General features: G+C 49.4%; 2 protein-coding genes and 1 long non-coding RNA gene across 8 annotated transcripts; 2 read left to right on the plus strand and 1 right to left on the minus strand.

Annotated features, from left to right (window-relative positions):
* The first annotated feature begins 34,244 nt into the window (after positions 1 to 34,244).
* Positions 34,245 to 47,109, plus strand: TBC1D21 (TBC1 domain family member 21). 2 transcript variants are annotated; one of them, XM_049906083.1, is made up of 11 exons: positions 34,245 to 34,304; positions 40,344 to 40,451; positions 40,587 to 40,690; positions 41,155 to 41,249; positions 41,763 to 41,873; positions 41,989 to 42,089; positions 43,696 to 43,792; positions 44,134 to 44,234; positions 45,070 to 45,186; positions 46,646 to 46,729; positions 47,077 to 47,109. In XM_049906083.1, exons 1-11 carry the CDS (start codon positions 34,245 to 34,247, stop codon positions 47,107 to 47,109), a joined length of 1,011 nt encoding a protein of 336 aa, XP_049762040.1. The 2 variants fall into 2 exon arrangements, with proteins under 2 accessions (XP_049762040.1, XP_049762041.1); XM_049906084.1 differs by lacking the exon at positions 40,344 to 40,451.
* Positions 47,110 to 78,130: 31,021 nt separating this feature from the next.
* Positions 78,131 to 87,210, minus strand: LOC126087979 (uncharacterized). 4 transcript variants are annotated; one of them, XR_007519913.1, is made up of 5 exons: positions 86,973 to 87,210; positions 86,414 to 86,500; positions 82,213 to 82,332; positions 81,079 to 81,148; positions 78,278 to 79,624 (listed from the first exon to the last, which is right to left on the minus strand). It is a non-coding gene; the product is annotated as an uncharacterized LOC126087979 (long non-coding RNA). The 4 variants fall into 4 exon arrangements; XR_007519911.1 differs by having other exon boundaries at positions 78,270 to 79,624; positions 80,937 to 81,148; positions 86,414 to 87,210; XR_007519914.1 differs by lacking the exon at positions 86,414 to 86,500 and having other exon boundaries at positions 78,279 to 79,624.
* Positions 87,211 to 87,519: 309 nt separating this feature from the next.
* LOXL1 (lysyl oxidase like 1) lies at positions 87,520 to 116,384 on the plus strand. 2 transcript variants are annotated; one of them, XM_049905945.1, is made up of 7 exons: positions 87,520 to 88,663; positions 104,845 to 104,953; positions 107,999 to 108,136; positions 108,654 to 108,810; positions 109,417 to 109,512; positions 111,754 to 111,869; positions 116,056 to 116,384. In XM_049905945.1, the coding sequence occupies exons 1-7, from the start codon at positions 87,520 to 87,522 to the stop codon at positions 116,060 to 116,062; spliced, it is 1,767 nt and encodes a 588-aa protein (XP_049761902.1). In that variant the 3' UTR covers positions 116,063 to 116,384. The 2 variants fall into 2 exon arrangements, with proteins under 2 accessions (XP_049761902.1, XP_049761903.1); XM_049905946.1 differs by lacking the exon at positions 87,520 to 88,663 and adding an exon at positions 103,076 to 103,330.
* Positions 116,385 to 121,896: the final 5,512 nt, after the last annotated feature.

Below are 121,896 nucleotides of genomic sequence, written 5' to 3' on the forward strand. Positions count from 1 at the left end.
TCCTTGATCCGAATGGGCAAGGACAGGGGCCTCTGTAGCCCCCACTCTTGGGTCTGTAGAGCATGTTCCCCAAGTCCCTCCACAAGCCTCCCTACCACAGAAAATGAAACCAGATTGGAATAAATGACATCCCTCTGCTGTGCTGATGGGGAGGGACCAAAGTCACTGTAGCCACCCCAAGGCCAATCGGTGGCAAAATGGAGGGGAATGGAGGCTTGTACCCCGTGCACCCTCTCCACCAGGAGCGGCATCACGAACTCATCTGGCTCCAAGGCCGATCCTGCAGTCCTCCATTGCTGGGGAAGATATAATGGAGACAGGTTGGTCCTGCCATCCCTGGACCATCTTTCATTATAGGACATGTCCTTGTAATAGATACTGAGCATTAAAAAAAAGGGCCAGCGTCATCACCAGAGATAGGAGAGACACGGGAGGAGTTCTCCATCATTTCAAGCACACCGTCTATCCATCCGTCACACCCCAGCATTTATGCCTGCAGCTAGAACACTGAAATATCAGATCAGAATTTATCGAGGGTGTTAAGTCATAATTTATGCCACTCTGTTTCCCTTTGGAGGACAGTTTTCCTGAAACATCTCTATCTCCCTGACTCACCATCCCTAATGATCTAAGACATGTGTCTGTCCACCTACAGTCCTCTTTTGGGGGTGTTGTCTCCACTATCTCCTCCAACCCCATGTGTACCTCTCAGCTTGGGGCAGCCCCTACCTCTGATCTGGGAGAAAGGATCCCCAAACTATAAGTGAAGAGGAGGAGGAGGTAAGGCCCCTTTCTTGATTTGCCTGCTGGACCACCTAGGGACATGAATGTTCCAGAAGGGCCCCCAGTCCCTTATCCTTGGTAGCTCTAAGACAACGAAGGCAATTCCAGGTCCCAGCCGTGTAGTCTTGGAGAAGTCACTTTCCTCAAGCTGGGATTTCACCTTCTCCGTAAAATGTAGGGACTGAGTTAGATAAATGCTTAACACTTCTTCCCACTTGAAAACTGAGTAACTGCATGTCCTAGCCTGGCAAAAATGTCCTAAAGGCCATCCCAGTGCTCCAAAGAGAAGTCAGAGCCAAATACTAAGGGTGGGGCTGTGGAGATAACACTCTCAGTCATCCTTCACTTTGTAGAGATCCCAAAGGGAATTGTTTTCTTTGAGGGAGAGGGCTGGGATTTCACTACTGTGTTTTCTTTCTCTACCCTTTCCTCTGCTCTCTTAGTCTCTATCTCTCTGGATTACTTACGCCTACCTTAGGCATAGTGGTTAAGTGCTACGGCTGCTAACCAAAGGGTCAGCAGTTTGAATCTGCCAGGCGCTTCTTGAAAACTCTATGGGGCAGTTCTACTCTGTCCTGTAGGGTCGCTATGAGTCGGGATCGACTCAATGGCACTGGGTTTGGTTTTATTTATTTATTTTTTTTACCTTAAACTTTGTCATTCTGTTTTCCCGTAAATTGCTTACTTCAAACCTTGCCTTGCCAGACCAAAAACAGTCCCAGTGTTCACCCAGACCCAAACAAGTTCTGAATCTGAAGCCTCAGTCCCCAACTCTGACTGGTCTTCTCAATGTTTAAAGACCTTGGAGCCCATCTCAGCAAGAGAAGGACCTTGGGTGGGCATCATTTGTGGAGAAACATTCCTGACCTGGGCATTGAACACTGAATGTTCTCAGGACATGCTTAGGGAAGCATGTCACTCTAATTTCCTCAGTCCACTTTCCACTCTTCTGCGGTTGGAGCTGGTCTTGTCCAAAGCCTTGAGCTCCAGGGCCCTTTCAGAAGAGGTTGTCCTGGAATGGAGTTGTACAAAGTCAGGAATGACGTGGAGCATACTCTGGGTGGCTCCAAACACCTGCCTTCATAAAACAGGTAACACAGTTGTGACAAAGTAAAATATCTTTTAACCACATACATATGTTTTTAATTTTTGAATCTATAATATATTCACAAGGAGCCCTGGTGGTGCAACAGTTAAGCTCTCAGCTGCTAACCAAGAGGTTGGCATCCAAACCCACCCAGCTGTTCTTGGGAAAAAGACCTGGCAATCTGCTTCCGTGAAGATTACATCCAAGAAAATCCTATGGGGCAGCTCTACTCTGTTACAAGGGGTCGCTAGGAGCTGGAATCGATTCTGCAGAACCCAACAACAATATATTCACATTGCTCAAATATGAAAAATATACAAGATACATAGTGAAAGCTTTCCCTTCACGCCCATCAACGATCCATCCAGTTCCCACCACCCCTCACACGAACTGCTATGAATTCCTCATGGAGCCCTCCATAACTTCTTTATGTCATTATAAGTAAAGACCAAGGTGTACTCACATTCTCCTATTTTTACACAAGGCAGTATCCTATATGTGGTATCCTGCTCCTTTTTTCTCCTAATGAACGATCTTTTTATTTCTTTATTTTTTTCACTTTTGTGTAGTATTCCATTGCGGGATTTATTTATAATTCAAAACCCTCCTATATCCAAACACATTTTGAGGCAGTTTACAGAACAGTATACACTCACTAGGAAGGTTTGACATAAAGGGTCAGTGTGACCCCGAGCAGTAGGTCTCAGACTTTCATTTGGTTAAGAATTAACTTGAGATGCGTAAGACTCAGCCCCCACCCTCACTCGCACCCACCCCACCCTCACTCGCACCCCTCCCACCTCACTCACACCACCCCCTGCCTCAGGGTTCCGATCCAGTCGGTCTGAGGTGGGACTAGGGAGCTGCATTTTAACAGGTTGATTCTGTTCCAGGCATCAAAAGTCCTCCCTTTGAGGAACCCTGGTGAATGGGAAACGAAGCAAGGACTACATCCTACACCAAAAATATTGAGGTTGTTGCAATTAATCATTAAATTTAGCTCAGAGGCTCCTGGCAGCTCAGACCAAAGTGGAACCAAAGGCTGTAGTGTTCTCCCTGCCAGAACAAAAGGCCAGTATTTTCAGGAGAGATAAACATGTTCCTGGCATTAAATTCTAAGGAATTCATCATGGGAGCCATTACTTAAAGTGCATTGAGTTACACAACGGGCAACATCTTCCCTGATGGACCCACAAGAAATGCAGTCACATTCTTCACAGTGCCTCTGCAGAGGTCACGGCCTGTCCCCAGGCCCAGCTCTGGATGGTATTTCTCCAGGAAGTTCAGCCAACATTTGCTGGAGAAGTGAGAAAGAACAGGCCATCCAAGAGTGAATGTGGGAGTATCTGTGATGCCATCAGAGTATCTGAATGGAGGCGCTCAGTGTAACTGAGGAGAGACAGCAAGAAGGCTCACCCCACTCCTGGGACTTCTGGAACCATGGGGAATCCAGACCTCTGTCTGTAGGACACACCCAGTCTGAAGAGGGAAGCTTCTCACCCTGCTCTGAGAAGCTCCTGGGACCATGTGATGGGAATGAGGTGGGTAGGATGGACAGCTGCTTCCTCATTTTTCCCACCTAAAGCTTTGAGCATTTCCAGAACCTTCAGCAATTGGTGTCACTTCTTTATTAAGATTACATCTCAAGGATTGGAATGTGGCATGTACTCAATAAATGTTGGAGCTGATGATATTGATGAAGGGGGGCAGTAACCAGTGTGTTCTCCATCTTGAAAACCTGTAGTGTTTCATATGAATTTCAAGGGGCAAGGGGGAGTGAATATGTCTAACATTCTAAACATGGTCTGTATCAGTGTTTTCCAGAAAAACAGAACCAATAGGAGATACACACACAACATGTACGGGTATGTATGAATGTACATGTATATATGGGTATATGAGTATATACGAACATATGTATATATATATAATATGTACGTGTGTGTGTGTATATACATAATTATATATAATTATATGATTGTGGGGGCTGGCAACTCCGAAACCCATAGGGCAGGTCAATCGGATAGAAATTCAGACAGGATTTCATACTGAGTTCTTGAGACAGAATTTCTTCTTTGGGAAACTTGTTTTTGCTCTTAAGGCCTTCAGTGGATTAGATGAGGCCCACCGCATTATCGTGGGTAATCTCCTTTACTTAGAGTCAACTGATTGTGGATGTTAGTCACATTTACATAATACCTTCACAGCAACACTTAGATTAAAAACGAAAACCAAACCCCTTGCCGTCAAGTCGGTTCCGACTCATGGTGACCCTATAGGACAGAGTAGAACTGCCCCATAGAGTTTCCAAGGAGCACCGGGTGGATTCAAACTGCCAACCTTTTAGCACTTAACCACTACACCACCAGGGTTTCCACACCTGGATTAGTGTTTGATTAAATCACTGAGTACTATAACCTAGCCAAGTGGATACGTAAATCCAACCATCATGTGGTCCTTCAACCCCAACCCCTGTCTGCTCAAACTTAGGCAGACCAAGATATTATAAAACCCATCGCTTCTGTCTCCCCTTGAGGCACCCTTATTCCAAGTTGGAGAATGACCTTGGTTATTATGACTGCTATCAGGATGCCCAGGGAACTATTATAACTGAAGCAGGAGCCATGTTGTAATAGATGAGGACATAACTCTGGGATACATTCAATTTATCAGAGAAGGCCTGTGGTCTGGAACAGATGCAAGGAATCACTGTTTCCATGAGATGGAAGAGACCTTAGTAATTATAGTGGAGACTGCTAGTTATATGCCAAAGTCCATCTTCTTTTATTCCATAATGATGCAAATGGAGCTAGTTATGTGTCTGCTCAGCTGGGGACTACGTTTCCCAGGCCCCCTTGCAATTAAGTGTAGCCAAGGAACAAAATTCTCACCAATGGACTATGAGTGGAAGTGGTGTGTACCATTTCCAGGCCTAGCCCATAAAACCCGGAGGTGTGCTCCTCCATGCTCCCTTCCTTGCCATAAGCCCAAACTCAGACACACCTGTGACCCAGCTGCACCCATGCAGATAAGTACAATGCCCTAGAGCAGTAGTTCTCAATCTTTAGTGTGCATCAGAATCACCTGAAAGGATTGCTAGACCCACCCCCAAGTTTCTGATTCAGTAACTCTGGGAGTAAAAACTAAGAATTTGCATTTCTAACAAGCTCCGAGGTGATACTGATACTGTTGGTCCAAGGACAACACTTTGAGTAGAAAGGCCCTGAAATATGATCTGAAGATGGACGGAACCTAGATCCCTGAGTGTTCACATGGAGCAGAGCCTCCATGAACCTGGAATGTTCATCTTGGACTGATATATCAGTCACTAACTTATTGTTGTTGATGTGTGTCGTCAAGTCAATTTCGACTCATAGTGACCCTATAGGACAGAGTAGAATTGCCCCATAGGGCTTCCTAGGCTGTAATCTTAATGCAAGAAGATCACCAGGTCTTTTCTCTCGTAGAGCAGCTAGTGGGTTTGAACTGCCAACCTTTCAGCTAGCAGCTCAGCGCTTTAAGCATTGTGCCACCAGGGCTCCTTACTGAGTTATCGCTGGTCTCAAATTAATATAGCAGTCACCTAGTTCATCACTGAATACATAAGGAGATACTGAGGCCCAAGAATTGTGGTCAAGCCAGAATGAAAACCCAGGTCTCCAACTCTAATCCCCAACTTCTATAACTAAGGCCTGACTCTGTAGTTTGCACCTCATTTGGGTCATGCATGAGGCTTCCTCCACTAAACATTTTGGAAAAATGCTGACCCCTCAGGAGCAAAGTTGGGGTGTGGCTGGCACAGACTAGCCCTGCTCCCATAGTCCAACTCAGAATGTCTCATTGAGGCCATTAGGGATTTTTGGGTGGAAACCCTGGTGGCGTACTGGTTAAGAGTTACAGCTGTTAACCAAAAGGTCTACAGTTGGAATCTACCAGGTGCTTCTTGGAAACCCTACAGGGCAGTTCTACTCTGTCTATAGGGTTGCTATGAGTCAGAATTGACTCTATGGCAACGGGTTTGTTTTTTTTTGTTTTTGGTGGGGTGGGGTTTGGAGGAGGATGCCGCTGCTGATAGGATGTGATTCCAGTGCCAAGGACAGGGAAGTGTTGAGGATAGTGAGGCATGGGGTATAGATCCTGAGGAAGAGGTGAGGGTGAGGGTGAGGGTGAGGGTGAGGGTGAGGGTGAGGGTGAGGGTGAGGGTGAGGGTGAGGGTGAGGGTGAGGGTGAGGGTGAGGGTGAGGGTGAGGGTGAGGGTGAGGGTGAGGGTGAGGGTGAGGGTGAGGGTGAGGTCTGGGCTCCCTCTGGAGACCTCACTCCCAAGAAGTGTCAGGAGATGCGGCCAGTTTGTGGACCTGGGAAGAGTATTTGGCCTCTGGGGGTGGGAACATCAAGCATGGCCAAGGGCCTCTGAGTGTCTGGAGTGCCTGAGAAGTGGTCTGTGGACTCTACGGAGTGAGAGGTTGTACAACTAAAGGAGCAATGTCTACCAATGGGGAGATTAATCCCACAGCGGACTTCAAGCCCTCCCCAAGTGCTCTCTCCCTAGTCCCCAGCCCTCCTTGGTCTCCATGCTCTGACCCCTCAGCCTTGCCTTGTTGCATCTCCCTGCTCCCTGGGTCACACTCTTGTTTGTCTACCCTAGTATGAGCTCCCTGAGAAGAAAGCCCTGTTTCTTCCTCAAAACAGGTATTTGTGTCCAGGTGGGAAGAACTGGAGGAAGGAAGATGGCTAAGGAAGCCATTGCAGTTTGTGTTTGATGGTGGACTACGGAGCAAGGTTTGTGGGGGCAGGAACCCTAAGCTGAGTATAGGAGCAGATATCAGGAGTCCTAGGATTTAGACTCAGCCTTGCCACTGTCTCCTGTATGACGTCAGGTGAATACTTTTGTCATCACCTGCAGAACCTTAGTTTCTGCATGCGTAAAGTGGGAATGTTAACTCATATGTATTCAACTATGGGGGATGATTTTTGGGGAAGGGCCTTAAAAATGTCTGAAATTCTTATTCAGCTTTAAAATTAGAATACGAGAGAAAGTGGAGCCTCACAAATGGCTGAATATCCCATCCCTGCTGGGCTAGAATGAGGGGGATTAAGTCAAAAGAGGGAAACATGGATTAGACTCAATAATCCTAAATTGAAGTGGACTCCTGGGCGCAACAGGAAAGGAAGCATTAGGGATGTGGTGTTCATTCATCTGGTCAAACAGCTCTGGAGGCAAGGACTGTGTGGAATGACCCTTCAGCTCTGAATTTGGGGCCAGTAGGCCAGCATTGTTTAGATGGGCAAGAAGCTAAATAGCCAATCATTTACATGTTAGTGTGAATTATGTGGCTGGTTTATTCTTCCCCCAAGGGGTTTACCTATCAGCCTGAACCCTCCAGGCAAACAAAAAATTCTGTCCCCTAGTAAAGGGCACTTGAGCATCACAGTGAAGAGAACTGGTCATAGAAACTTCAGCTATGAAGCCATCACCTTTACTGCCCTTTCATCTTGACTCAGACACTCTTGTGTCCCAGAAATGCTGGAATGGTTTGCTTGCCTTTTCCACCTGGGTGAGCAGAGAATGACCATGTCAGAGAAGTACTGAGTACCCCCACCCTTTGGGAGAGGGGTCAGGCATTGGACAAGTTGCTACTTGGAGAAGAATCAGCCTTTTGAAGCTTGCGTTGATGACATATAGGTTCCTTTAACACCCCTGCCTAACTTAGATCTCAAGATTCTGTGTTAGGGATAGGCACACAGGGACTGTAAAGCCCTATTGTCCTATGCTCAAAAGGGAATGTCCCACAGGCCTCCCTGGTTCTTTGTGGGAGAACATTGGGGCTGCAGATCCAGCCCTTGAAGCTCCCTCTCTAGGCCCACTGGAAAAGGAGCCCATGGAGAACCATGAATGGCCGCCACTTAGGCTGATGGCTTCCACAGACTTTCCCTAGCCCACCCATCTGCAGGCCTGATGTTGAGTTCAGGGGCAGAAGAGGCCCCCAGCTTGGGCACACCTTCTTCCCATGCTCAAATTCCTCAAACTGAAGGTGACACATTTCTCTTCCTTTGGAACCAAAAGGGACTGGCTGGCAATTTCTCCACCATTCTGGTGTTGTTTAGATGGGAATTCATGCCAGAAAGGGCTGATGTGGAGTGCAGGGGAAAAGAAGCAGGAGAATAGGAAGAGGAAGAAGCTAACATGTAGACAGCACCTATCCTATGCCGGAAACTGTGGGGGTACTTTCTAAGCATTCATTCATTCTTTCAATCATTATTTCATTCACAGATTGCTTCAACACCCATGTGACAGGCCTGATACCACCTCTGAGAAACCCACAAAGTAATAAATGCTATGAAGGTTATGTCATCTACCTTTCACAAAATCTCCTTGAGAGAGGTATTATTTTTTTTCCCATTTTACAGATGAGGAAACTGAACATCAGAGAGGTTAAGCAACTGACCCAAGTTTACACTGAACGTGGCAAAGCTGGGAAACAGAACTTGGTTTTTACTTCCGTTACCACCCCTTCCTTCTGTGTGCCTGTCCTCATTTGTAAAATGGGGGTTCAGCTCCCTACTTGCAGGGTTCTTATGAGGATTAGATGTGATGCGTGTAAAGCAACTCTCAGGATGTAGATATTCGGTAAGTTTTTTGGTTCATGACGCAGTGGCTCTTATGGCTCCAAGTCCAATGTTCTCTCATTTCCCCACTTGGTTGTTAGAAACAGGCTACCACAGAGCTCAACTTAACAGGAACTGGGGAAGGATGGCAATTAATGAACTGGAAAAAGCCCGAGCCCTGTGGGAGGCAGATATTAATAAGTCTGTCACCAAGTAAACATTGAGAACCAACTGAGTGTCCTCAGGACCTGAGAAAGAAGTGGAAACCCAGAAAGTAAGATCCCCACTCTTAGGGAACTCTCAGTATGGTTAGGGATGCAAGCCAGACACATGAAACAGCATAGGACAGAGCCTTGAGCCTGTGTTCACAGCATAAATGCTACTGGGACCCATAAGTGGACGTGGGTAGAGAGGAAGCTTCCTGCAAAGGCAAAAGGTCTACATGGGTGAAAAGGAGGAAGCTTCTGGGAGCACCATTAAAAAAAAAAACTTTTATTTTAAATTAATTACAGACTTCAAGAAGTTGCAAAATTAGTACAGAGAGGTCTTAAGTACCCATCACCCAGCTTCCCCCAATGGTAGCATATTAACTATAGTACATTATCAAAACAAGGCAATTGAATTAGCACAATACAATTAAATAGACTACAAACCTTACTTGGATTTCACTATTTTTGCATGCACTCATTTCCTTTGTTTGTGCATATGTATTGTTCTATATATCTTATCGCCTATAAACCCGTATAAACACCACCACAATCAAGATACAGAATTGTTCAATCACCACACAGAAGCTCTCTTGAGAGCACATTTTAAAGTCAACCAGATTGTTCCCTGTGCAGAAGTGCCAAGGATATAGCAGCTCTGTGCTCTGCTGAAAAGGCCTCCCTGTCCTGTCCTAGTCTGTCCAGTGAGCCCTTTCCAGGTAAGGTGAATTCGGGCCTGGGGTTGGCAGCAGCCCACATGCACGACCTTCTGTGAAGAGGCTCATCTGCTACTTTCTTGCAGAAAGAGAAACTGAAACCCTGAATACTTGGTCCTCCCAAGGTGAGACTTGGACAAGGACCCTGAGATTCAGCACCACGGATAGAGCTAGGATCGCAAACGCGCAGAGAGCTTATAAAGGCAAGAGAGAGGGCTGCTGGTTCTCTGAGTTGCCTCTGAATCTGGAGCTGAACCAACTTGGGGAGGATACTCACCTCCAGGCCTCAGGGAAGGGCAGTGAGAGGACACTTCACGAGCACAGGTCCTTGTTTGCCTGACTTCTCCCCATTATTCAAGGCTCCTCTTAAGTCACTTCCATTCTGAAGATCTCTCCTTGACTTTCCTAACCAACCTTGCTGGCTCCTTTCTCTGGGTAAATTTACTCCACGAGCTGGCAGCGACACCCAAGGCAGCCCAGAAGCACACCACGTACTACTGCCTGCCCGCTCCCAACATATGGGGCTGCCACCCCAGCTAAAATGGGAATTCCTTGAGGCAAAACCAACACATTCTTTACTTGTCCCTTTCATTTTTCCCCTCTTTTTCTCCCACCCAGTGTAGCTCCACACAGGACTAGGCACTCAGGGTCTTTCCAAAGGACACGTCAGTCAGGAGACTCTGTCCTCAGCTTCAATTCTCCTCTCAGAATCCTATCCTGGGTGCTTTTTGTGCCTAGCATTCTGTTGGGGTAGGGAGCAGGGAGGGTATATTCAAGCCTCAAGCTGCCTTCCAGAACTCCTTGCTGCTGCTGCTGTTCGGTGCCAACAAGTCAGTTCTGACTCATAGCGACCCCTATGTACAACAGAACAAAACACGGCCCCATCCTGTGCCATTCTCACCATCATTGTTATGTTTGAAACCATTGTCCACTGTGTCAATCTATCTTGTTGAAGGTCTTCCTCTTTTTTGCTGATCCTTTGCTTTACCAAGCATGATGTCCTTCCCCAGGGCCTGGTCCCTCCTGATAACATGTCCAAAGTAGGTAAGACGAAATCTCACCATCATTGCTTCTAAGGAGCACTCTGGCTGTACTTCCTCCAAGGCAGATTTGTTCGATCTTCTTGCATTCCATTGTATATTCAGAATTCTTTACCAACACCATAATTCAAAAGCATTGGTTCTTCTTGTCTTCCTTATTCATTGTCCAGCTTTCTCATGCATATGAGGCAATTGAAAATACCACAGCTTGGGTCAGGTGCACATTAGCCCTAAAAGTGGCATTTTTGCTTTTTAACCCTTTAAAGAGGTCTTTTGCAGCAGATTTGCCCAACGCAATATGTTGTTTGATTTCTTGACTACTGCTTCCATGGGCATTGATTGCGAATCCAAGTAAAATGAAATCCTTGACAACTTCAGTATTGTCTCCATTTATCATGATGTTGCTTATTGGTCCAAGCTGCCTTCCAGAACTCCTTAGCCCAGCTTTATTCCCTTTCTCCCACAGTCTGTAAGACCCTTTCCCCTAGGAAACTCTAATCTGTGGTCTGTATTGTCTCTAGAAGTCTCTGTCCATCCAGGAGCTGGCCTCACCAAGCCCAGGGAAGACCTTCCCCAGCCCCACTGGTATCATTGAGAAACCTCTTGTCATGAACGCTGCGCTGTGCTGCCCAGATGCCCCCTTCAGAACTTATTCCCCTAGCTGCTAAAATAAAAAAGTGGTGCTTTGACATCTCTCAGTTGTCAGCCCCTTCTGGGAATTGCCTCAGCTGAAGAAAGCATTCTTGCCCAAGGTCACATCCCCTTTCACTCCCTTTCCAACTAATTGTCAATCAGTATCTTAAAATTAACCTAGATATTGAGCATGACAAGCACAGATGTTGGCATAAATATGTACGTATTAAAAAAAATTTTTTTCCATGTGATGGAGTGCGGAGATGGGATGGGGTTTTTCAAGTCAACTCTCTCTGTCTTGATTTTCACGCTGTTGGAAAATCTTGGCATCTAATGAAAATTACTTACGGTGTGAAGAATAACAGGTGTTTTCATTCTGACCTAAAGGGAAATGGAGCCCGGCCAGGCCACCTTTTATATCTGGCTAGAGCAGAGGCTGTGTCACCATAAGGTCTGAGCCACTAAGAGCAGACTTTCCTCCGAAGCAATAGGTGAATGAGTCAGAGAAGAGGTGGTACCTTACGTTACAGCTGCTTAGCCCACACACCCGGTTACTGTCGTTTGGAAGAGAGGATGTGAGCAGACAAGTAGGCCTGTTAGGTTTTAATGAAAGTATAACTCGTCCCTAAAATAATAGCACTAAGTATCCAAGCAGGAGTCCCTGGTGACGCAAACTGTTAATCGCACCACGATTAGTTGAAAGGTTGGCAGTTCGAGCCCACTCAGAGGCCTGGTAATCTGCTTCCAAATGGTCACAGCCTTGAACACACTATGGAACACAGTTCTACTCTGCACACACGGGGTCCCCGTGAGTCAGACTCAACTCAACAGCAACTAATAACAACAACAAGTATCCAAGTGTCCGACAACCATCTCTTTTTCAAATGCAGTGATCATCCGGTCCCCTCCACCTTCTTCCCGCTCCTCAGCCTTGTTTTCCACCAAGCCTTCCACTCCTCTGCACCAGGGAGCAGGAGAGGCCCTGACCTCCCCAGAGCTGGCTCCCCACCCTGCCATGGGCTTGGTGCACAGGGCAGGAGCTGGAGGGGGAGTGGGGAGTTCAGGGCAGGAAGCCACCCACCCAGCACATTCCAGCTCCAGCTGGGCCTTTTCTGACAACCTTGGACCGGCACATGCCGTCCTCCGCGACACCCGGGCTCAGAGAATGCTGAATTCAGCCCCAATTACAGGGCCATCTCAGGGCAGGCTGCCGGCACCAGCAGATGCTATTTTGGGACTTGGTGAAAGCACTATCTTCTCACTCCTTCTCCATCTCTGCTGCTGTATTTTTCTTCCCTCTTTCCCTTCTCCACTTCCATCATCTCTTTAGATTTTTCCAATCCAAGTGTGCATTTCTTTTCATCTCTCGGTTTCTCTGTCCCACCTGTCTCTGTGACTACATCTTACTCTAGATCCTCTTATCAAATCAATTTGACAAATGCTTATTCACCTCTCCACTAGCCAGGCCCTGGCTGTGCTGTGGGGCGGGGTGAGGGGGCAAGCTATGTGGAGTCCCCTGACCTTGAGGAGCCCAAGGTGTGGCCTGCCTTTCTCTGACTCCTCCCAACCCTCTCCATCTGTACTAGCCTTGCTGACCCTGTCCAGGAAGCCCAGGGCTTTCTCCTGAAGGCCAAGGAGAGGACTCACATCCCAGCCACTCTGTGGTCCAGTTTCTGTGCCCTCATCCCCTCCCGTGAGGTCTAGGTTCCCAGTCATGCCCTTGGGGTTGAACTCTTCTCTCTTCTTTCCAGTTCTCCAGAGGGCCTGTGGCAGCAAATGCTCCAGGATGGCTACGAGGCCCAAGGTAGCACTGGCCCTGGAGGCTGTCCCAGTGCCTGAAGTACAGGGCTGCTTGGTCTCCCTGGTCAGGCCAGCAGGACATACTCCTTGCCAACCAAGAGACTGAGGATTCGTAGACCAAAGCCTCTTCTCCCTCTTCACCTCCTTCCTGAGGAGAGGGCAGCCCTGAAGCACCCACGGCAGGCCCCACACTGGGTTTGTGAGGTTTTGTCCCCATCCTCTGCCTTTCCCAATATTGACATCCTGCTAGGCCGGTTCACTTTCCTGTTTCCCTGAAGGCCCAGACCGCATCCATCTCCTGTCTTCCGTTCCCACAGCCCTGGCAGTCTGTCCAGTCCTCTTGGCTCTGAGCTCTTCCCCCCACCTTCTGCATCTGCTGGCTGCATTTAACCTGAATTGTGATCTTGTGGGGAGAGGGAGTAGGGGTCCTTCCCCTCTGTGACCCTCCAACCTAGGGCTACCCTTCTGGAGCTTCCTCATGTACTGGGAATTGGGGGATGGAGGGTGCATGGTAATTTATGTACCCATTGTTGAATTAATGACTTTTTAAAAATTAGTACCTACTGTGGTCCAAGCACTGTTAGACATTTTCAGATGTATTATCTTACCCAATTCATGGATCAGCCTCAGGCAGCTAGTATTACTGACCTCGTTCTGGAGAGGAAGCAACTAAAGCCCAAAGAGATTACTAAAGTCAAATTGTTAGGGGAGAAACCCAGGTCCCCACCTCTCTCCACCTTGACCGGCCCTGCCCACCCTGCCCAGGAAGCCCAGGGCTTGCTTCTGAGAGCTGAGGAGAGGAGTCACATTCTTGCCACCACCCCCTACCCCAAGACCACATGAACTCTCTGTACCCCCAGGGTCCCAGGCTTCCAGTCGTGCCCTTGGGGGCTGGGAACTTCTCTCATCCTCCCAATTCAAGAAGCAAAAGAAGGGTTGGCATTCCTGTGTGGGACTGTGGCAGCAAAGGCTTCAAAACTCCCATGTGGTAATCAAAGAGGAAAAGAAAAGACTTCTACAGAGCATAGTTCTTCCCAGGAAAGTCTTAAGGCGGGATCCAGGGACCTCACTGCCCTCAGCAGCTGCCCAAGAGCTAGACCCAACTCTACAAGAAAGACAGGCGGCGCCCAGGGCACATGGTTCCAGACTTGGGCCAGGTGAGGATGAAACCCTTGATGAGCAGGGCCCTTGCTCTAGGCCAGGGTAGGCACGGCTAGTGACAAGTCCTCAGTCAGTGGGATCCCTGGGGCAAGAGGACGCCTTGGGGGAGAAAAGCGATCTGTGTCAGCCAGAGGCTCAGAAGAGAAGGCACTCAAGGCTCCCAGGCAGCAGGCTGGACCAACTTCCCCACCCCTTGGTAGGAACTAGGAGGTTGGCTCTGCCAAAGTCACCTTTGAAGCTCCTAGGGGAGAGACGTGCGACTCCGGTGAACAGTTGGTCCCCTCAGGCCCTAGCAGGAGTTGGGCGTCTGAAGCCGGCTTTGGAGCTGGTGAGAGAACGTGGGTCTGGGACGGTGCTTTGATGCTTCCTTTCTTCTCCAGCTTTTTCAAGATCCCTCTGCTCTTTGTCGGCAGTGCTGTCATGTCAGAACGTGCCAGATGATGAGGACATGGGCGGGGAAGTGACAACTGTGCCAGGCTGCTATGCCGGGGCCTCTGAAGTCAGCCGTGCAGCCAGCAGTCTAGCAAGGAATCCCGAACCATATTCTCTGGAGGCCCCTGGCTCCCAAGCAGGCCTGCCCCAGGTCTCTCTGGCTTCTCATGGGCAGTCTCCCAGTGCCACCCTTGTCACCTTTTAGATTCCTGGGGACCCAACACACTTCAGCTCTAGCTCCCGAACCCTGGGCCGAAGGCATCTCTGCCTTGGGTGCCACATCTTACAGTTCACAGGGTCGTGCAGACTTCTTAATTTCTCACATTCGCTCCCTCTTCTTTGGTTTTGCCAGCTCTGCCAGGTTCAGACCCTCCTCCTCAGCCCCCTGGGTTGTTATCACAGTTGATCTTCTGATCTCCCGTCAGCCCCATCCACCTCCAGCAGCGCCAGCTTTCTAACCTGCAAAGCAGGCCCGGCCTACCTCACCACTATCACCTCACCTCATCCATCACCCAACACCCAGGGCACAGAGACCCAGCCTGTGACCTCTCCATCCTCATCCCCACTCTCCCCAGCGTGCCCCCTGAGTTCAGCCTCACACAGCCACGGCCATCCCTCAAACACGCCTGCCTGCTCTCGCGCCTTGCCTTGACCCTGGCTATTCCCTCTACATAGAGCAGAATTCTCCCGCCCACCTAAAGTCACCAGGTGACTCCTAGTCTTCTTCTTGGCCTCCAGACTCTATTCCATCTTCTTCAGAAAGTCTTTCCTGGCTGCTGGGCTGGGCCCAGGGCCCCCCTTGGGCTCCCCGTGCCCTGTGCTGCCCAGTCCTGGCACTTGCCATGCTGGGTGGTCACCACTGGCAGGTGTGTCTCCTACAGAAAACCAGGCCTCCTAGAAGGCAGAAGCCACAACTGTTGCCCCTCTGGGGCTCTGCTGCCCAGCACAGTGGTGACAATGAAGAAACAGGCAGTCCTTCACCAGTCCCCACTATCCAGTTCAGGTGGCAATACACATGTACTTACACACAGATACACTTAAACTCCTACATTCACACAAGCATGGTCACATATATACACACTTCCACTCACACAAACACATTCTCACACTCATACAGCCCATTCACAAACACGTCACCCATGCACACTTATACAAGTACACATACGATGTATAGTAAGTGTATCTGTGTGTACTTATGCACAGATACACTTATATATTCACACAAACACACATAGTTACATATATACACAGAAACACATTCTCACACATTATATCCCATTCAAAAATACTTCACACATGCACACTCACACAATCTCACACACACACACACACCCCTGGAATCACCTGAGCCCTCTCAGAACCAAGCAATGTGAGCTAAGTTGAGTGCTGCAGTCAGCAAGGAGGGTTCCATTGAGGAGGCAGGATTTGAGCTAGGTCCTGGGGAGTGGGCCACCACTGTCCTGGAGCCTTGCTCTGTGGCCCTGTCCAGGGATGTGGGAATGGACACTTGTGCCCAGACTGGCTGGTAAATGACAGTGGTAGATTGCCTGGATGGCCCCAATGCTTTGCCCTCCCCGTATCAATGCCCTTTACCAATTATCTTCATATTGCCCTCCCACCATGAGTGGAGGTGACCAACCCCACCCCTTGACTCTTGGTCCAGCCATGCAACTTGCTTTGATCAGCAGAACTCTAGCAAATGTGATGCAAGCAGAGGCTTGAAACGGACTTTCCTCTAGGGCCTGCCCTATTGTGCCTCTGCCACCAGAGTGAGAGACACATGGAGCAGAGCCAAGGTGTCTTAGGCACCCCAGCCAAGACCAGCCCAGATCAGCTAATAGCCAGCCAACCTCCAGAGATGTGCGTGAGCCCCGTTGAGACCTGAAGAAATACCAGCTGAGCCCAGCCCAAATCACTGACCCACAGAATATTGAGTTAAATAAATGCTTAGGATTTTAAACCACTGAGTGTGGGGGAGTTTGTTACGCAGCATTATTGTGGCGATGTAGTGACGAAGGCCAAAAAGACCAGCCTCTGGAAGGGCAAGCATATCTACAACAGTGCCCACATCGGGCTGGCATATATGAAGTCTGAACAGAATCCCAACCTCCAGGGCCATGCCTCAACATACCTGTCCTCGGCATTGCCCATTGACCCTTCCATTCTGGTCACCTGGGCTTTGCGAGGCCTCATACATGTCCACACATGCTCTTGAACATGTGACCTGTTCCCTCCTCCTGGAATGCCCATCCCTATCTTACCCTCTTTGAATCCTGTTCACTCTTCGAGGGCAAGACATGCTCTGGAAATCTCTGTGGAATCATAGCCACCATGAATCTTTTGGCAAGATGAGGCATAAGTAAGTAGAATTGCCCCCTTTCTCTTTCCTTCTCACCCCCATATCTCACTGTGCTCTGCCTGTAGCTTTATTACAGCATTGTTACCAACCCACAGGGCTGTTGCATCTCCTGAACAGTAAGTAGGTCCTGGCCACACAGGGACCAGGTGTCATGTAGTCCTGGATCTCACAGAGCCCCAGCACAGGGCCTGGCACCCGGCAGTGTCCCATGAGTGGGCAATGAATAAACTTTCCAGCTATTGATTGTGGAGCCACTTAACAATACATTGTAAAAACCAAATTGCAGTCCAAAGAAATATTTTCAGTCCCTGCCTTGCTCTGCAACCTTTAGCAGTGTCCTACCCCTCTCTGAGCCTCAGTTTCCCCATCCACATAATGAGGGGTTGTGCTGACCCATCTCCCCACTCCCTGTCAATCTATAACATTCGCTCATGTGTCCAGTCTTCTAGCTGCCAGGTCTGGCCCAGTTTCCCCCACCACTCTCTGCTGGCTGTGAGTTCCGTGCCAGAGCTTCCCACAGCCCTGTCAATCCTCTGGATAGTGGTGGCCAATGAGTTTCGCTTGGCTTCTTTTGACTGCCAGCTTCCTTCGCTTCCCACACCTGCCAGTGGGATTGGTGAAGCCTTGGTGTTGGGAAGCAACTCTTCTGAAATCTCTGCTGGGCGAGGCTGGGTCCCTGGCCTATATAATGGGGAGGCCTGGCCCATCTTTAAGAAATTCTTTTTTACACATGTGTGCACGCATGTGCATACACACACACACACACACACACACACACTTACCCACTCAAGATTCCTCTCCTGACAGCTCCTGCTTGGCCAGAAGGAAGGAATGCTGACTGGCTGTATTTTCTTCCTAGAACCCCCTGGAGTCAGGTGAAAGGAGGGAGGAGAAGAAAATGGGCCAGTGCAAAATCAACCAGAGAAGGGAGGACCTTTTCACTCCAGCCTACCAGAAGCAAGGATGAAAGATTTCAGAAACCAGAGATCCAGCCTGATCAACATTTAGAGACGGAAGCTTCCTAGATTCCAGTGCAGGAAGGGGAGCAGGGGCAGCTGAGCTAGATCTCATCCCCCAGCCAATATCACTGCCTGCCTCAGTCTCACCTCCAAGCTCTGTTTTGGAATTGGGACAACTCTAGAGATCTCAGATCGTGCATCCCCTTGGGATAATAAGAGGGAGCATGGAATAGGAGAGAACAGGTCTCTGGGGCTGGGGCTGCAGGGTGGAGGAAGGCTGGGTCTGCACTCACATCCACCTGCCCCCCTGTGGCTTCCAGACACCACCCATCATGGACAATGGGGACTCACCCCAGGCAGAGTCTCAAGCTCTGCTCCCCCTGCTCTGTCTCCTTCCTTGCTGGCCCCCGCTGCCAGCAGAGAAAGCTTGAAGACAGATGTGGGTGTACGAAGAAGCATCGCTCACTCCCCACTCTGTTCTCCTACCATCTCTTCCCACCCCACCCCCCGTGAAAGTCAGAGATAAAGATTGAGAGGCTGGAAGTCAGAAGCCGGGGGTTCTAGTCTGAGTGCTTGCCCTTGATACCTCTGTGACCTTGGGAAACCCAACTCTTCTCTTAGATACCTAGTCCCCTCTCTGCAGATGAGACGTAATGATGCCCATTCTGTCTCAAATGAGAGCAGGGATGGGAAAGACCTTTCAACATCATAGGCCCTTTACACACAGAAGATCCTTTCATTATTGAGAGCAGAGAGGTCCCCAATGTGCTTGAGGTGTCAGGTACATTGTGGGATCTCATGTCCCTTCTTTGCTGGCCTCTCTGCAGCCTAGGTTTTGTGACGCACAGACAGTACCTGGGCTCTCTCCCCCACCCCAACTCCCATCTCATGTTCCCCCAGCCAGCCAACAATCTCAGAACCACCTGTGGGCCCATCCCAGGGCAGCGGTCTCAGGGAGGTAGAGAGGGGGGAAAGCCTGTACCTTCCTTTCAGAATTTCCCTACCTGGGCTTCTGACAAGGTGCAGAGCCATCCAGAGAAGAGCAAAAAGCCAGGGCAGGACAGATGTGAGCAAGGGATGGTGTGTGGGGTTTCGATTCTCAGAGAAGGGAGAGGGTGGTTGGGCTGGAAGAGCCAGGGAGGGCTTCCTGGGGGAAGGGACAGGCTGAAGCTGGACCTTGAAGGGCATCATTGCTGCTGTAATGAACATGGACATGGCTGATTGAAGTCCCATGGCTCCAGAGGCAGGAGAACCAAACGCTGGGGTAAGTTCTTGCTCACCCATTCTGGTACTCAGGGACAGACCCATGTTAGAAGTCCAGCAGTAGGGGGGCCTACGGCGGCTGGTGGGGAGTTGGAGCAGGGGTGGAAGATGGCACTGATGACCCTTCTGCTTCTGTCACATCAGCCTTTGCTCCAAAGGAGGAAACACAGGGCTGTTGAATGGATGACTCAGAACACAAACCTGTGAGAGGCTGTCTGCTTCTGTCCCTGGGCCTGGCCATAATAGCCAAGTTCTTGTCAGGGCGAGGAGGCCAGAAAACCCTGCTCTGTCCACGGATCCCTCTCTTGTGTCTGTCGGCACAGCATGCCCTTCAGAACTAACCCTGGTTGCACATTCCCAGGCATCTGAGTGGCGTGGGTCCTGTGAGGGCAGAATGGGGGTTTCACACCCAATGAGCACACTGATTCTGGGCAGGAGAGGGGCTTGACCAAAGTGCCAAGGCCCAGGACTAGAACATGGGCCTCCTACTCCTCAGCTGGGTCAGTGTAAACAAACCAATGGATAACCTAGGTCAATGCAGACAAGTTGACTTGATGGTTGCTGTTGTTGTTATCTGCTGTTGAGTTGGTCCCCACCTCATGGTAACCCCGTGCACACAGAACGAAATGCTGCCTGATCCTCCACCAGCCCAATGATAGGTTACAGATCAAACCAATGTGATCCATATGGTTTTCATTGGCCAATTCTTCAGAGGTAGGTCACTAGGCCTTTCTTCCTAGTCTCTCTTTGTCTGGAAGCTCTACTGAAACATGTTTAGTATCATAGCAACACACAGTCCTCCACTGTCGGATGGGTGGTAGCTGAGCAGGAAGTGCCTTGTCCAGGAATCAAAGCAGAGTCCCCAGCATGGAAGACAAAAATTCTACCACTGAACTATCTGGTAGTTAAAAAAAAAAAAAAAATCCACTTTGAAATAAAAATTACAGTGTAGACACTAGACGTAAGATAACTACTAGGTATACAAGCCTACCTTGTGGAGGCATCGTGAGGGGCATTTTGCACAATGTCTCGTTTTATATGCAAATCCACTTTACAAGCCGAGTATCTTCAGCCCCGTGTCATGGGTGGGTGAACGAAGGGAGGCTCAGTGAGCCTGGGCAGCTTTTCCAAACCACCCAAGAGGAAGTGGCAGAGTCAGGGTCCAAACCTGGGTCTCTCTGAGGCCACGGCCCTGCATCTTTCAGCCACCAGCTGGCAACACCAGACAGTGTGGGTCCAAGGCATTGGCATTATTGGGAACATCTGGGCCAGGGAGGGAACAGCCCTGCAGGTAGGACAGGAGTGAGGGTCTTTCAGGCAGTCTTTCACTTCAGTTTGGTTTTCCCACTGGCTGAGAGAATAACAACACCAGCAACAACCACTTCTGCTATCACTGCTACGACTGCTTTCTATGCTAAGCACTTCGTATACACCATCGCATTTAGTCCTCAAAACAACCCTGTGAGGTAGGTTCTTTTTTTAATCTCCATTTTATAAATGAGGAAACTGAGACTCAGAGGGGTAAACTAACTCGCCAGTCTGTCTCTAAAAGCTTGTACCCTCTACAGTCTACACTATAAACTGATCTCAGCTGGAAAGAAAGACCTTCTTCCGGACAGTGAGAGTTGTTCGAGAGTGAAACGGCTGTCTCTGAAGGGGGTGAGCCCCCATCAATGAGGCTTTTTTGATATGTGTGTGAGGAATGTTGTACACACAAAAATACTATTTATAGTTCCCTTTTGAAAATTAATATTTAACTTAGTAAGGACGCACATTGAAAAACATAGGTTTTCTTAAGGATTAGTTCCACTTACTAATCTTATTGTTCTATTCATAATTGTAATAAAATAAGAGCGAAACCTTCATTTTTTCTTCAGTTAAAGTTTGATTAACTCAGGTCGAAAAAACTAAACTCCTTTAAACAATCAGTGCCTTTTACAACTTAATTTGCCTGAACAATTTCAACTACATTGAAACATTTAATGCATTTGATCTTCCTAAGTCACCTAAATGCCTAATTGAACAAGCAAAACATTTTCATCCTGTACTTGAAAAACTTATAAATCTAGTAAATTAAATTTGTAGATGTAGTGACTCTCACATTCTCTTAAATGTAGCAATGCTGTTTGCAAAATTAGTCAAATTCTCTTGTACTTTTCAACTCCAGGTTACATGTCTGCAGGTTTGTAGTTACAGCTAAGATAAAGTAAGCACACTTCACCTCTTTCTCACTCGTTGCAAATAAAAACACATACAGCAATTGTGTAAATACTCTGAAAAATAAATTATAGCAAGTAGTTTAGGGAGGGAAATTGTCATGCATTGAATTGTGTCCCCCAAAAATAAGTGTCAACTTGGTTAGGCCATGATTCCCAATGTTGTGTGGTTGCCCTCCATTTTGTGATCGTAATTTTCCTACGTGTTATAAATCCTAATCTCTGCCTGTGGTTAATGAAGCAAGATTAGATTATGTTAAAGGGATTAGGGTGGGATTGTAACACTCTTACTAAGATCACATCCCTGATCCAATGTAAAGGGGGTTTTCCTGGAGTGTGGCCTGCACCACCTTTTATCTATAAGAGATAAAAGGAAAGGGAAGTGAGCAGAGAGTGGAGGGCCTCATATCACCAAGAAAACAATGCAGCGAGCAGAGTGCTTCCTTTGGACCTGGGGTTCCTGTGCAGAGAAGCTCCTAATCCAAGGAAAGATTGATGAGAAGGACCTTCCTCCAGAGACAGAAAGACTTCCTCTGGAGCTGATGCCCTGAATTTGGACTTCCAGCCTACGTTACTGTGAGGAATAAGTTTCTCTTTGTTAGAGCCATCCACTTGTGGTATTTCTATTATAGTGGCACTTGATGACTAAGACAGAAATCAAACCTCAAAGAATGACCTATACGGCCGTGAGTTTCCTGGGTTTTTTCCCTCCCATATCTCCTGATTTGGACTCTAAAGATCCTAAGTCTCAAAAAGCTCAAAGCTGGCACAAACAGAAAAAGCTCTAAGAAAAAACCTCTTTCTGGGCAGGGGACTGGTAACATTTGCAGGGATCCCTGAAGGACAGAGTATGTAGGGGCCATCTACTTTTTTTTTCGCTTTTATTCTCCTGGCTCTGTCCCAAGGAAAGCCCCAGTCATGAAGCTATACTCCCGCAGCATTGAGGGCACCCAAAACCCCAAACCAAACCCATTGCCATCAAGTTGATTCATAGAAACGCTTTAGAACGGAGTAAAGCAGCCCCCATAAGGTTTCCAAGGCTGTAATGTTTATGGAAGCAAACTTCTACATCTTTCTCCCACACAGCAACTTGTGGATTCAAATTGCAGACCTTTCGGTTAGCAGCCGAGCACTTACCTGCTGTGGCACTGGGGCTCCCCATGGCACAGGTACCTAAAACTCCGAGAGAACATCCTTCCCTTGGACCAGAGGAACTGGTTCTAAGAGTGTAGGGAAAATCCTGTTATTTTTTTTCTCTCTCTTTTATCTCACACTTTACCCTGGCAGTGGACCCATCCACGGCTGTTCAGTCAATTCCAACTCATAGCAAACCCATGGGGCTTCCAAGGCTGTGAATCTTTATGGAAGCAGACTGCCACATCTTTCTCCTGTGGAACCGCTGGTAGTTTCGAACTGCTGATCTTTCGGTTAGCAGTTGTGCGCTTTAACCAATGCACCTCCAGGGCTTTCAGTCAGGGGAAATGTGCAACAGTATGGGAGGCTAAAACCCCAGCTTTTTAGCTCCAGAATGAGGAAAAGGGCCTCTGGGACCTGGGGGAGGAGGGTGGTTGAGGTTCTTGGAGAGCTAGAGAAATGACTCCTCTCTGTATGAAGTCCTGGACTCACCCTTGGGCTATGCATGCATAGGACTGACTCAAGGCAGCATAACAAAGATTTGGAGATCTGAAACATGGTGTAGGCCTCTGATCAGATCCTAGAAAGGATCCTGAGTGGTACACTTGTGGGGCAGACCTGACTAGCATAAAAAAGTAATTTGAGACTGGAACCATAGCCCACAGAAGGTAGGTAGGACTTGTGGTCTGAATCTAATACGGTTGATTACATAATATTTAAAATGCCCAAAACTACTCTACATGCAAAGAACCAGGTAAATCCCAACTACTCTCAAAGGAAAAGACAATAGATGCTGGCCCCAAGATGATTCCGATATTAGAATTATCACACAAAATCATTAAAACAGCTATCACATCTAGGGTCCATGAAGTAAGGGAGAATGATCTTAAAATGAACAAAAAGATTGAAGTTCTCAGGAAAGAAATGAAGAGTAGGAAAGAAAAGAACAAAGTGGAGATTATATAGCTGAAAAATACAATAACTGAAATAAAAAATTCACTCTATGGGTTCAATAGCAAAATGGAGATGACAGAGGAAAGAGTCAGTAAACTTGAAAACAGACCAATAGAAATCATCTAATCTGAACAATAAAAATAAAAAAGTTTAAAAAATGAACAGAGCCGCAGGGACTTGTGGGAAAATATTTAAAAAAAAAAAAAAAGTCTAACTTTCATGCCCCTGGAGTCCCAGAGAGGAGAAAAAGCTTGGTGCAAATATATAAGAGAGATATATAGATATATTTGAAGAAATCATGGCTAAAAATTCTTCCCAAATTTGGTGAAAAGACATAAATTTTTAGATTCAAGATCAATAGACCCCAAAAAGGATAAATTCAAAGGAAACCTGAGCAAATACATCTTAATCAAACTGGTGAAAACCAAAGATTAAAAAAAAAAAATTCTGAAAGCAACCAGAAGAAAACAACACGTAAACACATAGGGGGAAAAAATTCAACAACTACAGATCTCTCATCAGAAACAAGGGAAGCCAGAAGATAGTGGAACAACAAGAAAAGAACTGTCAATCCAGAATTCTGTATCCAGGGAAAATATCTTTTTTTTTTTTAAGACAAAATAAGGGTATTTTTAGATGTAAGAAAATTAAGAGAATTTGTTGCCAGCATATCTGCTCCAAAAGAAATGCTAAAGGAAGTTCTTAAGGAGAAAGGAAGCTATACCAGAAAGAAACTAGGAACTTAAGAAATAATAGAAAACAAATAAATATGATAATATCTGGATAGATATAAGACAAAATTTTCTTCCCCCTCTTAAGTACTTTAAAATATGTATGACTATTAAAAACAAAATTGTAACATTGTTTGATGGGGTTTTATAGATGGAATTCATATAACAACTACAATATAAAGGAGGGTGAGGACCTATATAATTGTGAAGTTTCTATGTTTAACTTGAAGTGGCAAAACTAACTCTAAGAAGACTTAAAAGTTAGGTACGTATATCATAATCTTCAGAACAACCACTAAAAAAAAGAGATTGTACAAAAAGATTTAGTCAAAAAGTCCATTGAGAAATAAAAATGGAATACTAAAACAATATTCAAATAATTCAAAAGTAGGAAGGAAAGGAAAAACAGAGGAATAAAAAAGAGGGGACAAACCAAAAACAATAAGTGCTAGGCCTAAATCCAACCATATCAATAAATACATTAAATGTAAATGGCCAAAACACACCAATTAAATGACTGAGATTGTCATATCGTGTTGTGTGTGTGTATATATATATGTTATATATATATAAGTAAAACAAGACCCATCTATATGCTGTCTATAAAAAACTCACTTTAAATATAATGATATAGATAGGTTAAAAGTAAAAGGATAGGAAAAATACACTGTGAAACATTAATTAAAAAAAAAAAACCTGGAATGACCATATTACTATCAGGCAAAGTAGACTCCAGAAGAAGGAAACTCACCGGGAATAAAAAGGAATGCTACATAATGATAAAAGGATCAATACACTTAGAAGATTTAACAATCTTAAATGTGTGTGCACCCAAAAATAGAGCTTCAAAATGCATGAAGCCAAAAACTGATAAAACTGAAAAGAGAACTAGACAGATGCACAATTATACCTTAACACCCTTCTGTCAGTAACTGATAGAAAAGTAGAGAGAAAAGCAGCAAGGATATGGAAGGTCTGAGCAACATTATCAACCAACCTGATCTAATTGACATTAACAGAATACTCTACCACCAAGAGTAGTATGCACATTCTTTACAAGTTTTTCATGGATCATTCACCAATATAGACCATATTGTGGGTCATAAAAAACACCTTACTAAATTTAAAGTAATTGCAATCATACCAAGCATGTTTTCTGACCATAATGGATTAAACTAGACATGAATAGCAGAAAGATATCTGGGAAATCTCCCCAAATCCTTGGAAATTAAACAACACACTTCAAAATAATGCATGGGTCAAAGAGCTAGGAGGTTGAGAGCTAGGATGCTAGCCCAGGAAATTTGGTCCAGGAGCCCATGTTCTTATCCTCTAGGCCACAGAGCCTCTCATCAAGGTTTTTCAGGGCCTTGAATGCCAGGATAAGGAATTGGGACATTGCATTGTATTTAATGGATAAGTGTGTAACGGTTTTCCTGTGTAAGGCAGAGCCCTATCTGTAGGTAGATGGAGTTGGGTATGGTTTGTGGAGGAGGAGAGGGACAAATTCACATTCTGTCCAACCAGGAAAGATGAAGTGGAATTAAGGAGTTTGGATTTTTCAAGATGCCTGAAATGAGACATTACAGAGCCAGGGCCCATCCTTCCTTTTTCACACAGACTATTTTCAGTCTTTCTGATGAGCTGGCCGTCCAGAGAGAAGAGCCTGTCTCCACCCTCAGACAGGGGGCTTCCTGAGGACAAAGGCCATGAAGGCCCATAAGAGTGAGGGTTTCCCAAGGTCTAACTAACTTGTGACTCTAGATAAGTTACCATGCCTCAATTTCTCATCTGTAAAATGGGGATAATGTCAGTTCTCACAGACTGAGCCCTGACCCTAGGCTGGAGAAATGCTGGCAGGAAATCTGAAACGACGGCTCCTGCTAGCTGCTGTGGGGCCCTGGCTGGAAGGGAGGTCTCTCTAATTTGCAGTGAGGTTGGGAGTAAGGCTTCAGCGTGACAACGAGTGGGCCTTCCACCTCCCCAGTGCCCAGAGTGGGGGCAGGGTAGGGCACATTAAAACCTCCTCTGCAGAGACTTTGATCAGCAGCGATGACAAGGACGGCTTCTGTTCTCTTTGAAGCAGCAGAAAGATCAATCCGTCTTCTTATCTCAGCCTCTCTGCACAGAGGTGTCACGTGTTTCTGCAGCCGCTGATGCTGCTACTCTCTGGGAGAAGACTGGAACAGAGGGGTGGTACCCAGCCTAGCTCTCCCTAGCCTCCCTGGCCTCCTCCGGACTGAGGGGCCCAGTAGGACCCACCGCTTTCTGGCCTTCACCTGGCCCTGCCGCAGCAGGGAGGGGGAGAAGGAGGGCTTCTGCAACAGCATCACCACCATTCACCAGGGCCCCCCTTACCTGGGCACTTCCTCTCTTTTCTTCAAAGCCTGGCTTAAAATGGCACCTTTTGGTGGCACAGTGGTTAAAGCTCTCGGCCACTCATCAAATGGTTAGAGGTTCAAACCCACCAGCCACACCCCAGGAGAAAGATGTGGCAGTCTGCTCCCATAAAGATTTATAGCCTTGGAAACCCTACGGGGCAGTTCCGCTCTGTCCTATAAGGTCGATATGGGTCAGAATCAACTCGACAGTAGTGGGTTTTTTTTTTTTTTTTTAAGATAACTGGGCCAGGAAGCAGAAGACTAGATTCTAGTTACAGCTCTGCCTTTGGTTTGCTGTGTGACCTTGGGCAAGTTACTGCCCCTCTCTGGAGCTTAATTTCTCTATCGATGAAGTGGAGTTGCTGAAACAGGCTCAACTTAAAATTCTGTGGTCAAAATCAGCCTGTGACTCGGGTCAGGGCTCAATGTGGGTTCAGGTGGTAGAACTGTCTTTCTCTAGTCCTGCTATAGGAGAATTGTCCCCATAACCTTGACCTCATTGGCTCCGATTTCTGGGCCAAATGTTTTTCTGCACAATCCCATTAGTGAAAAGTCTGCTTTGCAGGTGGAGCAGCATCCTGAGTCTGAAGCTCAGCCCAAGAGGGTCAGGAACAAATCCTACAACAGTACTGTCGCCAGCTCCTTCAAGGACTGCAGAAAGCAGAGGAGAAGATTTGCAGGGTCTCTCTGCTCCTGGAAGCCTGGCTGGGGAATAAGGGGATGGTGTATGTGGCAGGGGGGAGGGGCTGGAGGAGGATTAGGGGTCGGGGGAACAATGGCCTGGGGCTTTATGCATCTGGGTGTTGTGTGTTTCTGACCGCACCAGGTCAAAGGGTTAGGGTTAGGGGAGCCCCTTCTGCCCTGACTGCCGGCTTACCCCATACAGTTGCCATCCCTTCCTCCCAGGTGGGTGAGTGAAAGAGTTTCAGGCACAAAGGAAGTGAGATCGATCCTCCTCTCGCCTTCTGGCCCAAGAGCAGTTCCCTGAGATAGAGGCCAGAGGCCATACCAGCCAACCGACCCTACTTCCCGTGGCACTTACTGCCTGGCTCAGGTGGCCACAGCAGACACAACGTACTGACAGAGGCTGGAGAAACCCAGGAGAAAATTTCCTGGGATTTCACTGTTGTCCTGGAGCAAATAATTGTAATACAAACAATTGTCATCTATTGAGCACTTGGACTGTGTGCTAAGCACTTTACAGACATAATGTAAGTCTCACAGCAATGCTATAAAGTAGGTATTATTACCCTATGTTCAAGATAGAAAAGCTAAGTCTAAGAAATTAAATGGCTTGTCTGGTCACACAAGTAAGTTATAAGACTAGGACTTGAACCCAGGGCTGTTTGACTCTAAAACACATGCTTCTCTCTCCCAATTCTGATCTGTGGATTATCTTAGAAAACCCAGAGGAGTCAGTCCCTGAGTGGCAGGAAAAGTTAAAAGCTCAACTACTAGCCAAAAGGCCGGCACTTTGAACCCACCCCAGAGGCATCTAGGAAAACAGGCCTGGTAGTCTACTTCCAAAAGGTCACAGCCTTGAAAACCCTGCGGAGCACAGTTCTCGGCACATATGGGGTCGTTATGAGTCGGAATCAACTCGACGGCAACTAACCACAACAACCACAAGGACGGACAACAGAGCTCATTTTCCCCAAACCCATACTTACCAAACAAATCTGTTTGGCTTGTTAGAGGTGAGCCTTCATTTCACAGAAGAAGCTCGCTTTATACCGCTGGATTTAAGATCCGTAACTCCTGGACGAAGAGAATGGGGAGGGGGTGGTGGGCAGAAGAAAATAGTTGGGTCCACAACCAATGAAGGCTTCCTGGACCCACTGGAAAAAAATTCCCCCAAACTTCAGTGGTGTGAGGAACTTTGATTTGCTGGCCTAAGTCCACACCTGGTGATCCAGGAGCCCAGGAGGCGAGCGAAGATTCCATGGCCTTTCCTGTGGCTTTCCCGGGAGGAATGTTTTGTGGGCACCCTAGGGCTGAGGCTGCTGTGGGAGGCAACTCAGGTGAGGTGGTCTGAGGCCCCCCAGACATCCACAGCTGCTCTTGGCTGCGCTGGGAAACTCTGCTCAGTCCCTTCTTACTCTGATTTAAGTTGCAGGGAAAATGCATTATTTTTTCATTAAAAATTCATTTTGGAACAGATAGCCTTCAGAGATGTAATTAGCTACTTTATTTCTCTCCATTAGCAATCCCTGGGGTTTGCCGGAATCTCTTGTCCTTTTTCCTCTCCATTTCGCTTCTTCTATCCTCTTTATAATCTAGGTTGCAACACTTTCCCACCCTCCAACCATCGCCACACAGTCTGTTCTTGGACTGAATCACTGTTTTAAAATCTGGAGAAAGAGTTATAGCAAACTTCCCCCTCCCCACTGGGCTATAGGCTCACGGTCCCCTGGTCCCCTGAGCCACTGAGGAGCAGGATGACAATGCCCACTGCTGCCCCCGGGACAAGGGACACAGAGATGGCCTGGATAGTGGCAGAGCTAGGTAGGGTTAGGAAGGTTCCCCCACTTACTCGCTGGGTGACCCCAGGCAAGTGGCTTCACTTCTCTGAGCTTCAGCTGCCCTGACACACAGAAAATACTTTGCCTGAGGCATATAGCAAGTGTCCAGTAGAAGGCAGCTCTGGTTGGGATGTCTGGGGGCAAGGTGGGGGAGGCTTCTGGGGGCTGAATGAACAGGGGATACAGACGGCACGAAGGACCCAGCCTGGGCTTGGCCAGAGGCAGAGCTAGATGCTTGGTGGGGCCTGAGGAATTGGGCTGAGGGGCAGGTGGCAGGGAGAACCACGAGCGGTGCCTCTCGGGAAGCAAGACTGAGAGGGCTGGGTGGAGGGAGCACTCAAGGACGCAGCCCTCAGCTGCCCAAGACTGCGTGCCTCTATTTGGCTGACTATGGCAGCCTGTCCTCAGAGTTGCTCCTGGGGATTATTTCTGGCACGCCTGAAAGCTGATGTGAGGTGATAGACATTGTCACCTGACTGGGGGGAGTGCAGCAGGTGAAAGCTTTGTGCTGAGACTCAGCAAGAGGGGGCCCCAAGATCTTGGAAGGCCCCAGGTGCAGTAATTCTCAGCACTCCCTCTAGCTCAGGAGGCCCCAGGGTGACCAGGCTGGCCGTTGCCCTGGAGTTCTAGCTCCTTCATTGGCCTGAAGAAAGCTCTCCCTGCCCAGGCCCCATTCCTCTGCTCCCCTCGCGGTCATGACACATGATGTACAGCTGTCTCCAGCATTGTCAGAAATCCAGGCTGTGTGGGGGCGAGGGCAGAAAACCTGCTGCCAAAATCTAAACTTATCATGGCTCCCCACATCCAGGGGTAAAGAGAAAAAAACAGGTTTAGCATAAAAGAAAGATCCCTGGGTGGCACAAACAGTTTACGCTCAACTGCTAAACAAAAAGTTGGTGGTTTAAACCCACCCAGTGGCACCAAAGAAGAAAGGCCTGGCAATCTGCTCCTGTAAAGATTACAGTCAAGAACACCTTATGGAGCACAGTTCTACTCTGTAACACACGGGGTCACCATGAGTCAGAATTAACCCCACAGCAACAGGTTTGGTAGCATAAAAGCTCTTTGGCACTTTGCAACAAATAAAATCAGATATATGTGATTTATATCAGTAACTAGAGAGCCCAGGACTTAGACAATCACCATATGGGTGTCCTCGGAAGGGGCTGGTACCTGCTAACAGGAATGAGGTTGTATTGCATTTCATTGAGCTGTGTCACGTTGCATGGTGTGAACGGAATTGCAGTGAACTAGGTTTCTAATACTGGTCTCATCCTGTTTTTAGTCATCATGGTCCCTTAGGTTCCTGGAGCAATGCAGAGCAGCAGAAACTGGCTCATGGAAACTTGGACCTTTTTTTTTTAATTGTACTTTAGATGAAGGTTTACAGAACAAACTAGTTTCTCATCAAACAGTTAGTACACACATTGTTCTATGACATCGGTTAACACCACCACAACATGTCAATACTCTCCCTTCTCAACCCTTGGTTCCCTATTACCAGCTTTCCTGTTTCCTCCTGCCTTCCAGTCCCTGCCCCAGGGCTGGTGCCCCTTTAGTCTTGTTTTGTTCCATGGGACTGTTCAATCTTTGGCTGAAGGGTGAACCTCAGGAGTGACCTCGCTACTGAGCTGAAAGGGTATCTGGGGGCCATATTCTCAGGGTTTCTCCAGTCTCTGTCAGGTCAGCAAGTCTGGTCTTTCTTTTTGAGTTAGAATTTTGTTCTACATTTTTCTCCAGCTCTGTCTGGGACCCTCTATTGTGATCCCTATTAGAGCAGTCAGTGGTGGTAGATGGACACCATCTAGTTTTACTACACTCAGTCTGGTGGAGGCCATGGTAGGTGTGGTCCATTAGTCCTTTGGACTAACCTTTCCTTGTATCTTTAGTTTTCTTCACTCTCCCTTGCTCCTGAACAAGTGAGACTAGTGGAGAATCTTAGATGGTCGATCACAGGATTTTAAGACCCCAGAAACTACTCACTAAAGTAGAATGTAGAACATATTTTTTATAAACTACTTTATGCCAATTGAGATTATGGGACCTTGGAACTTTTGCCCTGATGTTAGTACAGGCCTCACGGGCAAGTCCTGGCAGTGAATGATAATAACGATGATGCTGAGGTTGACAATAATTGCCACGTGTTGGGTGCCTACCATATTCCAGGCCCTGTGCTGGACCCTTTGCTTACTGTGCTTCATTTACCCTTCAATTCCATTAGGTATTATCATACTCCACTGCCCAGATGGGGAAACTGAGGCTCAGAAAGGGTAAGAGGAAGGACCAAGATCACGTCATTGGTGGGTGGCAGGGTCAGGATTTGAACTTTGAGTTTTTTGGCACTAAAGCCCTTGGGTTCTCTCACTGTACAAACACCGCTTGACTGAAGATTAGAGGACCTTGTCCAGACGCCTTCTGAATTTGCCCTTTTCACGTCATCACTGCAAACCTGTTATCTAATGAACAGCCAGATTTGTTACAGAAAAGATGGGTTCAGGTGGTTTTCTCCTCCTGGGACTTCTTTGTATGCAAATTCTAGATCTCTCCAACCCTTGGCCACACTCCAACACTAAGAGTAACATTTTAAAACCTGAGAGTCTCGTGCCCTGAAAACTCCCAATGTATAGAAATATAAAGCAGAAAACTGGGTTTCTATCAGCTGGAGGAAATGCATAAAAGATAAGTAATACAGAAGAATCTAAAGAACTTGGGCAGCTAGAAAATAAAGAGACATGGTAAGGACCATGCTATGGATTGAACTGAACCCCCCAAAAGATATGTTGAAATCCTAATCCCCAGTACCTATGAGTGTGACCTGGTTTGGAAATGACATCTTTGGAGATGTTATCACTTAAGATGACATGAAGTCATGCTGGAGGAGGGTGGGTCCTGCCTGATTCACTATGAGTGGTGTCCCTGATAAAAGAGAAGAGACAAAGACAGAGAGACACAGAGGGAAGATGGCCCTCTGAAGACAGGGGCAAACTGGAGTGATTCATCCAGAAGACACGGAACACCTGGGGCTACCAGAAGCTGAGAGAGACAGGAAGGACCCTTCCCTAGAGCCTTCCAAGAGAGCGTGAGCCTGCCAACACCCTCAGTTCAGACTTCTAGCCTCCAGAACCGTGAGGCGATAAATTTTGGTCCTTTTAGGTCACTCAGTTTATGGTACTTTGTTACAGCAGCGCTGGGAAATGAATACCATTCAGCCCAGGAAAAAGCGAGATTGACACACGCAAATCCCTTTTAAGAATTGGAAAAAGGAGGAAGGCACAGACCCAAAAGCCATCTTACTTCCTGCAGTTCCCGGCAGCTCTGTTTGAATATTAAGGCTCCGTGTGGTTACTCTGGGGCTTTTGTAATAGGACCAAACGATATTGGCTAATTTGGGGAAGGTTTATGTATTATCTGTAACGTGCAGAGAGGGAGGCAGAAAGGAAAGGAAGCTTAGTAGCTGACTGATGTCCTCAATGTTCACTTCAGAAGGTGAGTGGGATTTAGAACTCAGATTTTCCAACTCCCTGCTTCGACCTCATCTTCTTAGGGAAAAATCGCAATTAATTCTCAGTTGTCTATGTCGTTAATGTGGAGGAAACGAGGCATAGATAATCCCAAATGGTGAGTAATGCCCACACCATGTCTGCAACTCTGGACATTTGCTCTGGAAGCTTCTTGAAAACTTCACAATGAAGCCACGTGGATGTGGGAGGCTGGTCAGTCCTTATTGCCATGCCCTGCCTGCTCAGAACCATCCCACCCGTTGCTCCACGAAGACCTAGGGGCCACAGATTAAGGGGAGGAAGCTCTTCAATGCTTTCCTAGGTTGGGGAGGGGTAGTGGGAGGCAGGCAGATAATAAGGCATTTTGATTTAAAAGGCTTCCTGCAGGGCCACAGGCTAGCAGAACGTAACAATAAATGAGACAATGAATTGTGTCCTCTGGAGACGTCCATATGGAAGCTGATTCATTGTGTTAATAAGGACACGAAAGCCAGAGGTTAACTGTATTCTGATTTCATGGCTGAGGGATCTGTGGCTCAGAAGGGGGGAACATCCACATTTGAGGTCAGAGTTCAAATTCCAGCTCTGAGCTCCTGATTCCAATTTGGTTTCTATGACTCAGGATACGTTAGGACCACATGGCTCTAACAGCCAGGACCTGAGTAGGAACGCAAGCGATGGCTAAGGTTGAGAACTGGTGATGCTGGAGCCCAGAGGAACCAATACTTCATCCATTCAACAAATATTGAACACCTACCAAGTGCCAGGGAGTGGGCTTGCACTGGGAGGGGAGAACAGAAAAGAATCAGACATTGACCCTGACCTAAAGCAATGCAAGGTAGAAGGGGAGATGGGGCATGTACGAAAATCTCTGTAACACATACAGAGAGGGTGCTGAGATGAAATCTAAGAGAGAACCAGCTCATTCATTTTTTCCTTCAATTAAAACATTCATTCAGTCACTCGGCGCTATCTTGAGTACTCTGGATACAAAGATAAATAAAACTGATCTCTACCCTCAGAAACCCTGGTGGCATAGTGGTTAAGAGCAACAGCTGCTAACCAAAAGGTTGACAGTTCAAATCCACTAGATGCTCCTTGGAAACCCCAAGGGGCAGTTCTACTCTGTCCTTTAGAGTCACTATGAGTCTGAATTGACTCAAAGACAATGAATTTTTTTGGCTTGGCTACCCTCAGAAAGCTCCCCTTTGAATGCTTAGAATCTGAGTCACTGTGGGAGCACTTCAAAATACAGTTTCCCAGGCCCCCAGCCCAGACATGCTGACTCTAGACCTCTGAAAGTGGTACCCAAGGAACCCAAAGCTCAGGTTCAAGGCGTTCTCCAGTACGGGTCTGGTGGGATAACAGGCTAAGGGGAGGGAAAGCCCGAGAGAAGTAGAAAGGCTTCGAAGCCCACTTTGTCCCTGGGTGGGGGGCCCACACTGGTCTCCGTGTGCTCTGGACCCAACCTCCATTGCACATACTGAAGTTTTTCTGGGTGATGGATGGGAGTGCATGAGTACTCCCATGTTCCCATGTTGATGATGTTCCAAGGTCATTGTGACTAGGGTTCCAGGGGCCTGTGACAACACAGCAGGCTGGCTCTGCCCAGGTGTGGGAGGTCAGGAGGGACCCAGATCCTCCTGGGAATGCAACTCATCCCTGTAAAAGAAAGATCCCCTTCCCCTGCTGATTAAGCATTATTTAGGGCTCTGAGTGAGTTCTGTTCAGAGTCTGCTTTGAAGACAGCAAGCAGGGGCCATGACCACCCTCTCTCCCGAAAACAGCCTCTCAGCCAGGCGGTCGGCCTCCTTCATCCTGGTGCGTGTTCTCCATCGGTCTCTCCCTCCCCAACCACTGGTCTGCAAGGGTGCCATTTCCCTGGCAAGGTGGGAAGGGCTAGACCCCCGAGCTGGCCTAGAAGGTGGAGCAGGGCTGGTGGTACCTTGGCCTCATCATCAGCATCAACAGCAGGATGGAGAAACATGAGGTCTCCTTTCACCCTTCTCTCCAAGCCAATTATTACGTTCTCCCCAGATGTGGCATTCTAACTTTATTCGGTTTTAGGTTTGCAAGAGGCTGGTAAATTTTCTTTGGTGTTTTTGCCAACAATTTTGGTATGCTGCCGCCAGGTGGCAGTAATGCTTTTATTAGTGGGTGGTTTCAAGCCCAGTTAAGATTCTTTGGACGTCAGCCTTAGTCATAAAAATTTTCCACACAGTATCTTTTTCAAAATTATAATAACTAATTATAATGACCTTAGCCACTCGCAAGTCTCATTAGTCATCGTGATTAAGAGAGTGATACATAAAAAGCAGAAATGCAAAACAGGCACCTCTCTCCCGGAGTTTTACATATTATTGATTTGTTGCAAATTTTCACCAGGCCTTGACTTTAATTTTCTTTATATCTTTCTTCATTTCTCTGAACTTAGAGAAGAAGAATAACAACAAACTCTCATCTAGCACGTATGTACAGTGACTGTTCTAAATGCTTTATTTACAGTCATTTGTTCTTGTCTCAACCCCACGTGATAGAAGTTGCTATCATCGTCATTTTACAGATGAGAAAATTGAGGCACAGAGACTCAGTAATTTCCGAAAAGTCACACAGCTAGGAAGTGGCAGAGCTAGAATTTGAATGCAGGCAGGTGAGCTACAGAGTCCATCTTGTAAACCAGTGATTCTCTAAATGTGGTGGCCAGGTCTGTAGCACACGCATTCTCTGAAAATTTGAAAGAAAGGCAGATTCTTCGGGTCTCCCCAGACATTCTGAACCAGAAACCCTGGCGGTTGGGCCCAGTAACCTCTGTTTTAACAAGCCCTGCACGTGACTCTGATATGCAGCTAGCTTTGAGAACCATCCTCTTCATCACTGTGCTATATTGATGGTACCTGGGTTGGTAATAATTACCCAGTTAACTTACAAGTTGCACATATAACCACTCCCTTCCTAATTTTAATATGCCTGCCCTCCTAGGGCCACCCCGCTCTCCTTTGGGTGAGAATCAAGGACACAGTGAGCCACTGTGGACTGGAGTGGAAAAGAGGTTGAGAACCTTAAGCAGAGCCAATGACCCTTCCCAGGATTTATTGGAGGCTCTGTAACTTATGGGTATTCAGAGCAACTTGGCATCAAAAACCCTCATAGAAAATTTTCCTTATGCTCTGGTACCTTTTCCACTTTGCTAAAAAGACTGGAGAAAATCCTTAACCCAACGATGCAGAGGGGGAAATGGGGTGGGCAAATGTATGCTCATAATCACGGCCTCTGGCAGTTGGAAGCTGTTAGGGAGATTGATCTTCTAAGGCTCGCTTCTGGCCCCCTTCTCCAGCAGAAGCAGCAGCAAGGTTTCCCCAGGTTTGCTGGTAGAGACCTTTAACCTGCTTAGGTACACCCTGAAGGTGGGAGGAGATTTCTACAACTGCTCTACCTGGCAGTATTCTTGCCAAGAGACTAGAAAAGAAGCTCTGTTGCAGAGCTGAAGGGTATCCAGCATGTCACGGACCACATAATTTCCCCTCATGGATTACGAGGTCGTTGCACCCAGAGGGTTGGATAAGGAGTTGGTGGAGCCAGGAATGGGGGAGTATGGGAGGATAAAGATGGATTTGAGAGGCCATCAATTTGAAGGACTCCAGATACTGGTTCTCTGATTTCTGGCATGGACAGGGAGTATGGACACACTGAAAAAAGAGAAGGAGGCGCCTTCTCATGGGGACACTTTCCCTTTGGCTCTCTGCAGGTCAACAGGCTCCTTGTGCTGGCCCTTGACTGTCTAGCAAGTGTCTTGTACATTCTTGAAGGTGGCCTGTGGTTTGCTTTGGTCTGGGGAGGGAGTGGTACAGGGAAGAGTTGGGGATAAAAAGAGGAACGGAATTTCATGGAAGGAGGAGGCAGAAACCTTTTGTAAACCAGTTCAGCCATGGCAAAGCAGGCAGATGGCCAATTGTGACAGGTAGAGGTTTAGAAATGCAAATTCTCTGAGCACTCAGCAGATGTCTTCCTGTGCTGTTTCTAATTATCTCTGCCTTATTGTGTTGAGGCTGTATCTTCTATTATGCTGTGCTGTGCATAGTATTTTGATTCTAATATTGCCACCCTTTCATTTTTTACCTTTTTAACATTTCTTTGTTCACCATTTATTTTATTTTTTAAATTAATAGACTTTGTTATTTTTAGAGCAGTTTTAGGTTTGCAGGAAGTCCAGAGTTTCCATACACTCCGTCTTTCCACCCCCCGTGCCCAACATACACACTAAGTTCCCCGTATTATTAACAGCCTCCGTTAGTGTGGTACGTTTGTTACCCTTGATCAACCTGTATTAATATACTATTATTAACTAAAGTTCATAGTTTACATCAGGGTTCACTCTTCGTGTTGTATAGTCCTGTGGGTTTTGATAAATACCTAATGTCATGTATCCTTGAATATACGAATTAACCCTCCTAAGGTCTCAGTTCTGTGATTTGTTTAACAGTGTCATAGCCATGCTGCCTCGTACATAAGGACCCCTGGTGGCAAAGTGGTTAAGCGTTCCGCTCTTAATGACTCCTAATGGAAAGATCAGCAGTTTGAACCCACCCAGCAGCTCCAAGGGAGAAAAGGCCTGGCGATTTGCAGGTCCTAGATTATAGCCCAGGAAACCCTTAGGGGCAGCTCTGCTCTGTCATATAGGGTCGCTATGTGTTGCATTTGACTCAACAGCACACAACAACAGCAACAACCTCATAGGTAGTTGTGAGGATTAATGAGTTTAAATATGCAACACACTTAGGGTACTGCCCGACACATCGTCAGTGCTTTTTAAGTGTTTACAATTAATAAGAGAATTTAATACTTGTTATTTCATAATTATTTATTTGGATTTTTATGCTTTATATTTTTGTGTATTTCTTGCTGTTTCCTGTATTATTTGCTTTTATCTTTAAAAGTGAGTTAGAAGGAAAATATCCTGTTCCTATAAATTTCTAATTCTTAAAGTAAAAAATAAAATAATTCCTCCTGACTCAATCCCTATATCTAATCAAGACATCGAATATGTGGTTAAAAACCTTCCCACAAAAAATTTTTAAAAACTCCAGGCCCAGATGGTTTTACTGGTTAGTTCTACCAAACATTTAAAGAAGAAATAATACCAATTCTACACAAACTCTTCTGGAAAACTAAAAAGCAAGGAGTATACTCCTACTCATTCTATGAGATCAGCATTACCCTGATATCAAAATCAAACACATTACAAGAAAAGAAAATTACAGACAAATATCTCTCATGAGCATAGATGTAAAAATTCTAAGCAAAAATGTATCAAGTAGAATCCAATGATATATAAAAAGATATGTCATCACCAAGTGGGGTTTTATGCCGGGACTGCAAGGCTGATTTAATACTCAAAACCATTCAATATAATTTATCATATTAACAAACTAAAAAAGAAAAACCATAAGATCATTTCAATAGATGCACAACATCATTTGGCAAAATCCAACATTCATTCCTGATAAAATCTCTCAGAAGACTGGGAATACAAGGAAACATTCTTAATCTGAAAAAGGGCATCTATGAAAAACCTACACCTAACATCGTGGTGAATGGTGAGTGAGTGAATGAACAAAGCAAGGATGTCTGCTTTCACTCCTCTATTAAACATTATACTGAAGGTTCTAGCCAGGTCAATTAGGCAAGAAAAAGAAATAAAAGGCATTCACATTGGAATAGAAGAAATAAAACTCTCTTCATTCACAGACAGCATGATCATCTATGTCAGGGTTGACAATTTTTCTATAAAGAGCAAGATAAGTAAATATTTTCAGCTTTGTATGCCATGTGGTCTCTGTCACAACTGCTCAACTCTGCCACTGTAGCATGAAAGCAGCTATAGACAATACATAAATAAATGGGTGCAGCTGTGTTCCAATAAAGTTTTATTTAAAAAACCAGGCGAGGGGCCAGATTTGGCTCATAGGGTGTAGTTTACTGATCTCTGGTCAATGTAGGAAATCCCATGAAATCTACAAAAAAATGCTACTAGCACTAATAAATAAGTTTAGCAATGTTTCAGGGTACAATATCAACATGTAAAAATCCATTGTATTTCTATGTACTAGCAACAAACAATTGGAAACTGAAATTAAAAAAAAAATACCATCTACGATAACATCAAAAATCTGAAATACCTTGGAAAAAATCGGATAAAATATATGACCAGTACACAGAAAACTGCAAGTATTGCTTCAAGAATTTTTAAAAGACCGAAATAAAGGGAGAAATACACTGCTTTCATGGGTTGGAAGATTTAATAGTGTGAAGATATTAATATTCTCCAAAATGATCTACGCAATATCAACCCAAAGTCATAGCTGTTTTTGTTATAGAAATTGACAAATTGACTAAAATTTATATGGAAATGTGTTCCTAAAGTTAATGCATTTCCTCTTAGAATTAAGGATCCCAGGGACACAGCCCAAAGTTGCCTATTCCCCTCTACTTCCTGCCACGTTGCATGAAAAGCATTACGGTCTCTGAATGAACAAAGACTGGGCGAATATGATGTAGTAAGAGGAACAGAAGCCTGGCTCTGATTGGTTCAGACAACCAGGAGACAAAATATGATGAACACGCAGTTAGTGTAGATTATCTCAAATGTTTAGTTTACAGAGCTGTCTTGTCTTCTAGCACCTTGCTACTATTGGACCAGCAGCATCAGCAATCACCTGGGAGCTTGTTAGAAATGCATCCTCTTGGGCCTCACCCCCCAAACCTACTGAATTGGAATCTGCATTTTAACAAAATCCTCAGGTGACTCACATGCAAATTAAAGTTTGAGCCATACACGGAATGAATGGGAAGTTGGAAGAATGCATATTGGACATGTCTGGTCACCTGCCAAGCTCTTTCCATCAACACATCTTCATGTCTGCAATGTGGCATTGCAAGAAATTCTTGTATCCAAGTAGGAGGGAATACCGTACCAAGAAAGGAATCTCCCCTCACCCCATTCCAATAGAGACTCTCTTAGTTGTATGAACATTTTGAATTACTTTGCTTGTAGGACACTCACCTCTCCCTCCACCCCTTCCCCACCACTCTGACACACACACACACACACACACACACGCACACACACACAACGCTCATCTAAACCAGAAACCATTCCTTGTGATGAACTGTTTTGCTCTTCCAGGAAAAGCGAAATGGAGTCCACAAATGTGTTTACTTATTGTTTATTTAATATTTTCCCATTATCAAAGCAGTAGGTGTTATTACAGAAGATTTTTAAAAGACAAGAAAAAGTAAAAGTAATTACTTATAATCCTATCACCCGAAGATGATTAGTTTTTTTTTAGAGAGGTGTGTTTTTTTGTCTTTTTTCTAACAATTTTTAATAGCAGTTAATACAGTACATATGAGGATAGATGGCATACTTCTTACAATGTATAGCATACATACAAATATGGAGTATAGTACACAGAGAAGGTAGACATCGTACAGTTTTGTGGGTTTTTTGTTAACATTTGTATTTTTCCAGATTATTATTCATTCCTCATAAGCTTCATTTTGTATGCCTCACAATATTCCACTGAGTGTATAAACCAGAGTTTACTTAACTGTTCCCCTATTGCAGAACATTTAGAACGCTTGCATTTTTCGTCTTGGTAAGTAATGTGCAATGAAAATTATTGTGCACACAGCATTTTTCTATATATTTTCCCTAATTTCCTCAGGATAGAGTTCCAGAAGTGAGCCAGAGGCTGTGAACTGTGATTCAAGTAGCAAAACTCAGAGCCTATCTTTTAAAAATTACACTTAAAAGAAAAGCCAAAGATTCCTAGCAGAAGGCTGCCACGGTTGTCCTTGCAGGTGAAGAGAAAGCCGCCCATCGACAAGACAGAGTGGGATGGCTTCTTTGACGAGAATGGGCACTTGGCCAAGTCACGGGACTTCATTTGTGTTAATATCCTGGAAAGAGTAAGGCTCCCACGTTACCCTTAACCGTGCCTGGAACTGGGGGAGTGGATAGGCAAGGGGGCAGGTGTGGCGTTGGGAAGGGCCCTTTGGTCAGGTATCAGAGGGCCCATGACTTCCCACCCCCTATGCACCTAGGGCCTGCACCCTTTGGTGAGGACGGAAGCGTGGAAGTTCCTCACAGGCTACTACTCGTGGCAGAGTTCTAGGGATGAGCGGCTCACAGTGGACAGCACGAGGAGGTAGAACATTCCAGATCCTCTTTCAGGGATGGGAGGGGGTATTCGCCCCAGCCTGGTGGATTCAGTCTTCTTTCCCCAAGTGGACTTCTTGTTCTGAGAGAACTTTGGTTCACTCTTTCCCCTCCACCCACAATGGCCTCCCGTCATCTGGCTATCATACCTCACTCAGCCTCCAAGGTCCCAATCAAACAGTGCACCTCCTCCAAGCAGCCCTCAGAGGAAGGGGGGCCTATGCAGAGCCCACATCCTCAGCGGACATTGCTGCATTCCAGATGGGCATGAAAGAATGGCTAGGGGTGGCACAGGCAGAGAAGACAGAAAAGCACCACAGGTGGAGGCAGAGCCTGAGCAAGGGCACTGCCCTGTATTCCCCTTGAACCTGGCAGCTGCCTCTGCCTGGAGCTCTTCCCCATGAGCCCGAAAGGGGAAGGCCACCTTGTTCAGCTTCAGTGCTGTTCTCACAGGAAGAACTACAAGGTTTTATGCGAGATGTACGAAAAGATCCAGCCCCTTCTGGAAAACCTGCACCAGAACTTCATAGAGACTCGAAATAACATTGGTGAGAAGAGTGGTGTGGGGAGGGGGACAGGGGGTAGGGCTGGAAGCCACGCTGCCCCTTCTCAACAATTTCTGGGGACAGATAGTTCCCAGGTTCCTGCTGTGTATGTGCCTCAAATTTTGCCAGCTGAATCTTGGTAAATCCATCCACCAGTCTCCACTAGTTGACCCCAGATACCCAACACTGTTTCCCTGGGCTCATGCTGTTCCTGCTGCCTTGCCTTCTTCGCCTCCTTTGGCCTTGAACTAGGTTCGATTTGATTGGAAGAGATGAAGTGGTGGGAATTTTTGGCAGGAGGTACATCCTGGCCAAAGATTTGGAGGTGGGGAGAAACCCAGATCACTCAGAGTGTGGCTATGGATAGAGCCTAGTGGGGGCTGATGTACCTTTCACAGCCCCTTCCTAGGATGTCCTAGGGTCTGTTCTTTTGGGGGTGAGAGAAATAACCTCATCTCAGGCCCCTCTGCTGGAGGTGATCCGATGCCTCTTACCTGTCCCTTGCCCCCAACCTAGTATATGACATCCAGAGACTCTACGACAAAGACCCCCTGGGCAACGTCCTCATCGACAAGAAGAGGTTGGAGAAGATCCTTCTCCTGAGTTATGTCTGCAACACCCAGGCAGGTGAGTGAGAAGTTGAACTCCCCCTTGGCCCTCACTTGACCTAGACCTTGCCCTACTCAAGCCTAGGCTCCACCGTCACACTGGCCCCTCCTCACCTGCCCCCTCTCCACCCCAGAGTACCAGCAGGGCTTCCACGAGATGGTGATGCTTTTCCAACTGATGGTGGAGCATGACCACGAGACCTTCTGGCTTTTCCAGTTCTTCCTGCAGAAAACGGTGAGGGTTGGGCCTGAGCTCAGGGATCCTGATCCTCCAAACAGCACCTCGAGGCTGAGCAGACTCAGCAGCCCCAGCCCTGAAACAGCGCTCTATCATGGAGGAGCCAGGAGGGCAATGCTAAACCCAGTGGGGAATGTTTAAGGGGATAGGTATTGGGGTTGAAGCAGGGGGAGGGATGCCCTGGGCCCAGCACTCATCAAACTTTGAAGAGCTTGTGTAAAAATGGCTTGGGGGCAGTGTTCGACCTCCTCCTACCCCACAAGGGGGAAGAAGAACCAAGATCAACAGCCCAAAGCTGATTCCAAGGAGGCAGAAGTCAGACATGCCTCCTCTCTCTGCTATCTTTACTAATTCTGACACCAACGGTACCTCACACAACACTCTCTGCTTGTCGGCTGGGTTCGGTAATTCACTGCAATGGGCACACAAAACTCAGAGACCATACTCACAATTATGGGGTTTATTAGGGAAGTACCAGGTACAATTCAGTCTCACGAACACTCAGGATTCAGTTCTTTCTTCAGGACAGCCTCTTCCCAATCGTGTTCGCAGGCACGCCACTCCCTGGCCCGAGGCCTATCCCCAAAGGCACTTAGCTTTCTCTCTGTCTGGGCAGGGAAGCTGACCATGCATTCTCCTGCTGCCGGGTCTCTCCTTCTTTGGTGGTGGTGGTGGCCTCTTTCTCTTGCTCTGGAATTTGCTCTCTTTTAAGGCAAAACTGTCCAATCCCCTTGGTGGGCCACACTTACCCTATTGCACAATACCTAGGTGGGAGTTACCAAGATTATGGCTAGAAAGGCCACTCAGAAAAGTAATTAATCGCTCCACAGCTTAGCTGGCAGACCAGTGATGGCGCCGTTTCCTGGCATTCTTCCCCAAATCCCGGCTCTCCTCCTGCAAATTCCTCAGGTTCCCCCAGCCTTCAGAATATAATCCAGTAACCTTGGCCAGATATTCAAGGCCTTCATCTTCGGTCTTGCCTTGCACTTCTCCCTTCCTCTGTACCAGGGGACCCAGTCTTCCCCAGATTTCACCCCACACTGCCCAGGGTGTGGGGTTTTGAAGGTGCTGCTCCCTGCAACACCCTCCCTGGAAAGTCTTTCCTCATGGTCTGTGAGAGGCTGCCCAGAACCCTCCCTCGCCCCTCTCTCCACCCCTGCAGTAATGTGCTCATTGCTCTTTCCTTGTCTTCATTTGCTCTGACCCATGGTATGTGCATGTGTGGGGGGAATAGCTGAGCTCACTAGGTTGAGCCACACTTGAGATGCACCACACACATACACACACAAATGGACACACTTGCACATACAGATCACAGGCAGATAGACTGCATGCATATATGCACACACAGACACATAGACGTATACAGACGGCACACAGACACAGACACATATACAGACCACACACACAGACAGACACAGGCATGTGCACACATGAACACACCCACACACAGACACACACAGGTGCCCAGACTCACGCAGAGACATGGCCACACTAGGAACCAGACACACCCAGAGCCTCCAGAATTGGGGAGCTGACTAACCGGGACTACGCTTGAGCCGAGGAAGGCTGGGTTGCCTTCTCTCCCCTGCATTTCCTACAGGAGCACAGCTGTGTCATCAGCATCGGGGTGGGCAAGAATCTCGACATGCTCAACAACCTGATCAACTTCCTGGACCCCTTGTTTGCTGAGCATCTAAGTGAGTGGACCCTACCTCCTGCCACCACACCTTCCTGCAGGCATGGGAGGGGGTCCAGGACCCAGGCAATGGCAGGAAGGGGTAGGAAATCGTGGTGGCAAGGGGTCATTATCTTCTTTCCTATCCTTGGGAGGAGCATTCATCTATATGGAGTTGGACTCTGGACAAGTGAAAATCTACCCCAGTCTCCAAGGGAAGCTAGAAAAGAAATAGCCATGGGTTTTTGTGTTTCCTAAGTGTTTCGCATGCTCTGCTGTTTGGCCTCATATGTGTACATAAGTGTCCTCTGGTGCTTCCCGCTGACTGCGGCCTCAGCCAACACCCAGCTTGTCTCCCCACAGAAGGGAAGGGTGCGGGGGCCGTGCAGTCCCTCTTCCCCTGGTTCTGCCTCTGCTTCCAACGCGCCTTCAAGTCCTTCGATGACGTCTGGAGGCTATGGGAGGTGAGGGGCTCAGTTGGGGGCCGTGGCGCAGACCCCACCCCTTTATTTCTGGCTTTGGTTGGGGTTTAGTAATTTGCAGTTTGATTGTGCCAGCGGCCTGCACCTTCTGTAGGGCAGTCAGAGCAGCAGGGCTCACCCGGCCTGGGCAGTGGAAGCCTGGACCTGCACGTCAGCTCTGCCTGTCCCAGATGCTCCTTCTCCAGGCTTCCCCTCCACCTGGTGCTGGCTCCTTGCTGGCCGGCTCTCCTGGATAGGGCAGGGCCTCAAAGGACAGGTCTCACCTGAGTCTTTTGATCACCATCTCGGGAGCTATGACCTCCCCAGGAGCACCCTCACCACCCGTCACTGCCCTGCCTGGGGGCCACCGCTGTCTGCAGGATCCAGCCCAGTTCCTCATCCTGGCATTCAGTGTCCCTGTGAATCAGCCCCTCCCGCCTGGCCTGCTGGTCTCCACATCCAAGTGCATGACCCCCTCCAGGCTTCTGGTGATGCCTCTGGATTCAGTTCCCATTTGCTGTGACAAAACTCCACTCAAATGCTATAAACACTTTTCCAGTCTCTTTCTCTTTTTACTCTCTCTCTTTTGCTCTCTCTCTCTTGCTCTCTCCTTCTCTTGCTCTCGATATCACCCCCTCTCTTCCTGAAGCTCCCTGAAGCCATTGTCTCTGAATCCCCCGGGAGCTAGCAGAATGCCTAGAAACCAGGGGGTGCCTGTCGGCACTTGCCTGACTGAATGAGTGAGGCCCAGGAAAGGCACGTGGTTGGTGAGAACCTCATCATCCAAGGTCCCTGCAGTCTCAGGCCACAGGCCCAGGCTGAGCTGTACTGCCCACAGGTGCTGCTGACGGGGAAGCCCTGCAGGAACTTCCAGGTGCTGGTGGCCTACAGCATGCTGCAGATGGTGCGGGAGCAGGTGCTGCAGGAGAGCATGAATGGGGATGACATCCTCCTGGTGAGCACCCTCTGGCCAAGGCCGGCCCACTGGCTCCTGGAAGCCTGTAGCACCCACATCTCATCTCAGGGAGAGCTGGGTATCACTGCTAGAGTGATGAGAGCTAACATTTATTGAGCACCCACTATGCCCTGGAAACCCTGGTGGTGTAGTGGTTAAGTGGTATGGCTGCTAACCAAAAGGTCGGCAGTTCAAGTCCACCAGGCATTCCTTGGAAACTCTATGGGGCAGTTCTACTCTGCCCTGTAGGGTCGCTATGAGTCGGAATCCACAGCAATGGGTTTGTTTTTTTTTTGTTTGTTTACTATGCCCAGCACTGTGCTGAGAGCTTTTAACAGACTAGCTCTTTTAAGCCTCCCGATAAGCCTGAGACAGAAGGGGCCTGATTATCATCATCATCCTCATCATAGCTCTGTATATGAGGAACCTGAGGCCTTGAAGCGTTCTTAGCTGTTAGACTCGGCTGCCTCACCATAAACCGCTTGGCCCTAGAATCTTCCTGTGGGGAAAAGACTCAGAGCTTTCCAACATTTTAAAAATTCAGCTGAAGTCTTTGTTCAAAAAAGTGTTTGACACTTTCTCAAAAAGTTAATCATGGAATTGTCTTATGATCCAGCAATTCCACTCCTAGGTATAGATCTAAAAACACTGAAAAACAATATCCTAACAAAAACGCGTACATGAATATTTATAGCAGTATTCTTTATAATAGCCAAAAAGTGGAACATCCCAGATGCCCATAACTGGTGAATGGGTAAATAACTGTGGCTTATCTACACAATGGAGTGTTCGTCAGCCACACAAAGGAGTGAAGCGCTAATACTCCCTACATTGTGGCTGAACCTCAGAAACATTATGCTGAGTAAAAGCCAGATACAAAAGGTCACATATTGAGTGATTCTGTAATAGGCCAATCCAAAGAGACAGAAAGCAGATTTGTGGGCCCAGGGGCTGGGGGGAAGGGGACATGGGGGTCACTGCTTAATGTGTAAGGGATCTCCTTTGGGGACGATGAAAATATTTTGAAGTTACATAACATTTGAATGTACTAAATGCCACTGAGCTGTATGTACATTTTAAAATGATTAATTTTGTGTTACGTAAATTTCACCTCAATTTTGTAAAAATCTGAGGTAATACCCCAATTATAAAACACAAAAGTGATGTCTTCCCCCAAGTCTCCCTCAGAAGTCCCTGAGACACTTGGGGAAACCCCAGTACTCCCTAGAGCCCAGTATGAAAACTACATTTACCATCCCCTCCCCCAAAATATACAATTCTAATGGTGAGTTTTCAGGTACTGTGCCAGGCTGGTCGGTGGGAGATTAGGTGGCTCCTAGTCAATGCTGTGAGCAGTGGCCTTCTTCTCCTAATGTTGCAAGCAGCTGTTTGTAACCAAGTGCACAGGGAGACCTCCACCCCCTCCCCGCCCCATCCCCACGCCTTTCTCCCCGGACAGGCTTGCAACAATCTCATTGACCTTGATGCTGATGAGCTGATCTCTGCAGCCTGCATGGTGTATGCTGAGCTCATGCAAAATGATGTAAGTTGCCCCAGTTATTTGTCCTCCTCCAGGAAGCCTTCCCTGGTCTCCCAAACCCAGCCAAGTCCAGACATTTTCAGCTTCAGAGACACAATTTGTGCCACACTCTGTGCCATCAAACCCACCACATGTTGCTCTACATGGTCTTCTCCATGCTGCAAGTAACCTATCTCCCTGAGCAGACTGCTTTCTGAGGACAGGGCCCTCCTCCCCGTTCCTTGTGGCCCTCCAGGGGAACTGGGCACAGTGCTGGGTACCCAGGGCCTCAGGAGAATGTCACTGAAGAATGAGAACAGCAAACCACTGTCCATACTCCTCACACCTGCAGGGACTCTCTCCTTCTCCAGGTTCCTCAGCCATTAAAGGATTTCTTTCTCTGAGGACACTAACATCCACAACAGAAGGACACCCCAGTGGACAGCATGAAGGTGGCTCTTCAGCCATGAGGTCAGGATCAAGGCCAATGGGGTGCTAGGGTGATGGAGTAGGTAATACAGTCACAGTAGAAACAGTCTCTTGGAGTAAAGTTTGTGGTCAGATATCTCCTTTGACTGTGGGGAGCCTCGGGAGAGAATGTGTGGGCAAAGACAGGATTGTATAAGAAGAAGAGAGGCTTGCTGGAGGAGAAGAGTGATGGGGAGGGCTAGAGATAGAGTGCAGGCTGGGAAGGGAATGTGTGGTCAGCAGTGTCTTAGTTTCCCAGGTCTGCCATAACAAAGTACCAGGAAGAGGCAGCTTTTAAGAACAGAGTGGTGTCTCATAGTTCTGGAGGCTGGAAGGCTGAATTCTAGCATCGCTGGACTGTGCTCTGTCAGCTCTAGGAAAAGATCCTTCCTTGTCTCTTCCAGCTTCTGGTAGCCCTGGGCGTTTCTTGGTATCCTCAGCTTTTAGGTGCATCTTCACCGGCCTCTGTCTTCCCCCATGTGTGTGTCTGTCCATGTCTGTTCTCCCCTTTGATAAGACGCCATTCAGAAGGTCTAGAATCCACCCTACTCCGGTGTGACCACGGTAACTTCACTGATAACATCATCAAAGGAAGACCTTATTTTCCATAAAGGTCACATTCACAGGTACAAGGTCACATTCACAGGTACAGGCGTAAGGACTTAGATTTATCTTTTTTGGGGGGGTGGGTGGGGACACAATTCAGCCTCTAACAGTAACTTTTCTGTCACGAGGGGTTTCCTAGTCTGCAGTGGTTCCACCTCGGGAAGCAAATGGTTAAGGATATAGCCAACTTTAAGAGCCTTCCAGGCTCCTGTGGAAGAGAAATTTGAGCATATCTAATAAGGATTACACGCAACATGTAAAAAAAAAAAAAAAATTGGCATAGTGGCACTTACAAAAATACCTCACCGGGGGAGGGCATGGTTGGCAAACATAGAAGGCACACTTTATTTGCATAAAAACCCCGTAGTCAATGCCTGGGACTCAGATCCCAAGACAAGGGCCTGACCCAGGGCTTTACCCCTCCATTGCTCTCATCTCCACATGCCAATCACACAATTAAGTTGTCTTTCCAGAGCTTCCCCAGCTGTCTGTGGAAGGACAAAGCCCAAACCTCCAACCAGCAGCGATACCCTCCTGGTTTCAAAGCCTCCTTCACAATTGCCCCTTCATTTCTCAGGGGGCAAATGTCTCCTCAAGCTAAATTCTCTTTTTCAGCCTTGCCCAATCTCTCCAGAGAATACAATCTCTTTCCTCGTGCAGACAGCTCAGTCTTTCCCTGGGGGCAGTCACATCCCACCTGCTCCCCCCTAGCTATGCCACAGCCCCAAGGCCCCTGCGCAGCCTGCCCCAGGCCCTGGCTGGTTGCTCTGAGAGGTGTCCTGAGAGCAGACACAAAGATTGACCAGTAGGGGCTGAAACTACAAAGGGGCTGGGCTGACCAGGCACCCCCGCAGCAGCTCAGCAACACAACACACCCACTATATATGCGTGCACACACACATACATAGCTTTGCCAGGTTGCTACATTTGTTTTTCAGGAGGGATCCTTTGGTTTTGTTGTGGATCCTGGTCCTTGGGGATGAGGCCTAACCATCTGCCCTCTCTTTCGCCAACTACCCCTCCTTTCTACTCTCATCTTTCACATTCAGTGACCATCACCCAAAAGGCACCATGTCCCCAAATAGGGCCTGGTCTACATCCTTGGGTGACAATCTCCATCCATGGCTGGCTCTGAGTCTCTGTGGGTGCCATATCTCTGCCGAGTGGAGATTGCTGAAGAGCTGGGTCCTGCTTAGCTTTATGTTCCCAAGACAGTTATTTAAGTAAGGTTCCTGCATAGGCTACAGCTCTCCAAGAATGAAACTGTGTCTGTATTTTACAGAAGAACCGGATTAAAAGACACTGTCATGAGCTAACAGTGGCCTTGGGAAGAGAAGAGTAAATAAAAACATCAGATACAAATTTTCTAATGGTTCTTTTGGCCTGGTGGTGTTAGTTGACCTGTGATTTTTGGTTGGGACATATACACCATGCCAAAAATCTATTTCAAAACTAAAAAAATCCAAAAACTCACCTTCTAGACCAATGATTTTCAAACTTGTTTCTGAAAGTTAGTGGAATCCTATTGTTACACAATCCCAGGGTTTCCATGGTTGAGATTTGGGTGGGATGCCCAAAGCCCTCCCCTCTGTAACCCCCTCAGATTCCTCCTTGAACCTCATATCATTCCCTAGGGTACCTCCAAGGACATTTGGCGAACTGAGGAGAAAGTTTGAAATCCTCTGTTAGGTCTTAAAGGTAAACTAGATTAAATCTTTACACTAAATTGATGCAGGTTCAGATAAATATCAGGTGAGGTGAAAGTAAAGACTGTAGAAGAGCCAAACTTCTCTCAGCTCATCTGCCCAGCTCCCAGCCCAGCAGAGTGCAGATTAGAGTCCTCCCACCATGAGCTGTGCGTAGCATGAAGCCAAAATGGCTTCCTCCTCACCTTTGTTTATCCATCAGTCTAGTATGGTCCAACCAGACACGAAACTGTGAGAATATTGAAATCCTAGAGCCTAAGTTCCTTTCAGCGTAAGGACTATGTTGGCCTAAATAATTTGTTAATTCAACACACATTATTGAGTCCTTAGTGTGCATTACCCACGATCTGCACACTGAGATTTCAATAACAGGGGAAAAAGAGACACAATTTCTTTTTCCAAGACACTTGGAGTTGAGTGGGGATCAGATAATTACCTTGAAGAATGTATAATTGCGAATTTTCTTTTGTGGTCTGCAGGAAAGGAACACGGCTCTAGGAGAGAAGATAAATTAGTAGCGGCTGTAGTGGGGGGGGTGTGGTGACTAATGATGGTGGTGATGTCAATGATGATGGTAGCAGTGACAATGGTGGTGATGACGAGGGGAAGTTGTGACGTCATTACAGATGGTGGTGAGTGATTGCGGTAGTGATGTCCGTGATGATAACATTAGTAACGTCAGTGATGATTAAGGTGGTGGTGATGGTGGTGGTGGCCATGGTAGTAGTAATCAGGGTCGGATTACCCAATAAACAGGGTAAGCATGAGCTTACATGTGCTTACTTACTAATTTGTAGTGAACAATTTCACATGGGTTTCACCACATCTTTGTTCACTAAAGATTAGTAAGCAAGCACAAGTAAGTGTGTGCTTACCTGGCTTACTAGGTCATCCTCTCTGTCAGGGATGTAAATTTGAAAAGAGGCTTTGATTCTGTAGGAAGGTGCTATGGTGTTGGAAGAAAGATAGATGCCAGAGGTACCTAGAAGCAGAATCTTTGGTGTGGTGGAAAAATGTGAAGTTGTTCACTACAGATAATCTGGTAAGCAAGATAAGCGCCATGTTTCCTTGCCTATTGGATAATCTGCCCCTGGTAGAAATGTTAGTGATGATGGTGGTGACAGCAACTGTGATGTCAATGGTGATGGTTATTGTCAGTGATGCTGTTGGTGGTTATGTCTCTGATGGTGGTGATATCAATGATGCAGTGATATGGGTGGCACAGGTGTGATGTCATTCATGATAGTGGAGGTGGTGGTCATGGTGATGTCAGTGTGGTAGCCTTAGTGACGGAAGTGTGATGTCAATGCTGGTGGTGATGATCATAATGATGTCAGTAATGGTGATAGTGGTAGTGTTGACTTTGATTCAGTCAACAAAAACTTCCTGAGTGTCTGTATTGATGTTTGTGATGATGATTGTGGAGATGGTAATCATGGTGGAGGTGAAAACAATGATAAATTCATTCTGGAAAAACTAGTACTCAGGATACTTTCAATGAGCAAGAACATAATATTCTTAAATGAGTCACAGTGGCCATGAGTGTGGAGATAAAGAAAATGGAAGCATTCAAGACCCATCCAAACTTTCCAAATCTTGATCCTGCGCATGCTATGGAAGCTTGAATTGGCCCTGTCCCTTCCATGACCTCACCTCCACCTCTCCTTTCCTTCTTGTTCCAAGCTTCTTCCTTGGAGGACATTTCTTTTGCCTTCCCTGGCTACCTTGAATGCTCCCAAGCCCACTCTTTGTTACTGGAGTCAGGATAATGGCTCCCTACCCATGAACAGCTTCACAGAGGCACCATGTAGAAAGCTCCAAGTTCTCTGGGCCCCAGGGTCTATATTTCTCTCCTCAGAGAAGGAGAAAGGAAGTGGGTTTCTGCGTTGGAGCCCCCCCACACCCACACTCAGGCTGTAGTCAGCTAGACCTGTGACCAATGAAGGGCAAGGGACACTCCCCATCTGTAGAGGGGAGGACATAGCTATCAGGAGGGGCCTCTACTGCCCAGGACCCAACCCCATTGATGTGGCCAGACTTTAAGTTTGGAGCCCTGGCCTCACAAGAGGAAAGGGAGTACGTGGAGAGGAGGAAGAAGAAAAGGGGGAAGTTTAAGACATTTTTGGAAGGTAGTGAGATAGGAGGGAATGTGAGGTTCCTTTCTCAATTAACAGAAGGTTGTCACTCACATTAGGGATCATCAACAGAGCCCACTAGTGTTGCTTGAATGTGGCAAAGTGATCAGTGATACCTGTGCACCTGACCTTCAGGCTGATGCTTCTCATTGATGTATTTTCCTAAGCACTCCCCCATCCCAATCCCAGCACACGCACACCCTATACAATCACACTTTAGCCTCTGGGTATCCCTGATGGTTTTCTTATTCACTCTACTAAAATGTAACTACGTTGGAAACTCCTTCTTTTGCCTGCCTTTCAGAAAATGGATGTTCAAGTCCATTTAGACCAAAGAAACACCTTCTCCCTTACTGCACCCCCCCAACACACGCACATACACTTTCAATTTGTCACCAAATGCTGCCAGCTCTACCCCTGCATGTATCAGTTGCTTGGTTCTCTAACTCCTAGTAGAGGGAAGGGGTTTGAGCATGCCCTTTGGACCCTTGCCCCTCAGGGTGGATGCAGAACAGGCTCTGCACATCTAGAGCTCATTAGCAGTGGGCCTGAGCTGCCTCCCTAAGGTGGAAGCCTCGGGTTGCTGCTCCACCCTGCTGCCCCCGCTACTGTCACCACCAGACTCCCTGAGAAGCCTCAGGCATCTACAATATGGAGTTGCCCAGTCCCAAAGGGCAAGGCAGCAAGGTTTCTCCAATCCCACCCTCTCGCTGACCCTTTAATGCTCTGAAGCCCCGGGGGGAGGACACTGGAAGGACAAGGAAAGAGGCCAGAGCTCCAGGGGTCAGGAACAAGGGCACTGTGGACCCCACCCTCATAATAATCAGAGCTGCAATGGCTGAATAATCATTAGCCCTGTGCTAAGCACTGTTTGGAGTCCCTGGGTGGCACAAATGGCAAAGCACTTGACTCCTGACTGAAGGTTGGTGGTTCAAATCCACCCAGAGGCACCTCAGAAGACAGGCTTGGCAATCTACTTCTGAAAGGTCACAGCCTTGAAAACCCTATGCAGCAGCTCTACTCTGCCCATGGGGTGGCCATGAATTGAAATCAACTTGGTGGCAACTAATAACAACAAAGCACCTTTCAGGTTTTTTCTCACATAATCCTCAGACTCCTCAACGAGGCACAGTGATTTCCGTCTCTTTACTGCTGAGGAACCTAAGACCCAGGAGTACACAGCTGGGGGTGGTTAAGCCAGAATCTGAACTCCAACAGATTAGCCCCAGAGCCGCCGCTGTTAATGCTTCACTATTGGTTCTGGGGCAGCCCCGGTGTTCACCCCTTTCCCTGCCCACACTTCACTTGGGGTCTGCCATCCCCCTGTACCAGCACACACCAAATATCCTGCCTGGTCTTCTTCAGGGCAGACTGTCATCTCACAGGTCACTCCTGCCCTCGGCGACTGAGGATCCAGGAGAGGCCAAGATGTCCCAGGATGGGACCATGGGGAGAGGTGGGGGAAGGCTCTGTCTTAGTTCCCTGTCCTTCCCTAGTCCTGTTCTGACCTCAGTGAGTCTGGGGGAAGGCCAACATACAGCCATGTTTACTGCATCTTGTTTTGAAAAAAGGTTCAGGTGGCTCTGGGCACTCTCTCTCCTGGACTGGGGCTGGGCTGGGGCTCTAGGGTTACAAAGAGACCAGTCTGCAGGGTCGAGAGGGAGGAGCTGTGATAGGGCAGGCAATCCAGGCATGGTAACGGAGCAGCCAAGTCTGGGAGGGTGGAAAGTCCAGGGGTGCCAGGTTAGACGGACACTAGCTCCGGGAGAAGGGGGTGAGGGGCAGGGTGGGATGTGGAGCTGGGGACAGCAATGCAGGATTTGCCTCCTTCCCCATCCCTGCCCCTACACACCCATCTCTGGACCAGCTGGGAGATGGGGTGGAGCCAGACCAAGGCAGAGAAAAGGGAATTCCAGTTAGTGCCAAGTGCTGCCCCACCACAGGCTGACCATGGGCCACATCGCCCAGGAGGGGAAAAGATTTATTTCTAAGACTTCAAACGAAAGCACTAGCATCCAACTGTACTGCCAGCCCTGGGGCTAGGCGAGCCTGGAGTGGGGAAGAGATTAGCAACCAGAAATGAAGGAGGTAGGCCAAGGGAGACAGCAGGAAGCTAGCGGATGGATGGGAAGGGGCAGGAGGCTGGAGTCACACGAAGTAGCTTTCAATCCTGGCTACACATTAGAATCTCCAGGGGAGCTGTTTAAAAATACCAATGCCCAGGGCCCACCAATTAAAACAGAATATCTGGGGGTGGAGCCAGGGCACTGGTATTTTTGAAAAGCTCCCCCAGATGACTGTATGTGCAGCCAGGGCTGAGAACCTCTGAGTTCAGAGCAAGAGTCCTACGGAGAGGATTAGTAATTAACTGGCCTGACCCCCCTCCTTTTATACAAAAGGAGTCTAGGTCCGCACAGGGACGGACTTGCCCAAGGTCACACAGACAGTGGACTCTGGCCTGAAGAGGACAGGTATGGCTGTGGCTGTGCTGACCGCTGTCCTGAATGGACAGTGAGAAGTAAAGCTTGTCTCTGCAGCCAACACCCTACACACACACACACACACACACACATTGATGCTCAACCCTGGACCACACCGAAGCCCTGGGCTGCCCTCTCCCCACGGGCTCTGAGCTGAACCTCCCCAACTCCCTCCTTAGAGCTCTTTAACCACATGACTGCAGAATTAAGCATTCCAACTTCTTTTCTGAGCCAGCACATAAAAGAATCTCTTTAGGGAATTATTAAGTGCCTGAGTCCCAAAGGCCTGACCCTCACCTGCAGCGATAGGCAAATGGTACCCAAACACCCAGGGTGCAGCATCCAGAGGCTGCTGGATCAAATGATATGTAAATATATGCAATCATTATGCAAACAAGGGCAGCCCCGGATTAATGGCTTCCATCCTTCAACCAGGCAGCAGCTGTCTCTTTAGGTATAGGCATGGCTGACAGGGAGGCAAGGGTTCTCTCCTGTCAGAAGCATCCTGAGGAAGGGCCAGGTCTTGGACCAAGAGGAGGGATCCTTCTGACACGTGGCTTGCTGATGCTCTGCTTTGAGAAATCTGAGATTGGGTGTCTGTCAGCCAGGCAAGATGTTCACCTCTGTGACTGGGCTCCATCCCCAGGTACCAGGTACAATGTGCAGCACTGAGCTTTGGGGGAGAGAGTAGTGGTATTAAGGATGGTAGAGAAAATTGTAGAGATAATAGTGGAAGTGGTAGGATTGAAAATAATTGAGAAGATGGCAGAAGTGGAGATGAGGGTGGTGAAGGTGCTGATAATGGGGGTGACATGGACAATAGGGATATTGGTAATGATAGAGGTGAAAATGGGCTTGGAGGAGATGGTTGTCATGGTGGCGATGAAGGTAAATGTAATGGGGGTAATAGTAGTGGTGGCAGTGATGATAGTGATGATGGAGGTGATCTTGGGTGTGATGCTGTGGATGAAGGTGGAGATGATAGAGTTAATATTAATGATGGTAAATTTGGGCAGGATGGCAATGATGGAGGTGAGGTGGTGGAAGCCTTGATGATGAGAATGATACAGGCAGTAGAAATAATGGCAATGGAAGGCGATGGCAGTGATAGGGAAGATGATGGTGGAGGTACAAGTAATCGGCAACGATAGAGTTGGGGGCGAAGGTCACTGCAGTAACCAAGAAGAGATGAGGGTGGTGAAGCGACAGAGAAGGTAAAGGTGGCGACCGGGAATTGTTGAAGGTGGGTTCTCAAAATTCTTAAGCTCAGTAGGGGAGGATATTGGGAACCTGTCAGAACAAAGGCAGGGGAAGGGGGAAGGAACTTGAAGAAGAGATACAAGGTCTGTTTGTGGTGCGGCAAAGAGGACTGAGGCCCCCAACCACAGACCTAAAGAAAACTCAGAGACTAATTTCTCTCTCCTTGATAAAGACTCAGCTACTTACCCCAGCTCCACTCAGTGAGCGTGGCAGGCCTGAGGTCTTCAAGTGACTTCAGGGGTGACCTATAGGTCTGCCACCGGGCCTCAGTTTGCCCCTCTATGAAATGGGAGGAAGAGTGACAACCAAGTGACTGAGTGAGCTTGTCCTCTCCTTCTGGAGCAGCAGAGGTCTTATCCACAGAGACCCTTTGGCTGCATATGTGCAGTGGAATGAAGCTGCCTTGTGTGTTGGTGGCGGTGGTGGTAGGGCAAATATCAGGAAATAGAAGGCATATAGTAACTGGGACTTGGAAGACATCAGGAGAAATCAGAAATGGCCTCTTGTCACCCCTACCCTATGGCCCAGATCCTCTCCACTTCTCCACCACCCTCACTTTCATTTTAACCTACCTTGGACGCTACAATGAATGTCCCCAGAGCTGTCCTGCCTGACACGGTCCTCACAGCTCTATTTCCCTCCTCAGAGGCCCAACCCCAAGCAGGCTGCAGAATTTAGTCCATTGGCTTAGGAGACAGACAGACGTAGGATCAAACCCCAGCCCTGCCATTTAATAGCCATATGACCTTGGACAATATATTTACCCTCTTTGAGCCTCTATTTTCTCCCTTACAAATTAGAAATAAAAATACCTACCTTACAAGTTGTAGTGTGGATATGTGCATAGCATGTTTAGTCCAGAAAACTTCAAAACTCAAAGAACTGGCAGCTGTCAGGCAGACACTGTAGGAGTCAGATGTACCACTATGGTTTAATCTTTAACATGAGAAGTGGTAGCCACCACAGAGAGGGCCTCTCCAGGACCTTACTGTAGTGCTTCCTACAACCACAAAGTCCAGCCTCTAGGCTGAGCCACTTCCTCCTTCCTGTGGAACCTGCATTTACATGTTACATCCTGCAGAGGGTGCTCCTCCTCCACAGCACAGGCCTCCACTGGGAAGAGGCACCTGCCCAGGTTGTGAGATGCTCTGTGTGAGCTCTGGCTGGGGCTGGGGGAGACCATTGTTGTTCATGGTTCTCAGGGGTCCTAAGCCTTCCACTCTGGCTGCAGATTTACCAGCAAACAGAAACCCTCCAGGGCTGTGTTGGGGACCCTGCCGGGAAGGAAGCTTGGGAATGTGGGAGCCTTTGGGTCCCCCTGGAAGCTTCTCTTGGTAGCCTCAGAGCTCTGTGGGCAGGTGTGGGGTGTACCATGCCCCACCTCCACGCCCCCTTCCTTGGCCCAGGGTCCTTCCCTTTCTTTCTTATACACACACACACACACACACACACACTCATTGCAGGCCGGCGTGTTTCACTGTGAACTATGCTGATCATCCTAATGGCCCAGAGGACAGCCCATGTTTTCCTGGGGTAGCCTGAGAAGAGTGGGGGCCTTGAATGAGCCATTTCTTCAAAAGGTAATGAGGTACCTATCGCTGCCACATTTTGCATGTTTTCAGTATATTAAGGCTTGAAGTCATGGTAGGCTCCTACTTGCGATTTCCATTAAATTCATGATGGGTCTAATATTTTAAAACAATTTTGTTATTTCTGTAATGTCTAGGAGCTTTTATTTGACTATGATAGTTTGAAGCAATAAGGGGAGAAGGGTGTGGGTGTGTATTGTTGTTTTATTGTGCTTTAGATGAAGGCTTACAGAGCATATTAATTTCTCATTGAACAATGAATACACGCACACACACAAAAGGGCCTGACTGTCAGCCTTTTTAGGGTCTTTATCACACCCATCACACAGGCACACCTCTCACCAGCAGAGGCTCCGCTCCAGGGCACAGCCTGGCCAGGCATAGGGAGCAGCCTCACTAAGCCATGCACTCCCAACACAGGGTCAGCCATGGGGCCAGCACTGTCACAGCTGTGACCAGGGCTCAACAGGGGGCTGGAGTCAGAGGCTGCCTTTGTCTTCTTGAGCCAGTTCCAACCATTACCTGCTCACAGTGTGAAAAATCATCCAAGCATCAGTGTCCAAAAGAAACGTAATGTGACCACAAATACAGGCCACACACGTAAAGTTTTTTTAATAGCACCGTTAAAAAGGTAAAAAGAAATGGGTGAAATTTTAATAATTTTTTTAGTTTAACCCAATACATTCATAATGCTATTTCGGCATGTAATCAATATAAAAATTATTGAGATTTTTACTTTTTTGTGCATTAAGTCTGAAATTTGGTATACGTATGCTTATCAGAATCGACTCGACGGCACTGGGCACTGGGGTATACTTACAAGGCATCTTCGCTTAAGTGAATCATATTTCAAGTGCTCAGTAGCCACATGTGGCTCGTGGCTCCCATATTGGACGGTGCAGACTTATTATGTCACTCACACTTATTATGGTCTGGTACCCAGTTCTCAACAAATGCGTGCTGACTGTATGATTTACAGGCTGATGGTCCCCCTAGGAATGCTCTAGCAACTGTGGCTAAGGGGTCTGATGAGCTTTCGGTCCTCTACTGAGAGCCCAGCCCATAACCCTTCCAGCTAGGCACCCCTAGGAACCTCCTGGGGAATTGGTGAGGCTCAACTGAGACCCCTGGCTCACAGCTAGACAGGGCCACAAATTCCCACCTGGGGTGAGGGGTGGCTTACCATCTCACAGGAAGCTGCAGTCTGGAGCAGTCTTCTACAAAGGGGACATGAGGTGCCCTCTTCACATCCCTTCCTCAGGTCCCAATCTGCACCCCAGACCTGCTGGCCCTGGCCCATGCCCCTTCTGGTGGCTGGGGTGGCCTCTGCCTGCATGATGGGAGGAAATTTGTACAGCCTGAAAGGGGAGTCAGTATTTAGATCACAGGAAGGAAGGGGTGAGAGAAACGGGTCCAGGAAGGCAACAGTGTGAGCAAAGTTCTGGAGGTGGGATTGGGGGGACAGGAGATGATGGGGAGCCAAGGGGGATCCAGGGGAAAGACAGCTAGCCATTGTTGGCCTTGGAGGTGCTGGGTGGAGGTGGGGGGTGTTGCTAAATGCCAAGTCTCTATGACCTGGAGCCACTGAAGTTCTCCGAGCTGGGAATGTAATGTAATGGCATAGGGTTTGAGGCACATTATCTGGGGCCCATATAGACAGGGTTGGGAACGGCGAGATGGGGGAGGAAGTAAATGCTCTGGGCAGGCACCAAGAGCACACGTGACCTTCTGTGGTTGGCCCCAGGGAGTTCAGCTTGGATATCTGGGTGGACACTAAACCCAATGGCCAGTGTCCTTATAAGGCAAGAGGAGAAGCACAGAAAAGGCCACGTGAAGACAGAGGCAGAGATTGGGGCAATGCAGTCCCAAGCGGAGGAACGCCTGGAGCCACCAGAAGCTTGCAGAGGTAAGGAAGGATTCTTCCCTAGAGCCTTCGGAGGGAGCATGACCCTGCCGACACGTGATTTCAGACTTCTGGCCTCCAGAACAGTGGGAGAATAAACCTCTGTGGTTGTAAGCCCCCAAGTTGTGGTAATATGTTACAGCAGGCCTAGGAAACACAGCATCATCAGAGTACAGGCCTGAAGACCAAAGTAAGAAGGCCAGAGAGGTCCACCTTCCACAGATGTGGGGTCTGCTGAGCTGTGCCACGCAGCGCCCCCTGTGGACCAGGGTTCTCAGCTCCCAGCTGTGGTCCACTGAGGACTCCCAGCCTAAACTGCTCCTGGCCAAAGAAGACTGCCTTACAGAAGCTCACATCCCCTCCCTGGGGGCAGCCCCATCCAATGTCCACTCCAGGTGGGTACACCAGCGAGGCCCTCTTGCCTCACTCTGGGGCAGCTCTGCAGGGCAGCATCACAGCCCCCGAGGCTCCATGGAATCAAAAGTGACAGCACTGCAGCTCACCTGGCCCTCTACACACCTCCGCTGCCCTCACTCCCGAAGATGGCAGGTGTGACCCCAGAGCCTCCCATTCACGCGCCTGCGTGCAAGTCTGCATTGCAGAGTCTGCTTCCCAGTGCATCCGCTTACAAGGCTATTGTAACAAGTTTCTACAAACTCGGTGCCTGAAAACAATGCACATTTATTCTCTCACATTTCTAGAGGTCAGAAGTCCGAATCAGCCTCACTGGGCTAAAGTCGTGGTGTCGGCAGGCTGGTTCCATCTGGGGCTCCAGGGGGAAGTCCATTGCCTTACCTTTTCCAGCTTCAGGGACTACCTGCATTGCTCGGCTGTGACCCCTTCTTGTGTCACTGCAACCTCTTGCTTCCGTTGTCACATCTCTTACGCTCTCCTCTGACCTTGCTTCCCTCTCAGAAAGACCTTTGTGATTATATTTAGGGCTCACCTGAATCATCCAGGACAATCCTCCCATCTCAAGAGTCTTAACTTGATCACATCTGTGAAGTCCCTTTTACCATATAAGGTAACATTTATAGGTTCCGAGGAGTAGGACATGGATATCTTGGGGTGCCATTATTCAGCCTCCCACACCAAGGAACCTAACCTAAGAAAGCAGCCTTGGCCCCTTAACTAGGTGCCCAGTGTGGCATTCCTCCTCGTCTTCCAAGCATCCTCTTTTTTTTATTATTATATTTTAAGTGTACTTTAGATGAAAGTTTACAAAGCAAACTAGCTTCTCATTAAACAACTAATACACATAGTTTTGTGACATTGGTTGCCAACCCCACAAGATGTCAACACTCTCCCTTCTTGACCTTGGGTTCCCTATTACCAGCTTTCCTGTCCCCTCCTGCCTTCTCGTCCCTGTGCCTGGGCTTCTGTGCCCATTTAGTCTCATTTTGTTTTACGGACCTGTCTAATCTTTGCCTATAGGGTGAACCTCAGGAGTGACTTCACTACTGAGCTAAAATGGGGTCCAGGGCCCAAGTATCCTCTTTTTGACGCCTCCCTAACAAGGGCAAGGGGACTCCATCAAAAGGCAGTAGGTGGGGCACAACTATGGAAGAAGGTCCCTGGGTGGCACAAATGGTTTGTTCTCAACTACTAACCTAAAGGGTGGCATTTTTAACCCACCCAGCTGTGCTGCAGAAGGTCTGGCGACCAGCTTCTATAAAGATTACAGCCAAGAAAACCCTGTGGAGCACATTTCTATTCTGTAACAGCGAGGGTCGCCATGAGTCAGAATCGACTGGACAGCAAGGGTGTTTTTTTGTTTTTGCTTTTGCTTATGGAACGGGTGTCTCTGGAGGCAGGGTGCACCCCCAATCCTGAGGGTGTATAATATCCAGCTACCAGGAAGGCTGAAGCAGGCTGGGCACCATTGCTAGGCATGCCTGCCCCCCTTTTCCTTTTTAAAGGTGTCTTAGTTTTCCAAGACTTGGCTGCTTCAAGAAGACTTCCTCGGCCCAAACTCAACAGCTCCCTCCTCTTGGCCTCCACCACACCTGCTGGTGCCTCCACTGGAGCACACCTGCAGCCTGCTGCCTGCGTCTGCCCTTGCATCTGTATGTCCTCCCTAGACTGCCATGATAGGGACCAAGCCCGTCTCATTTTCTTATCCCTTTACTACCTAGCATGGGGTCTGCCCCCTGGAGAGTGGAGGCTTTGTCTGCTTCCAATCAGTCAAATAAATGCTCGCAGAACTGGGTCATACTGAGCCGAGGAGGAAGACGGAAGTACCTGGTGGCAGCACAGTGCCCAGACTGTTCAGTCTGCATTCGTGCAGGCTAGAGTGCTCTGGGAAGGGCCCTACCTCCCCTTCCACCAATCCAGGTCCAGCAGCTGGTGGGGTGACCTATCTCCGCTCCTACAGGGCCACCTGCTTCCTCACCCTGGCTCTGAGCAACTCCACAACCAGCTCCCGGCTCACCTTTTCCCCACCCCCAGGCACCTTCCCACAGTTCTCCCCTTGCTCATACTTTTCAGAATAGCCCATACTCTCTATTTCCTCGTCTCGATTCTCCCCATCACTCATTTTGTCTCATTGAAACCACCCTCCTCAATGTCACCAACAACCTCCTTGCAGCCCAACCCAAAGGGCATTCAGTCCTTACCATACTAAGCCTCTCTGCTGCCTCCGACCCTGGTGGCCATGCTCTCTGGCTTCGTGGGTCTGTCCACAGGAGGGCATTCTCTGACCTTGAAATGAACTTGGCCCACATGTGTGTAAGGCCAGGGAGATTAACACCCCAGGAACAACCAGCTTCCTCACCCCTCAATGGGACGATCCTGAGGTGTGTTCTACACCACCTCAAAGTGTCCCAAGTGGACTGAGTCCCAGCAGTATCGTGCCCTTAACACACCCTATGTTGTCTTTTCTCTCTTCCCTGTCTTACTACCCCATTCCTTCATGTGATCCTTGGGATCACCTCCCAAACAAATGACCTCACCTAAATCTTTGTCAAAAGGCTTGTTTGGGGGAAAAAAACAAACTAAAGCAACCTATCAGATCATGTTACTCTCATTACCCACAAGAAAAGACCAGGCCCTTTCACTCAGTAGTAAGGCTGTCAGTGATCTAGCCCTTGACTGTGTCTTCTGCACCACCTCTGACCTTTGGGAGCCTCATGCTTTATACTCTGAACTGCGTGTGGTCACCACCACTACCCACGACAACAGCTATGCCCCCTCCACAACCTGGCTCCTGGCCTCTGTCCTAAATGTCCTTGCATCCCTCTTCTGCACTTCTGCTTTATGTCTCTGTCCAGGCATTTCACCTGGGAAGGCTTCCTTCTCAAGTATGGAGGTCAGTCCTTAAGGTGAGCCTGGTTTTGAAGCCAGCTGCAAGTAAGAACTAACCAGAATGGAGTGGGGTGTTGGCCCAGTGTCCAGCCCTGTAAGGCCCAGTGAGACCTCGCCTTGGAGAGGCTGTGGTGGGCAGCCCTGTGGCCAGCCCTATGGACAGCTCCCTGGGCCCTACAGGGCAGGCCCTTCCCCTTGCCAGGCAGTGGGCTTAAGTCATCATACACTGACTCTCAAGAACCAGCTGTGTGCTTTTCTTCCCAATTCTGCGATCAGTGACATCATGTTGGTAGCTTGAAATTGGCCATGGTTGGAATATTTATACCACGGACATTGGCAAACGCTACAAATCAGGGCTTCTTTTTTGTTCAGAGAGCCACCATTGCCTTTGCCCACCCACCTTCCAACCTGTGGCACCGGGTGCAATGAAACCCTGAGCGTGTCTATGGGTCTACAGCATTTGTTCCAGGTCTCACCTCTGAGCCTCCGTCAAGGGGCAGGGCAGCATCAGCTTGTGGGCGTCAGGGGGTGGTCAACTGGTTAGCATGGTGCCAGGGTTGATGGGGGCAGGACTCAGGAGCCAGAGTGTAACTGGGTGAGGTGGAAACCAGGGCATGGAACTGGAGGACAAGGGCCAGAGGTGCGTGTGTGTGTGTGTGCGCGCGTGCGCACGCGCGCACGTCCACACACATACAGAAAAGAGAGACTCCAAGAGATAGACAGAGACCAAGAGAAACAGATACACCAAGGAAGAGATTGAGAGTCGAGAGAGAGAGACAAAGCAGACACAAATAAAACAAAAACCACCGAAGGAAGGAAGAAGACAGCGTGAAACAAGGCAAACGGAAATACACAGAGGCAGAAACAGAGAGAAAGCAAGACAACTTGAGAAAGGAAGAGCCAGACAGAAACAGAGAGAGCCCAGGGCAGAAGGAGGAAAAGAATCCAATGACCAAAGTGAGAACCGAGGAATGACGAGCAAGGACAGCAGCAGCAGGAGACGGCGCGGGAGGGTGCCCAGGCCAGGTCCAGTGACCCCTGCTTCCACTGCATGCCACCTTGTGCTGCATTGATAGCTCCAGAGAGAGGCCCAGAGCCCACCCAGAACAAGGTCTCTGGAGCTCCCCATGCCCAGCCATTATGTGTATACCTCCTTAGGTGTCAATTACTTGGATTCAAGATGCAAATGTTTGATTGCTTCTTCAGTTTAGACACTGACTCCCTCAGTAATTCAATAATGCATTGCCCGATTACTCACATGAAGAGCAATTTTAAATTAGGTAAAAAATATTTAGGCAATTAAATTGCTAAGTGATTTGATTGTTTCTGAAAGAAATTCCCTCATAACACTCCTGTGAGCTTTTTATTCTCCCTTCTTAAATCAACCGACAGATTAAGAGGCTCACAGATTTAGGGGTCTGCAGGGACGCTCTACCTGGAGGAATTCAGCATATCCTTGAGGTTAGGGCTCCCAGATTCAGGCCCTTTCCCTTGCCCAGTGGAGAACTGAAGTCAGCTTGCACAGGCTCTCAGGAACCAATGTGCAAACCACTTCCCATTTCTGTGTTCAGTGACATTATATTGGTGGCTTGAAATCAGCTATGGTGGGAGTATTTACACCATGGAAACTGGCAACTGCTACAAATTGGAGCTTCCTTTTTTTTTTACTTCAGAGACGGTCACGGCTGTCTTCACTCACCTCCCTTGCCCCTCTCCAATCTTTGGGTCCCAGATGCTGTGAAACCTGAGCATGCCTGTGGGTCTACAGTATTTGCCCCAGGCTTTGCTCTGAACATCCCTCGAGGGGAAGGGAAGAATGAGCTTGGAGGTGAGGCGGGGGCCAACTGGGCAGCATGGTGCCAAGCTGTATATGCAAGAACCCTTCCCTGGCCTCTGTCCCAGGGACCCTGGTGCCTCCCGTTCAAGGCAGTATGGACTGGAGGGAATTGCTGCCATCTGAATGCTAGGAGAATCTCTGAACCTCAGGCAAGGAAACAGGCTCAGCAAGGAAAGAGGCTGGGAAGTGACAGCAGTGTGGATGCGGTGAGCCTAGGCAGGTCTCCCGGGCTTCAGTTAGTGTCCTTTTGGCTAGTCTAAGCTGCTTAGACTTGGGTTCCAGAAAGTTGATTGCTGTTATTTCACTGTTATTTATAACTCTCCATTGCCTTCTCAGGAAGTTAAGTCCTGGTGGCTCCTCGTGCTTTGTGTCACCCACCTTGTAGGATATGAGTGGGCAAATTAGGGAGGGGAGGAGCCAGGGAGGAGGGAGACTTAAGTGGGGAGAAGGAGAGGGAGAGGCCTGAGAGAAAGGTCAAAAAAGAATGTCAAGTGTCACTGTGGAGTGTTAGACTTGATCTTCCCTTCCAAATTGTCAATAAATTCAACCTCGTGCATTGATGTTTTTGAGCGAGTGAAATTCAGATGGGGAGGATGGTGGAAGTTTGAAGAGAAGTATGAGAGACCCACTGGTTGCACGTGGAGGGGACAAAGTACTTTGTGGAGGAGGGCAAGCTGGGGCAGAACCACAGACCTCTGTGGGAGGAGAATGCAGGTCCTCACCCCTCTGCTCTTCTGGTAAGTGGCTTGTTCAGGGAAAACCACCCCAAGACTTTCCAGAGCATGTGATTCAACTTACCCTTGTGAGGCAGATGAGGGAGGTACCAGGTCCTGGCCCATGAGGAAGGGTGGCTGAGATCAAGTAAATCAAAGGGACAAACCTAACTTCTAACCCCATCCAAGACACGTTCGCAGAGCTGGGAAACTGTTTTACTGGCTCTGAGCTATGCCAACTGTTCGTCTACAAAGCCCCAGTACCCTAAGCATACAATGAATCAGAGACAGATCTCATTTCTGAAGAGAGGAGACCCTCAGGCATGGGAGACTTTCCTCTGCAAACCTTGCCTTCTGTCCCCCCAGCCTGGTGGTATGGCCAGGCTTTTTCTTCATAAAGAGACCCTCACCAACAACAGTTCTACATGAAGGAGTTGAAGTTCTCCAAAACTGGCTGCAGAGACACAACTCTGAGGGGAGGACTCTGGTCCAGATGGCTGGGTCTCTCTCTCTCCTCCAGTACAATCTGGACACACATTCCCCACCACCTAACTAGCCCACAGCAAACAGCTAAATATAGCCCTTTATTCCCTGACTCCTAGAAATTGGCCACAAACTGTCCATCAACATTAATTCCTCGGCTTAGTCGTTCCAGCTGTGAGCCAGTTGCTGCTCCTGGAACTTGACTGGGCAGCACTCAAGCCCATCTTTGGTGGAGTGTGCATGCCAGGTGGACACAGGATTGAGAGAGCAGGTAAGAAGGTATGAAAGCAACATGGACTTTGGAATCAAAGACTCTGGGGTTCAAATCTTAGCTTCACCACTTCCCAGCTATGTGGCCTCAGACAAGTTACTTAACCTCCCTGAGCCTCATCGTCTTCATCTGTACAATGGGACTAACATTGCCTGGCTCACAGGACTGCTGGGATCATCAACCAAGAGAGTAGGTATAAATAAAGCTTCTAGCCAAGGCTTGGCAGAGAGGGAGGGTTTGATGGCTGTTAGCTCCCCCTGCTTCACAGAAAGTCATTCCTTTCTTATTCCACGGATAGAACAGAAACTAGAGTTATGATGTCTGCCCCAGAAAATGGTTTTACTGAGGTCTGTAAATCCAGTGGCTTGCAATGAACACTGTATCTGCCCATATACTGTGGCCCTGCCCCTTCCCTCTGACACTGCAGGGCTGTAAGATGTGCTTCCTGGGTGAGCCAGACACACACACACACGCACGCATACATGCACACACACACGCATGAACACAGGAACACACACAAAGGCATACCAACTCACACAAACACACATACATTCCAAGATACTTACCAATCCAGAGGCACACTCACAAACACAGAAGACACATCCAGGCATGCACAAACTCACCAGGACATGCAGACAACCACACACACACTCAAAAAGACACACCAGAATGGACACGACTAGATTACTGATGCACAAGGCCATGCAGGCTCAGACACACATACACACACGGGGGTACGTACATGTTGCTTGGTCAGAGTGTAGGCACACAGACCCATGGGCTGACTGAGGCACAAGGAAACAGTCCAGCCTGACCCACCTGGCCCTCTGCTCTCCCCTCCTGGGCCAGGCCCCGGCCCTGGTGTGTGAATAGGCTTTGGCGCCCTCTCCTGGCTGCAGCACTGCCTTCCGCCCAAATCCAGCCCAGATAGCGCCAATGTAGCAGCAAGCCCTGATGCCTGGGGACCCCCTTTCTGGTGGAAGGAGAGGGAAAGCCAGAAGCGGGGAGGGAAGTGAGATGGGGATGAAGGGAGACGAGAAGAGGAGAACCCAGACCCATTCTGTCCCCAGTGCCACCAGGATGGAGGATTTGGACATGTACCCACTCCACTGACTGTAGCACCTGCTCACAGGACAGCCAGTTCCTCAGCTGCCCATAATGACCCTTAGAGGCCTCGTGGGGACAAAGCCAGGTGGGGTGAGGGGCACAAGCCCCCCGGGGTTTCTCAGGCTTCTGGCAGTGGTGTCTGTAAGTCCACCCTGAAAGAGCCATACCCCAGGCCCCAAAGTCTTTTCTACATTCTCCAGAGATGCCAAGGCCCAGGCCTTCAATCCTGGAGGCAGCAGAGCTTGATGGCAGAATGCCAGTACTGCCCCTCCGTAGCTGGGTGGCCCAGGATTCTTACCTTCACCAAGGTTCCGCATCTACATCTGCAAAACGGGCAAAAGAATACAGCTGCTGTGAGGATTAAATGAAAAATTTAGAGCACAGCCCAGGGCCTGGCACGTGGTAAGTGCACAATAAATGCTGGCTACTATTATTACTGTTATTGTTGTTACAGGCCGGCCCTTGCCATGGGCTTCACAAGGCGGGGAGTGCATAGTTTCATCAGAGCCTCTGCAGCTCGCCTGGTGCCCCGGGAGACAGACGGTTGCTGGGCTTGCTGGAGTCATGTCTGCAGAAGGCCAGCCTGGGCCACAGAGTCAGACAGAATCCTGTAGGGAACATCAGTTGAGATTGCCTGACTGCCCCGACCCAGGGCTGTGCATCTGGCCGGAGCTCAGCCATTGAGTCCCTCTTCCAGTATTTTTAGACTTGTGACCATCAAGAGTCAGTTCTGTCTCACAACAGAACCTCCAAGGTACAAAACCTGGAAGCCGGTGGCTATGTTTTCTGTCTTTTGGATAAAACCCACCAGCAGTGAGAGGAAAGAATAAAGCTGACCTGCAGCAGGAAGCAGAATCCTGAGCTTAGCGGTCCCTGTGGCTCGCAGGTCCCCAGATCCAGATGTTGCTGACGTCCGTCTGCCCTCCTCCAGGCTCAATTACTTGACTCCTACTTAGAGCCTGTGAGATGCTCCAGGATCCTTCCAGTAAAAAACAAACAAAAAACAGTTGCCCTTGAGTCAACCCTGACTCACGGTGACCCCGTGTGTGTCAGAGTAGAACTGTGTTCCATGGGATTCCCAATGGCTGATTTTTCGGAAGTAGATCTTCAGCCCTTTCTTCAAAGGCATCTCTGGGTAGTCTTGAACCTCCAACCTTTCAGTTAGCAACTGAGTGTGTTAACCATTTGCGCCACCCAGGGACTCCCTCCTTCCAATAAATCCCCATTTTTGCTTAAAAAAAAAAAGCTACTCTGAATTGGGAAATGCTGGTGGCGTAGTGGCTAAGTGCTACAGCTGCTAACCAAAGGGCCGGCAGTTCAAATCCGCCAGGCGCTCCTTGGAAACTCTATGGAGCAGTTCTACTCTGTCCTATAGGGTCACTATGAGTTAGAATCAACTCGATGGCACCGGGTTTGGTTTTGACTATGAGTTGAGTGAGGCTTTCACATTGCTATGATGCTGAACAGGCTTAACTGGAGCTTCCAGACCAAGATGGACTAGGAATAAAGACCTGGAAATCTACTTCTGAAAATCAGCCAACGAAAACCCTGTGGGATCAAAATGGTTCCATCCCATTGCATGTGGGGTCACCATGAGTCGAGGGCCAACATGATAGCAGCTAACAACAACAACCATGAGTTGGACTTCTGTCACTTACAAGCAACAGGACAGGACTTGCTCCTTGACCCTAGTCACTCCCCATGCTGATAGCCTCCTCCATCCATCTTTACTCACAGATGCTCCCAACTCCTTGTTTTGGCCCATCCTCTGCCACTAACAAGTCCCAGAGTTGTTTATTTCCTTTGCTTTTAAGAAAGATTTTTTCAAGTGTAACAAGTTTATTATAGAGGCTCAATTCGTTGGGTAGAAACATGAAAATTTTTTCTAGCAACTGCCCCCCAACTGTGCTCTGTTGAAATCCCCTTTCCTGCTGAGTGGTGGGGATCTTAATGACAACTTGGCTGCCTCCCACAACTCCCCTGTCACTTTCAGCTATTGGAACAGTCTCATTTCATTAATCAGGATTCTGTCCTGGCCCACCCCTCTCACCAGCCCCACCCCCACTCAGACTAGAACTGTGCCCCCCAGCTGCTTGGCCCAGAGGGAGAGGGGCCTCTGTCTCTAGGCCCTTCCTCTCTTCTAGGCACCTCTGGGATTGCGGGGCCAGGAGAGAGATGTGGAAGCAGGTATCAAGACCATCCTCTCCTGGTGGATTGTCGTTGCTTCTCTGGCTAACTCCCACCTATCCCATCCTATTTCTTTTCTCCCCTGCTCAGACAGCTCAGCGTAGACCACAGGACCACAGACTAAGCAGACACCGATCTGGTGGTGAAATGCTTGTCTCTGTTTATAAGTGATTCCATTCTGGCTTCAGTAAAGGAAAAGCATCCATCTTCCCCCATGGAGAGGGGGGGAAGTGGCCTGGACACAAACACTGCACTCCTCTCATGACAAATGACTACTCCACCTCTCCCAGCCCCTCACTGTGGGAGGTGGCGGTGGTTGATGGGAAGAGCCAGCCAGCCCCCTTTGCAGTGGGGAGATGGTACTAGCTGTTGGCTGCTCACTGGCAATTCTCTCAACATAGAACGTGGGGCCCCTAGTGTCTTTCGTACTCAGCTTTAGGTCTTAGCTGCAATCCAGAGCAAGAGGAAAAGTCCCACACAACATCCTGCTAGACAGGTGCAGCCTCTCCTCCCTCTCTTCTCCCTCCCAGCTGAAATGATCAAAAGGATATGAAAGAAGGGAAAGCTGTGTCAGCCCTGGCAACCTGGGAAGGCAAATCCCCATGCCAGAGAGGCTGGGCAAGCTGTGTAAAACGTGCAAGCTCCAGACTGAAGGGAGACCTCAAGAGTTGATTCACAGTTCGTTTCTGAGAAAGCAAACCTGTACCATGGAAGTGAGCAGATGAGAACCTGGCAGAGTTTGCTCCACACTGCCCCAAGTGGTGGGACGTGAATCTGTGTGGGGTGGGACAGGGAATCCATCGTTTGGAAGCCCTTTCAATGCTGCAAATCCACAGAATTTGGAAGTTGCTAACTGGGAAGACTTGGGGTGCACATGGTTGCTATGCCAAGTGGATAATTGGGGGTGAGGCGGGAGCTCCTCCCTAAAGCGATTTCTCCCTCATACTTCGTTCCTCCTTCCCTGTTAGGGTGGACAGTAGCACCAGGCACAAGACTGGTCATGGCTACATCAGTTACCTAGAGGCGCAGTCTAGCAACCCAGAACAGTGGGCACAGACAGCTGGCCCCGGGGGCACCAGCCTCGCCAAATGCAGAGGCAAGGCTACCCACTGGGCCTGCCCACAGCAGACTCCCACCCATTCCCCCAGCTAGATTCACGACCTGGTAATGGCTTTTGGGAGGTTCAACCTGGAGCGGGGAAAGAACAGAACAACCCCCCTCCCCTGCCAGCCAGCTAGACTTCCAGTTCAACTCTGACTATGGGGGAGGGGGGGCGGGGAACAGACATATGTCACAGCCTGACTGTGACGCCACTAACTGGTGATGTGGATTGGCATTAACCAGTCCTTCAGCCAAAAATATGACAGGACAATTAGGGAAACGTCAGGTGGATGGCGAGCTGAGAGAATCCACCTCTTTGCTCCTTGTTTTGGGGAAAAACAAGATTTTATAAAAGGCTCGTTTTTTTAAGGAGGAGTGCACAGGAAAGCAAACACACACCACACCAGCATGCACACACCCCCACACCCACATTCACAACCCCCCACGCCCGCATGCACACCCCCCTACACATGCATGCACACCCTCCCATGCACGCATGCATGCTCCCCACGCACACATGCATACCCCCCACGCCCGCATGCACACACCCCCCAACACACACACAGATACACTTGCTAAAACACAGAGCCTTTGGAAAGATTCCGTATCATAAAAGCAAGACAGTGTAGCACTCAAAAGGGCAGGGAAAAAAGAATCCCTTTGAAAAAGATTTATCACAGAAACATAAATAACCTCCAGACTGCGTCTGCTTTGTACTCAGTTCGTTTCATTAAAACACAAACTCTAAAAAACAAGAGTTGAAAAGCAAGATGGAAAGAATGAAATGAGAAGGTTGTTGGCTGAGGAGCAGGTGGAAATGAAAAGCAAACCATATAAGAGAAAGAAAGGCTGTAAAGAAACTCAAAAGGCAGCAGTGGAATTTAAAGTTGTATTAAAATGGTAAAGAACAAAATTGAAAGTACAGAAAATTGAATCTGGAAACATGAAGGACAAATATGAGAAGCTCTCTGAGAATGCAGAGGAATTGCCCAAAGCAATAAACACAAAGAGAGCACAGGATAGATATCTAGGCCTAAAGAAGAGACAAATGAAACAAATGCAAGAACCAAAGAAGAAAGGAGAAAGCAATATTCCTGAGCTGATGAAAAGCCTGAAGCTTATCTAAGTCAAATTAATAAAAAAGAATTGAAATACTTGCAAATACCATGAGGATTTTGTGTTATTGTTCGCTGCCCTGGAGCCCACCCCCAACTCATGGTGATCCCATCCATGTACAGCAAAACCAAACACTGGCCTGTCCTGGGATTTCTGATCAGACCGTTGTGCTCCACAGTGTTTTCATCGGCTGATTTTCTGAACTGAATTGCGAGGCCTTTCTTTTTAGCCTGTCTTAGTCTGGAAGCTCTGCTGAAATCTGTTCAGCATGATAGCAATCCACACACCTCCACTGACAGACGGGTGGTGGCTGCACATGAAGTGCTTTGGCCGGACATTGAACCAGTGTCTCCTGCACAGAAGGTGAGAATTCTACCACTGAGCTACCACTGCCGCCCATAAAAAAAAAAAAAAAAAAAAAAAAATTTTTTTTTTATAAGCACCTATAAAAAGGGGAAAAGGGGGAAACATCTACAACATTTTCTTTTTAAATTGTGCTTTAGGTGAAAGTTTACAAATCAAGTCAGCCTCTCATACAAAAAGCCATACACATCCTGCCATGCACTCCCAGCTACTCTCCCCTTAACGAGACAGCAAATTGCTCCTCTCCACCCTATATTCCCAGTATCCATTCAGCCAGCTCCATCCCCCTCTTCCTTCTCATCTCGCCGCCAGTCAAGAGTTGCTCATATAGTCTCATGTGTCTACTTGAGTCACAAAGTTCACTCCTTACTAGCATAATCGTCTATCTTATAGTTCAGGCAAATCCCTGTCTATAGAGTTGGTTTCGGGAATGGTTCCAATTTGGGGTTATCAAAGGGTCCAGAGACCATGACGGTCAGGGTCCCTCTGGTCTCAGTCAGACCATTAAGACTGGTCTCTTTACGAGAATTTAAGATCTGCATCCCACTGTTCTCCTGCTCCATCAGGGATTCTCTGTTGTATTCCCTGTCAGGGCAGTGATCAGTGGTAGCTGGGCACCATCTAGTTCTTCCGGTCTCAGGCTAATGAAGCCTCTGGTTTATGTGGCCCTTTCCATCTCTTGGGCTCATATTTACCTTGTGTCTTTGGTGTTCTTTATTTTCCTTTGCTCCAGGTGGGTTGAGACCGATTTATGCATCTTAGATGGCCACCTGCTAGTGTGTAAGACCCCAGTCGTCTCTCATCAAAGTGGAATGCAGAACATTTTCTTAATACATTTTGTTATGCCAATTCACCTGGATGTCCCCTGAAACCATGGTCCCCAGACCCCTGTCCCTGCTATTCTGGCCTTCGAAGTATTTGGTTGTATGCAGGAAACTTCTTTGCTTTTGGTTTGGTCCCATTGTATTGATTATCCCTATCTTATGTGTTGCCCTTCCCTTTACCTAAAAAAAAATTTTTGTCTACTATCAAGTTAGTGAATATGCCTCTCCCTCCCTCCCCGCCCTTGTAACCATCAAAGATTATTTTCTTCTGTGTTTAAACTTTATTTAGTTCTTCTAATAGTCGTCTCATACAATATTTGTCCTTTTGCAATTGACTAATTCCACTCAGCATAACGCCTTCCAGATTCCTCCATGTTATGAAATGTTTCATAGATTCATCGTTGTTCTTAATTGCTGCATAGTATTCCATTGTGCAAATATACCATAATTTATTAAACCATTCATCCATTGATGGGCACCTTGGTTGCTTCCAGCTTTTTGCTATTGTAAACAGTGCTGCAATGAACCTGGGTGTGCATATATCTGTTCGTGTAAATGATCTTATTCCTCTAGGTTATATTCCAAGAAGTGGGATTGCTGGGTTGTATGGTAATTCTATTTCTAGCTTCTTAAGGAACTGCCAAATTGATTTCCAAAGTTGTTGTACCGTTTTACATTCCCACCAGCAGCGTATAAGTGTTCCAGTCTCTCTACAACCTCTCCAACATTTATTATTTTGTGTTTTTTGGGTTAATGCCAGCCTTGTTGGGGTGAGATGGAATCTCATTGTAGTTTTGATTTGCATTTCTCTAATAGCTAATGATCGTGAGCATTTCCTCATGTCTCCGTTAGCAGCCTGAATGTCTTCTTTGGTGAAGTGCCTGTTTATATAACACTTCTTAAAACGTATAATTGGAAGATTCCATGGAATGTTGGTAAGTACTTGTACTGGAAAAGAAAGGTTCTGTCATAAAATAAAATTGGGAAATGCTAAATTAACCAAGTCAAGACAGAATCCCATATACTGAGGATTTCTCAGGACTTTCCAAAGTGTTCAAACATGTTGTTAAATTAGCAGTATTAGTAAACACAGATTTCCAAACCTATTTGACTATGAAACACTTTTCCATAGAGTATGCAGGGAGACTAGTACTCAAGGGAATACCCTTTGGGAACCACTGTTCTATGGTATTTTGAGGGATCACAGTTAGGACCTGAAATTTCAACAATCTGCCAGGTGCATTCACACATGAAGACAATAGAAAGAGACCCACATCTGCCAGAATTAGGATCTATGCCATGCAGGACACTACCTTTCCTAGGGGAAAAAAATACTCAGAATTCACTCTTAGCAAGCAAGAATCAAAATAAGCAAAATCAGAATAAACCAAAAAAATCCATATGGAAAAGTTATTATATAAAAGACCTGGAAGTCAATATTAAAAAAAAAACAGTTGCTATGGAGACAATTATGACTCATGGTGACCCCAGATGTGTCAGAATAAAACTGTGCTCCAAGGGTTTTCAGTGGTTGATTTTTCAGGAGTACATTGTCAGGCCTCTCTTCCAAGGTGCCTCCAGGTAGACTTGAACCTCCAACCTTTAGGTTAGCAGCCAAGTATGTTAGCTTTGCACCACCCAGGGTTAGGGTTACGGCTAGTCAAGTCAGTATTAAAATCCAGGTAAACTCATAATTATGTCTGCCTCAATCGGGGTTTAGTCAGGAGACAGATCACAACAGACATTTTAACACAGAGAACTTCTTATAAATAATTGCTCACCAGGAACGGGAGAGCTGAAAATATCTGAAGCATCACAGAGGTAAAGAATTTAGGAAGTAATGTGCATTTCTACAAAACCTATGGGTGATTCTTTCACACGTTAAAGTATTAAACTTCCTCAACTGGAAAAGGTGAAAAATACAATTAATGTGGTTGGCTTAGTATGTATAAACCGCTATATCCTAAAAACACAGAATATACCTTTTAAAGCGAAGCCTTTAAAAAGTGCATGCCTATTACATACACGGCCACCTAGAAAAAGTTCAATAAATTTCAAAACTCAGAAAACGTATAGGCCACATTCTTCTATTAGAACGCTCTTCCAAATAACTATTGTGTCAAAGAGGATAACAAGTAAATGTCAACTATAATTCTATTTACTAAATTGGTAACTCTCAACAAATGAATGATTTGCTGAGAAAGTATAAATGATCAAAATTGACTTAAGTGTGAATCCAAAATCTGAAAAGACTAATAATGATAAAAAAAAAAAAAAAAAAGATCATTTTAAAGTTGTCAAGAATTGCCTCCAAGAAAGCCACAAGGTCTAGATAATTTTACAAGCAAATTTGCTCAGAATGGCTGCTATCTGAGTGGTACCAGAACTTAGAAAAGGATGTACAGCTTCCTCTGCTGGTTAAGCTCCGCTCACTCCCACCTCCCCAGTCTTGTCCACTAATGCATAGTCCTGTGCTCCGGAACAGGAAAAAGACATGGCAGTCGGCTTCCATAAAGATTTACAGCCTTGGAAACCCTATGGGGCGGTTCTACTCTGTCCTATAGAGTCACTATGAATCTGAAATCAACTCCACAGCAATGGTTTGATTCTTGGGTTTGGTGCTCCAGGAAGATGACCCCCTACAAACTGTGTTCATCACCCAGGCTGTCTAGCCCTCTAGCTTCTGGTTGGGTTCTGAAATAGGAGGCATGGGCAGGAGGCTGGAGGGTGGGTGGAGAGAGGGTTGGTGTATCCTGCCTGCTCTCTCACTACTTCAGTGCCTCCCTCTGGAGGTAGCTGTGCTCCTCCACAACCTCAGCTCCTGCCTCAACCTGTTCTCCAAGTTTCCAGCTCTCTCTCTGGCCCCAGTCACGCGGGTTCCTCCCCTTGTCCATGCAGCCTTAGGAATGTCTGGAACCAAACCAAACCTGTTGCCATCAAGTCGATTCCGACTCATAACCACCTTATAGGACAGAGTAGAACTGCCCCATAGGCTTACTTAGGCTGTAATCTTTACGGGAGCAGAATGCCACATCTTTCTCTCGAGGAGCGGCTGGTGAGTTCAATCTGCCGACCTTTAGGTTGGCAGCTGAGCACTAAACCACTGTGTCACCGGGCTCCTTCTAGGGATGGTAATAGCTCCCCATGCCTAATCAAGCCTCGTTTCCTTGTTCTTGTTGTTGTTGTTAGTTGCTGTCGAGTCAGTTCCAACTCGTGGTGACCCCACGTGTACAAAGCAGAACTGCTCCATAGCGTTTTCAAGGCCGTGACCTTTCAGAATCAGATCACCAGGCTTATCTTCTAAGGTGCCCCTGGGTAGGTTCAAACTACTAACCTTTCAGCTAAAAGTTGAGTGCTTAGCCTTTTGTGCCACCCGGGGACTTCATTTATTTCCTTAACCATTTCCATACTTCTCGAAGTCATCCCTTCATTAAAGTCTCTTTAGTTAGACCATCTTGGGTGAATTACATTTCTTGCCAGGACCCTGACTCTCATGCTTTCCAATTCTGTTTGTAAGGCCAGGATAACCCTGAAACTAAAACCTGAGAAACGGTACTAAGAGACAGACAGAATGAATGAATGAATGAATCATACACCACGGTCATTTACGTAGACATAAAGTCCTAATGAAAATGTAATCATATTAAGTCTGACATGAGTCCAACAATATATTAAAAGAATAAACTGTGAGCAAACATTCCTGGAACACATGGATGATTCTGTATTAGAACTACAGTAAACCGATTTACCACAGCACAGGTCAAAGGAGAAAAAGATGATTTTCACACTGAATAATGTTTGGTAAATTTCAACATCCATTCCTGATTTAAAAAGAAAAAAAGCTCTAATAAATTGGAGATTAAAATATACTTATTTCACATGATTAAATATATATATATAAATACATATATATACTAAATCTCAAATCAACAGCTAATACCATAAGAGTAAAACACAAAAACCATTCCCATTAAACCTGGAAACAAGACAAAGATTTCTACTATCCCATTATTTTACATTGTTCTAAAGGTCTTAGCTAATGCAATTAAGACAGAAAAAAAAAAGAGAGAGAGAGAACCAATTATAATTATTTGCAAATATGATTGTCTTCCTAGAAAAAATAATAAACACAAAATTGTCAAGAATAAAAGAGTTCGGTAAAGTGGCTGGTTATAAATAACTACAGAAAGTTAACAGCTTTTCTATTTCTTAACAACCTGTGAGAAAACATGCTACAAAGAAAGTGCTGTATTAGTTATCTAGTGCTACATAATAAATCATCTCAAAGCTTAGTGACTTAAGACCACAGCACTAATTATCTCACGATCCCTGTAGGTCAGGAATCTGAGTGCAGCTTAGCTGGGTCCTCTGTTTTAGGGTCTCTCACCAGGCTACAATTAAGTAAGGTATCAGCCAAGGCTGTGGTCTCATCTGAAGGCTCAACTGGGGAAGCATTTGCTTCCAAGCTTGCTCACATGGTTGTTGGCAAAATTCAGTTCCTCATGGGTTGTTGAGTTGAGGGCCTCAGTTCCTTGTTAGACGTTGGCCAGAGGACAACCTCAGTTCCTTGTCACATGGGACTCTCCATAGGACAACTCAAAACATGACAGCTGCCTCCACCTAGAGCAGACAAGCAAAAGGGGCAGAGATAACATGCTAGCAAGACCCGAATTAGTCTTTCATAACCTAATCTCAGAAGTAACATCCCATCACTTTTTGCCATGTTCTGTTCATTAAAAGTGAGTCACTAGGTCCAGCCCACATACACAGGAATGGGATGACATAAGGGACAGACTACCAAGAGGTGGGGATCCTTGAGAGCCATTTCAGAGTCTACCTACCACAGATGCCATTGCTATATTTCATGAAAATAAGCACCCAACACGTATATTCATCCTTAAAACAAAACTTCACTGAAGAACAACAATAAAAAAGGCTTTGGTGACAGAAAATTTTCCTTGTTGCTGAATGGAAACACTCATTGTCGCAAAGAAGTTGATTACCACTAAAATAACAAATTTAATCCAATTCCCAGAAGATTTTTTTAACTTGACAAAAAAAAAAAAAACCCTGAGTTCGTCTTGAAGAATAACCAAGAACAATGTTTCAAAAGAATAAAGGAGACTCGTATGGTGGAAACACTTAACGTGCTTGGCTACTAGCTGAAAGGTTGGAGGTTCAAGTCCACTCAGAGGTGCCTTGGAAGAAGGGCCTGGAGATCTATTCCCAAAAAATCAGCCACTGAAAACTCTAGGGAGCTCAGTTCTGCTCTGACACACATGGGGCGGCCGTGAGCCAGAATCAGCTTGATGGTAACTGGTTGGTTGGTTAAGGAGCCCCCGTGACGCAAAGGCTAAGTGTTTGGCTGCTAATGGAAAGGTCAGTGGTTCGAACCCATCAGCCACTCTGACGGAAATAGACGTGGCAGTCTACTTCCATAAAGACTACAGTCTTGGAAACCCTAGGGAGCAGTTCTACTCTGTTCTGTAGGGTCCCTATGAGTTGAAATAGACTTGACAGCCATGGGCATGAGTTGGTTGGTTGTGTGGTACTTTCAGTTACTAGCCCTTATTAAAAACCCACAATAATTAAAATAGGGCAATACTAGAATAAAAATGATCTGATATAATGAAACAGAATTGAAAGCCCAGCCAAAGAAAAAAATATTCAGTATATGGTTAAGGTGGCCTTTCAGATCCCTGGGAAATGACAATTCATTTATGATTCATGTTGGGATAGTAGTAGTTTAATTTTTTTTTGAGTTAAGTTCTTACTTCTCATCATACATAGAAATAAAATAGTTAAATATACGAAAGTAAAATGAAATCATAAAATCATAGAAGAAAATTTAATTGGAAATTTATACATCCTTGGTGAGGGCAAAGGTCATTCTAAGTAAAACAATAAAGTCTGAGACCATAAAGAAACAATTAATAATTTGACAGCCTAAAAATGAAGCACTTCAGGACATCAAGAAACTCTATTAAAACGTGAGGCAAGTGACAAGTTTTAAAAATTAGTTGCACAATATATGACAAAGAGTGATATATGAAAAAGCTGCTAAGTGTAATAAAAAAAAAGTGTAATACATCTTATAAATCAATACTAAAAAGATGAACATTACAAAGAAAACAGTCAAAGAAAATGAACAGGAAATTCACCATGTATTTATTTATTCAACAAATACTTAAAGTACTTCTTATGTGCCAGACGGAGCCCTGGTGGCTCAGTGGTTAAGAGCTCAGCTGCTAATCAAAAGGTTGGCAGTTCGAATCTACCAGCCACTCCTTGGAAACCCTATGGGGCAGTTCTACCTTGTCCTGTAGGGTCACTATGAGTCTGAATTGACTCTACGGCAATGGATTTGGTTTGGTTTATGTGCCAGACATGATTCTAGGTACTTGAGACACAGCCATGAACAAAACAAAGATCTCTGCCCTCATGGAGCTTGCATTCTGTTGTTGTATGCCATTGAAGTGATTTTGACTCATAGTGGCCCTATAGGACAGAGTAGAACAGCCCCCACAGGGTTTCCAAGGCTGTAAATGTTTTTGTTTTTGTACTTTAGATGAAAGTTTACAGCACAAACTAGTTTCTCATTAAAGAATTAGTACAAATATTGTTTTTGTGACATTGGTTGCCAGCCCCACGACATGTCAACACTCACCCCTTCTCGATCTTGGGTTGCCCATTACCAGTTTTCCTGTCCCCTCCTGCCTTCTCATCCTTTCCCCTGGGCCGGTGTGCCCATTTAGTCTCATTTCTTTTTATGGGCCTGTCTAATCTTTGCCTGAAGGGTGAACCTGAAGAGTGACTTCATTACTGAGTTAAAAGGATGCCTGGGGGCCTTACAGTTCGGGTTTCTCCAGTCTCCATCAGACCAGTAAGGGTCTTTCTGTGTGTGTGTGTGAGTTAGAATTTTGTTCTACATTTTTCTCCAGCTCTGACCAGGAGCCTCTATTGTGATCCCTGTCAAGCAGTCGGTGGTGGTAGCCAGGCACCATCTAGTTGTGCTGGGCTCAGTTTGGCAGAGGCTATGGTATGGTACTTGTGGTCCATTAGACTTTTGGACTAATCTTTCCCTTGTGTCTTTTGTTTTCTGCATTCTCTCTTGCTCCAGATGGGGTGAGACCAGTGGAGCATCTTAGATGGCCACTCACAAGCTTTTAAGAACCCAGACACTACTCACCAAAGTAAAATGTAAAACATTTTCTTTACAATATGCCCAATGAGCTAGATGTTCCCCGAAACCATGGTCCCCATAGCCCTCGGCCCAGTAATTCGGTCCCTCAGGGAGTCTGGATGTATCTGTGGAGCTTCCATGACCTTGGCAAGGCTGTAAATCCCTGTGGAAGCAGATTGCCACAGCTTTCTCCCGCAGAGCTGTTGGTGGGTTCAAATCATCAACCTTTTGGTTAGCAGCCAAGTGCTTAATCACGGCGTCACCAGGGTTCCTCTGCTTACATTCTAGTGGGGAGAAAACCAAAAACCAAACCAGTTGCCATTAGTGTAAATAACGATAAAAAAAAAATAATTGCTGTCTAGTTGACTTTAACTCATGACTGCCCCACATGTTTCAGGGTAGAACCGGACTCCGTAGTTTTCAATGGCTGTGAGCTTTTGGAAGTAGGTCACTAGGGCTTTCTTCCCAGGCGACTCTGGGTGGATTCGAACCACCAACTTTTCAGTTTGTAGCCAAGCACTTAATTATCTTAATCATTTACTCCACCAAAGGACTCCCCTAGAACCTTCAGACACTTTGGTTTCTGATTCCCAGCCTCCAGAATTGTGAGAGAATAAAGTTCTGTTATTTTAAGCCACCCAGCTTGTGGCAATTTGTTACGGCAGCCCTGGGAAGCTAATACAGTGCTCATTACAGCACCATTTATAAAAAAAAAAAAGTTAAAATCAACAAAGGGAGGAGGTTATTAATTCAATTATGATTTATCCACATAATTCATTCACTGAAAATCTTGAAGTGGAAGTTTTATAAATAGCCGGCTGCCAACATAGGCAGAACTTTAAGGAGCTTCCCGTCAGAAGTTGCCCGCTACCGTGCAGCTCCATTTCTTGATCTGGGTGGGCAGTTACCTGGGTGTGTGCATTTGGGATCATTCATCAAGCAGAGCCCTTAGGATCTGTGCGCCTTTATGTATGTATGTGATGCTAAAATTTTAAAGTTGCTTTTTTTTTTTTAATATAAGTTCACAGATGCTTCTCCTCCTTAGGCAATACAACAGGTTCTTGGAGAGGTCTTTTGGGGTCAGTGAAGAGTTCCTGAAAGTTCCTTCTTAGTTATGTAGATGTAACACCAGAGGCACTGCCTGCCCCAGGGAGCAGCATTTGTTACCGAACTTTCCCCGGCTCAGAAGGAGTCTTTGGGCGGTGTTTTCAGTTTAAGTCTACCCAGAGGCACCTCAGAGAAAAATGCCTAGGAATCTACTTCCAAAAAATCAGCCACTGAAAATCCTATGGAGCACAGTTCTACTCTGGCACACGTGGGGTCGCCATGAGTTGGGATCAACTCCACAGCAACTGGTTTGGGTGTTTTTTTTTTTTTTTTCTTTTTCCTCTATGGCCGGAGAAAGTCTGGTTCTTCCAATACCACAAGAGGAAGTGGTTTTGCCCGAAGTGGCTGGCCTCCTAGGCAGACAGGAATTAAAGCCACCCCACCACCCCTTCCCATCTCAATTAGTGGGCTGAGATGCCCCAACTTGGATCTCTTTGCTAATCCCACCTCCCAGAGTGAAACCCACCAAAGGGGAATGGAAATGAAGACCTGTGGGCTCAGGATCCAGGTCCAGGCCTGAGGGGGATGTGGCTCTAACAGGAAAGAAGCAGGCTGGAAGCCTCCTGAGCCAGCCCCTCGCCCCCAATCCTGCATAGAGGCCATCTGGAGGAACAAAGGCTTGACCACCTACCCCTTCCTCTGGACAGCCGGAGCTCCTGTGATCAGTGGGAAATAGAAAGCAGTGGGTCATGGCAGTTACCCTAATGTGGGAAAATGTTCATGAAATGTTATTACATGAACAAAGCAGGTTATACAACAACATAGGAGATACAATTCCAATTTTTTAAAAAAGCCTGGAACGGGGCGGCCAGAGGGCTGTTTTTTCTCTTCTCGTTCTGTATTTTCTAAATTTTCTGTAATTGACATAGTTGTTTTGTAATCTGAAATTAAAAGTTATTTAAAAAAAATTAAGGGGAAGATTTCTGATATGCTATCTCCATTCTTCTTCCTTCACCCAGTTCCCCTTCCTCTCCCAGATCCCAGTGGGACAAACCTAGACTCTACAAGCACTCCTGGGGGCTGGTGATGATGGTCACATACACTAAAGAAATACCATCAATAAAGAACCTTACTTTGTCCAGTGCCTTGGCATACCAAACCAAAAACCAAACCCACTGCCGTCGAGTCGATTCCGACTCATAGCGACCCTATAGGACAGAGTAGAACTGCCCCATAGAGTTTCCAAGGAGCGCCTGGCGGATTCAAACTGCCAACCTTTTGGTTAGCAGCCGTAGCACTTAACCACTACGCCACCAGGGTTTCATATAGGAGGAGCTTAATCTATACCCGTGACTGCAGTCCTTATCACACCCAAGAACTGCCTGCAAGGATTCCTCTTTGAGGAGAATCTCAAGTGTCAGGTGACTTGGAGGAACTTGGGAAATTGCTGTGACTCAGAAGTTTACTGAGGCACAGTGCCCTGGGGTAGGACGGCATCCTGGAGAATACAGCCTGTCCCCAGCCCTGGGACAGGCACTGCTGTGAGACTGTCCCCCAGGGCCCTGCTCCTTTAGTAGCTCACCTCCATCCTCTCCCCCAGATCACCTGCCCTTGTTCAGCTCCACTGCCTTCCCCCTTACAGCAAGCAGGAAACAAGTTCCCTCATGAGGGTGAAACAAGGATAGAGTCGCAGATGGAGAGAGGTGGATGGAGGAATGTATGGACAGATATGGAGACTGAGGGAAACAGAAATGCCTCTCAGAGGTCATGAGAGTCAGCATAATTCCTTCACCTCCACCCGGGACTCCTGTGCCTGTTCACTGACCTGTAACGCAGTCTTGTCTGTGAGCTCTGTGGGTCCCTGACAGGTCTGGCTTCTCAGTAACTCCAGCAGCTAGCATCAAGCTTCTCGGTAACTCCAGCAGGCACCCAGGGAACGAGGTGACTGGGCAAGTGAATGGGTTAATGAATGAGTAACGGGAAGAAACAGCAGTAGAGATAGAGACAGTGAAGGAGTGAGAAAGAAAGAGATATGCAGGAACGGAAACACAGAGACAGGTGGAGACCGCAAGACAGGATGGAGGCAAAGACAGACTGAGGGAGACAGAGACCGAGAAAATGAATGAGTGAATGAAAAGATGGGGGGGTGTTACTGGCAAAAGAAAAGAGAGAGAGAGGAGAAAGGAGTCTTCCCTTAGTCTAACCAGGCTATTATTTGTCAAAGCCATTGTGGTCCTGCCTTCGTTCTCCTACTCGCTCTCCAGGCCTTTGTTGGGCTACGGCCCAAGGGACTGGCATCCTGCTTGGTCCTGCCACCCTCCTCCCTTGGGCAAGGGACTCTGTTGCCTCCTCCCCGTCCTGTGCTGGTTGAGCTACCTAACAGAAGAGGCCTTCCCGCCCAGCATTCCCCTGCCTGAGTCTGAGCAGGCAGGGCTGCAGGACCCCCATCACCACCCAACAAATACAGCACAAACCCTCCACCCGGCAAGGTCCCTGGGATGAGGCGCCTCTCCTCTCTGTCCCAATCCTGTAATAAGGGTGCTCCCTGCTTCCACCAGCTCCCCCCCTACCCCGGCCCTCACTGAGCGGGGTGGGGAGCCGCATCCAAAGGTTACCCATGAGCAGGCCCCAAAGCCACGCCTGCACCAAACTCTTTGGGGGGAGAGAAAGTCAGGGAGGGGGGAAGCTGGCTGGGCTGGTGGCCGAGGGGGCCGTAGGGGCCTCCTGCCTCCACTGAGCCTTGCCCCATGCCCAGACTATTATAGCGGTTCTGGTATTTCCAATTCCCCAGGGAACTTTGGGGGAGGGGCTGGATAGCTAGGAGAGAAAACAGAGTGGTAAGTGGCCAGAGCCATCGAATTCCCCCAGGTCCTAGGAAGGGTGGGTTGCTTCCCTTCCCCCACCCCATCAATCCCTCACACAGGCTCTGACCTCAACCCCCCCCCCGCCCACTTCCGGGCTGCTCCTGAGTTCCGCCCCTGAAGAGAGACACTTCCAAACCAAAGGGTCCAGCCCCCTCCACGGGCCCCCTCCACGGCTGCCTTAGCTCTGGGGACCCAAGTTCCCCCTTCCTCCCCCGCCATTGCACCAGATGTGGCTGCAGGGGAGGGGTGTGCTCAAGGCCCAGCTGGCAGTGGTCACTTGGTGGTCCTGTCCCTGCATAGTCAGCGCTTTCTGTGCCAGCTCACCCTGCCTCCTCACTCAGCACGTCTTCCAGCCCCACATCCCAGAGGCAGCAGCTGGGTCCACATCCTCCACTGCCCCGGCTGGGGCTGCAATGTCCAATTCAGCACAAATCCCACTCGCAGCCTTGAGCCACCCACCTAGGTGCCTAGGCCAGGGCTCCACAGTCTGTGGTCTTAGGGTGGAGACCCAGCGCTGCAGCCTGGGTGACAGAGGACAGGGGCACCCTGGGGCCTGTTCTCATCCCCCACCCCATCAGAACCTTTCTGACTCACAGCGGGTCTCCTGGTCTCTTACAGCAGTGAGAGACTCAACAGCTCTGGTCCCTTCTCTGCTCTCCAAAACCTCTGCCAGTCAGGCCTGCTGGCCTCTCTCTCCCCCATGATTTTCCAGAGCCTGGAGCTCCAATGTTGGCCCAAATGGTTTCCAGTCGTGCTCGACTACTACCTGAAAGGTTAGCAGTTTCGTGGAAGAAAGGCCTGGTGATCTGCTTCTGTAAAGATTATGGTCAAGAAAACCTTACAGAGCAGTACACTCCGTAACACACAGGGTTACCAAGAGTCAGAATTGACTCAAGGACAACAGGTTTGGCTTTGGATGTTTTTGGAGTTCCATCACAGTATCACGGCATATGCTGGCTGCTCCACAGGAGTCCCAACAACAGGGCAGTCCAGCCCGGAGCTAAGCACACAGTAGGTGTATAATAAAGTCGTGCACTGTCAACAGGTTCCTTCAGCCCCATATCATGAGCCCTCCTAGGATTCCTTGAAACTGGTTCCTAGTGGCAGAGGCTGGCAGTAAGCCTCAACCACATGCCTGGGTCTTAAAAATATAGGTATGAATCCAGCCTGTAGGGACAGGGCTGCTTCCCCCACTGCCCTCCCAGTCAGCTCAGGCCCTGCCTGGCCTGGTGTGAGAGAGTACAGCCCTCATTTCACCCAGGCTCTGTACCCTCCACAGCCTGCTCAGGTCTCTTTCAGACCCGCATTCTCCAGGCTTCCACCTAAGAACACTAGGCCACCTCCAGCTACTGAGGTGCCTCACCCCGCATGTGGAGAGGAGGAAACAGGCAGGCTCCCCTGGGCTCACAGAGCCACTGGCCCTGCCCCAGCTGGGCCTTGTCAGCCACTGCGGGAGACCCAGACTGGAAGGGAGAAAGAGGTCAAAGGGAGGGGCAGAGAGGAGGGAGGAGGCAGGGCGGGGGGCAGGCGGAGGAGCCTTCCCAGGCTCTGGGCTGCGCAAGGCCCACCCCAGCAATGAAGAACACAGAAGAGAGATAAAAACAGGAAAGAGAGAAATGCGCCCTCGGGAGACAAAGCCCTCTCTTCTCTCTGGAGTTAAGAGAAAAGAAAACAGCGGCTGGATGCCTGGCATTGTGCTGGGTACTTTTCATTTCATCCTCCCAAACGTGCTGCAAGAGAAGTACTAAGGTATTATTACTCCAAGTGACAGATGAAGACCTTGAAGTTCTGAGAGCGGAACAGGCTTCCCCCTGGGAGTGGCCAGGACTACAGCTATCCGGTGGACCCTAGGTCTTGGGTCTCAGCAGGGACGGCTGGCAGGGCCGAAGCCCTGGCCGGGAGAGCCTGTTTAGAGGCCCAAGCTATGTTCAGAGCAGAGTTTATTCAAACAGAGCCTAACAGGAAACTTGGCTCTCTGACTCACTCTGATTCGACCTTATTAAGAAAAAAGAAAAAGGAGCGGGAGCCAGCATCGGCTAGGGTTTCACGCAAAGAGCTGGCTCTGAGGGCTGTGCGGCTGAGCGGGACAGCGGTGCCCTGATGGTGTGGACATCTCCCCACAGCTCCCAAGTCCCTGGGCAACCCTTGCCCCCCGCCAGACACCAGGAGAGGGGTCCTCCTTCTCCATTCTAGGCCAGTGGGGCACCACTACCTCGCAGCCATCTCTGTCCCCCCATCCCTCCTCTTCCCCTCCCCTCCTGGGGGTACCCTGAGGCCTGTTTCCACTTCTCCTTCTCCTCCTCTCCTGGTGCTGCTGCCCATCTGGCGTGAGGGCCCTACAGGACCCCAGGGATTCTAAGCAGCCGAGGCCAGCGCTGCAGGGGGCAGGCAGGCAGGAGGGAAGGCTTAACCCTCCAAGTCCCGGCCCTCAGCGAGCCTGCCCCCCTGCCATTATGGTGTCTTGAGCAAAACTAGTTGCTCCTTATAGGAGTCCTGTCTGGGGTCATAGAGCAAACCCCATGCCAGGAAGCTGAGGGGTCAGTGTTGATTGGTTGCTGGCCAGGGGTGTTGCTGGAAGCCCCCATGTCCCCGGCTGGATTAGGAGGCTTTGAAGGTTAGATGCATGCCCTGTGTCACTGAAGCAAGCGTCAGTCCAGCAGGACAGCGCAATGGGTGAACAGAGGCTGCCTGGCAGGGCTGGGGGCAGGGCGCTGGGCCCGAGGAAAGTCCACTCTGGCTGTCTCCCCTGGGCTTCAGGAGTTTCCAAAGCAGAGGGGAAATCTGCAGGGCCCAAGCTAAGGGCAGGTTCTTCCTAACTGGCTTATAAGCACAAGAGGGAAATTTCTGCCCTCTGGGTCCCAGGCACAAGGTTGGAGAAGGCAGCCTAGGTTAGGCCTGAAAAACAGCACTCAGATTGTGATTTCTCAGGGGGCAAAATGTTCAAACTTCTGGAATCCCTCCCACCTCCACTGAGCCCAGAGGGAAAAGAGAATCCCTCAACACACCCTTAGGGGCCATCTGGCCTAATCCTCCACTGATCAGATATGACAACTGGATCAGAAAGGGGAAAGAACTTGCCCAAGATCATCCAGCGACTTAATCACAGCAACAGGACCAGGCCCCAGCTCTGAATTCCCCTCTTCCCTGTATGCTGACAGGTACCTCTGCTTCACAGTGGCCCCATCCCAGATCAAAGGTAACAGCCTCCGGGTTTCATTTTATCCATGTGTACACTCGGTTATTCCCAAGCTAGATAGAATCAAGAGATGCAGGACAGAAATCACACATGATGTATAAGAAGTTGGTCTCCCTCATAAATTCACAAGTCCTATTCAGCTCAGGGGCATACTCCCATTCTACAGACTGTGCTAGTAGGGCCCAGAGGTATGCCAGCAAGGAAAAAAGCTGAAGCTCCAGCCACCTTGTGCTCAGGGCTAAGGGCTGGATATCCATTCCTGTGGTCAGGAGTTAGAGGATGGACCTGGCTCCGCATCTCCCCAGGGGGCCCACCAGTAAGGGAAAGTGTCTCTTAGCACTGGCTTCACGGAACAAGGGAAAAGGGAATTCAGGGGTCCTGGGGAGAAGCTGGAGTGGACAGGAGTCAGGGAACCCTTCAAACCTAAACAAGAAGCCAGTAAGAAAGGTGGAGACCAGGGATGTTGGGTCCTGTTCTTTCCAAAGAAAGGAATGGTCAGGATCTGCCTGCCAGGGCCCCACTTACCAGGTCTGAGTCCCCAGAGGCCCCGGCTTATTCCCTGCCTCACTCCCTTCCTCAGAGGCAGGTCTGTGGCTTGACTGGGCGCACTAGGGACTGGGACAGCATAGCAGCTGTGGGACAGGCCACATAGCTAAAACCCGGCGGACCATAGGGCCCCGCGGAGGAAGCCCCAGCAGGCAGACCAGTCTGCTAGAAACCTCCCAACTCTCCCAGCCTGTTGCTTATTCATTCAGAGTGGGAAAGCGCCAGCCCAGCGGCCAGCCAGTGCTGGGCTGGCCATGTAAGGCCCCCAGGCGGTCCTGCCCCGACCGGTGCCCTGCAGAGAGCCTCGTGCAGCCCTGGGCACCGCCCCTGCCCTGCCCTGACCCCTTGGCCTCGAAATGCTGTCATCGGAGGAGCAGTCCCGCTCGGGACAAGGCCAGGATGGACAAAGCTAGAGCTGGGGCAGGCACGGAGCCGTCCTGTCCTCGAGGTCGTTGGAAGAGAAGCACACACAGGAGGCCACTCTTGAGAGCCTCTCTGTTCACCAGGCCTCTGCAGAGGGGCCACCATGGCTCTGGCCCGGGCCGGCTGGCCGCTGGGGGCCCTGGTGTGGGGCGCCTGCCTCGGCGTCCTGGTGCACGGGCAGCAGATGCAGCCGGGGCAGGGCTCAGACCCGGGGCGCTGGCGGCAGCTGATCCAGTGGGAGAACAACGGGCAGGTGTATAGCCTACTCAACTCGGGCTCAGAGTACGTGCCGGCCGAGCCTCATGGCGCCGAAAGTAGCTCCCGGGTGCTGTTGGCAGGCGCTCCCCAGGCTTCGCAGCGGCGCCGCCATGGAAGCCCCCGGCGTCGGCAGGCCCCGTCCTTTCCCCTGCCCGGGCGCATCGGCTCGGACACTGTGCGCGGCCAGGCGCGGCACCCATTCGGCTTCGGCCAGGTGCCCGACAACTGGCGCGAGGTGGCCGTCGGGGACAGCACAGGCATGGCCCGGGCCCGCACCTCCGTCTCCCAGCAACGGCATGGGGGCTCCGCCTCCGCCTCGGCTTCGGCCTTCGCCACCACCTACCGCCAGTCGCCCTCCTTTCCGCAGCAGTTCCCTTACCCGCAGGCGCCCTTCGTCAGCCAGTACGAGAACTACGACCCCGCCACGCGGACCTACGACCAGGGCTACGTGTACTACCGCAGCGCGGGCGGCGGCGTGGGCGCGGGGGCGGCGGCCGTGGCCTCGGCGGGGGTCATCTACCCCTTCCAGCCCCGGGTGCGCTACGAGGAGTACGGCGGCGGCGAGGAGCAGCCCGAGTACCCGCCCCAGGCCTTCTACCCGGCCCCAGAGAGGCCCTACGTGCCGCAGCTGCAGCCGCAGTCCCCCGACGGCCTGGACCGCCGCTACTCGCACAGCCTGTACAACGAGGGCACCGTGGGCTTCGAGCAGGCCTACCCGGACCCAAGCCCAGACGCGACGGCGCAGGGCAACGGCGGTGCCTACGGCGGCGACCCTCGCCTTGGCTGGTACCCGCCCTACGCCAACGTGCCACCCGAGGCCTACGTCCCGCCGCGGGTAGTGGAGCCGCAGCCTCCCTTCCGCGTGCTGGAGCCGCCCTACCTACCCGTGCGCAGCTCTGACGCGCCCCCGCCCGGCGGGGAGAGGAACGGCGCGCAGCAGGGCCGCCTCAGTGTGGGCAGTGTGTACAGACCCAACCAGAATGGTCGCGGTGAGTATCGGCCCCCAAAGCCCTGGTGCCCAAGGCCTCTCTGTCGGTCCGCCGGGTCATTAATGAACTGCTCTCGGCGGCCAGGCCCCTCCTTCATCCTTTACCAAAGGCCTCCACTGAGCTGCTAAGGACCCACTGCCCCCAGCCAACATCCCTAGTGGGCCCCACCTCCCAGACTTCCCCATCCCCAGGTATTATGGGTGCCAGGATTTGGCCAGGCAAGCTTTGGTCCTGACCCTAGCTTTGGGGGTAGGGAGTGGAGGGCCTGGCTGGGCTTTGGAGGAGGCGCCTTCCTGACCTGGCCTGGGTCATCTGGGGACAGAGGGAAAGGAGCCCTTCTCCCTGTCTCTCCCTCATTGCAAGTAAGTCCTCCACCCTTGGAGGTGTCCCCATGCCAGGTGAGGTAGGAAGCCTGAGACACCTGGGTCTTCAGGGTCAGAAAGGCCTGAGGGGATGCGCCTGGAGGTGTGGCAAGTTCCCCATCACTGAGCATAGTGAGCTTGGTCTGAAGGGCAGGAGGTTAGAGAGGAGGCTTCCACCCCAAGCAGGGGTCCAGGCTAGACAACCTGCTAGATGATTAAGAGCTCCCTAATTTTTTTTTTTTTTTTTTTTGTGGGGGAGGCTGAGTAGTTAAGAGCTGGCTGCTAGCCAAAAGATTAGCAGTTCTAATCCACCAGCCACTCCTTAGAGACCCTATGGAGCAGTTCTACTCTGTCCTGTAGGGTCACTATGAGTCAGAATCAACTCAAAGGCAATGGGTTTGGTTTTTGGTTTTTGGAAAGGGGGAGGCTGCAAGGTGGAGACTAGCATGAGGCCAGTGAGCCTTTGCTCTGAGCCATAAAGTTTAAGGGGGCACCAGCAAGCTCAGTGATCACAATGAGTAATATTTACTACCATATTTAAAAAGAAAACCAAAGTTAATGGGAAAACGTCTGTGATGAACAAAATACCAAGATTTTAAATAGAATCAGTAACTGCTATGCGGAGCCACATTGCAGCTGAAGGCAAAAGGGAAAATCAGCAGTATTGATCCTGTCTTTATTTGAAAATTTGATGTTTTGTTCATCACGGGTTTTTTGCCTTAATTTTGATTTCTTAAAAATATTGCATTAACGTATCACTTACCTTCATTACTGAGGTTGTTGGCACCCCATTAAATTTTGTGCCCCAGGCTAGTGCCTTACCCTCCTCACCCTAGTCCTGGCCCTGGGGGAGAGTCCCAGGAGGCAGCTGTGGGCCTGGGTGCGCTTCCCTCTCACTTATTTAGGGGGTGAAGAGTGAAGATATGACCTAGTCCTGGGTAGGCCCAAATCGTCTGCCCAGGAAGAGCCAGTGGAGAGGGCAGTCCTCGGATGGGCAACTCCACAGTGCTATTCGCAGGCAGAGCTACCGCAGCAGAAACACAGGCCAACTGGCGGTCTGGCCAGGGCTGGCAGCCATCTGCCCATCCTCTGCTTTCTTAGAATTCCCTGTTCTGCTCTCTCCCTGTGGGCAGTCAGTTTGCTCAGGGTCTTCTGTTCAGCCCCCCATAGACATGCATTCCACCCCTGCCTGACCTGCTGCTTTCAGGCTATAATCAGTGCCCTCTATCCATGATTCTCTGCTCCATACTGAGGTCACTACGCCAGGTCACCAGGTGAGGGGTGAGCCGTGTGGGGTCCAGGGGCCCAGGTACTGCCCCCCAGCCTCTGCCCCTTTGTCTGTAGGCAGGACTGCTGCCTGTCTCCAGCCATGCTGACTCCTGTATGGGACTCTGCTGAGGGTCCTCTGTCTCACTGGCAGATGCTGGAGCCCAAGGCTAGGGAGAGGACTGTTCCCACTGGTACCCCTCCCTCCCCGCACCCCCACATCCAAGGTATAGCACTCAAGTTTGGTGCTGAATCCCACTTTGAGAACCTGCAGGAGGAGCTCAGGACAGGAACCAGCTGGAGGGGCCTTCTGTGATGCGTGAGGGATGCATCATCCGGTCCACCCTGGCCCCGACCCAGCTGGTCCTCCCCCAGGGACTTGAAGCATCCCTACACAGCGTGTGCTATGGCCAGCCATCGGCTGCTCCTAGAGCCCTACCCAAAGGGGGCTAGACTTTTGTAGCAGCTTTTCTTAGAATGCAAGACCTCAGAGTGGGGCTCAGCCAGAAGGGCCCCACCCTGGGCAGAGGAGAAGACTGAGGCCTCAAATGTCACAGCACGATGTTGGCAGCGGCAGGCCTGGGACTCGGCCTCTGGGCTCCAGGCCAGTGAGGTTTCTAGGGCCCCTCTTTGGCCCGCCAGTTCTTAAGGGAGCCACTTAATTCAGAGAGGGATGGGCAAAAGCAAGGCTGCTTCTGAAGTGGGAGGGCTTGGTGCTTAGGCAGGCCTCTGGCCAAGGCCCCCAGAGCCCCAGAGTTCATTTAGGGTCAAAGACGTTTCTCCCTTGGATGTAGTATACTCAGTGCCAAGTCATGTGTGCTGATATGCATCAAATCCAACCCTGCCCTGAAGGAACACACAGCAGAGGGGGGCATTTCAGTGCTGTGATTGGGCAAGTGGGTGTTATAAGAGCCCAGAAGAGGGGGCCTCCCTAGTCAGGGAGGACTTCCCAGAGGGGCCCAAGAATAGCTACAAGGGATGATGGGTCAGCACCCTCCCCTAGTCTCGGAGGTGATGGTGTCTAGGGTGGGAGGGTATGTGTGGGGGCGGGGGGGTATGGGCAGGCTAGTTTGGAGCTCACGAAGAGGCCCAAGAGGGAGGAATACCATCTCCCCCCATCATGGATTCTCCCTCCCCACCACTAGGCCCAGGCCATGGAAAATCCCAGCCCAGGGAAGGCCAAGCCTTGTGCTTGAAGTCAGACCCCCAGACCTGGTATGGGAGCGTAGGGCGGATTCCCCAAGACTGACCTCATTCCTGCTGGCCTCCCACCAAGGGGTCTGAGGCTGGGCGCTGGCAGCCTGTGAGTGTGCGTGGGCGTGGACATGTCCTCACAACACCAAACACATGTGAGCACCACCCCTGGCCCTCCATGTCTTGGTGGTTTCCCAGCACTTGTCCTGAGCCCTGTCTCTTTCTTGGGTGAGTGCACCCTCCTCCTCCCCGGCCTGGGTGCTAGGGCTTCCCAAGGCCTCCTTCCAAACCATTGCCTCCAGCTGTGAAATGCGCAAGGGAAGGGATGAGAGGAGGAAACACAGGCCCAGAGAGGGCCAGGTATTTCCCCAGCTCTCACAGCAAAGCCTTACGGAAAGGCCTGAAGGGTGGTCCTCTGTTTCCCGGGCCTGCAGTATCCTCTGCGCTGTGCCAGCTCCCACAGCAGCTCTGCTACAGCCAGGCCCTCCACTCCTTGCCTCCCTGCCACTGCTCCCCACCTCCCTGCCACTGCTCGCCACCTCTCTGCCCCTGCTCCCCCAGCTTCTGTGCTCCTGTGCCCCTAGCCTCCCTGCCCCTGCTCCCCCACCCTCCGTGCCCTGCTCCCTCAGCCTTTCTGCCCCTGCTCCTCCAGCCTCAGCCTCTCGGTGCCAAGTCAGATCACCCCCAGCCCCCCAAAACCACCTCTCTCCTCCCTGGGCCTCATCCCACCCTGGCCTGATTCACCGCTCTGGCAACCCTGCCAAGGTAACGTGGAACGGGCAGCCTGGCTATCCGCCCGGGCATCTCTGGTGGCTGAGCCAGCTTTGCCTGGCATGTGTCCTCCATCCCTGTCCTCCCACAGCCAATTGGAGGCCAGAAGTGAGCTGCAGCTGCGTTCTCCTTGGTCTCCTGGCCTCTCTCTCCCTCTCCAGTCCATTCTACATCCTACATGTGCTGACCATGTTACTCCCCTGCTCAGGAAGTTTCTGTGGCTCCCCAAGGCCTTCAAGACAAAACCTAAATGCCTTAGCTACCACTTCAGAGCCTGAAGCACCTCCCCTCCTCTCCCGCTCCTTCCTCTCCCGAGCCTCTCCAGCCCCATGGGCACTGTGCTGCTCCTGGACCTAGGTATTACATCTCCTGCCGCCATAGGATCACCATGAGTTGAAATCAACTTGACGGCCATGGGTTATGCACACCCAGGAGTTAATGTGCTCAGCTACTAACCAAAAGGGTAGAGGTTTGAATCCACCCAGAGGCATCTCAGGAGAAAGGCCTGGAAATCTACTTCTGAAAAACGAACCGTTGAAAACCCTATGGAGCACAGCTCTACTCTGACATACCCATGAGTTGGAGTTGACTTAATGGCAACTGGTTTATGCACACCCAAGAGTGTTTCTCAAGCACCTCTCTTTCTGTCCAGCCTCTGGGCCCAAGAGGTCAGATCTGCACCTTCAGTCCCTGAGAGCCACCCTGGCTCCCTGCCTCGACCCCCAGTGCCTGGGCCCCTGTCTCTCCTGGGCCTGCCTCCTAACCCGGGCCACGAGGCTTGGAGTAGATACAAGGAAGGACAGAAGTGGCCTCCACCCAATGAGCTCCCAGAGTTAGAGCCCTGAGGCAGGGATAATAATGACAGCTCTGGCCATTTGCTGAGGAACCCTACTGAGCTTAGTGGCTTAAATGAGCTATTTCATTCCTCCCCCCAGCACAGTGGGGATTATCATCCTCTTTTTACAGCGGGACATGACACAGCCAGAATTCAGACAGGGCCTGTGCCCTCTGCATCATATCCAGATGACCCAGGGTACCTGTGCTCAGTCAGAAGCTTGTGCTACAAAGTCCAGGGAGGGAGCCAGGCAGGCCAGGGCGTGAATACAGGGCTCCTCCAACACCGTTTCTTCTCTGTGCCTCAGAGGAGATAATTACACTCACGTTTTTTGAACACTTTACACATAATCTCCCTTAATTGCCACAACAACCCGTGGGCCAAGCACTGTTATTAAACCATTACTGTCAGTTCTGACCATAGCAACTCTATAGGATGGAGTAGAAATACCCCATAGGGTTTCTAAGGAGTTACTGGTGGATTCGAACTGCTGACCTTTCGGTTACTGGACAAGCTTTTAACCACTATGCCCACCAGGGCTCTAGCACTTTTATTAGTCTCCTTTTATAGATAAACTCAAGAGTCCCTGGATGGCTCAAAAGGTTAATTGCTCAACCACTAGCTCAACCCACCCAGAGGCACCTCGGAAGACAGGCCTGGTGATCGGCTTCCGGAAGGTCACAGGCTTGAAAACCAAATGGAGCAAGTCTGCTCTGCACACATGGGGTCGCCATGAGTCAGAATTAAGTAGGAACAACAACAATAGATAAGGTGCCAGCTCATTGCTGTCACACAGCTCTAACCATGAAACCAGGATTTCAGTTTGCGTGACTTCCCATCCTGAGTTCTTTACCACCACTCATTGTTTTAAAAATATTTATGTGTTATTACTTACCCTACACTTTATTCATTCACCCATTCATTCATTCAGCAGTTTTTGACTGTCTGCTATACTCTGGGCACTGGCTGTGGTGGGGTGAAGTGGGACAGTGGGTGTGGAGGGCTTTGGAGACACAGGCCCTCCCCAATGTGCTGTTAGAGGGTTGCCTTGTCATTCACACTCCAGACTCCACAACACTTACTTAACAATTATATCGTGCTTGCCCTCTGTCCATACTGTTCTTGGAACTTTACAGTTAGAGTCATTTAATATTCATATCAATCCTATGAGGTAGGTACTGTCATTATCCCCATTTTCAAGATGGGGAAATCGAGGCCCTGAGAGGTTAAGCAACTTGTCCAAGGTCACATAACTGGTAAGCATTGGAGCCAGAATCTGACCCCAGGGAGTCCGGCTTCACAGCTCAGCAGACCTCCTCTCTTCCCTGAAGTTATCTCAGATTGTTCCTTCAGAAAGAAATGGAGTTTTCAGGCTGAGAAAGTTGTGGCTAGAGGTTTAGGTGAGCTGGGGTGACAGAGGGATCTGGGTCCTTTTCCTGCCTCCTTGTCTGGCTGTCGAGGGTCGCAGGTGTGTGAACAACCCAACCGTGCCCTGGGCAGCCTCATCCAAGCAGACTCCCTGCCTCCTCCTCTCTCCCCTGGCCTCAAACTGGACTGTTCTTGCAAGAAGAGATCTCTCCTGTTGTTAGTAATAATAATAAAAAATCCATTGCCATTGAGTTAATTCTGACCTGATACTTATTGAATACTTACTATGCACCAGTACTATGCTAAGCACTTCATTTCCATTTTCTCATTTAATGCCCTCAACAACTTTGTGAGATAGGTATTACTATCATTCCCATTTTACAGATGAGGAAACCGAGGCTCAGAGAAGTCAAGTAACGCCCCCAAGGTCTCCAAGTTAATGAATGGCCAAGCTGGGGCTAAGCTGGGCTGCTTCAACCCTGTCCTGCTCCTGCCCCTCAGGAAGGGCTCTAAACCCCCTGAAAAACCAAAAGTTAGATTTTGCCTCCAGTTTGAGGTGTCTTTTGAGCATCTTTTGTTTGCTCTCCCCAGATATAATCTCTTTTATATTACCTAACCTAACTAACGTTACCTAATTTACCTTCAATGTTCTGCAAACCTATGTCGAAAGTCTTTTGTGGTGCTGGGGGGCAGGGTGGGGAGTCATTAGGGCCTTACTGGCACCAGGCCTGGCCAGACCGGTCCCTCTGACCCTGGGGGCAGCCATCTCAATGTCCTCTGGTCTCAGAAGGGGTGCCCCTCCCCAGTAGCTCCCAGCCAGAGTCCACCAAACCTCCTGTCCATGCCAATAACAAATGGAAAACTCTCCAGGGCAGTGGCAGGAATGGGCAGGAGAAGAAGGGAAAGAGAGGGTGAGGCGGCGGCGGCGGCGGCCTGCCCAGCATCCCACCCCTGCTTCCAGTTCCTGTGCCCAGCGTTCCTGTGTAGGAGTGCTCAGGGCTTCAGAGCCTGGAAGGGAGACTCTGGCTTGTCCCCTCCCCAGACTCTGAGCTAAACCCTCTTTGCCACAGGCAGCTGGAGCAAAAGGCCCTTTTTGTGTCCAGGTTCAGGATTACAGGGTGAGGGTTGGGCCTTTTGCCTTCCTTATGGGCACCCCCAGAAAGCAGGCATTTCAATATCACCTGAAAATTGGGAGCAAGGGGGTTAGAACACCAGCATAGGAAGGGACTCAGGTGGGAAAGGTAAAGCCTGAGAGGCCCTTGTATCAGAGCTTCAGGAGGCAATCCATCCTCTCCTGCTTGCAGGGCTTTCCAACCCTAAAGGTAATCCTTTTTCAAAACAAAGAACTTTGGAATCAATTCCAGCTTCTGCTTGACAATAAAGCCTGTGCTTATCCAGACAGATGACACCAGACCCTTGGCAGGCTGCAGGCACGCTGAGGACATACAGGTGTCAGCCCTCAGCTGGGTATGGGGAATTCAGGGCCCCCCAGACTGGTCCCTGCCCTCACCTGGGATACAGAGTGATCCAAGCCCACTTCCATCTCCCCCACCTCTCAGGTGACACTCACCTGCTGCACCCAGACCTGGGCCAGCAACTGCATGGCAGGCAGAGGAGATAGCACCCACCCCTCCCTCAGGGGCTCTTGCATCTCAGGAGGAACTTCATCCATTCACCATTTATTGAGTGCCCGTGTTCTGGGTGCTGTTCTAGAGCTGGGCGTTCATTAAAAACCAGAAACCAAACCCATTGCCATCAAGTCGATTCTGACTCATAGCAACCCTATAAGACAGAGTAGGACTGTCCCATAGGGTTTCCAAGGAGCACCTGGTGGACTCAAACTGCTGACCCTTTGGTTAGCAGCCATAACTCTTAACCACTATGCCACCAGGGTTTCCATCAGTGAAAAGAAAGTCAGAATCCTTGCCCTTATGGGTCTTATCTTTTTATTTATAACCCATGACCATCATAAAAAGGCAAATAATAGAAAGTGGTAAGTGCTCTGGAAGATTTAGAGCTAGATAAGGGAATCAGGAACACAGGAGGAGGGGGCAGAAGGAGGTTGCAGTTTTTAAAAAGGTGGTCATGGTGGGCCTCACTGAGCAAAGACTTGAAGGAGGTGAATGAGTGAGCCATGCAGCTATCTGTGGGAAGAGCATTCCAGAGAGAGAGTGGCCAGTGCAAAGGCCCTGGGGCAGGAAATGCCTGGCATTTTTAAGTGTGTTCCTGTGTGGCTGGAACAGAATGGGGGTGAGAGGGGGAGTAATAGGAGACAGGTCAAAGAGGTCACAGGGCCCAGGCTGTGCCCTGGGGAGCAACAAGCAACATTTAAACAGGACCTTCCACCTGCTGTGTAGGGAGTGGGCAGTAAGGAAGCAGGCCAGGAGACTGTGAGGAGGCTGTTACAGAGAGCCAGGCAGGGTAGTAACAGAGGTGGTAGGAAGTCAGATTCAGGATATATCTTAGAGACCAATCTGATGGGATTTCCTGACAGATCGGATGTGAGGTGTGAGAGAAAGAGAGGGGTCAGGGTGACACAAAGGTCTGTGGCCTGTGCACCGGAAGGACGAAGTTGCCATCCACTGGGATGCAAAGACTGTGGGCAGAGTGGGTTTTGTGAGAAAGATAAAACTTTCAGATCCCTGTGAAGGACCTGCGAGGGCTAGGACGGAGCCTGGGGGAGAAGGCTGGGTGTCAAAGAAGGCTTCCAGAGATGAGGGTAGGGGGCCCTGAACAAGGCTTGTGAGGGAGGAGGGGCAGGGGCTGCCTTCGCATGGGCGGGAAGTGTGAGGTGGCGGCATATCGACAGAAGGTAACTGGCCTCCTCAAAGGTCGCGCCGTTTGCTCTATTGAACAAATGCTCACAGATCCCTCTCTGAGCCCAGACATGAGGACGGAGTCACTGCCATTGAATTGCCTTTCTCAGTCCAGGGCGGGGGGGTGGCAGATGTGTGCTGTAAGAGGGGTCCAGGGCCATGGAGGAGGGGTGATCAGGACTGAGAGGTGGGCTTTGGGGCCTAAAGATTGTGTGTGTGTGTGTGTGTGTGTGTGTGTGTGTGTGTGTGTGTGTGTAGCAAGGGATTCCAGGACAAGGGCATCATGGAGTCAGACGCCAGGGATAGAAAAGGTGGGGCTGCGCTGGGGAACTGCCACTGATCCTCAGGGTGAGGAGATCTGGAAGGACGGGTTGAGGCCAGACCACAGAAGGCCTTAGCTGCCACTCTGAGAAGTCTGTGCTTGATTCTGTAGACAACGGGGAGCCATTGGAAGTTTCTGGAGCCAGCTTTGCAGCCACCATAGCTCATTGGTCCGGGCTGGCATGGCCCCGTCATGATGGAGCAAAGTGAATTCTATGGCCCCCTGTCCTGCCTGCTCACCAACCAGGTGTGGCACCACCGGGGCCGACGCTGACAATGTAATGTCCTGATTATTAGATAATAGTTGTGTGGGGCGCGAGGAGCTGCCAGCTCCAGCCCGGGAGGCCCTCTCTGGCTTGTGTTTATTCCAGGCAGCACTCAGGAGGGCTTTCTGCTTTCTCTCCACCTGGGGGCTCCTCTGGAGTCTGGTGGCGCTAGCCAAAACGTCCCGCTCAGCACATATTTCACAACCGACTGACCGGTTCCTGCTGGCCTGTGTTTATTCTCCAGCCCTGGGCTCCAGAGATTAGGGCTATTTTGCATTCCATTTTCCATCATCTGTTTCTCGTGAGCAGCCGGCTTGGGAGGAAAGATTTTGAAGGAGATGAGGTTTATTGAGCCCACAGGAAAGGGGAAGCCAGGAGGGAAACAGGTGATGGTGTGGGCCAGCGGCAGGAATGTAACCACAGGGTGCTCCTCCCAGGGCAGCCTCCAGCACCCGCCAAGCAGGAGGGAACAGATTTCTAATGAAGCAGGAAGGATTTAGGTCAGACAGTGGGAGAATTTCCTGACTGCTAAAGTAGTATCTGTAGAGGTTGTAAGAAGGCGCCGGCTGTTGCCCAAGGCTGGGAGATGGACTAAATAGCTCCAAAAAAGTATTTTAATCTCCAAGCATGTATTGATCCACCAAACCTGTGCTCAAAGAACAGTTTGTCCAGCTCCCCCATCATCCGGATGGGGTTAAAGAGCCCCAGAAAGGGGAGGGGACTGCACAATGGGGAGGGTGGACAAGATGGCGAACCGGCCTGCCGAAGTCTTATCCATGAGAAAGCACCAGCTAGGTCCTGCCAGGACGGGAAGACAGTCGCTGATCTGGGGTTCCCACAGGTTGGCCCGTGAACTTTCTTCAGTTCCAGTCCAGCCTGGGGCCGGAGGACAGGGGTTTGTCCTGAGTACATTGGACTCCAAGAGTCTGTGGCCCTGCTGAGGCCCTGGATCCCTCAAAGGGAAGCCCCAGGGCCGGAACAGGAATGCACAGCCCGGGTTCTTTCTACCCAGGTATGAGTCTTCACTGCCCTGGAGGGACTGAAAAGGCAAGTCAAGGCCAAAGGGGCCACCCCCAGGTCAGTGGCTGCCTATGGAATGGCCTTGGGACCTGATTTGCTTGCATCCAGCCCTTCCTCAGCACAACAGCCTGGCTTTGGTATCTCAGGGTCCGTTGCTGCTTTGTGACTCATTGCCCCACCCCACCTCTGGCCTGGATCTCTGTAGCCTGAACCCCTATGTGCATGACCCCCCTGGTCAGCATGTTCCTCCTGGGGAAGTATGCCCACAGGGGGCTGGCACAGGGCTGCAGGTCATGAGTGGGGTGGAGGGCAATTAGACTGAAGAAATGGGGGCATTGAGGCCCAGAGAGGGGTCAGGCTTGCCTAGGGTCACAAAGAAGGTCTATGGCAGAGTAGATCAGGATCCTGTCTACCTCCTGGGAGCAGAAGGCAGGATGCTGATGTTGACCAGGGCCTCCCTAGGTACCCTGAGCAAGACCTTCCAACCACCCTTCGGATGGTCAGACCCATCCATCACCCCACCCCCTTCCAGTGGAGCTGGGGCTTGGGAGAAAGCTGCATAAGACTGGAGGGGACCAGGGATTAGAAAGGGAGCTAGATGTATATCCTCACCCAAGTACACAGGGGACACGCACAAGCAGTTCATTGCAGCATGTTTGTGGAGCGAGGAGTTGGAAGCTGCCCGGGGCCCATCACCAGGAGACTGGGTAGATGGGACATGGCAGATGTGAACTGTGGAATCCTATTTAGCAACGACAAGCAGTGAAATAAATATATTTTAAATATTTATATTAACTTTAAAAAAAATCAGGAAACAGAATGAGATCAATATGGCAATATAATTTACTTAAAAAAAAAAAGTTACTGTCAAGTTGATTCCAACTCATCAGGACCCCCTGTGTATCCTGATGAGTTGACCTGTGCTCCTTAGGGTTTTCAAGGGCTGATTTTTTGGAAGTAGATCACCAAGCCTCTCTTCTGGTGCGCCTCGGGGTAGACTCAAACCTCCAACATTTTGGTTAGCAGCCAAGTGCTTAACCATTTGCGCACCCAAACCAAAAACCCATTGCGGTCAAGTCAATTCCGACTCATAGCAACCCTGTAGGACAGAGTAGAACTGCCCCCTACAGCTTCCAAGGAGCAGCTGGTAGATTTGAACTGGCAACCTTTTGGTTAGCAGATAAGCTCCTAACCACTCTGCCACTAGGGCTCCTTGTACACCCAGGGGATCCTGAAAACACACACCCACCCCAAATGCACTGCAAACTTTATACAGATACACAAATGTTCAAGGACGTGTCTAAGGGTCAGAAGTTAGGAACAAGGTGAAAATGTTTTAAATAAGACAAGAGGGGAGCCTTGCATAGACCAATGATAATGGGTAGTTGCCTTGAAGTGAATTGTGATGAATTCAGTTCTCTGCATTTATAAAAATGGGGAGGATCTGGGAGGAGTCTTCAATGGACCCCACTTGACAGAGTCTACAGTTGCAGGCCCAAGGGCCAGATGAATCTGTGTATGCTGAAAAGAGACCCTTGCCCCCGTGAAAATGACATCCCCATGACTGATGGCTGAAATCCCTTCATTGGTTCCTTGCCTTTGGGATAAGCATTACCCTCCCTCCAGGATCTCTCTTTAAAATGCACACTTCTTGGGATGGGGGTGATGACACTGGTCTGGCTGCAACTGGACTTCACCCAACATTGGCTACCCCACAAGCCAAAAACAGCAGAATGACACCCCTGCCCCTATACCCCACAACTCCCCACTCAAGCCTTCCCTCATCTCCCTCCCAGCATCACACAGCCTCCCCCCTCTACTACGCCCAAGCCTGATGACGATGACAAAGGGGGCCTCGAGCCCAAGTCTGCAGGCCTGGCTGCTGACGGAATGCCCCCTGGGAGAGCAGGCCAGGAGAAGGAGGCCTTGTTCCTTCCTGGAAAAACATACCAGCCGAGGGAGGGGGCCGCTGTTCCCTGGGACCTCAGCAGGGGATCCCTAACAGGCCTGAACTCCCAAGGCTGCCCTCTTTTCCGGCAGCTTTCCAGAGCTGCTGCCTCCCAGGCCAATAAGGGTATGACAGGGGCGGGGCTGAACACAGCAGGGAGAGGGTAGTTGTGGAGGGGGGCAATTAGGGGGCCACAGAAGGCCCCAGTGATGGTCAGAGATGGTGGAGCAAAGAAAAAATTAAATAGCTGTAGGAGTGATTCCATTTGTATGAAGTCCTAGAAGAGGCGGAATTAATCTATGGTGATTAAAAAGCAGATCACTGGTTGCCTGCAATGGTGGAAGGGGAAGCGGGATTGAATGGGAAGGGGCAGGAGAGAGCTTTTTGGGGTGACAGAAACAATCTGTAGCTTGATTGTGGTAGTAGTAAAGCAAGTGTATATATGTGTCAAAACTTATCCAACTGTACACCTGAAATCTGTGAATTTGACAGTGTATAGGTTATACCCCCCAAAAAGTTGATTTTTATATCAAGAAAATGATAGGAGGAGTCCCGGAAGGAGGTCAGGACCTGGGATCTCCTCCTGGGGCTGCCCCAACTCACTTTGTGGCCCTCAGCAAATTCATCGTCCTCTCTGAGCCCACATTTTCTCCAGCACTTCCAAAGGCATGGGGTCTCCTGGTGTCTTGGGGAAACAGGGCCTGGAGCACCCATGTGGAGGATTGGAACAGTCATGTATTAAGCCGTTAATCTTTAAAGCAGCTTCCCTGACAGAGGGAACCCGCCTGGCCCTGCAATTCGTCAACAGTAAGAGGAGAAGTTGATCATCTATGGCCAGGCTGAGGCCTCAGATTGTGTCCAGCAGCCCCAAGCTGTCAGTCTCTTCTTGCTGACTCCCCATATGGGGTGCTCTACAAATGCTCCCGCCCATCCCCGGTTTGGGCTTACAAAAAAAACTTATCCCGCTCAGTTAAAATTAAGAAAGTCTGATGATGTCAAAGCAACTCCTTTTAAGACTTTTTTTTTTTTTAAGTACAGAGATTTAGCCCATCATCTGTGGACAAACGGCAGTGAGTCTAAGGCTCAGAGTCCTTGACAGGTATCAGGCCTCAGTGTAGGGCTAGGGTCAGGGCTCAGTGTGTGACTGGGGTCAGGGCTCCGTGTGTGAGCAGGTCAGGGCTCCGTGTGTGACCAGGGTAAGGGATCAGTGCGTGAGCAGGGTCAGGGCTCAGTGTGTGAGCAGGTCAGGGCTCAGTGTGTGATCACGGTCAGGGCTCAGTGTGTGACCAGGGTCAGGGCTCAGTATGTGAGCAGGGTCAGGGCTCAGTATGTGAGCAGGGTCAGGGCTCAGTGTGTGACAAGGGTCAGGGCTCAGTGTGTGAGCAGGTCAGGGCTCAGTGTGTGACCAGGATCAGGGCTTAGTGTGTGAGCAGGGTCAGGACTCAGTGTGTGACTGGGGCCCGGGCTCCCTCTGTAAGCAGGCCCACAGCTCATTGTGTGACCAGAGTCAGGTCTCTGTGTGTGACAGGGTTAGGGCTCAGTATGTCAGCAGGGCCAAGGCTCAGTGTGTGACCGGGATCAGAGCTTGATGTGTGAGCAGGGCCAGGGCTCAGTATGTGAGCAGGGTCAGGGTTCAGTGTGTGACCAGGGTCAGGGCTCAGTGTGTGACCGGGGTCAGGGCTCAGTGTGTGACCAGGATCAGGGCTCAGTGTGTGACCAGGGTCAGGTCTCCGTGTGTGACAGGGTTAGGGCTCAGGATGTCAGCGGGGCCAAGGCTCAGTGTATGGCCGGGATCAGAGCTCAGTGTGTGAGCAGGGGCAGGGCTCAGTATGTGAGCAGGGTCAGGGCTCAGTGTGTGACCAGGGTCAGGGCTCAGTGTGTGACCAGGGCCAGAGCTCAGTGTATGACCAGTGTCAAGGCTCAGTGCACGGCCAGGATCAGGGCTCCCTCTGTGAGCAGGCTCACGGCTCAGTCAGAGCCCAGAACCACTGGCCCTCACTGGCCCTGAGGACCCCTGGCCTCTTACTCATCTGGCTCACCCAACTTCCCTAGACTGCACAGCTCATGGACTGGCCTAGACAGGCAGGGTTGGGCCAGAAAAGCTTTGTGGAGCCATCTGTGCAGTGTTTATTGAAACCGGGCCTAGGAGGGAAGGCAAGCTGTCTGGTGCCGAATGCTGGGTCCCAGGAGGCTCAGGCCCAGCTGACCCACCCCCACATGTTGCTGAGAAAAAAGCACTTTGATGATGGTAAATGGGGTGTGTCTCTCTTCCTCACCCCTCTCCAGAGGCTGTTCAGGACCAAGGGTGGGAACCAGCTCCCAGCTTGACACCAAGGTGGCCTCTTTCTTTGAGGGCCTGAGAGCCCTTGGGAAATGACTGAAGGCATTCCTGGGGGCTTGGGTAATAGGGCCGAGGCTCGCCAAGACGGCCCCCATCCGCCAGGAACCACCTCATCCTCACCCAACCCTGTACTCCAAGCTGCCGCTTCGTTCCGAGTAGGTGAGATCATGCTGGCTGCCTGGACCCGGCCCTCGCATGAGGCCCAGACCCAGGGAGAACAAGGCTAGAGTCTGGGGGCCCAAGGTGTGTAGTGTGAGGGGGCAGCTAGGGGTGCAGGCAGATGCCTCCGACCAAGCCTTCAAAGCCAGAGTTCACCTCCTCTGCCTCATCTCTGAACCTGATGCTGACAAACCAGGGGAGGGGGGTAGAAGAGTGTCAGAATGCCTCAAGCCCCCCCACCCCCACCCCATTGTTTGCCCTCCCCTTCCCCCTGCCTCCCAAGAGCAGAGCACTTGAAAAAAGTTAAGAGGAATTTACAAACTCATTTCACCCTACCCTGTCATTTACCTACCAGAATCCTTGAGGCCTGAGAGGGGAAGTGACTTAGATGCCCCAGGCTCAATCCCCTTTAAGTCAGTGGCTGAACTGGGATAGAGCCAGGGCTCTGGAGTCTCCCGTGCCCACCTGCTGGCTCACCACTGCCCCATCACTCCCAAACATCAAGACAATTGCGCCTTTATTCCAATGCTGAAAGGGGCCTGGACACCCGAGTTTGGTTTCTTCTTCCTAATTATTTGGACCAATTCTGTCATGGGGAGCGGGGCGGGGAGCAGGGTGAACGCAGCCCAGGGAATGAGTGGTCCACGAGGGCTGCAGCAGTCTCCAGACCTTCCCAGGGCACCTGACCCTGGGCCCTGCAGGGGAGAGAGCCAGGCCCTCCCTGGTCAGGGGCAGAGGATGCAGACATGGGAGGGTGTGCTTAGGTCTGGGGGGCCCATGGCAGGAAGTCGGGGAGGAGGGACCATGCCAGGCAGAGAGAAGCCCTAAGAGGGTCGGGCTGGGTGCCCAGCTGAGGATTCTGCTCTGTCAGCAGCCTGCCTGAGGAAGTGTTTTCCTTCCAGCCCCTTCCTTCCTGCCCACTCTGACTTCTGCCAACCAAAATTCACCTGGCTGTGCCCACGAGCCTTCTGCCACCCACCCCAGGCCAGAAGCCCAGGGCTTTCTTGGTGGTTCATGAATCTGCCTGGGGTGAGAGGAGAAGGCAGTTAGAGGCTGGTGGCCAGAGGCTGGGCAATAAATGATGTGGAGGGGAGTGTCTATCAGGAAATCACTTGGTTCACTCAGACCTGCCCCCAGGCCATTGCTTATGCTGTTCGCCCTGTGGAGAACACCGTTACCTCACTCTGCTCTCCAAAGTCTGTGTAATCTCCCAGGTCTTGCTCCTGCCCCAGCTCTTCCAGGAGGTCTCAGGAGCTCCTACATCATGGAGCTCTGTTGTCATCCAGCGACACCTGAGCCCAGGACCAAGCGCCCAGGGGAAATGGTCCAAACTGCATACCTAGGTCAGGGTGGAGAGGCTTCCTGGAGGAGGTGACAGCCTGCATAGAGAAAGGAGAATGGCAAAGGCTATTTGGGGTTGAGAGAAGCCTCTGGGCATTAGCGTTGGCCAGCCTGACCTCCTCCAATGCCATGTTCTTCCTTTCTTCCTCCCTCTCTTCCACTCCCCACTCCAGGTCTTCCTGACTTGGTCCCAGATCCCAACTATGTGCAAGCTTCCACATACGTCCAGAGAGCCCATCTGTATTCCCTGCGCTGTGCTGCGGAGGAGAAGTGTCTGGCCAGGTAAGGAACTGAGGTTGAAGCATAGAGCATTGAGACAGACCCCAGGAGTCACCCAGAACCACTGCTCATGCCAGCCAGGCTGTTCACAAGCTGCATGACCTTGGCCAAGTGCCTGAGCCTCTCAGGACCTTGACCTTATTATCTATGATCCTTGCCTGGCTCCAGAAGTCAGGAAGGGAACAAGTAAATATTGAGCATTTTCTGTATGTACCACAGTACAAGGACCTTTACTTTTGTTGCGGCGTTTTGATCTCCTTGCCAGCCCTGAAGGTATGTATTGCTCCCATTTACAAGAAGAGAAAACTGAAGAACAGTGAAAGGATTTGAAATCTTTCAGGTAGGAGCTGCCTAACAAGAAGGCTCCTTACAAGGAGCCTAGGTTTCCAGTGCTCACACAAGGACCCAGGGAAGTCCTGTAGGATGGACAAACTTTCAGGATAGAGGGCAGGATTATGGCAGTATCTCCACAGAGGACAGTTGTGGCTTTGGCCCAACTCAGCCCAGGCTGTCTTTGCCTGGGTCACAACAGGGGCAGAAAGCACAAGGGACAAAGAGGCCTCAGTTATGTGTTGTACCAGAGGCGAAGGAGACCACTTTACGCAAACCCAGAAACTGAGCACAGCCAACTCTCCATTATTTGTGAGAGAATCTGCCTCCTGTAGAGCTCACTTCTAAATTTATTAGCAGTTGATATTCTGCTCAGATGTGTGTGCTTTGGGGACATCTCCCTGCACTAAAAGAACTAGTTAAAGATCACATTTACGTACTTCTTTTGTTGATATCTTTCTATGTTAAAATCACCTATTTTTCTTAATTACTGGTTTTTTTTTTTTTTTTTAACATCCATACTCTACATTTACTTTTTTAGTGTCTGGGAAGCCCTTTAGAATCTCGTTTTCTCATATATAGAACCTCTTTTCCAAAGCGAGAATAGCTTGCCACAGTCTCTTCATTACCTGTCTGTAACAAGGTAAGGAGCTTGCACCAGAATGTAACTCAACTCACTGCTTCCTTCATTGAGAAAGTCTTACTTAAAAAAAAAAAAAGTCAGCTGAACTAAACAGTGTGGTTAGTGATGTAGTTGATTTACATTCTAGTGCAAGTTTCTTATCTCATCACAGACTGGCAACAAACAGTGTATCAACTGGCACCAGTCCAGGGACCACACTTTGAGAACCACTCAGTCTGCCTACCTATTCAGGTCTTGTCTCATCTCAGTTGTCCTTGGGAAGAGAGCATAATATTCCTGCTATAATTCTTCCAGCGATGAGGAACTTACAACCTCAATGGCAGCCCGTCCAGTTCTGAGGAGCTTGAGACAAAGCCAAAGTATCACTACGTTTTTATGGAACATCCTGTGTGCCCTGACATGACCTTCCAGATGGGGTGAGGAGGGGGAAGTCTGGGGTCTGTCCCGGGGGATCTCTTGGTCTGGGTGGAGAGAGTGGCCCCTCACTCATGCCCCAGTGGCAGAATCAAACCATGCGGAGTGAGATAAGAACTAAAATGAGGGGTTCACAGGCTGGGGCTGTGGGAAGTAGGAGGGAGAGGTTGGCAAGGGCCGAGGCATCCAAGGAGGCTGGGCACAGGACTGCAGACCTAGAAAACCCACAGAACTGGAGTCCTGGAGCAGGAGGGCCCTCCAAGATCATCTAAAGTGTGGTCCATGAACGGGTGCCAGTTTGCACACTGTGCACAGAACCCAGAGAAGGGAAGGGAAATGCTCCAAGTCTCACCACGAGTTTGTGGCCAAGCTGGGCCTAGAACTTAGACCCGGGTGGTTTCCCACGGTGTGCTGAGCTGAACAGAAGGGTAGGATTTAAATGAACAGAGGGAAAGAAGATGTTTTGTTCCAACCAGACACAGACAGATTCCAGCCCTCCTCCACACAAGGCTGAGGGCCTTTCGTCCTGGCAGACAGGAGTCTGAGCTGCCTGTTGTCCAGACATCCTCTCAGAGAGCAGGCTAATCCCCATGGCTAGCCACCTCCTTCCTCTGGCCTTAGGACCCAGAACTTAGTGAGTGTCAATGTACCGCCCCTGAGCCAAGAAGGAGCCTTCAGCCAGCCCTCCTGTTGGCACACCTGTGTGTGTGTGTGTGTGTTCCCTCTCTGCCTCCCCTTATTCCTCTCTTTCCCTTCTCCCCTTCTCACGAGGCACGTCTCAGTTGGGCATTTTAGGTCAGCAAGTGAATGTGAGCAGGCAGTCTGCCCTAGAATCGTGCTTGCTCAATGGAAAAGCACGGGTGGCTGGCCGTGAGCACGTAGTCAGGGAGAGGTGGCCTGGTCCCGTCCCGCCCAGTGCCAGGCACGTGTGGTGTCAGGGTGTGCTGCAGGCCGCCTCGTTGGGGCTCCCACGCAGTCAAGAGTCTTCTAAGGGGAGCAGCCAGGGCAGACTTCCTGGAGGAAGGTGACCTGAAATGGACCTAGGAGGTTGGGTGAGCTTTGGAGTTCCAGGTGGAGCGAACTACATGGGTAAAAGTATGTCCCAGAGAAAGAGCCAAGCCTGTTTGAGGGCCTGTGTGTGAAGCTGGAGCCCAGGTGTATGGGGACCAGGAAAGTGAAGAGGCTTTGACACTGAGGAGCTCATGCCTGGTTTTCAGGCCCACACTCAAGATGTGCCAGACAGACATTGGTCAATAATTAGGGTCTTTGTCTGCAGGAGGAAATATTTATCAGACTTCCCAGGATAGGGCTGTTTTTAAAAAGCCCTCCAAAGACTTTACTATGCCCACTCCCCACCTCAAATGGGCTGTCCCTGCCTGAGAGTCACTTACAGGCATCAGGGGCCCTCAGAGGGTCACCCCAGGCCTGATGGACACCTGCTTTAGGAGGATTTCATGGTGGAGGCCAAAGAGGAGGGGATGGCCAGAACCACTGGGGATTAAGAGGGAGAGGGAGAGACCTGAGCCTCAGTCACTGTGGAGGGGTGAGATGTGAGAGGCTTGCCGAGCGGGCAGGACCCAAGGCCAGGAGCCTGGGGGTGAGGGCTGTGGGGGCCCAACCCCACTCACTCATCTCCTCAGTCTCCTCACCTGTCCCCACAGCACAGCCTACGCCCCCGAGGCCACTGACTATGACGTGCGGGTGCTGCTACGTTTCCCCCAGCGCGTCAAGAACCAGGGAACGGCGGACTTCCTCCCTAACCGGCCTCGGCACACCTGGGAGTGGCACAGCTGTCACCAGTGAGTGGGGGGCAGGGGGCAGCCAGCTTCCTTCCCGCTCCTCTTCTGGGTAGGGGCCCTTGGGGCCTGCCTCCCTGCCCCCATTAGAGCTCTGGAAAATGTAGGTGCTGGTTGAAGGCCCCAGTGTGGTGTTCTCTGCCAAGGACACGTCACTGGGGCAGGAGTTTTCTTGAAGAAGTCTTACAAAAACGGTGGCCTACAAGATGGGACATGGATGGATCAGCCTTGATAGGGGATGGAAATGTCTGGAATATAGGGCATTGCCCAAGGCAGGCCAGTACAGGTGGGGAACCCAAAAAGGAAGTGAGAAGTCCTGAAGAGGTGCTGTCCTAGGGTGGCCTGGCTAGGTGGGGAACATCAAAGTTGCTGCTCTATGGAACATAGGGGATGGAAGAGCCCAGACTGGTCAGGAGGCTGTGTCACAGCAGGGTCACCTGGACCCACCTCAGGGTGGGTCAGGATGGGAGGCCCATGGTGACTGGGCCCTCATCTCTCTCCTCTTCCTCCCCCTTTCCAGACACTACCATAGCATGGACGAGTTCAGCCACTACGACCTGCTGGACGCAGCCACGGGCAAGAAGGTGGCCGAAGGTCACAAGGCCAGCTTCTGCCTGGAGGACAGCACCTGTGACTTTGGCAACCTCAAGCGCTACGCATGCACCTCTCATACCCAGGTTGGGCTACAGAGGCAAGGCAGACAGCACAGGAGTGCTGGGGATTAAGCCCAGCCTGGGGGGAGGAGAGCAACGCCTGGGCTGAGCCCAGCTGGAAACAGGCTACTGCCAAGGCTCCTGCCTACTCCAGTCAGAGTGAGAGTCCTCTCGCCAGCCTTCATGGCACCACAGGGCCCTGCTGGGATTGCCCCCTGCTGCCTAGGCCCTTCCTGTGCATCCTGCCCAGAGGGGTCTGCTCATGGAAAGAAAGGACGTTCTGATAAAGTCTGGATGCCATGATGTCCCATGGGCCCACTTATCCACCCAAATCTGTCTTTCCATCAGTCCATCCATCCACAAAATGTCTGTCCATCTGTCTGTCTCTTTATCCATTCTCCATCCATCTATCCCAAGCACCCTTCCCTCCTTCATTTTATTCCTCCCATAGGGCTATTCTCTCTCTCTTCTCCCTCATCCACCCACCCAGTGGGCCTAGGAAGGTGGCAGGACCCACACTGAGCAGCCTCTCTGGTCCAGAGGAAGGAGGACGCAGACGGGCGAGGTGGGCGTGGGGCGGCTCTGAGGGGTGAGCAGCTCTCCAGCCTCTCTATCTGGGCCTTTTCCCAGGGCTTGAGCCCAGGCTGCTATGACACCTACAACGCAGACATCGACTGCCAGTGGATTGACATAACTGACGTGCAGCCCGGAAACTACATCCTCAAGGTGGGTCTCCTGGGCTGGGGCACTTCCTCCAACCAGATGGACATGTTGCTCAATGGCCCCCCAATTCTGAAATATGCTTCAGCCTCTGGGCAAGTTTCCTCATCCCCAGCTGCTGAGCAGAGGTATCATCCTGGGTATACCCTTCCCCAGTAAAGGTCTTCGCCTCAGGTAGGCACAGCCTCTCTTTCCATAAAGACACCAAGGAGCCTTCGGCCCCAGCTGGTGATGGTGGAGGAGATGGAGACCCTGTCTTCTCTAAACAATAGAGGAGTGGAGAGCACACGAGGACTTGGAAAGTCCATGTGGTCCGTCCCCTGTCTCCAGGCAAGGCAGGCTTTGGCCATCTGAAAGAGAACACAGCTCTTCCCCAAGAGCTCCTCACACTGACCCTTGCAAAGCTGAGGACTTCCGTGGCTAAGAGTCCATCTAGCCTGAGTCCCTCCTACCCCAGTGTATGCTCACTCCTTCCCCTTCCCTTGGTGGGGGCACAGGTAGAAAAGCATGTTCAGGACACACAGCCCAACTTGTTCCAGCTGTGCAGGCTGTGCAGGTGCCCGCTGGTCATGACCTCACCTGGGAAAGGCAAACCTCAGACTCCTCAATACAGGTGCAAAGTAAAGGTGGTGATCATTCTACCGGTTCCCTTGGACCGGCTCCACGTAGAAGTTCAGGAGAGATAGAGCAGGGAAGGTGGGGCATAAAACGCAGGCTCCTGGGAAGGCTGCATTCAGAACACAATGACCAGGAATCAGCTGTGCAGCCCCCCGTGAGCCCTTCTCAGCAGACTCGTGTGACCTCTGCCCGGCCTCATCCACAGTCTGGGTTGTCAGGTGTATGCCTGTCTGTCCCTCATTCATCCAGCCCTCAAACACATATGAAGGCCCTCTGAGTTCTAGTTCTAGGCACTGCTGCTACAAACCAGGTAAGTAATATACAGTCCTGCCATTAAGGAGCATCTACCCATAACCCATTGCTGTCAAGTTGATTCCAACTCATAGCGACCCTATAGGACAGAGTAGAACTGCCCTATAGGGTTACCAAGGAGCAGCTGGAGGATTTGAACTCCCAACCTTTGGATTAGCAGCAAAACGCTTAACCACTGCACCACCAGGGCTCCTAAGGAGTATCTCCTAGGACTTAAAAGTAACATAATTACATCTATCCTTAAATGTTTTGCAAATAAAGCTGATCCCTAGCCCCATGAGGTCCTACCTCAATTAGGGAAACATTTAAAAGGTTTTCCTTGTGTCTTCTATTAGTTTCCTAGCCTCTAGCAAATTACCACAAACTGTGTGGCTTAAAACAACAAAAATTTATTCTCTGACTGTTTAGAAGGCTGGAAGTCAAAAATCAAAGTGTCAGCAGGGCTGGTTCCCTCTGGAGGCTCTGAGGGAAAAACCAACCTGTTCCTCTCCTAGCTTCTGGTGGTTACCAGCAATCCCTGGCATTCTTTGGCTTATGGACACGTCACTTCAAGCTCTCCCTTCTTCTTCACATGACCTTCTTCTCTATGTATCTGTCTGTGTCCCCTCCTCTTCTTCTAAGAATACCAGTTATTGGATCTGGGGCCCACACTAAATCCAGGATGATTTCATCTCAAGATCCTTAACTAATTATGTCTGCAAAGACCATTGCGGTCACATTCTGAGGTTCTGGGTAGACATGAATTTGGGGGGACACTATCCAATATGTCCCAACAGTTCCTTTTCAGATAAAATTCACAGGCAGAGCTTAGGCCCATCATCTCATTAAGTGTCGTGGGTGCTCTGGGTTCCAAGACAGGGCATGCTATCTGGCATTGGACAGCCCCTCAGTGGGCCTTCTAGATGGGTTGCCTGGTGAAAGGATGTGAATCTCAGAGTTGGACAGGGTAGGCATTGAATCTCTGCTCAGTCCCTCACTCACAGCTGTGTCCTCTGGGTAGTAGCCAGCCTCTCTGACCCTGACTGCCCAGGGAAGGCCCCCCGACACAGGCTCTGGCTCTGGAGGACCCTCAGCTCTTCTGTGAGGGTGCCCGGTGATGTTGTGACTATGTGCTGTCTTGTCTTCCCCCTCTCTGCTTCCTGCATCTCTCCACATCTCCCTTTTTGTATACTATCTCTATCTCAGTATCTCTTGTTTCCCTCTCTCTATCCCTCCTCTGGGTCTGTCTGTCTGCCTGTCCACCACCTTCCAAGGTGACCAGGTGAAGCGCACCCCCACCCCAACTAAATCCCTTTTCTCTGTCCTCTCCTCCTACAGGTGCACGTGAACCCAAAGTACATTGTTTTGGAGTCAGACTTCACCAACAACGTGGTGAGATGCAACATCCACTATACAGGTCGCTACGTTTCGACAACAAACTGCAAAATTGTCCAGTAAGTGCTTGCCGCCTTCCTGGCGCAGCCCCTTTTCTACCTGGGAAGCAGGCAGACCCTTGGGAAACACAGAAGATACTTGCACTTTGTGTCACCTTGATGGCCCAACACAGCTGCGGTTGGGCACAGCCCACCACTCGGTAGAAAGAACCTGCCCCATACCAGGCCCACGCTGAGAACATGTGGTGGGACTCAGTCTGTGGTGTGGATTTGGGGCCTAAGTGTTCAGCTCCCTAAGATTTCTCAAGTGAAAGCCTGCAGGGGGCAGCATAATTAGGTGGATGCACATGGGCCCTGACATCCCAGTCCTGTGACTGCCTCGCTACTTTTCTCAACTATAAGTACTTCCCACATAGGCTTGTTCTGAAGAAGTAAAGGCCTGACTTCTATGCATGTTCTAGGGCATGGCACACAGTGGAGCTCAATGAATGGCAGCTCTGATCACAGCACATTACCAAGTGGATGGAATTAAGCACTCTAGATTAGAAGCCATGCTGGTTTTAATGAACTGTCATCAGGCCCTGGGCCCCCTTTGTAGATGAAGCTGATAAATTGACCAGGCCCCTCAGCTAGAGCTACCTCAGATTGGCTGTTCTCAGTCACCCTCCAATTCCCTCCGTGGAATACTTTGCAAAGGGGGCCCCCTGCTTACAAACATACACAGAGACACCCCACCCCACTCAGTGTGGATTTAAAATGTTTGCTCAAGTCTCTAGAGCCATCCTCCCAGCCTTGGGGAAGGAAAAAAATTGCAGTTGGGGGAAAAGATAATTTGCTAGCTCCATTAACCGGGGGAGCTCAGGACAGAAGCGGCTCCTGTCCAGGCATAAACCGTCCATGGACTTAGAGCACCTTTCCCTTCTACATGGACCTGTGTGGGCCTATTTTGGGAGAATAGGCCCTTGTTGACAGACTCCAACCATTTCAGCTGTGCGGTGGAGAGGTGGGTGTTTGATGTTTGACATTGCTTTGCCTATTAAACAAGGTCCTTACCTACCCACATCAGGGACCTAAGGACTGGTAGCTCCACTCAGGTCACCCAGCCACCCGCAGCAGAGGTCCAAAGATAACTGGTACCTCCCAGTCCTTACAACCCAAAACTTTGGGTGCCCATGGTCCGTCTGCAGAACCCACCCACCTGCACGCTCTAGGGAACAGGGACATGCTTTTCTCAGAGACACTCGGGGGTCGGTTCTCAGCCCCCCGCCTTGTTCAGAGCGTGACCCCCTGCTGCAACCAGATACTGGTATATACGCCAATCACCCCTGCCCCTCTAAGACTGTAGGGCAGAGCCTGTACCACACACTTGATATCAGCTACCTGGAAACCTGAGCTGAATTCATACAAGAAAACTGAATGTACTCCTAGACTGATATACCTGATAATAGCTCTAGCCAGCGGGGGACAGGACATCAGAGCTCCAAAGGTGAAAATAATCAAGCTAGCTCGGTCAAGCAACCCATGAGGGTATACCAAAACAAAACAAAGCAAGAAGATACGACACAGTAAGCAAGCATAAACTAATACAATAACTTATAGATGGCTCGGAGACAACAGTCGATATCAAGTCACATAAAGAAACAGACCATGATCACCTCAACAGGCCTCAAAACAAAGAATCCAGGGATCTTTTAGATGAAAGTGCATTCCTAGAATTACCAGAGCCAGAATACAAAAGTCTAAAATACAGAACCCTTCAAGACATCTGGAAGGAAAGGACACATTATGCAGGACAAGCCAAGGAACACACAGATAAAGCAATTGAAGAAATTAGAAAGATTATTCAGGAACATAATGAAAAGTTTAATAAGCTGGAAAAATCCATAGACAGCAATCAGAAATTCAGAAGATTAACAATAAAATTACAGAAGTAGACAACTCAATAGAAAGTCAGAGGAGCAGAATTGAGCGAATAGAAGTTAGAATTTCTGAACTCAAAGATAAATCACTTGGCACTAATATATTTGAAGAAAAATCAGATAAAAGAATTTAAAAAAATGAAGAAACCTTAAGAATCATGTCGGACTCTATCAAGAGAAATAACCTACAAGTGATTGGAGTACCAGAACAGGGAGAGATAACAGAAAATACAGAAAGAATTGTTGAAGATTTGTTGTCAGAAAACTTCCCTGATATCGTGAAAGATGAAAAGATATCTACCCAAGATGCTTATCAAACTCCACATAAGGTAGATCTTAAAAGAAAGTCACCAAGACATATTATAATCAAACTGCCAAAACCAAAGATAAAGAGAGAATTATAAGAGCAGCAAGGGATAAACAAAAAGTCACCTACAAAGGAGAGCCAATAAGAATAAGCTTGGACTACTCGGCAGAAACCATGCAGGCAAGAAGGCAATGGGATGACATATTTTAAAAATTGAAGGAAGAAAATTGCCTGCCAAGAATCATATATGCAGCAAAACTGTCTCTTAAATATGAAGGAGAAATTAAGACATTTCCAGATAAAATGTTCGCTCAAGTCAAAGCAACTCCTTTCCAAAAAGTAGAGATTCTGAGGCCCAGAAAGGTATCTTTCCCTAAAAGTATGTATTTATGAGTAGTGAGAGAGCTTTTCACCTATGACTAAGGTCAGAGCTCAGTCTGACTAAGGTCAAGGCTTAGTCTGACCAGGGTCAGGGCTTAGTGTGTGACCAGGATCAAGGTTCAGTCTGACGAGGATCAGGGCTTCAGTTTGATCAGGGTCAGGGCTCAGTGTGTGGCCAGGATCGGGGCTCAGTCTGACTAAAATCAGTGCTTAGTCTGACCAGGGTACGGCTCAGTCTGATCAGGGTCAGGGTTCAGTGTGTGACCAGGATCAGTGCTCAGTCTGACCAGGATCGGTGCTCAGTCTGTCCAGGATCAGGGCTCAGTGTGTGGCCAGGATCGGGGCTCAGTCTGACTAAAATCAGTGCTTAGTCTGACCAGGGTACGGCTCAGTCTGACCAGGATCAGGGCTCAGTCTGACCAGGATCAGTGCTCAGTCTGTCCAGGGCCAGGGCTCAGGGTGTGACCAGGGTCAGGGCTCAGTCTTACCAGGGTCAGGACTCAATGTGTGACCAGGATCAAGACAGCCTGTGACCAGGGCCAGGGCCCATTTGGAGACAGCCCATTCAGCCTCGGCTGCTACCACCACCCTAATGGCTCACAAGCCTCTCCCTGCTCCGTGAATATTTAGAGACAAGGACCATAGTCTCTAGTTCAATACAGAGATTAGGCTCCTCAGAAATAGAATTAGATCAGAATTTTCTAGGTCACAGAGTGCATTAGAACTACTGACTCCTGCCCCATCCCTGGGAGCTTGGCTCTTAGGTTGGATCAGGACCCTTCCCACGCTGACAGGGCCTGTCTCATCAGCTATTCAACATTCAGTGGACGTTTTCTGGGAACCAATTCTAGGGAAAGAGAGGGAGGAAGGAAGAAAGAGCAGGCAGGGGAAAAAAGGGGGGCTAAGGGAGGCAGGGAGCCTGCATCTGTCTCGGGCCTCCATCTGCCTGCGGCTGGGAAAGGTGGATGGAAACAGTGCCCCGTTTCCCAGGCGCCACCATGGGCAATCGTGAAGCCCCTTGCAGCTGGCCAGGCTTGAGAAACAGCCCCACCTCTTGGCTCCCCTGGGGCCTGTGGGCGGCAGGGCAGGCTGAGGCCCTTCCTCCAAGCCGTTTACATAAGTGCTTGGAAGGGGTTTACTACAGCGGCTCTGTGGCCCTGACCGCAGGCAGGCAGCCCGGCCAGCATGCACAGGAAGCCCGACGGAGCTTTCCCAGAAAGGCCAAGGGGCTGACGCCTGTGGGTTTCGATCATGTTTCTGAAGAGGAAAGGGCAGGCTTTTTTAAAAAGTACTGAGTTAGAAAAAAGAAGAAAATATGCTTCCAGACAGTAGTGGCTCTGCTAATAATGGCATGGAAAATAATCTGCAACTCAGGGCCTGGGGAGGAGGTGTGCTGAGACCGGGGTCTGGGTGCCTGAGAGATCGCGAGACCTCTTCTCAGAGCCGGGCCTAAGGGGCGGCCTCTTCCCCTGAGCCCAGATTACCGAGGAAAGTGGCAGCACGCGCCTGCCCTTCCATATGGCATTGGGGTCACTGGGGGGAAGCCCCAGCTGGGGAAGCTGCAGAGGTCCTTGCTGAGAGCTGGGGCGGAACACGTACTGCACAGCCTGCCACTGACCCTGCTGTCTTCTTTCCCTAGGTCCTGATCTCAGAGCGGACGGACAGACAACCAATCTCTCTCCTTCCCAAAGCAGGCCCTACTCCCCAGGCAGCTTCCTGCCAGAACAAACCTGGCCCAAGGGGCCCAGCCCCCCAACCCACAGGCAGGGGAAGCTGGACGTCAGGGGCATCCCTCTCCGCCGGCCTCAGGGAGCGCACGTGGACCAAACCCACAGGGATTCCAGATGCCAACCCCGTTTTTGTACTTAACTTTTCTCTGAAACTTTGTTTTGTTGGTTGTTGGTTTTTGTTTTTTATATTTTGGCCATACCACAGAGCAAGATTGCCCAGGTTTGGGCTGAATAAAACAAGGTTTTTCTACTCTGTGCATCCGCATGTGGCCTGCGGCTGGGCTGGCCAGAGCTAGGCTGGTCTCAGGGGATGTCCTTTGGCTTCATCGTTCCCTAGAAACAGGGGAAGAGAGCAGCCACCACTCCTGTCCAGGACACAGCTAGACCGCAAGGGCCTCACGCCCGTTGTAGAAACCCAGGGCCAAGCCTATGGCATGGGAGGAGGACCACATCCCACTGGGTGTGGGATTCCCTGCAGGGTAGGGTGGAGGCTTCAGCCCACTCACCACCAGCTCATCACCCAGTCCTTCACTGCCCCCTTCTGGAACCTGCCTGCAGCCTCCCACTCCCATGTACCAGATCAAGGGCCTCCCTGCTGGCTCTCTCACTTAGTCATTCACTCCACCGCCCACTTATTCCCTTACTCACATATTGAGTGCCTAGTGAATACCAGGCACACACAGGAGGGTCAGGCGTGGTTCCTGCTCTCAGGGAGCTCACAGCCAAGCTTCATGAGTTAGCACCTGGAAGAGGTGAAAACAAAGCTCCGTGGGGCTCTAAAGGGTAAGCCATTCATCTTAACTGGAGAAATGGCGGGACCTTCACGTGGGAGTTGTGTCTGACCAGAAAGGAAGATTAGTATTCTTGGCAGAGGGGACAGCGTTGAGCAGAGACCACGAGATGGGCCTGGAGGCTAACGGGGCTGGGAGTGAGTGATGGGGGAGGCCCCGCAGCTGCTGCAGCTGCACTCTCCTGCCCTGGCTGTGGTGTCCACAGAGGCCCAGGACATCTGCCCTTTTCCTTCCCCTCCCACAAGCCCTCTGGATTCCTCGGCATCCACCTGGCTCCTGCCAGCATCCTTTCTTCCAGGGGAGTAACACTAATGAGAAACACTTCCCTGGAGGGAAAGAGTCTTGGGCTGAGAACCAAGGCTCTGGGCTTCAGGGCCAACTCCCCGGCTCACTGGCCATGTAACTTTGGGCAAGCCGTGCTATACCTCTGGGTCTCAGTTTCCTGGTCAATAAGTGGAAATATTCTGCCTGGCTCACAGGCTGCCGTGGACAGCCAAGGAGCTACTGCTGCAGGGAGGGCCCTGAGTGAGCTACAGGGGTCAGCACCCACTCCCTACAGCCCATTTACACTTAGAGATCTTGTAAGGAGGGAGTATCTTTTGGCTCTGATGCTATCCTTGCCACAAGGCCCTTGGCAGCAACTGGGCCCTCTGACGGGACCAAGAGGAGGGCTTCTTGAAGCCACGCTGTACTTCCGGAAGGGCCCTGGCCCCAACCCACTGGATCCCTTGGGCCATATACTGGCCAAGGCAGCAGGATGGAGTGGAGCCTGGCTGCTGGGCGCATCTCTTGGATTCAGCCCTTGTCTGGCACAGGGCAGGTGCTGTGGCCTGTCTACTCTCTATTGGCTGGGCCCGGACTGGGAGCACTGAGCAGGGGTCAGGGCAGAATCCTGTCACCCAGGGGTCACCTTCTGTGATGCTCCCTTCCACACACACTGCATGTGTGTCTCAGCAGTGCTCTCCTTACTCCAGCCCCACACCCTCTTCTTTCCAGAAGAGAGCAGGAGGGGACCAGTCCCTGCATTCTAAACCGTCAGAAGGACTGTATGCAGTAGAGTCAAAAGTCCCCAATTCCCATCTCAGAAAATAGGCTCAGAATGGGGGCAGGACTGGTCTGAGGCCACAGGCAGGTTTCAGGCAGACAGTGCTGGAACCCATATCTCTAAATGCCAGCTCAGGGCAAAATGCTGGCTGTGGGCAGTTTTCTGGGGAGCAGAGCTGTACCTTCAGTACCTGCTCAGGGTTGGGAGGCGGTCTTAGGCCCAAAAGACAGGATTGAGTGGAAAGGGAGTGACTTTTCCAAAAAGAAGCACATTGCAAACTGTGAGTAGGGAGACAGACAAACAAATGGAGACACCCAGACACCATGTTCCTGCGTGCATGCAAACCATCAGCTGGGAGTTTAGGTCCCCAGGGGGCTGGCAGACGTCCCCAGACCTGCCCTCAGGAGTAGGGATGCCTGGACCAGTCCCCACATGCTGGCTGAACCCTTTGAGGCAGAGATCCCTGGGGAGGGGCTTCAGGGTCTGCTGCCCCAAAAGGAGAGAAGGCTTCCTATAAAAACTCTGGGTCCAGAGAGAGGGAAGACAGCCACCATGTGGAGTGACCGTGGGTAGCCCTCCCCTCTCCCTGCAGGCCTGTCTCAGTGTCCCTGTTAGTACAGCCTCGAAGCACTGCCCTAGCGATGACAAGCCTTCTGAGAGGAAGGTGCTAGTTTGAGTCCCAACACTGACTCTGCATAGAAAATACAAACAGACCAATGACCACAGAAGAAATTGTAGAAGTTGTCATCCCTAAAAAAGACACCAGATCTAGAGAGTTTTCGTGAGAGTTATTTCAAACTAGAGGAAAGGATCGTTTCTCTGTTATTTAAATTCTTCCAGACCATGTAGAGGAAATGCTGAATTGATTTCTGAGTTCATCTAATGCAGCTAACATAATCCTGACACCAAAATCTGACAAAGGGCCATTCTACCCCGCCTGCCGCGCAATCAGGGCCGGTTTAAGGCATGTGAGGGCCTAAACACTGATAACCTGTGGTGCCCCCTCCTCTGCTTACTCACGCACTCAAATGGGATGTGTGCGTTAGATATATAAACAAACATTGCTCTCGAGTCGATTCTAACTTACAGTGACCCTGTAGGACAGAGTAGAACTGCCCCGTAGGGTTTCCAAGGAGAGGCTGGTGGATTCAAACTGCCTGTCTTTTGGTTAGCAGCTGAGCTCTCAACCACTGTGTGTGGTGTGTGTGTCTTTGCTATCCATGATGCAACTTCTTTGTAAACGCTACTCTAATATTAAAAAAACCTAGTGCCTCGAGTCGATTCCAATTCACAGCAGCCCTATAGGACAGAGTAGAACTGCCCCATAGAGTTTCCAAGGAGCTTAGCGAACGAAAAAGTGATGTATACTGTTTTAGTGGAATGAGATGAGCTGGGTTATTAAATTTTTAGTGGGTGAATGTAGCAAGAGTTAGACTGGACAGCTCGCTCCCATCTCTTGTTTATTACAAAGAAATAGTATACTCCCAAGAGACCCGCTGAGACAAGGAATTTCAATTACATGGGAGGGGACTGTAGGAGGCAGATGTCAATAAAGGTGTTGAAGTGAGAGGGACCTCACAGCTTAAATGGCCTTGCTGGCGGGCATCCTCATGACCCTGCCTGACTTATTTCCTGGCCAGCGCATTCTCACCCACTGAAGTTGGTATCAGTTTCATTCAGCACCCTGCCAGTGCCCTTCCCCTGCAGTGCTTACTTCTTCCTGTGTCCCGTCTGCTTGGCATCTGTGGGTCTTTGCTTTGGACAGCTGGTGCCCCTGTTTTGTTGATGCCCTAAAGCACGTGCTTACCTTGCTTATTGCACAATCCGTCCCTGTGTGAAATGAGACCCCCAGACCAATTTTACTCCAGGCTCTCAATACAAAATCCTGGATCAATACCAGCAGATGGAATCCCAAATTATCCTGGCGTCTAACGTGGCCAGGGTTGCTCACAATTATCCAACATCCAGAGTTTGGCATGCTTTGCCATATCCCAGATCAGTGCTAGGGCAATGCTGGGCCCGGGCAGTTTGTACACAGCATCCACTTTGTAAAGTCCTCGGGGCCCCACTCAGGAAGCAGAGAGAATAAAGACTTGCAAAGGCTTGCAAAAATACAAATAGGCTACAGCTTGAATTACTGGTGCTTCCTGCAAACTTGTGGTTAGCTGGAATTGCCTGTTAGGTAGACAATTTGTCATTTCCTTTCTGAGAAATTTGTGTTTTTTTTTTTTTTTAATAGGCCACATGCTGTGCCACCACCAACCCCTCTACCCCTTGCATGGCTTGATAACATCTGACTAAATGATTAAATCCTGATAAAATTCCCTCTTTGCTGTATCAATACACATACCCCCAAAATACTTGTGGACAATGCCTGCAATACCCTGGGAATCCTAAGCTACACAAGAAAGGGAGGGTCTTGGCCTCTGCCGAGGGTTCTCAGCAGCTTGGTAACTCCTCAGCCAGGACATGGACTGTCACTGCACCTGGGATGCCACCCACAAGCAGTAGGACTCTATTTCCACTGACTTCTGGGATTTCAGTCGTCAAAGCCCATCTCATTTTTGATTCACAGCACATGTGTCTTTCACTTTTTTCACATAATTCAGGTCTATTAAGAAATAATCTGCATACAGTGAAATTTACAAGTTTCAGCTGTATAGTTCAATGTATTTTGACAAATTGCCATACTGTAGTGGCTTGTGTGTTGCTGCAATGCTGGACATTATGCCACTGGTGTTTCAAATACCAGCAGGGCCGCCCATGGTGGACAAGTTTCAGTGGAGCTTCCAGACTAAGAAAGACTAGTAAGAAAGGCCCGGTGATCTACTTCCAAAAATTAGCCAGTGAAAACACTCAGGATCAGAACAGGATACTCTCCAACTGAGCTCAAACATAGCAATGATCATGAAGGTGGCACAGGACTGGGTGGCATTTTATTCTGTTATTATTGGGGTTGCCATGAGTAGGAGCCAACTGAAGGGCAACTAATAACAACATGTAGCCGTGTGACTATCCCACAATAAGGACATAGAATAAAGCCTTCATCCTAAAAGGCTTCCTCATGCCCCTTTGTAGTCAATTTTCCTGCTCCCCAGCCCCAGTGTCTGGAAACGCTGATGGGCTTTCTGTCCCTATAATTTTGCCTTTTCCGGAATCTCATGTAGATGGAATCCCATACAAAAGCTGCGAGAGCTGGAACCTGTGTAAGGCAGAAACCTGACAGAAAAGGAAAACTCATATATTTTCCACTAAATCAAGCGATAGAAAAGTGCTAAGACTGCTCTCTGTCAAGGGCAGAAAACTTGGGAGACCCGGAAAAACAAGGCGGTTCCGTCAAGTTCTGGCTCTCACAGGTTTCACTGCAGTACGTAGTCTTTGTATCCAGCTTCTTCCACTTAATGCTTTTGAGATTCACCCATGTTGTGGTATGTATCAGTAGTTTGATCCTTTTTAATTAATGAGTGGTATTCTTTTGTGGGACTGTATCACACTGTTTTTCCATTTACCGGTAGATGAGTGTATGGATTGTTTCCAGTTCTGGGCAATTATAAATAAACCTGCTGGAAACATTCATATACAGATTTTTGTGTGGACATAGGTTTCCATCGTTCTTGGGTAAATACCTAGGAATGGGATTGCTGAGTCATATAAGTGTATGTATAACTTTGTAAGAAACTGCCCAACTGTTTTCTAAATTTATTGGTCTACCTTCAAGCCAAGACATACTGATGGAGCAGGGTGGCTCTGGGCACTTACTGGTAGAGCTAAAGAGCTCTGTAACACTTGCCCAAGCAGGGCAGAGATCAGGCAGGCCCAAGAGGCCTGAGGGACCCTGAGGTGCTGAGGGCCTGATGGGCCTAAGGCTGAGAGGCCGAAGGCCAAGAAGAGGCCTGCCTGTGGGCATGACCACA

The sequence above is a fragment of the Elephas maximus genome, chromosome 13 (genome assembly GCF_024166365.1).
Source record: "Elephas maximus indicus isolate mEleMax1 chromosome 13, mEleMax1 primary haplotype, whole genome shotgun sequence".
Classification (NCBI taxonomy): Eukaryota; Metazoa; Chordata; class Mammalia; order Proboscidea; family Elephantidae; genus Elephas; species Elephas maximus.

Coding starts and splice junctions, on each gene's coding strand:
- LOXL1 (XM_049905945.1), top strand. CDS start 87,520: ATGGCTCTGGCCCGGGCCGGCTGGCCGCTGGGGGCCCTGGTGTGGGGC. Junction 88,664..104,844: donor ACCCAACCAGAATGGTCGCG/GTGAGTATCGGC, acceptor TCCCCACTCCAG/GTCTTCCTGACTTGGTCCCA. Junction 108,811..109,416: donor CATGCACCTCTCATACCCAG/GTTGGGCTACAG, acceptor GCCTTTTCCCAG/GGCTTGAGCCCAGGCTGCTA.
- TBC1D21 (XM_049906083.1), top strand. CDS start 34,245: ATGACCACCCTCTCTCCCGAAAACAGCCTCTCAGCCAGGCGGTCGGCC. Junction 45,187..46,645: donor ATGGGGATGACATCCTCCTG/GTGAGCACCCTC, acceptor CTCCCCGGACAG/GCTTGCAACAATCTCATTGA. Junction 46,730..47,076: donor CTGAGCTCATGCAAAATGAT/GTAAGTTGCCCC, acceptor CTCCTTCTCCAG/GTTCCTCAGCCATTAAAGGA.